Source organism: Zosterops lateralis (assembly GCF_965231275.1).
Source record: "Zosterops lateralis genome assembly, chromosome: 13".
Classification (NCBI taxonomy): domain Eukaryota; kingdom Metazoa; phylum Chordata; class Aves; order Passeriformes; family Zosteropidae; genus Zosterops; species Zosterops lateralis.
The window spans coordinates 11,406,407-11,550,585 of NC_139773.1; the positions used below are offsets into that span (position 1 = coordinate 11,406,407).

The 144,179-nt window shown below is 40.0% G+C and overlaps 3 protein-coding genes across 6 annotated transcripts; 2 read left to right on the top strand and 1 right to left on the bottom strand.

Annotated features, from left to right (window-relative positions):
* Positions 1–2,390: 2,390 nt before the first annotated feature.
* On the bottom strand, positions 2,391–11,515 carry SAXO2 (stabilizer of axonemal microtubules 2; the record flags this gene model as incomplete). The annotated part of the gene is made up of 4 exons (XM_083870656.1): positions 2,391–3,483; positions 4,234–4,436; positions 5,653–5,832; positions 11,505–11,515. 4 exons carry the CDS (start codon positions 11,513–11,515, stop codon positions 2,510–2,512), a joined length of 1,368 nt encoding a protein of 455 aa, XP_083726782.1. The 3' UTR covers positions 2,391–2,509.
* Positions 11,516–11,829: 314 nt separating this feature from the next.
* EFL1 (elongation factor like GTPase 1) lies at positions 11,830–76,233 on the top strand. Of its 2 annotated transcripts, XM_083870817.1 has the most exons (20): positions 11,830–11,865; positions 12,245–12,347; positions 13,006–13,073; positions 13,268–13,352; positions 13,870–14,003; positions 14,598–14,735; positions 15,446–15,660; positions 17,505–17,628; positions 18,435–18,511; positions 18,648–18,784; positions 19,534–19,656; positions 21,045–21,144; positions 29,968–30,119; positions 30,863–31,041; positions 31,724–31,859; positions 56,010–56,141; positions 58,606–58,753; positions 61,962–62,965; positions 65,454–65,638; positions 75,884–76,233. In XM_083870817.1, exons 2-20 carry the CDS (start codon positions 12,257–12,259, stop codon positions 76,070–76,072), a joined length of 3,417 nt encoding a protein of 1,138 aa, XP_083726943.1. In that variant the 5' UTR covers positions 11,830–11,865; positions 12,245–12,256; the 3' UTR covers positions 76,073–76,233. The 2 variants fall into 2 exon arrangements, with proteins under 2 accessions (XP_083726943.1, XP_083726944.1); XM_083870818.1 differs by lacking the exon at positions 75,884–76,233 and having other exon boundaries at positions 65,410–65,619.
* A 38,813-nt stretch (positions 76,234–115,046) lies between these two features.
* On the top strand, positions 115,047–119,046 carry MEX3B (mex-3 RNA binding family member B). Of its 3 annotated transcripts, none has more exons than XM_083870581.1 (3): positions 115,047–115,079; positions 115,885–116,121; positions 117,138–119,046. In XM_083870581.1, the coding sequence occupies exons 2-3, from the start codon at positions 115,887–115,889 to the stop codon at positions 118,553–118,555; spliced, it is 1,653 nt and encodes a 550-aa protein (XP_083726707.1). In that variant the 5' UTR covers positions 115,047–115,079; positions 115,885–115,886; the 3' UTR covers positions 118,556–119,046. The 3 variants fall into 3 exon arrangements, with proteins under 3 accessions (XP_083726707.1, XP_083726705.1, XP_083726706.1); XM_083870580.1 differs by lacking the exon at positions 115,047–115,079 and adding an exon at positions 115,336–115,413; XM_083870579.1 differs by lacking the exon at positions 115,047–115,079 and having other exon boundaries at positions 115,320–116,121.
* Positions 119,047–144,179: the final 25,133 nt, after the last annotated feature.

Sequence of the window (144,179 nt, forward strand, 5' to 3'; positions counted from 1 at the left end):
GTTTCAGAGTTATCTTAGATAACAATATTGGCAAAGGCTTAATTTTCTTTTTGAATTCCATTTGTGCAATCTTTAAAAAAGGCAAAGGCTCTGTACAGCAGTGCTGTGGAGCCTGCTGCTGGATGACAGAGTGCACAGAAAGCGCTCTCAGAATGGCAGCTGAATCCGTGAATAACTTTCCTGCTTTTACATCTTGGTTTAGCATGACATCATAAAATGCTTTTTTAACAGCTGTTATTTTGGAAAAATATTAGTTTTCCAGCCGTCTCTTCATTTGGTCTGCATTTCTGTAATTTGTTGCTTATGAAAAAGTTGACGTCAGGTATTGAATAGTGTCTGAAGGTTTATAATATCATTTGATGCTTTTCCTGGAAGCACAATCAGTGTGTTGGGGCTTTTTCAATTGTGAAGTAATAAAGGCTTCTCTCTTTCACTATTAAACTTAGGGGAAAACATTAAGGACAGAATGAAAGGGAATATGCCCCTCCACCCTAAAAAAGCTTTCAAACACATCTGCAGAGGAACTGTTAAATGCATCTGAATGTGCCCTCCACTTCCCTTCCTCTCAAAATGTTTGTACCGTGCTGGTAGGTGGCAGCAAATGACTTTCCATAACTTAAGGGAGGGAAGTGACTTCAGAACTGAAAAAACAGCTATGAAAATTTAAAAAGGCATCTGGGCTCCCTCACAGATTCAGCAGAAGAGCCATTTTGAGCAGAGCATGCAGGCACATGTAGCTTCATGGATTCAGACTGCATTTCTGCCTCCCTAGAAAGGAGAGCTGGAGGGCATTGAGAGCTTCTTTAAACAGCTCCAGAGGTACCAGGTGTATAGGATGTGGACCTGGGTAGGTGTGAATGTACAAAGTTTTGGCTTTGTTTCCTCAGTTGTGGCATGACAGAAAATGACTCCATAGAGTGTATTCTTTTCTTTTGTGGTACAGAAAGATGACAATCAACTAGACTTTTTCCTGCCCTGCTTTTAAGATCTCACAGGTTTACATTGTCCTTGTTCATTCACAGTCTGAGGGAGGTGAATAATTTTCAGACAGACAAGTAAAACTGATTTGCCATGTCATTAATAGAGTAAGTGATACTACAAAAACACAGTACAAAGACAAAAGTTGTGTAAAAGTGAGTGATGCTCTGATAATGTCTGGATCCCTCTCAAGCAATGCTTTTGTGCACAGCTGATTAGCTCAGTTCAGCTTTCTTGCTGTCATATGACCAAGTTCCTGCTTTAAAAATGTTCCTATCATTGATCTTGGCCCTTTTATAAGAGACTTTGTTTATGAAGTACAGCCACATGATTCTGTAGAACCCAAATACTGTTCTACACCAATGGGTACAAGATACGCAATACAGAGAAAAAAAATCATACTGGAGTAGTGTGATAGAGCATGACAATACAGTTAATTATAGAACTATTAACTGGGACTTGCTTAAATCAGGAACATAATAAAACTAAAATTGATTCCTCTGGATTTCTCAAAATCAGCTAAAGATACATAGAGAAAATACTGAGTATTTCATGCAGAGGCAATTACATATAAAATTTCTGTATTGGTGTCTGTGTATTTGGAACAAGCAATTCTTTGAAGAGCAACACAGACTGAAGCCAGGCTGCCTACAGGTTTCTGCGTCTCAGCTGGTATTTCTTTTTTTACCTGAGTTTATTCTATTTTCTGTAAATCTGTGCAGTCTCGAGATTTGATTAAATTTGCACACTGGGTTTAAAGATGATTCAGCTGCACTATGTGTGTCAGTGTGTCCAAGGTGCATCAGTTTTGTTTCCTTTGGAAGCAGGGCCGAAAGAGCATGATCAGGGAAATTAGGAAACTGAGTCTAATGACCTGCTTTTGGTGGTTTAGTGGTTTCAACTTTGTGTACAGAAAAAGAGTGAGGTTACCACCTGTTAATTGCTACCAGAAATTACAGTGGGACGTTTATACTCACTTCAGATCTGAATGAAGTTAAAATAGTGAGGACTAAAACTAAAACCAGGTTTTTTTAGAAAAACCAGGTGTCATGGCATGCTATCATGTGATCTGGGCAGTAAAATATTAAAAAACCATCTTACAGATTACTGAGATTATTACTGATTTCTTAGATTCTTGTAAATAGTATTATTTGCTTATTATGTAAAATATTTTGTCAGCAAAAGACCCTTGCTATTTCACAAGTAAAATTATTCGATTGCAGAAAAGATCCAATAATTAAATATGTCATAAATATACTTGAGATGGAGTATGATGAAATCTGGGGAAGTCACAGAAACTAGAATGCACAATCAGAGAATGGACAGATACCATGTAGAGAGCAGTGTTCCTTCAGCATTTGGCAAATCTTTATTAGTCTTGTAATAAACTTTGGTTTGGCTTTGGTTTTCTTCAAACTTCTAAACACAAAAACTTCAGTATTTAATTGGTTTTCAGTGTTACTTAAAGAGAAAATGAACAAATTGATTTCCAATTATTTAACCAAGGTGCTTGAAATACTGCATGTAAGCGTTATGACACGGCAGGTACTTCCTCTGGCATAGGACTGCAGCTTGGCCCGGAACGTTCTGGAGACACCTGGCGATAGAATTTGTGACCCTGAGAATCTGTGTTCACATAGACATAACCCATGGCATCTGGATCCTGTCCTGGGCAGAGCACGGGCTTCTTTGGAATATATTCAGTGCGATACAATGTTTCCCCTTTAAAAGGAGCTCCAGAAGCAACAGCCTCTACAGGTTTGAAACTTTGAGGTGGATTGGGCTGATGTGGTATGTAATGAGACCTGAATGTAGTTAAACTAGAAATCTTTCCTGTGGGTTTTTGAATTTCTCCATCTTTCTTAATAAGCTCTTGCCTGCAGATGATCCAGGGTTGATAGTGTTCTTTTGTAGTAGTCTTCCCTTGAAAAGGGGCAGTGGTTTTTCTTCCAGGAGCTGGTTTTATGGGGGCTCTAGGAGCAACTTTGTGTGAAATGTAATCAAGACGGTTTGAGGATCTGAGGTCCATCTTTTCTGTGGGTGGAACATACTCTTTTGGTTTGGGGAACTCTGGTACGGAGACCAAATATGGCTGGTAGCGATCCTGGAATTCAGTGGTTCCTTTAAAAGGATCATCAGATCCAACTTTTCCATTTTCAGGCTTGCAGCTTTTTGCTTGTTCCCCAGGCACCCCTTTAAAATCTCTCTGGTGGGTTGTGAGATCTTCAAAGGGTTCTTCACATGGCTTGTACTCTTCCCTTGGCCTTACGAACATGGGCTCCATCTCATGGATGACGTATGCAGTGCGATGGATGGTGTTGGCATCGAAAGGCCCCTCTGCCAGCTTGGTGTCACAAGGTTTGCAGCTCTGGGGGGGATTGGGCTGCCTAGGGAAGTAGTCATCTTGAAATGTGGAAGGATTTCCAAACCTTTCCGAAGGTGGCTCGTATGCGCGCTCCACCTTACAGGATTCTGTTCTCTCACCTTTCCGTAACCTATAGTCGTCTGTAAGGCAAAACCAAAATTCCACCACGCAGATTTTACTAAAACCATTCCTTTAAAATGAAGACAAAGTCTTCTGGTGTTAAATCTTGCAAAACAAAGAAAATGGATGTCAGTGAAAATAATAATTTTATCTGCATGCTTGTGAGCTAATGAAACTGTCTTCTATTACAGTGTGTGATAAAAGCAGACCCCCAAAATTGTAGCTGGTGCCCTGTTTTGGCTATTTGCTCAACAGAAACTGTACAGAAAATAGCCTTATACGCATTTTAAATACAATACCTTCCATTTTTACTTAAAAGATTTAGCATCTGTGTGCTAATAGAAAAATTGTAATAGAATAATTTGTGTCAAGACAGATCACTACTAGGATGATGCATATGTAAGCTATCCCATACACAAGCAGAAGCCTAAACTCCACTTTTGACCTACTCTGTGGAAAAATAAATCACATGAACTAAAACTTCCTGAAAAGTACACTGCACCTTAATTTCCATCCAGTTTTGCTGAGATACCCTAACCAAGTGCATGCTGGAATTTCCTTGTAGCCAAGCAAACCTCAGAGAGGGCTTTTACTTTAGAAGCAGTAGGTCTCCCCTCAACAACTGGAGTGCTGAATGCTTTAGGGTACCATCACCTGCTTTCTAATATGTTTTACTCCCTGTCCCAAACCAAGAAATCCAGTTCCTAACAGAGGTAATTCCAAATGCTACCTCCATCTTGGTTATTTCTGTAGGGGACACCTATTGTTACCTCGATAGGTTGGGATGGTGTCCAGTTTTGCATCTGAAGTGTGTTTCCTCTCTCGAGGCCTCGCTAATGTCACCGGTCCTACTTTATGAGGACTGTAATCTCTCTGGTAAATGGTTCCCAGGTCAATCTTCCCTGATTTTGGTCTATATTCTGCTTGTGGCCGAAAAGGTCTCGTAAGAATTTCATATGGTAAATAATCAGCTCTGAATTGGGGAAAAGAAAACACTGGTCAAAAAATCTTTTCTTCCTTCTGAAGTCACTTTTGTAATCTTTTCACTATATGGAAAAATAACAAAATGTTTACTCTGAAAAATCTATCAGACACCATATGTTGGAGAGATAGCACAAAAGAGAGAAAGCCACAGTACATAAATCTAGGGTCTGTGATGCATTACAGTCTTTACTCAAAGGTAGATGGTGAAGTAAGTTTTTTAACACTCCAAGTCCCATTCACAGTTTAACAATATTATTTGAAGTATCTGAAAGGAGACTTACAAAGTTGCTATAATTTTGCAAAGAAATTATCAGAAAGCAGAAGCAGAGCAAAGCTCAAATTACTACAAGTGGCAGCACTTACTGATTGCATGAGGAGAATGGAATATAATCAGAAACAGCATTTCACTGCTTTTGTATGGGCACATTACATTAAAAGGATGTATATATTACATATGTGGGTGTTTAAATAGCCCATACAGGCACATGACCTGGCAGAATAGCATTTGGTCTATTTATGTGTCTCTTTTTTTTTTTTATAAACAAAGACATTTCACCAGATGCCCTCACAGCTTAAAATAAAACAACAATAATGGAAAAAGTAAAAGTTGATGCTGCTGTAACATCACTAACAATGAATGGGTGATATTATTTTTAACTCTTTGAAAGATGCTCTTTAATTATGTAAGCTTAAAATCAAGAGTCTGTGCACAGACAGGATAGATATACTGAACTCCTTTACTTACAGTTTGCTTTCTTAAAAGTAATAGTTTTCTTAAAACTAATGATCTGAATTTAAAAAATCAGTAAGAGAATTCCAGTTTTTTTTTCATAAGATTTCATTTTCCCACTATCTTGGATTCTACATATGCATTACAGAAAGTTCCCCAGATACCAGGCTTTCCATAAGACCTAAATTTCCTAACAGCCTGAAAACAAGACAAAATTTTTTGATTCTCTTTACAAGTTAAAGGCTGCTGTAAAAAATGCAAATCTTGCTGTATACATGCTTTGCTATTTTTTACGAGCTTTTTCTGGTAACTATTTCTATACTCAACATGTATATTTTAAATATGCAAAAAGTGAAAAGGATGCAATGACTGCATTTTGAGAAGACTGAAATACAGTGTTTTAACCCCCGCTTAAAGAAAAAAAGAATGAAAAGCTTTTCAGACTAATTACAAAACATTGTTTGAAAATATTTACTTGAATGTTGTGGTGCCATCCATTCTCCCCTGATCCTCGTGGGCCTCTGGTTTTGGCTTGCAGCTCTCAGGAGGGTAGACATTGCCATAGCCAGGGTACTTCTCCAAATACTCAGTTTTGTGGCTCGGCTGCACTTCATAATCATAAAACTTTGTGGGTCTGTGGCAGCAGCGATGGCGCCTGGGTCAAACATATCAGAGCAGAGAATTTTGAATTATTTCATTGAAGAGGAAAACCCATACTCTGTCTACTGGGAGTGAATAACAAATGGGGAAGATTGAACAATGTCAGTAGTTTTTTGTTTAAAGTCTTTTCTGAGTGATAAAACCACAATATTGTGCTGATGGCAGAGGTCCCAGAGCACATCACACTAATACAGTAATAAAAGCAGTATCAGCTGGGAGTTTGTCCTTGGTGCAGAATACAAAGGATGGATGGAGTTGATCTCAGTCCTCCAAATGATGCTACCACCAGGATGCATTTTCTTCTTGTCTCTAATGTTTAATGGTACTACTTGTTTTATTTGGAAAAGTAACTAGGCTTCATTTTTTGTCTCATATTGTCTCTTTTTTACTGCTATTACCTCATCACTTGTCTTTTTATTTCTGTACATCTCACCTATTTTCACCATTACTGATTAACACTTTTTGATTAAAATTTTAATGGTGTGAAATCTCATGAGAACTTCTGGTGCCCTGCAGGCCATTTATGACTTTTCAACAGGTTTTTTTTTCTCCAATTTAGACTGGCTAAATTCTCTATCCAAAACACAGGTTTATTTGAAAGTAATGACATCTCTTTTTTCTTAATAGGTTTTATTTCAATTCCTCCTGCTTCTCATTGATGCCTCTATCAATGACACCATTGTGCAAAATGGTGTTGGTAGGTATATAACGACAATTTATTATTTATACCTTGTTGTTTCCAATTAATGATCCATGAAATTAAAATTTAAATGTCGTTATTGTTTTGAAGATCTTGTTATATTAATTCTAATTTGCACAATGCACATCTCTGGCTGACCTCAAGGAAATATATAATGACAGGTTTTCCTCCTACTTATGGCTGACAACTTGCAGTGCAAAGGGAAAAAACAATGAATAATTTTTTAAATAAACAAATATTGTAAAATTCTGTGATGAAAAGCAAAAATATCTAAACCCCAAGAAGGGCAAAAGTTATAGCTCTTAGTAAGTACAAATAAATTCAAGTTGCAGGAAGCTAGATATTCAAAGAATATTTCAAAGGTCTGCAGAGAATTTTAGCTAGGACTGAATACTATAAAGGAAAATAATAAATTAAAGCAAGGTAAAATAGAATACAGAAACAGACATGAAGGACTCCTGCCGGGAAAATGAAAAAAACACTGAAAGAATTTCTTGGAGGCTGGAGATCCTGAAGCTGCTATTAGTTTGTGCTGCCTGATTTTCCCAGCTCAGCAGTTCAAAAAATGAGAAATAAAGTAGCCCTGTCTAAGAATCCAGATCCCTTCAAAGCCTCAGGTGTTTGCTACTTTTCAATCAAGTCAATTAACAATTGAGAGACCTTTTCAAAACACAGTAGGGAAGGGAAAAAGGAAGAAGAGGGGAAAGAACAGGAAAGGCAAGAAAACAAGGAGGTAGGTGTGTGCTATTTCTCACTACAGTGTTTGCCTGTCATTACATTTGTCATGAAATTCATTTTCACCTTAGTAATGTTTTTTTTTTTTTTTCAGAAAGTACAAACAGCACATGCTGTGTCATGGAGCATCTAAAAGTAACAGCGAAGCAGAAACAAAAGACATTGAATGGATGGTTTGAAAGCTGGTTGAAATATGGGTTATCAAATTATAATGTTCTTCACATATTTTTTGGCATACAGTTCAAAGGAGTTGGAAATAAACATTATTCATCTGCAAAAACTTCACTCTGGCAATCTTCAGTTTGCCATAAGCTGGTCCAGAAGACCAACCACCGAATAAACACCCTCTGTGTTCTTGGGTCACCATTCTTTAAGGACTTAATTCTGAATATTTTTAAGCAATGTTGTGAGTATATCCCATGTATTGCTGAATGGACCTGCTACAAACTGAAATAGATGCTAGAAAAATAATTACTGCAGAGTGAACCTGCAGTTCTTGGTAAATACAAAACAGAGATGAAAGCAATCTACTCTTACCTCTTCAAGGAAAGAGATGGTTGCAATTTTATTACAATTCATTCTTGATCCAAAAATGTCCTTCAAACCACTCATTTCTAGTGTATAAAATAATTCTGAACACACTCTAACTGTGCACGAGATAACTTGGAATCAGATGAGACTGTTGAGGAAGCCCCTACATCCTCCTCTGTGTTATGAAAGTGCTTTCAGTTGGCCTGAAGGGTAATGTAAAATTACCTCATGAATTTGACTTGGAGAAGAAATTAGGGGTTTTTTGGTTGACTGATAAATCTGCTTTAGGATGTTGTCAAATTTAGAATGTTGCCCAATTGCTAAACCAAAATTTTTCATTTAGATAATAATTTTATAAAACCAATTATATAAGGCATCACAGTGCAAGGAATCATCAGAGAAGACAAGATTGCAGCTCTGATAAATGAAATATGTTGCTTTGAGTTTGGCCTGCACTCCTTGAGATACTTTTTAACTTCCTATTTTTAACTTCTTCCTTGTATTTATCTTAATTTCCACTCCAGAGTTACTGATAATTCAAATTAATTTGGTGAGAATATCCCTTTTCCCATGCCTGACTGGCACTTGCTTTGATGGGTTATTATTCTTTCCCTTCTTTGTGGGAGACTATCTTGTGTCTTGCATCAGGTTTAAATAGAATCTCAGCTAAATAAAACTGACAGTACCTCAGCTCTCTTGTGCCAAATGTTCTTGTTCTCGTTATTTTAGTAGAATGCTAGAGATTTTAACTTATTTAAGGCCTGGCATGCTTTTTTTTATATTTTTTTTTTTACTGTAATGCTAGCAAGACCCTTGAAATTTTACCACAAAGCATTTTCCTCCAAGAGAACTAGAATAATAATGAGAAAAGCTTAATATTTGTCATAATAGAAAACTTACTACCCCTCCACAAACACAGCTCAAAGCTTTATTTCTAATTTCTTTTTAATTTTTGCCAATGCACACACTATGGTCTGGAAGACAGAAATAAGGGATGGACAATGTTTTTGAGTCATCTACTTTCCTGTTCTTGACAGGAGATCTGGTCATTGTTACTGGGTTTGTATTTATATGTGGTCGGTATGATGGCTTTAATTAACCCATATTTCAGAGAAATCTTCTTTCTTTTTAACTTACATTTATTCAGGAATATAGATTTTTATGATAATGAAGGGCAAGAAATGGGGGAAGGCTGACAGACTGAGAAGGAGATAGAGAAGTAGTTTATTTTTGTGTCTCAAAACAACTTTTAAGCTTTTGTAGGCTGTGACTATCTTTTATAGCAGACAAATAGTATCCTTGAGTGCACAAAGTTCATCTACCACACAGGTTTTATTCTTCTTTGAAAGCCAGATTTAACATCCTGTACTTGAGAAAGCAGAATGAAGATCTCTGTTTCTGGCTTTGCTCCCCTGTAAGTTTTTTCAGTGTATTTTTTTTTTTAATTCTGTTGGTAAGGGAGATTGTGTCCTTCTATTTTTATTATTTAGAATTAAGCAGTAATCATACCTCTATAAAATTTCCTGCAAATAGCTAAATGATAATGTCTAGAAAACATGAGATTTTTATAGTTGCTTTGAAGTCTCTGCTAAGCTGTGTATACATTCCAATGTCCAGGTAACACTGCCAAGTGACCAAGCAGCCTTCCCCTCAAAACAGAGACACTGGACACTGAAGCAAACACAATGTGCTGCCTAAACCAATAATGCCTTCATTTTACTGACTGTAAAAACTTCAGTGAGGTTTATTTTAAACCACAAGCTTTATGCATATTTAATTCAATTATTCATATTATTGAACTCAGTTTTGGATTGGGGATTTTTGGTTGAGTTGAACTTCATTTTGTGCTGTCTCATTGTGTTATCTCACCATCTTTCTACTTGAGCCCCAGCCAGGGTTGTTATCTCATCATGAAAACAATGTGTTCCAACTCTTCGTTATTCTAGAACTTAAGAAACAAATTTATGGGGCAAAATTCACCACAGGCTTGGCCAAAAAGAACATGAGGAGCTTTACTCAGTGTCTACAGATGAAAAAAAAAATGGCCGATGAACAGATAGACAGAGTTCCCAGAAGTCACAGAAACATAGAGAGAGTGCCTGCTCTGCAGACCTTGATATAAAACTTGTGGGTTACGGTGCACTTTGCAACCATAGGGTTTGCTCAACACTTCCAAAAAACCTTGTGCACACTTCTGTGATCTTATGACTATTCTTGTTTGTAGTTGCTAGGTGTTTTGTTTGTTTGTTGTTTTTTGTTCGTTGTTTTTTGTTTTTTGGGTTTTTTTTATATGAACTGAATCTTTGAATCCTAGGGTGATGGTGATCATTTTTGTGTTTTCCTTAAAAGCAGACAGAGAAGAAATTGAAAATATTAACAGTTGTGACTCTAACCTGTAAATACATACCTGAATTTTGAAAGGTCCAAGTCCTTTATTATTTTGGGACACCTGATTTGTGCACTTTTTTTTTCACCTATGGCATTGATAATATTACTTATATACCTGTAATAATAATTTTCTATAAAAAAATTGCCTACTATACCCTCTTGTGCCAGCCTCCCTGGGTGAAAGAGGCTATAGGACAATGATGAACTGTTTGTGTCTCTATGGGTTTGTGGAATGTAAAGCAAAATGGCGAGTGCTATTGGATGTGACGGCAGAAGGGCAGATATATTAAAACTCTTTTAAAGGCTGCAGTGCTTGCACAGGTTTCTGACAAGGTTGCCAGAATCTTCTGAGGGTTCCTTTGGTGCAGTCCTTCAATGGGAGCTGGTTCTGGTTTCTGGAAAAGCCTGGTTGTGATTTAGTATGAGTGGCCTTTAAAGACTGTCTCCATTCTGTTCTATTTTAGTCTGTATAAGACCTTATTTTACCCTTACTTGATTTAACTAAAAATACACTACTTGACATTTACTGAGAACATGCTCTTAGTTGGGTCCCACTCCCCAGTGGCCTGGGGTGCTGCTTATGTTATCAATGAGGTTGGAAAAGGCCTCTGAGATTATCAATTCCAACCTGTGACTAAATGCCACTGTGACAACCAGACCGAGGCACTGAGTGCCACATCCAGTCTCTCCTCAAACACCCCAAGGGACAGTGACTGCACCACCTCCCTGGACAGCCCACTCCAATGCCCAATCACGCTTTCCATGAAGAAATTCTTCCTAATGTCCAATCTAAAGCTCTAAAGCTCTTCTGGTGCAGCTTGAGACTGTGTCCTCTCGTCCTGGCACTGGTTGTCTGGGAGAAGAGGCTGAGCCCCACCTGGCTGTGATCCCCTGCAGAGTGCCATGGTCACCTCCAGCCTCCTTTTCTCCAGGCTGAACAGCCCCGGCTCCCTCAGCCACTCCTTATAACACTGTGCTCCAGACCCTTGCCCAGCTCACTACCCTTCTCTGGACACGCTCCAGCACCTCACTGACCCTCCTGAACTGAGAAGCCAGAACTGGGCACAGCACTCGAGCTGTCCTCAGCAGCGCCCGTCCAGGGGGACAATCCCTGCCCTGGCCCTGCTGTCCTGTCACAGCCCCCGTGCCATCGGCACTCTCGGCACCCTCTGGCTCATGTCCAGCTGCTGCTGCCCAGCACCCGGGTCCTTTCCCGATGGCACTTCCCAGCCCCTCTGCCCCAGCCTGTAACACTCTGTGGGGTTGTTGTGACCCAAGGGCAGCGCCCGGCCCTTGGCCTTGTTGAACCCTACACCACCGGCATCATTCCATGGATCCAGCCTGTCCAGGCCCCTCTGCGGAGCCTTCCTACCCTACCGCAGACCTGTACGGGCACCAGCTCGGTGTGGCGGGCGAGTGTGCCGAGGGCGGGCGGCGCTGGCTCTCGGAGCCCGCCCTCACTCACCCGCAGGAGCAGATCTCGCAGATGCAGCGCGGCGGCGCCATGCCCGGCCCGCTCGGCCGCCCCGGCCGGTAACCAGGGACGCTGCGGCGCGCGGCGCCAGAGGCTCCCGGCCCGGCCCGGCTTCCGTCCGGCGTCACGGGGCGGGATCGGCAGCGGCCCGGCCGGGCGGGGGGGCGCGGCTTTCCGGGAGCGGCGCGGAGCGGGCGCAGGTGCGTGTGGCGTGTGCCCCGCGCCGGGAGGGCTTGGGCAAAGGGGACGGCCCCCGGACCCCGCGGGAGAGCGAGAGGGGACAGCGCTCTGCTCCTCCTGGGGCCCAGCGGGGCCGGGCAGAGCGGAGGGAGGGGAAGGTGAAGGCGAAGGCGAAGCGGGGCCGGGCGGTTCGGTGTTCGCTGCCCAGCCCGGCTCCTGAGGCGCGTTCAAAGTGCAGACACGGCCCGTGGTTTCGGGCGGTGACGGAGGAGTCGTGAGGCGCCCCGCGGGTCGTGGGAGGTTTCCCCGATGGGCGGCTCTGATCGCAGTTTGCGTGATTGAAAAGAGAAGCCTTTTCTCGAGTTGACTCCCCGGTAAATCACTTTGCTCCGTTCGCAGAACTAGCCAGCAATGGTGCTCACAAGCGTGGGGAAGATGGTTGGCCTGCAGAAGAAGGCGTCGGGCATCAGGAATATCTGTATATTGGCCCACGTGGATCACGGTAAGGAGGTGCTGCTGTCTCCTCCCCGTCAGGAGACTTGACTGTTAGAAGGGTGCTGTGATACTTTGTTCGCTCTTCTAAAGCAGTAGGTTTTTGTTTATTTAGCTTTAAACTGTCTTGAACATGGTTTGTAAAATTAAATCTGCTTTATGCACCGTTTTCTTGGCCTGATTCAGCTTGTCTTACATAAAAGACACACTAATAACTTGAAATAGTTGAAATTGAATGTTTTTTATGATGATGAATGTTGGCATGAATTTAATGTAAGTTTCAGAGGCAGAATAGTATTTTTCTATGTTTTCTTAATAGAACAAGTTTATATAGGTTAACAAGTTATATAGGTGGAAATAGTAAGAACTTTTTTTAGAACACAAATATTTTGTCTAATTTTGTGTCATAAAGAGGTTCTGATGTACTGTTTGTTATTTCAACTGCTTTTCTGGTCATGACAGGTAAATTTGCATCCACTCTTCAAAAATAAATTTGTGTGCATGTAACAGGAGTAATTGGATTTGTTTTTTGAAAGTATTTTTGTTTTTTGTATTTTTCATTGCATTTCATAGTCTTTTATTAATGTTGACATCTTAGAATACTGTATGTTTAATCTTTTGCCATAGTTTGTATTCATTTAATCTAAGTAATTTATTTTTCTTTTCAGGCAAAACTACCCTAGCTGACTGCCTTATATCTAGCAATGGAATAATCTCCAGCCGCCTGGCAGGAAAGGTAGAGTTACACTGTCACTTCTAACAGAATTCTGGTGTGTACATGCTGGAATTGTAAATCCTTGATCATTAAGGAAATTCCATCTATATTCTTACTAAATCTTGTTTTCTCGCCATCATACTCTGACAGTTGATAAGTAAATTGTGAAGATGCTTCTGCAGACTTATTACCTTTTCTTTTGCTTCTGTACTCAGCTGAGATACCTCGACAGTAGGGAAGATGAGCAGGTCCGAGGAATAACAATGAAATCTAGTGCAATTTCACTGCACTTTGTGAAAGGTAAGTTGTTGATGCTGACATGTATAAAATTCAATATATATTTCTGTTAATTTTCCCTGTCTCTTCGTTGTTGCTGTTGTGACCTTTGTGTGCAGCTTTTACTTTTGTGTATCTCAGTGTTAGGCTGTAATTCTGCAGAGACTTAGGCAAGTAAGTCAGCCAAGATAATTGAATTCCATCTCAGGGTCAGGAAAAACATCTTCAGTCATATCTCCGAGTGGAAGCCACGAGAGTAGTTGCCTCATCTTTTATTTTAGATATAAATATGTGTATTTTGATCTTAAGTCTTAAATTAATGTCACTTAAAAAGGCAGTTTTTTCTTTGAAAAACGACCCCAAGTTTTAGTACAGTCTTGCTACTTTGTTGAGGTACCTGTTACACTGTGCTGTAAGGGGTTTTTACAGTGTAGTTAGTGTCAGGACATTAAAAAATAATAGCTGAAGCAGTATAACTGGGTGGCTGGAAGAAATACCTTTGAAAACTGTTCTGAAATATTAATTTATTGTTTGATCCTAGGTGATCAGGAGTATCTGATTAATTTAATAGACTCCCCAGGGCACGTGGATTTTTCTTCAGAAGTATCTACTGCTGTCCGACTCTGTGATGGTTGCATCATAGTGGTGGATGCTGTTGAAGGAGTCTGTCCACAGGTGAAATAAAGTGTATTAAGTAGAGAAAGAGGGGAGTAGGCAAGGTCTGAAGTGGGCTATATAGAAATAAAAGACAAGCTGTCTAAGAAGTTTTACAAAACTTTTAATGAATGAGTTGAGGTATGAAAGTGAGTGGTAAAAATCATAGTTGTGCTGGTAAACTGAACAATGCTGGTGAATGGGGGTAGAGATGCAAGGCTGAAACAAGTGGGCATGCCCTTTTTCAGGTAATGGAATATTTTGATAGAGAAAAGTCTTAAGGGAAATAATTTTGTATATTTATATGGGCTTTCAGGGTTTGGAAAAAATATATATAATAATGAGGTTGCTTTTTTTCATGGCTTACTAAATAGTTTGGTTGTTGTTATTATGGGTGTTTTTGCCATGAAATCCCACCAGTCTGCAGAATTCTTCAATAGCTAACACTGTACACTGTGGGAGTCAAATTTCTGGTTTGAGTGTCAACCTGTCCTTTACTATATGTTCATTAAATTTTAGAATTATATTTGACTTTTTTTTTTTTTTTATGTTCTGCCTTTTTGGTGCTATCAGGCTTTTTGTAATTTGATTTTTTAAAAACTCTTTCCTTCTCAGACCCAGGCAGTCCTGCGTCAGGCGTGGCTGGAAAACATCCGCCCGGTCCTGGTGATCAACAAAATCGACCGCTTGATTGTGGAGCTGAAGCTCACCCCTCAGGAAGCTTATTTGCACCTTAAGAATATCTTAGAACAGGTATTTGTGGTGAGGTGTCATTTCACACTGCAGGTTTTGTTGGCACCATGTAGCATCCAGTCTGATTTTTAACATTGAGGTGCATCTTACTCCTGATTGGTTTTGAGGCTCATTCAGAATGTGATGGAGAAAAGAGTAGTAAATGCCTCTTCACAGCTCATCAGGAAAAATCTTTGTTTTTAGAAGTAATGTGCTGAATGTTTTCTTCTGTTAAATTGCTTAAGCTTACCAGAGGCAGACGAATGTTAGACTGTTCCTGATACTGACTGGTTTATGTAGGAATAAAGTTGTTTCATCTTTTAAATCATGGTTTAAGTTCCTCTCAAACTTTCCCCTCTCTCCGAGTTCACTTGGTTTCCCTTTGCCCTCTGTTGTTTGTTTTGTTGGCAGAAACAAGTTCCTATTTCACCATTCCTTGTTGTGAGAGAGACCAAGTGTGTTACATGTGTTACTCTATCTGATTCAGTCCTGCTGAACTTTGACTTGGAAACTGCATGATATTTATATCAAAACGTCAGTTTCATAAACTCCTGTGGTTTTCAAATGTGTAGAATTAGGTGTGTTTTAATTGCCAGTGAATCACAGGCATGTTACCTTGTAAACAAAACTTCTCCTTTTTATGTTTTTGAGGGTGGAAAAATTACATTTTAACTGCAGGGCTTGTGAAAGAGTGAATGAATCTGAGGGTGTTTTTACATATCCTTCCCTAGATCAATGCAGTCACTGGAACACTTTTTACCTCCAAAGTCTTAGAAGAAAGAGCTGAGAAAGAAACAGAAAGTGAAAGCATTTCAGATGCATCACCAGGAGATCAAATTTATGACTGGAGTACTGGATTGGAAGACACTGATGATTCACATCTCTATTTTTCACCAGAACATGGAAACGTGGTGTTTGCCAGTGCAATTGATGGCTGGGGTTTTGGGTAAGTTTGAGATTTAATTACTGACTTTTTTTTAAAATTGATTACTGCTATTAATCTTAAAAGTATTTCAGTTGTGTCATGTTTTTAAAGGTGTCTGTTAGATTCTTCTGTGATATGCAGCTGTGTGTAAATTATCTGAGTGACAGGGATGCCTGTTTTACTTGCACAGGAGCTTCTGAGTCCACAGTAGGGTCCAGCCTAGCCTGGTAAACAGTATTTTCTTACTTGCTGCAATTGGATAGACTGTAGCAGGCAAGGCCAGAAGCTGCAGCCGGGCAGGAGGAGCTGGTTCAGGGTTCCCTGTTTGGTTTGGAGGGCAGCAGTATGTGAGGAGTGCCCGTGTTCTGGTCACTGGCCACGAGGTGGAGGCGTTGTCTTCATCCTGGAATTGTAATTAGAGGGATACGCTCTGTGGTGACACAGGGAATGTCTTGAGTACTGCAGAGCCCTTAAAGAAAATCATCTCCAGGATTTTTAAATCAAAGTCAGCCTGTAAATCAGGTGCCATGCGTAGTTTGTTGTCCAACACAAACAGTTCTTGTCCCTTCAGAGGGAAGGGAAAATAAAATGGGCTATTTTAGTTTAATTGTTGTTCAAGACTGTTTTGTTTCTTCTGATGAACTGTCAGGCCCTGGCTCTTATAAATCATATAATAGAGGGGGGGGGAAAGAACATTTTTTTAATTACTTTCAAGAGGTTCTTCTGGACTGCCAGCTACAGTACTGCATGCTGAACTATGAATCAGTGGAGTTTTTTCTTAATTGTGGAAAGTCTCGACTGCTGTTTCTTTCTTGTGGGTTCTTTTCCACGAAGGTATTAGCAGAAAAAATCGAACTTACTAGGCAGTGCCAGCCTCATGCAGTGTGGTGGGTACATATGCTTTTCTCATAATCCTCAACTGTTGAAAAATGCCATTAATATATATGGAGGAGCTGCTGGAACAAGAATCTTGAAAGTTCTCCCTGAATTGAGAGCTTAGGTAGTTTCTGGAAAATAAATCTCTTTGGGCTTAGTTCAGAACTCACAGCTTGCTTGTTGCTGCCATGGACAGGTCCTTTTTTTAGCTATGTAAAAACTCAAGAATTCTGAATTTCAGAGAAAGGATTATCAAATAGCTCTGTTGTGTAAACAGGATTGTTGTGGTTGTGTGTATTTTTCTGCATGCACAGGGAGCAAATATGGGGAAGTATTTTCTATTATTGCTCAATGAACATTTTCAGCAAGGAAGCCATGGCGTGTTCAGGACTCCCTCTCTGGGCCTAAGAAGCTGCTTTTGTTAACTCATGGGGGCTGCTGAGCAACACAACTGGCTTTACAACACAGTTATGGCATTACATCTTTATATAATTTTCTTGGGTTTACTCATTATTAAAGAAATGATTCAAACAACAAGAAGTTAAATAAGTGATTCATTAAAAATAATTACGACCATCTGATGGCTCATGTGTGATTCAAAATAATGTTTGGTCTTTAACATCTTCTATTCTGGTCCCAGACCATAGTTAAATGTGTCATGGGAAGTCCTTCAAAGAATGTTTGAGAGTCATCACTAATGTATTTATAAAGGTTTTGAGTTTTTGTTGAGGGGATAGTATACAAATGTTTACTTCAAGTAATGCCTTGAAGCTGACTTGAAACAAAACAAATCCATTCAAATACTATTGATGTTTTTGATCTGTTATGACTCAATATTTTTGCAGGTGTAAATGTTAAACATTGTGAACTAAAGTAAAGACAATTGGAAAAGTGGGAGTAAAACAAGGATTTGAGATGTTTGTTTGATTTTCACATAAACTGTTGTTGTAAAAAACATTACACTTCCATCGTGTCTTGTTTGCTTTTAGAATTGAACATTTTGCCAAACTGTACAGCCAAAAAATTGGAATCAAGCCTGCAGTACTTCTGAAGACTTTATGGGGAGATTATTATCTAAATACAAAAGCAAAGAAGATAATGAAAGGTGATCAGGTATGGAGAGCGTCAAAAATATAACCTGAAAGAGTTCTTTTTTTTTTTCCTAATTCTATTCCTCATAGTGTATTCTGAAACTTGACCTCAGTGCCTGATGACTCAGTGTTACTGGAGGTATAAAGTCACAGGAGAGCCTTGCAACAGCTCTTGGGGCATAGAACATTCCAAAATTGACCACTCAAATGCTACATGGAGGAAATCTCACTTAACAGTGCTCAGTAAATAAGGGACACTGCAGCTTCAAGGTTTCAGCATCAAGTGACAGGAAGATTAACGATGTAGAAACAAGAGTAGTGGCTGGGTGTCTGTCCTCTCTGAAGAGCTCTTCCACAACTAATAGTTAGGATATTCACATTTACCTCGACATTTGGGATTTAAAAAAACTTCTTTGCCACAGGTAATTACCATTGAATGCTGTACTGAAGCCCTGGTCTGAAACCTACACTTCTCTAGCATTAAGCATTTCCACCATTAAAATTTAAGGGAAGAGAGAGTAGTTTCCCTGTTTTCATGTAATAGTGATTTTTTTGCTGTTCACATAGGTGATGATTAATAGTTATGAAAGGGATGATGAGCAGGCTCAAGGTAGTCATGTGACATATTTATCAGGTTCTTTTTCTGAAATTGAAACCCTTATCCTCCACTTCTAAATTTCATGTTTATTTTGTGTCTTACACCATTTTTATAAGACAGACTCCTTGATTTTGAATAAAGTTTTTACATGTTCCTAATGAAAAGTGCAGTCTTAAGCTTACTGAAAAAGTGAGGAATTGCTGGTAATGAGCTGTTTTTATCTTCTACAGTCAAAAGGAAAGAAACCTTTGTTTGTGCAGCTGGTGCTGGACAACATTTGGAGTCTGTATGAGGCTGTTATGAAAAGGTGAGGACATCTATAAAGTTTTCATGGCATCTCTTTCCATGTGCTTTGGTGATTTTTTATTAATACTCAAAATTAATAGATACTGGTTATATATTGCCCCTGTGGATTTTTAATCTATTTATTATTTTCCTTACAGAGACAAAGAAAAAATAGAAAAGATAGTCACCTCTTTGGGATTGAGGATCGGAGCCCGGGAGTCACGGCACGCAGACCCAAAAGTTCAACTAAATGCCATTTGTAGCCAGTGGCTACCAATATCTGATGCAGTCCTATGTATCCTTAAAGATATAATTTATTTTTTTCTCTTGGCAGTTCTCAGACTTCAGAGTGTGCTCCCATATTTCAGTGTGTGATTTGGTATAATTTGGTTTTGGTTCTTTTAATGTGTGTGCCTAAGCTAGCTGGACCTGTCTTCTTGCTTATAACATTATGAATTAGGTATCTACCATTACTTTTACATTTCTGCCAACTTTGTTTTTGCACATCTTATTTTTAGGAAGCAAACTGGAGGTAATTTGACAATACACCTTAATTATGTAGTTTTATATTCAAGTTCTGGTGGTTTTCCTGAAGTAGGAACAGATCTCCTGTTTATAATAGTATTATATGTCTTCTGTCCATGAAGTTCTGTAGATGTCTGGTGTTATGTTTTAGGCATAAAATTTCTTAATTCAAAATCAGCCTTCGCTGTTTGTCAGCTCTGTCCATTATTTATAATATATTATGGTAGATATGCACAAATTATTGATATATGAATACTAATGACTTCTGTAAATCTTGCCCCAGTTGTGCTGGTTTTAGCTTCCCAGCTGCACTTAGGGTGGGCCACCCCTCCTAAATGGCAAAAAATTGTTGCTGGCCTGAGAGGGAACTGAATGCACTGTGACGACAGCTGGATTTGGGATCTGCTGCTGCTAGCACTTGGTGCACGGGGCTCAATTAAAGAGGCATTGAAAGCATTTGCATTGTTGGTTGCATTCAGTAAGAAAATACAAATATGCGTCCTTAACAATGTGTTTTAGCCATGGTATGTAATAAAGTTCCCAGTCCTCTGGACATCACAGCAGAGAGAGTGGAAAAGCTGATGTGTGTTGGAGCCAGAACATTTGATTCTTTGCCACCAGAAACTCGGGAACTGAAAAGTGGTGAGTAGGTGTTCTCCCTTTAACATGAAGTTTAGTGGTGGTGGTCCTGGTGGTTTGGTTTGGCTTTGGATTGTAAGATGTGTAGTAATCTGTAGGTAAATTTATAAATATTCCACTTCCAGTAACTTTGTTGATGTTTGCCATTGACATGCTACAGTTTTATGGCCATGCATTTTTCTTCCATCCTATATATTCTGGGTTTTAGACAACTTAAGCTGTAAGTGATGTAAAGTCCGTGACTCTGAAACTGGGAGTTCTACAAGAGTACAAGGTTAATAGTTGGTTTTAGTTCTCAACAGTAGAACTGGTTATGTAATTGAGAATTGAATATTTTGCTAGCTTGTGTGTTAAAATCATTAATTTTTAGCCAGCAGTGGTTTGACTTTGGATTTAATTTTTGCAAGTGTATTGATTAGCTTTTAGTAATTAATTATTAATCGTAGTGCAGTGTTTTGAGGAGAGCTTCAAGAAATCTAAGAAGATGAGATATCGAATGTCAATTAAAAATGAGATGTGAATGTCAAATTGACAGGCTGTTAGAAATTGTTTCCGAGGGGTAACAAAACTGGCTTTTCATCCTTTTTTGAACATTTTAGAACATGGTATTCTCAAGACAGTATTCAACACGGTATTAGTGTAAGTTAATTAGAAGATACTTGCCTCTTTAAACTTGGATCTTACTGTTCTTGGTTATGAGCAAGTGGTGAAATTCCACATTTAGTGAGTATTTTGCTAGTTTTCAGGAATAGTCTTGTGCTTTTGTTTGCCTTAGCTCTGTGGTCTTTTCAGATTTCACGTAAAAGGGAGAAGTGTAGGAGAAGATGATTCAGTTTCTGTGTTAGAAGTTTTGAATGGTATTGTCTGGTTTGAATTTCATATGTTTCATACTGGATAAAAAAAAGTTTTACGGGAATTGCCCACATATCAAGTGAGTTTTGTGTGACTTTCATCTTTTGAGGAATATCTGTTCTTGCAGTGAAGTTGTTAGGATTTTGTGAGCATTTGCAAGACTTCCTCCTTTAGTTTGAAAGGAAGGAGAATACTTTGATGTACTGAATAAATAGTGTTCAGTTGTAATCCTGTGCTGCTGTCTGGTTCCCATTGCTATCTAAATCAGTCTGTAAACTCAAGTTGTTTAATTGGAGTATATATACTTTTTATCAAGAGTTCTGTTTTTGAAGTCTTGCTCATTTTATTGCAAAACACAAGCAGTGTTATCAAATTATTAGGCCAGAGAATTTTTCTACTTTTTCCTGTTGGTTTGTCCTTATCATATTGAAACTGGAAATAAACAGTAATGCTTACAAAATTAATGTAAAGTCATAGCTTTGTCCATATTTTTGGGGGACAAAAAAGTGAAAATAACTTCGATTTATGTTTTTCTTCAGCTTTTATGAAATGCAGTAGTGAAGAAACAGCCCCAGTTATTGTGTTTGTTTCCAAAATGTTTCCTGTTGATGCAAAGGCATTGCCACAGAATAAACCAAGGTAGGAAAATGGAACATTTTACTTTCTGATCTGTGTTAGTTACTTCTGGGGAAAATAAAAAATTTCGTTGAAGGCATAGGTAAGTTGGTTTAGACCTGAGAAAATAATTAATGAATTCTTGAAATGCAGTAAAGTCTTTTCTGCAAGTAAAGATTTTCTGAAATGAGTTCAGGAGGTGATTTGTTTAATCATAGTAGTTTTAGAAGATACAGCAGATCTGTTGGAGAATAGTACTGTTGTCCAAGGGTATCATCCTAATGCAGTGTAAGCAGTTTCAGGGTGTCTGGTGGAAATAATGGAGTTGTAAAACTTCCTTGGTTTTCCAGCAAGGTTGTGTTGGCATGATCAGAGCAGCTTGTGTTTGTACCAAGGAACACTTCCCATCAAACTGGGCATAGCAGCTCAGTGATCATCCTGTCCATTGCAACAGCAAAATAAAATGGGTTGATTAAAGTAGTCCACATTGTGACTGACTTTTTACAGTGATCTAAAGGGCATTAATGCACTTCCAAAGATTTTTTTCTGGGAGGCTTGGAAGGTTTTTTTGTTACAGCCTTTTGTTTTTTATTAGCCATCCTATTTTCTTTGAGGAGTAGGTCCTTCTAGATCTCATTTTCCTGGCACACTTAAGTGTACTACTTTAACCACCAGCTTTTTCTGCAGAAGAAATGTACTTTTCTGATGAGTTTACAAGAATGAGGTTCATCCTAACCTTTCATCCCTCCAAGACTCTGGAGCATTTTCAGTAGGCAACTTCTTTGTTAACTGGCCGTTTTACATTTTGGGGGATTGTCACTTTGTGATTTGTCACGTTGTACAGCAAAGTAATACAGAAAATGATAATTTTCCTGCTAAATTAGACTGTGTTTAATCTTTGTGCAAAAACCAGTTCTGCTACTGTAGCAACATTTGAAAGCTTTACTACTAACGTAGCTTTTTCTCGCACTTGCTGGATTTATTTCAATTTTTTTCTTACCAGGGTTATCTACCACAAATCTTCCACCAGAAATCTCCCTTGCACTGTTTGCTCTGAGGAGAAGGATGCACTGTGTGCATGGGCTGAGCAGACACTAGATGGTGCAGTTTTGCTTCGAGTGCTGTCCTGAAGTGTCTCTGAAACTGGAGCTCTGGCTCAGGTGTGGCACAGCAGCGCCATTCCTGCTTTGTCTCCTTTCCTGGGGATGGGCTCCGGTTAGTAGAGACAATTGCACTGAGGCCATCACTTTTTGGCTGTTCTGTCACTGATAATGACCTGGTTTTTCATTTGTTGGGAGAATCACGAGTCTTTCAGGTGATGAGTACGTGAAATAGAGGCAAAGGTGGCTTTTGAGTACACCAGAGAGAGAAATTTGCAGTATTGTAGTCACTTTCCTTTCTTCCCTGTTTATTCAGTGCATTGAAAATTTTAGTGTCTTGCTCTGTAGTTTATATGAGAAGTATCTCATGCTGGCCTTTGTATTAAATAATTCAATTAGTTACTAATTAGCTAACATTGAAATGAAATCACCTGTGTTTTTCTTTGAGTGAATTGGTCATTATTAGTAGTGTGTGATTTTTGCTGATTAGGTAATGTCTGAGATTTGTTTTGAAGTGATAGTTGGCTTCCATTAATTGAAAAAAACAGCAATAGCGCTAAAGGGCTAAATGTGTATTTCTCAATACTTGATTTGTTAAGATTCTCCAGGTAAGCAGTTCTTGAAGAAATTAGAAAAGGAGGTTAGTTGTAATGCAGGAAAGCAATCTCTGTGAAACAAAATCCAAGTATTTTAAAAACACAGCATTGTGTACCTGTGGTTCTTGAGCATATCTTAAATTGTATTGTCATTGTGTGCTATTTGCAGTTACTCAGTGAAGATTGTGCTTGACAGAATTGAGCGATGGCTGAGTGGAGCATGTGAGAGCGAGTATTTAAACTGCTGTTCCATGAGGGTGCTCCATAAGAATGTCTGAGCATGGGGAGAAACAGGGAATATCTACACTATGTCTATTACCAATTGTTTCACATTTTCCTGTTGAGGAACATTAACTGTGTGGTGTGTTTCACTTACATGATAATTTTAGGGAGCCATAACTGTGCTCTTGGGCATCTTGATGTTTGACTGCTGGACTGACCTAAGGTTGTTTGCATCCCTTGGGAGTGGGGTGGGACTGATTTTAAGCTTGTTAAAGCCTGTGGAAAAAATCTTAAAGAGTTTTCTCCAGATATTTATTTTTTTTGCAAGACTTGTCTTCTGCTTCCAGAGGAAAAAAATGTAGATCTGTGCTGGTGTCTTTTTTCCTTTTGTGAGGTAGTACTGGGTAAGGTTACCTTTTCATAACTTTCTTAGAAGATTCAAACTGACTTTGTAATTTTTAATAGTTTGCCTTATTTCTGCCATCTGCTTGTAATACTTACTAAGCATAAGTTGGAAAAAGCAAAAAGCTCTTCTAAGTCCAGGGTGTACAGTAAATTATAACAAAGGATGGATTTTTAATTAAAACAAGCTCCTTTGAGACTGCTGTTGGCAACTAATATCTCCTTGAAGGTCACTTTAGAATTAATAGATTCTGTACTAAACCTGGTATGATTTTGCTGTTACTGTTTAAATAGCAGAATACATGGGGAAATTGTTCATTGTCAAGTTAAAGCAGGTTGTCAGCTTGTATTTATCTTTCCTTGGAAAGATTTGAAAATTGACTTTTTGTATAGTACCACTATGTCATTAGTCTTTACCAGGTCTTGTAAAGAAAGGAGAATTGCAAGTGTTTTGTCTTCCAGTTTCTTCTGTCTGATTTTCTGAAAATATTTGCTAATTCCCACCAAGTCAGGCAAAAATGTAAATTGTTGGTTGGGTAGAGATGAACAGATTAGGGCCTCTCCTCCACTTGCTTTATGTAATAGTTATTTGATGATGCCTGTGGTTATTTATTCTGAAGTATTTCTGTGCAATATAAGGTGTTCATTCAGCACGTGCTGTTTCTTTCTCTCATTTCTACTGGTGTGTGACATTGAACCCTAGTCTAAGACAGAAGGCTTGAGTGTAGGTGTAGAAATAAAAGCCAAGCCTGGCATTTAGGTACAGGGTATATAAATGTACTAGTTTGCTTTTCTTGAGATTCAGAATTCTGTCTTTATATAACCCAGTGTAAAAGACAAATATTTAGTAGTTAATTGCACTTGCTTCCGACTAATTCCTGGGGGTATTTAATGTAAAATGTTAAAATACAAACTGAATATCATATGTTTGTTATGATGAAATCTTTTACTTAGTAAAGCTTTATGTGGAAATTTGGCAGTCATGTAATGCCACGTGAGCAATAGGAAGGAAACCCTTTGTGTTACCTCAAGTCCATATTATAATCCTGAATAAATAAATAAAGTGTACTGAAGAAATTCTATTTCTACTTTTGAGTGGTCATAAAGAAAATCTATTGAACAGATAAGAGAGTGGACTAAAATTATGTTTCATTATTGCCTGGGGGCTATAAAACCTATAATACCTCTACTGTTTTCCTCCAGATAATATGAAAGGCTGTTCTTTCTCCTCAGCTTGAAATCAGGGCTGGTTTTTTTCTTATGTGTCACCCTGAAACAGACACTTCCCCATACAATTCTGCATGAAATTATGGTGATAGTTGTTTTATTGTTTTGTGCTACAGCTTGTTAGCATGTGTTAAACAAACAGACTGTAGTGTGCTTCATTTGTTTTCTTTATAATGTTTCATAAAAAGTGTATTGGGAAAAAAATCCTGTGATTTTTGCCAATTCTTCAGCTGAAGTGACATTGATCAAAATGAGAACCTGTATAAAGCTCCAAGCTCTGTAAGAAATTACTATCTTCTTGCAAGTAAATTAATTTCTATGTGTAAGGCAATATGAGTTGCAGTGGCTTCAGTGTGATCAGAATCCATCATCTTCCATTTCCATTAGCAGTTTGTTCTAAATTGTAGTTTGTGCATTAGAAATGATTAGGGCATGTATCATCAGAATGGGCTGTCAGATTTACAGGTTTGCATCTGAATTTGGCATCCAGTTGCATAACTAAGAAATGTTTTTCAAAAATTAACACCTGTTGTGGTTATCATGAAATAGATTTCAGTAATAGTATACATTTGAATCTAACTTGGCAACTGATCCAAGAAAGAAATACAGAGCAATGGTTGAAATTTGAATCTCTGGACACACTATAGCTTGTGTAATGGTGAGCTTAAGTGAGTAAAGCTTGTAACATTGTGGAAGAGTTTTGTTTCAGGTTTCTTTTTTCTTTTTTGCACATTCAGCATGTGAGATAAATCAGAGATTGCTCTATCAGTCTGGAGTGTTTTTCCAGGCAGAGTGTGACAGCTTGGGATTGATACCTTATTTCATTATGTGTCACAGAATGAATGACAACTGCTATATAATGTACTACAAACAGTTGAGTATTGCCTGTTGAAAGAGTCCTTTAAGACTCTTGTGTAAAATCTTATGTATGTTGTGATTTGAATAATTTTCAGTTGTTACTTTTGTGTTAACACATTTATTTCTACTGTGAACTGTGTACCAGTCTTATTGCAATAGAATTAATAGTAAATGATCTTAGTAGAAGTACATTAGTTTGTGAATGGGAATTGTTCCCTAGACATTAAATAGTTCAATTCAGAAATTAATGAGCTTGTAAAGGATTAGGGAGACCACTGGACATACACTGTGCTAAAATGTAGCAAACTGCCCTTGACCAAGCTCTCCTTAGGGGTGTTGACAGGATTCTTTGAGTGCCAGGTGAGCAGAGCAGCAGCCAATGATTTCACTAGAACTTAACTCTGTAGAGCAAAGTCATGAATAGGATTCTCCATAAATTACATGGGTTTAAAGATGTTACCAGAAATTACTCCATCCACACCTTGTGAAGTCAAACATCTGTCCATGAGCTCATGCAGTTTAAACTGGAAAAAGCTGTATGGAGAGAAAGCATTCTCAGAGCTTCGAAACCATTGTTCATGGCATGAGAGCTGCATCACAGACATTTGTTGGCAGTACTATTAGTCTTTTGGAAATCAGTTGATGTTTTGACTGTGGTGTTTCCTTTTTAAAATGGTCTGGAGGTTAAAAACATAAACATAACACTTCAACAATCAAAGACAAATTTATCTTTGGCAGTTTTGTTCTGATTATTCACTCTGAATTTTTGAACTGCTTTGGATTGGAGTCTGTCTTTGATAATGTGAAAGAGTAGAAAAGCTGTCATGTTCAGAGGATTGATTGCATGAGGATGTTTAGTTGTCATTCAGTTTGAACTAAGTGCATTATCCTGGGGGAATGTGGGAATCATAGAAGGAGTCAGCAGGAGCTTGCTTACATTACCTGAAATCTAATGCCTTTAATCAGCAATCCATTAAATGTCAATACCATGTGTATTATATTATACTCTTTCCCATATTATTATTTCCATAGCATTTGTTTACCACATGGTTAAATTTAAGATGAATTGGTAATGATGTGGTCACCCTTCTGTGCCAGCTCCATTATTTGTGCCAGGTTCCAGTGTCTGGATGCTGTAGCATTTCTCTGGAGTCAGGGAATCTCTCTTTCTGCTACAGAATTTTTATTTGCTGGTTTTGGTGTGACTGTATGTTGCCTTTTTTTTTTCTGCCAATATTATGAGGCTGTTTTTTCCTTTTTAAGGGAGCAATAAAGGGGAAGGGGGAAAGAAGAAGAAGAAGGAAAAAAAAACCCCCTTTCTTTTAGTGTGGGCAGCTTTTGTTTAAAACTGATTTTACTTCTGATTGGTTTTGCTAACTGGAGAAATTGAATAAATCAGGGTATAATTTGAAACTGGTTTTGTTGCAGATCCAGTACCTCGTGTACTTTAATCTTATTCTGTGTTCTGCTTGATTGTGTAACAACTCTATATAAGGATTTATTTGACAACATTTTTTGTAGTTTCTAATGACACTACTGAGAGTGATGAATTTTATACAAATTGATGATGACAGAAACCAGGATGAAAGTCTAGGTTGTACCTGCTAGTTAAAGTTCCACCTACACTCAATCTGCTTTTTTATCAAAATTATAATATTATTAAGTGTGTTTATATAAATTGTCACTTAGAACAGTGCATTCAGAATCTTGAGATACCTTTAATATTTGGGCTTAGGGCTATTTGACACCTAAATATACTGATACTTTGAAAAATACCGTATAAAGTGGGAAAAAGCAAAGAAAAAACTTTCTTTTACTCTCAGGATTATTTACAAAAATGAAAAATATTTTTGGGCAATCAGATGTATTGGAATGCATACATAGTCCCTGTATGTATACTATGCCATCATATATAGACTGTTTATGACACCCTTGGCAGTCTCATCTGTACTTTCCCTATCAATCTATCTCCTCTAGAAATTTTTCTGACATTCCAAACCTTTAAATAACTTTGACCAGCTGCCTTCAGGAAAAAAAAAAAACAACCCATAAAGTTTTCTTCTCCACCATCTGCTTTGCATTTTGTATTGTTAAGCCTCACTCTCTTTAGCAGTAAAATAAACAAGCCAATCAGAAATACCACAGTATTTGAAATTTTAGAGATACATATTCTTAATTCTGTCATGACTGTTTAAGAGACAGTTTTTTTTCCTTAAAAAAAAACCAAAAAAACAAAAAAAAACCCCAACCAAACAAAAAAAAAAACCCAACCAAACAAAAAAAACCCAACAAACCTAAGTTGCTAAGAAGTTTGAAGTGGTGATTTTGCTTTGCATTCTCCTTGTCTATAACATGCAGTGTATCTGTCCCAGATTCTGAGTTCTAAAAGTCTGTGCTTCAAATTCTGACATTGTATCCTGGGGGCCTCTCTTAGGTAATTTTTAGAGAGATGTTTAACTTATGTATAATTTTTCTTACTCTTTCAAATTAAACATTTGGGTTCAAGGTAAGCAACTGTTCCAAGTGATTTCTTCAAGTTCTATGAACAATTTTGATTAATGAAGTATCTCATTTTTTTTAAAATTAAGTCTCTGCAGAAGGTGTTACATGTAGAAAACCATCCTGATTACGATATAAATAAAAATCTTACTGGCAGTGAGTTGGTCTCAGCCATCTAATCTATTCAAGACTTCCTGTCTTTAATTAATCCAGTAAAGAGCAGAGTAGATGTCCAGTAACTCTTTCTACTGACTGCACATAAAACCTTTGACCTGTGATTAACAGGGTTTTTCCCTCTTTCAAAGTGTGCAATACTTGATATGGCAAAGTGAGTCCACATTTTTTTTTTTTGTGCTTTTTATTGGTAGAGACCATATTTATATGGTTCTTCTGTAAACAAAAATGACTCTACTGCTGTAGTGCTTCCTGTGGTTTTCTTCCTCTTGTCATTCATTACTGCTGTTGCTGTTCAGGAAATCTTGACTGTGTTTGTAAGTGTGGAGGTTGAAGAGAGGAAGTGACTTGTCCAAGGCTACTTAACAAGCTGAAACTACTAATGAGGCACTTTTTGTTTTAATGCCGTGTGCTTGATGCAATTGATTGAAAAATTCCTGACCATCTTAACACTAAGGACTGTTGGTTTTGTATCCATCATGTGAGCAAATGTAGGACAAATCGTGTAGGTGAGGTTCTGCTGTGGGATTATGTTCACCTTTTTCAGCTGAAGTCAAGGTCTAAGACTTGGTGATTAGTTTATCCAGTTGTGTTGTATAGAAATGCATGTTTTATGAGAGAAAGAGTTGTGTTCCTTGTCTAGAGTTAGAATTTCATTAAGAATACTAATATGATTTAAAAAATACAGTGGTTACTATTTTGGAAATCTGTTAATGCTGGAAAGCAATATATATGTCCATAACCCTCAGTGAAAAAAACCCAAAAAAACCCCCCAAAAAAACCCCAACAAAACAAAACAAAAAAAAACAACAACAACCAACATTGAAAGCATTCTGGTTCCATTAAAAAAGTTATGTCTACATAATTATTTCTTCTCCTTTTAAGTTACAGCGCTAAAGATTATTTTTAATGTAGGCACATAACAGCACATTACTTGGGAATTTGTTGATACTGAAATTAGTAAACAGAATAGATTATTCATAGAAGTATCTGTAATGAATAAGTTCCCCTCATTTACATGGGAAATTAATGGAAACAGAATAATAACTGAAAAGAGAAGATGACTAGTATCTGAATATATTTTCTATCTTTAAAACCATTAAATTAGAAGATAACATCATATAAGGTATTTTTATTTAGCGCCAGATTTAAAAATCAAATGGACAGTTTTGGGCAATGCTGAAGGATTTCATATATGTGTAATGAGTATCACTTTGCTGTTCAAAATGCTTGCATTGACAAACCAAGTCTCTTTATATTGCCTTACATAAGAATGTTGCTAATATTCTTTATCTTTTATTATTTATTGCTCTGAATCATACTTTGAAGCACTTCACTTTAAGGCAGGGTGTACCAGTAAATAGATGGGTGCATCAGACTATTAAAATTATTTTTAGTTGTTGTTGTCAGTTTTAAATCTTTTGCCTTAATGGGCTTATTCACTTTATGAAAGGGAGCTTTAACAAGCAAAGACTTTTCCCTGCATTTGAGCACTTGCTGTAAAGATTTTCTTAAACTAATAAAGATAACACAAGTAATTAAAAATGACAGTATTTGATCTCTATGTGTATGGAAGAAAAATGAAAGTCTAAATATGGTAGAGGAAGAGTTTGCTAATTTTAGCTGACTTAAAGTTATAGTGTTGGTTAACAAAAGACATTCTGCATGAGTTTTTACTTATGTCAAATATAGTATCCTAATTACTGTTATTTAATTTCTTTTAAAATAAATGACATTACCACATACTGATGTTTTAAAATGCAATGTAGGCCATTAACTCAAGAGGAAATTGCTCATCGGCGCGAACTTGCCAAACGAAGGCATGCAGAAAAACTGGCAGCAAGTCAAGGGAAGGAGCTGTCAGAAAAGCCCCTAAGTGAAAATTCACCTGAAGTATCTGGGAGCACTGGTGATGCCAAAGGTGTGTGGTACCTTAATCCCTGTCTTTCTAGGAAAATGTTTAATAGTAGTGTCTTGGCATTGCCAAGGGGCACCTTACAAATCCACATTGTGAATCATCCATGTGCCCATCCAAAGTTCCATGCAATCCATGGAACCGAACAAAGAGTGAGGAGAGATTTGAAAGAAAGCTGACAGTTCATAAATGGTGAAATGGTGCCATAGATTTATGTTCCTTGGCCTGAGAATGTGCTTCATCTTGGTACTCAGTGGTCTTGAAAGGAGATGATGCTTCACAGAGATGCCCTGCTAAAAACTGAGTGATTTCCCATGCCAAACAGCCAAGATTGGTGCAGAAGCAGGGCGTGAACAACAGGACTGGATTATGGGTAACAGTTGTGGGGGTTGGTCTTTTCTCCCAAGTAACCAGTAATAGGACAACAGGAAATGTCCTCAGGTTGTGCCAGTGAAGGTTTAGAGGAAAAATTTCTTGACCAGAATTATAAAGCATTAGAAGGGGCTGCCCAGGGAAAGCATTGAGTCCCTGTCCCTGGGGATATTTAAAACATGCTACACCAAAGAACATGGATTTGTGGTGGACTTAGCATTGCTGGGTTGGATTTCAGAATCTTAAAGGTCTGTTTTGACTCGAACATTTCTGTGATTCGCCACATGTGACAATATAATATATAATTTTTTTTTTCCTCCAGATGATGAGACAGAAAGTGATTTTGTGCTTAATATATTTTTTTTCTGACTGGTTAGGTGAAGAGCAGCAGCTCACTGGCCAAGAAGACAGCATGACCTCAAAGGCAGGGAAACAGGAAGCAGACAACAAGGAGCATTTCATTGCTTTCGCCAGAGTGTTCAGTGGCGTGGTGAAAAGAGGGCAAAAAATCTTTGTTTTAGGACCAAAATATGATCCTGCTGAGTCTTTGCATAAGGTAAGAGGTGACTGTGAACTGTTGCAATAATTTGGAATTCTTTTGAAACATTGATGACTTAACTTCTTCCATGTGTCTCCCTAAAAAGAGATAAAAAGTTGAAGTGAGTAATTCCAAAAAATATCGAAGTAATGTAAGTAACTGTGCTAGTAGCTGATTGTGTCTGTAAACTCATTATAAAGGTAACATTTCCAAAATAGTTTTAAATACAGTGTTGTATTAACTAACCATAAATCCAGTATGTATATGTTGTGGGTTTTTTGTTGTTTGTTTTTTTTTTTTTTAAAAAGGAAAAAGCAATTATTTTAGGAACAGAAAGTGTGCAATAGTATTGGGAAAAACTGGTGTTAAATGCTTTGAGATTTTGATCAAAGAAGTTCATTACTTTTGAGTTTACTTCAAAACATTTGTGTTTTCAGTGATAATGAAAAGCAAGGTAGAAGGAGTACATACCTGAAATTTGCCAAAGAAAGCATTATTTTTTATCTTCTTGTTAACATTCATGTGTTTGCCTCTAGTCTAAATTTTTGGGAGTGTGTGTTAGTTTCTGACATTTAAGGTTTGAGATGAAGGAGCTTTAGATTGTATTTTTTCACTTTGGAATGCAAGGAGGTTTTGTGGAAGAAGTTTTTGTCAGAGCTAAGTGAAAGATATCCAAATGCTGGTTTTGTGCTCTTTGTAGCTGTCATCCCAGTGCTCTGCCACAGATGATCTGCCAGCAGTCCCTCACATGACATGCTGCACTTTGGAGAACCTGTACTTACTTATGGGAAGAGAGCTTGAGGATCTTGAGGAAGTACCTGCAGGAAATGTCCTGGGTAAGAACTAGGATTTAATTTTCTAGAGCCTGAATCCTTATGTTGTCCAAAATACAACAAAATTGGTTTGGTGTGATTAATAGGTAAGAAAACCTAAATCCATGAATATTTTTAAGCATGTTGTATATGCAAAAAAGGCAAGCAGTCTAATTAAATTGGGATTTCTGTACGCTTTGAATAGAAGAGTAGGGATTACATTAGCCTGTTATCTTTGGGTTGGATGATTGCCAGGTAAGCATTGCTGCTAGGAATTGCCAAAGGCAGTAGTAAATTCTTCTATTTCATAGATTGCAAGGATTATTTATAATATTTTCCCAACAGTGGAAATTCTTTAATGTGACTTTTCTACTGATGTGGATGAGTGTAGTTTTATTCATGGGTCTGTTGAACCCTGGTGCTAAAAATTACTTCTTTTATGGCTGTGGCAATTTTTTCACTTTCTCCCTGGACAAAGTTGTAAAACTCAACCTAATCATTGAGTTATGCTTTTTTGTGCCAGATTCTGGGCTGCTTTGCTTTAAAATGAGTACTGCCTGATTTTTAGAAATTTATGCTGTATATACATAGTAAATGAAAAATAGGTGTACTCTGTAAGGGTTGAAATTTTTTAATTTAAGCAGCTAGCCATGCTTTGTCTGTTTCATCATGGGCCTAGCATTCAGAACATAAACAGCTGAATTACTTTTGTTTTGAAGTTTAAAGTTTTAAAATGCTGAATTATGTCTTACTGTAGTCTGATTGTAGTTGACCATTTGCAGTATGAAAATGATGAGTGTGCCTGAGTGTGTGTGTAACTGTGAGAGTGTGTGCATGCCTGAGTGTGTGTGTATAACTGTGTGAGTGAATGTGTGAAAATATATTAAGTTTATGGTCTATTTACTTCAAAAAAAATGATAAAGAGTTGGGAAAAAATAGAGAAACCCATTCCAAAGCACTTTGCAGTAAAAATGAAAGGATGTGGTCTTTCAAGTGCATAGACAGTAAATACTCCTGCAACTGCCTCCAGCAGAGAAAAAAATACATTGTGAGGATTTTGTTATGTCTTCAGTGTTAGTTAAGAGTTTGACCAAGTTTTAAGAAAGGCTTTTGTAACCATCAAATTCTACCAGAATTTGTTGGTAGTCTAGTGTTGAGAGCTGCTCTTCAGTGGTGTCTAACTTTTCCATAAAGAAAAGCAGTTTACTTGAGTAATAAGAGTTCTAAACGGTCATATTTAGAAGAATTCAGTAGAATTTTAAGATCAGAATTCACAGTCAGTCTTAGCCAGACTGTTTGCTATTTCATCTTCTATCATCACATCATTTTAAAGTGATCACACAAAGCAGGTCTTCATTTTTACCTGAAGTAGATCAGCTCAAGTCTGTATGTTGGGTTTTTATATATAATGTAATTTTAATTTTTTTTTTTTTTAAGACTAAAATCCTAAATGCCTCTCTTTTGTTTCTCTTTTGTTTCTGTAAGGCTGCACTGTTAATTTACATAAATTCAGTAAGTTGTGTAATGATATGATGATGATTTATCACACTCAGAAGAAAATGCAATGCATTTATATGAAAGGAATGTGTAAACAATGGTGATGCAAGACTTTGATTATTCCAGTTAGCAACAGTGATTTCTGTTTGTAATGCCATTTGTCTTCCAGCTTTAGTGCACACAGCAGTGATTTCTCTCCAGCCATATAAGGAAATTGCTTGTGGATTATCCAGTAAATTAAGGAAGCTTTTCTGAAAGCTCTGTGGTTTCACTCTGTATAATTAAGTTATTGCCATAAGGAATGCACAGTTAATCATGACTGCCTATTTCCACTTTTAGACTCGTGATATAGATTCTATCAGATTTTTTTTCATGAGGTTTTGGAGGTTTTTGTTATTATTTATATGTTGTTTTTTACAAGGGAGGATCTGCTTGGTCCAAGTAAGCAGCCTTTTTATCCTTTATACTGACTTATGCAAAGGTTTAGTGATCAAAGACACAGCTTGATACAGAGGTTTTTTACTGAAGATGGGAAGATTTAATCTCTTATTCTTTCTGCTCAATTAATATTTCTTTAAAATACTAATTTACTTTAATTGATGAAAATCTGAGATTGCAAAACACCCCAAGCAGAAAGGGCAGTGAAGCACAGTGCATTTGAACTGCAAAGCTGTGACAAAGAGAAGTCAAGAACATCAAGCTGGAAAGAGCTACTGTGTCCTTGTCTAATATGTGTAGCCATTCTGGAAAGTTTGGGAAGTTATTTTCTTCTATTATTTTGAGTTTCTGGAAATTAGGAGAGACAAAATGTTTTGCATTGTTTAATTTGTGTTGCAAGTTTGCAGCTGGACTGTTTTTGCCAAAAGTATTTGTCAAAAAGCTTTAAGCAGTACGTCATTTTCAAGTAATATGGCAAATATAAAATAGAGCCCCTTCCATATAGCTGTTTCTAATTCAGAATTTTTCTTTGCAAATTTGTGACTACTGTGAATTTTGTAGGCCTTGACTAGGAGCTGAAATATGATTGAAAACAAAAAGTTCTTGGGCACCAAGGGTAATAAAATCTTTTTTACAAATCTTTTAAAAATTGTTTGTCAGACTATTCTATTAAAATAATAAATTCCTTATCTTAGACAAATACACCCAGTTTGCAGAATCTGTAATTTGGAAGGACTGTTGTTTCCTCTGAGAACTAAAAGGGAGTATGTGAACAAAGTGCCCTCTGAGAAGAGTATTCCCTTACTCTTCATCTTTTAATTTGTCACCTTTTTCCCCACCAGCAGCTCTGCGAGATGTCATGTGCCAGCAGACAGGATATTTTACTTTTTAACCGGCACTGCAAGGGTGTGCTTTGTGCTCCTTTGAATGAACAGAGACCTTGCCGGAGGAGAATCCAGTTACTGGAGCAGCAGATAAGGTTATACTAGATTAAGTGTGTGCCCTCGGCTTCCAAATGGCACTTGTATTGAGTTGAAACTGCTGAATGAGGAACATGATAGTCATTGGAATGGGCCAGGAAGGGATCTTCAGGCTTAATTGGGAAAAATGTTGAAGTACTGGTTCAAAAATCAATCATGTGCCTTGGTGCACTGTGTCAGGGGTGGCTTCTTTTCCTCTGTCACATCACACGCCTTTCCAAGGTGTGCAGCTGCTGAATTTGAACCTCCTCGTGGGCATCAGCTCTGAGGGTTCTGGGAGTGAGCCCCTGCTCTTGCCAGTGATCCATCTGCATGTCCTGATTGCAGTCCTGGCTATCTCTGTGTTGCTCTGTCCTGACTTCAGGGCCATATCACCTTCTGTACCAGCTTCACTTGGGCTGAGGCCTTATTACCTTAACAGAAACAGTGTTCTGCTCTGTAAATTCTAACCTGGTGTACCAGAACTGCGCTTAAATTCCAAGTATAGGAGTACTCTATACTTGCAGACACTATATGTGCCATGTAAATCCCTATCTCAAAATAATTGATTTTTGATTCCAAGACATCTCGGTGCTCCCTTTTTAGAAAGCTGCCTGAATACCTATTGGAAAGGCCAGTATCATAGACCTTGGACACAATATGTGCTGTTTTGACAAAACTGTCCCTCTGGAACTTCTAGGAAAGAAATGGTACTTAGATATTATGTTCCAAAGCCTGCTTGACTGATCTTTGTTCTTAGTGACACTAAAATCAACACTTGCCTTGGTTTCCATAATATCATCTGTGCAAATAGGAAGCTGCTCTGACTGTCCCGTGCTCCTTAAAGGCTTGTCCTTCTTTCCTACAGCAAAAATGTAACAGAGAAAGGAGCTCTGGATGTAGACATCATCTGGTTATCCAGAGCTTTTAGCTTCTTTAGTTTAGTGAGCATTGTAGTAGCTTAGGTTCTTGCTGGGGCACTTCCCTTGGGAATATCAGTGGTACTGGAGGTTCCTGCTGCCATGCTGACATCTCCAGGGATGGTGTATTTGACAGGAGGTGAGCCCTGGCTTTAGTGTGAAATCCATTGGTCTTTAATTTGATTATCACAGCTCTTCTTACTAGTGCTTGGTTTCCCTTCTGAAAGGGAAAATTAGAAATGCTTCAGTTAGAATACATTAATTGATTCAGTTTGGATGTTGTATGTAAGACCTTCTGTTGGCTAAGTAGTGTTAAGTGTTGTTTAACAAGCTGTAGAGACTGATAATGCAGGTACACAAATAGAGGAATTAACACTACCATAAACAATTTTTCGTCTTAATTTTTTTTTGTTAATGAAGGTTATGGGGAAGCAGCACTTACTAGGTCTTTCCATGAAAGAAAAAAAGATGTTTGTTTACAAGGAGGCAAAACAATAAATTTAATTGAAACAGTGTTGAAAGCTCCACAAAGGAGATTATTATATGCGAGTTTTAAATGATTTCAATTCTGTTTCTATGTTAAGAATATTTAGTCTAAATTAAAACTGTCTCACACCAGTAAGTGTTTTGAGCTATTAATAAATCTGAATTATGGGGAATGCAAGAAGATGGGATGGTTGATTTGCTTGTTCCAATGCAAGAATCTCTCTCCCTTTATGTATATAAATACATTTATTTATTTATTTATTTACTTTATTTATTTGCTAGAACCAGTCAAAGAAAAAGTACAATTACAGGAAAAGCATCACTTTGTAACAATTGTTGGGAAATTCTTGTGGTTAAAAACTATTAAAAGAACTGAGTGATCCTCGAAGTTACAAAGGAAAAAACATGAGGCAATATGTGAGGAAAAAGTAATCTGGGCTCGTAAGTAAAGATTTAACAAGTGCATGCCCTCCAGATGTACAGAATAATAGCTTCCTTTTTTCTCCCACCCCTTTTTTTTTATTTTTCTTGTTGCTGTCCTGTAATTGAAAACAAAATGCCTTTTTTTTGTTCCCTGCAAAAAAGGGTTGTTGGAGGTAGTGTAAAAAAGTATTGAAGAAATCAGGGAAAAGAGGTAGTGTTTGTTTTTATCATGCACAGATGAAGGGTTTAGGATTCCCATACTGGATATTGATTATCTCTAAGTAATATAAACAAGTGCTGGTGTAAAAACCAGCACACATTTTTGAAAACATTGGTTTAGGTATTTGTGTAAGTGAATAATTATGGGATTTTTTTAAAAAATGGCTCAGTTTCATGTTTGTCCTGAAAGAATAATTGAAGGATCATTCAGTGATACATTTTTGTTAATTGGAATAAAATTTGTCTCAAGGCATGTTGTGCATGTACACACGAGTTCAGAATTATTGATCTGTGTGCTGCTTTTTATCCACAAGTACTGTAACAATGGATTTGTGTTTGCTAGTGTACAAAACCTAGATTTTTTTAGAGCTGCTTATACAACTATTGAAGTGCTTTTTGTGTCTTGTTGAATACTGTTAAAAGCAAAGCTTTTCCCTTGCCATTAAATTTGTAGTGCTTTAGTGTAGGGCTCATAGGAGGCCAGATGATTTCCTGAACGTTTTCAAATGTAGTTAGCTATGTGAATATCAAGTGTTCTACCAAATTAGCATTTTGTTTTTTAACGTACCAAATTACATTGTTAAAAGCAGGAATCTGGAAGTCCCTCCTGTTGCCAGCTCACTGTCAGACTTCCTACATGACATACTGTTGTGTGCCTTGGTGTTTCCATTTCTAAAATGCTAGTTTTCCCATACAGTGCTCTTTCACGTTTTTATTATTTATAAAACACTTACAGGATTCTTGACATGGGAACAATGTGGCACAGGAAATGTGGGTGATGATGGATTCTACCTCTGGATTTTTGCTACCTTTCTGAAGATAGGTGTTATGGAGTTTGCAGTAGCATGATGAGCTGGTGTGAAGGAGTACAGCTAACCTCATTACAAGGTGTCTAACAAGCATTTTATTCCTTTAGGACTTCATTGAACAATTTAGGAGCTTTTAATAAGCAGCCTCTGTTAAGAGCAAAGAGCAGCTGCAAGCAGCAATGCCATTTTAAAGGCCCAGAATGGCTTTCTAGGCTTGGTGCCAACTAGCAGGCATTACCACCTTCTGTGAGAGCACTAGGAACAGGCCTGCTGTTCACCAGCCTTGCATTTCTGTGCAAACATTTGGTGGGCTAATTTCACTCTCTGAATCAGTAATGTGATTATTTAAAAAAAAAAAAAAAAAAAAAGGCCAGCTTGAAGTGATTCCAGCTGCAGGGGCTGTCTCATCCCAGCCTGCTGTGGTCGGTGAACACAGGAGGGCAGTCTTCCTCCAGAATATTGCTGAAATTAGCCCAAAATACTGAATGAAACAAAGAAAACTCAAACCTTTGTCTTCCGTTTTGGAATACTTACAAATTTTATCTCTAACTGCCATCTTATAACGTCTATAAAATAGCCTTTTAAGGCTAAAAATACCCTTTTTGACTTGTTTTTAGTAATCCACCACTGTTGTGGAAAAGGTATATAATTGAATGGATTTTGTTGTTGAATGACATTTAATCTCCATGTACTGTTGCATTTACCTGACACCATAGTATTTATAATATTTTCCTACCCAGTTAGTGTTTTATTAATAGGTAAATTGTTGAAAAAATTGAGTATGTTCAAGTTCTTTCTTTGAGCTAAAGACATAATAGTTAATCTGTTGTTTGGCCTCTTTCAGAGCTGGAAACTGAAACCATTTTCTTTAACTCTATTTTTGCCATAGTGGATTTAGTCCCTTTGTAGTTCCTGCTCTTTGCTGTGTGTGCTTTCTAGCAAGGCAGGCTGAGAAATTAGTATTGCTTAGAGGGCAACATAACATGATATACTGTACTGCTAATGAACTAGCACCAAATGAAATTAGAAGTGTATTTTGCTGATCATCTTCTTGAGTTTCCTTTGCTCTGTTTGCCTTACCATTTCATGTGGTTTATTTTGGGGGCTTTGACTTTACAAACTATTGCAAAAGAAATAAATGATTCATTACCTTTTTTCAAATCAATATCAAGATATTACTTGAGAGGAAAAAATATGCCATGTCTTAAGTCAGAGTTATAGCACTGACATGTGTCTTTATTAACTCAGCTAATTTTTTTTTTTGGAAGGATACATTGAATAGTTAATAGTTTCCTTGTAAAGCCCTTTTTGTTTTGTGTTTTTTTGGTGAGTCTTTTTGGTTGAGGGTTTTGGTGTTTTTTTGAGAATTTAAATTGCTTTTTGAGTATCTGTATTTTTTGTTTTTCTGACTGAAGCTTATTAAGACTATAAAAGGAAATCATAAGTGTAGTAATCCTTTCTGAAGAGAAACACTTCTAAATTCTCTAGTGCTTCTGGAATGTTCTCTGCTATAATTTTCAGTAGTTGATTATGAGATCTTAAAGATGCGTTTAGTGTTGTCACTAAAATACAAGGGATTGTAAAATCATATTTAAAATTTTGAAGTGTATAAGACTATTTAAGCTAAAGTCATAGTTCATTCATCTACTCAACAATGCCTGTAAATTTGCTCTTGACCCCTGCTGGATTATAATGTAAAAAAAATGCAAATTATTAAGTTTTTGAGGAAAAGGAAGAAAGCAATGAAACATTCTATGTCATTTTATAGCGACTTTTAGTTTTTATAATCTGTAAAAGCTGAGCTTTTGTGTGAATGGAAATTAGATTTCTATATAATTTCCTGAATGTGAGGCAAGCACTCCTGATTCCTTGGGGTTTGTATGCAGACAGCTACTTGCTGATGCTTGAGGTTTCCCCAATGATACCAGAAGGAAAACTGCCCAGACTTGTCGGTGTTGGCTGTTGCTGCTTGTCTGCCTGTGGGCAGCAGTGGGACTAACAAGAATCAAGACAATTTCATACCAGTGCTGCTTGAAGGAGCTCTGAGCACAGCAGCAGGCAATGCTCTGCAGCTACTTTATATAAACATCTAGAAATAGAGTGGGCACAGGCGTCTGAGGTACAGGCAGTTTTCTGTTGATCATCTCAGTGTTTATTACAAAGTGATTCTTCGCCCTGAGACTTCAAATTTGTCCAGTGCCTATTATCACACTGCTATTGATTGTTCAGAATTCAGGGCCAGTTTAGAGGGGCCTGACTCCTCTTGTGTCAGAGTGGACAATTGACTTCTGTAGTCACTGCCCCTGGGCAGGTGTTACTCAGCCTTTCAGTAGCTAACTATGGGTTTAGGTCACAGATCCTACCTGGCTTATCTCCAAAATCTCCAAATCTTCTGTGAGTGGTTGGATGGGTGTAATTTTGCAAGTCTCTTCAAAATGAAAAGACAGGGATTTCCCCGAGTGTTTCACACTTACTGTCTTTAAGTCAGCATCAGTGTACTATTTTCAGTTTCTCCCTCTATGAAAGTGCATGTAAAAATAAAGTGAGAACAGTTATCTACAGAATTAGCCATATTTATTATTTGGCTAATGAACCTCTTTTCCAATACTGTATGAATAGAAGAAGTAGTTAATATCATCAATGTAAAATGGTAAGAGAAATCTTAAGGTGAAGTTTTGAGATTATTTGCTGAGCTCACATCTGCAATGTTGCATTTGAGGTTTTTTACAGCATACAGAGATACCTCAGTGATCATTTGGGGAAATGACCTCATGTTTTCATTTGAAGAGCCTGAATGCTATACCCCTCAGTCTGTTATAAAAATTGCTTGGAGCATGCTTTTTTTCTTTGGTGTGTTGTATTTTTTTAAAGCCAGTATCCTCTTTAAAACTAGAATGTCAGCATTTTTATTAGGTGTCTGTAGCGTAGCTGTTTGTTCCCTCCTTTCCTCTGATGTGGTTCTAAGGGAAACCATCTATCTTGCCTTGATTAGTGGAAAATCTCTAAAGAGACTTTTGTATCTTTTACTAAATGAGGATCTATAGTGGAGGAACCACAGTGACTTCAGTTTTGTACTCAAAGTTAATAGCATTCCATTTCTAAGAAAACCCTCCCTGTAAGTGCAGCTATGAAATGCTTTATCAAGAGTGGGAAACATCAGCTTGGGACATCAGGGCATTAGAGTAAATAGTCAAGAGATTCAGCAAACAGGCCACACTTGAGGAGTTAGTGTTTGGGACTCAGTTTTTAACAGAGGTGTGAATTACCTGATTTAACAAGGCTCTGTATTTAGACTATGTAATTGAACCTTTTATCCCCCTGTACAAAATGGCATTAGGCTTTTCATCCTTCTGAATTAAATATGCCAGAGAATTGCCTTTGCAGAAGTTGTTTGCTGTAGAACTCAAACTTTCAGAAACCTGTTGTGAAGGAGCATCTCCTTTATTTAATGTGACCATGAGTTTTCTAAAATTCAAACGGAAAATATTTCAGAAATAGACGGAAAAAAATCGCTTTAAGCACAAATGAGTTTGAAAATACATGCCTTTCTGCATGTAAATTCATGTATAGTCACTCAGACTTGAAAAAGACACCATAAATCAAATCTGTTTAGGAATGTGTCCCATTAGCAATGCAGAAAATTCTTTTTAGAAGGATTTAGCGTTTTACAGTGTTATTTATGGAGAATACATCTCTCTTGCTGCTGTTGTGGTATATGAGAATTAAATCATGACATCTTTGAAAAGATGTGTGTACTTTTAATCATCTGCCTATTCCTTTATCTGTTTTTGACAGATAAAGTTCCATTTCTATCAGATGAATTAAGTTTCAGCTTCATTGCACAGGTAGTCCATTAATGTACTAAAAGGTAGTTCTGAAATGTAGACATCTGTCAGTATCAAGTCATTGTATACTTGGGGGTAGGTAACTAAATAAAATAACTGGAATACTGCCTTGTAGGTGTCATTTAGGCCAGACTTTTACTCAGGTGTGCAATTGGAAAGATACAGAAGGGTGTAAAAACTGACCTTAAATCATAAAGTTATCCATGTGGATAATCATTGTTATCATAGAGATGTATTTCACATGTGTGTGCACCTCTGTTGCTAACACAGCTTCTCTCTTGTGAGGCCTCAAATACAGTCCTGCTTCTTTATCCTTTGCAGTCTCAAACAGGACATTGTGCTTTTCCCAGCACAACCTAAATAACTGAAATAATTGTATTAATGATAGAAAATATTCTCATTGCTTGTGTTTATCACTGCTGAAATATACCATGTGTAACATTTGGGGCAGGGGAGGAGAAACTTGAATCTAAAAATTAGTTTGGTTGTCTCAAAATATTATTCTCGCTGTGCCCTGAAGTGATGGATAAATAAAATTTTTTTCTAGGCAGTGTAGGCTTTGTTAGTTATATCTAGTTTGTCACTACTTTTGCATAGTTCTTCACTTCTGAGCATTTTCTTTTAAATCTTTCCTTTTTCAGCTTTAGTACACCAGGAAGTTACTCTCTGTATATGTGTGTTTTAGCAATAAAAAATTTACAATTCTCTTTAATATCTAGTCTTCTGTTTGTATAAAAACTTTTCTAAGGTTCTGCAAAATTGAAACTCCTTTATGTGTGGATTTGATTGAACAAGGTTTTTTTCCCACCTTTATATGCTTTAAACGAGTATTCTGTGAACAAAACAGTTCTAAAGAACAAATTTAGTGTTTTTCTCTTTTTCACTGAGTTTGAGTTTCTTGAAACACACGTACAACTGATAAGGATTGTATTTTGTGTATCAGATATCTCAATATTCAGGCCATCTGTGTCATCTCCTTGACAAATTAGGGTAGTTAGAGAATTGTCATGTAATTTTCCATGTTTCTTTACAAGAACTGGCTATAGGAACCAGTTAACTTGTTTTATCCTTAAACTGCTTTCTTACTCGCATTTAATGTGAAGCCAGAGGGCACTGTTTTTCATACAATACAAAAAGTGCTGCTATTTCAGCTTTGGGTGAAGGTCTCATGGATTCACAGTACTGTCAGTGTAGTGAAAACTTTGGATTATGGTTTTTTATTGTACGTTTCTTCATGCAGAAAATCTACAAATGTTTTGACTCTAAATTAAATTAATCTCACCGAGTAGCCTGAGAGCCAAAAATCTGCAATCAGCATGGTTCCTACTTATTAGCTCAACTTGGAAATTTACTGGTTTCAGAGGCAGTGTAGTGTTAAGTAAAGCCAGTGCCATGAAAACGTCTTGTTCAGCTTCTTTTTTTTTTTTTTTTTTTTTTTTTTTGACACTTTCTTTGTCCTGAGAAAAGCTACTGTTTTATATGGAAAAAAACTCCTTTCTGAATGTTCTTTAACTTTCATGGCTTCACTAATTGCCTTCTGCTCAGAGTAATAGCTGGGCTGTAGAAATTAGGCTGGACCTCCCTCAGCTGTTTTTGGAGTGTTAACGTGGCTCTGAAATTGACCCTTTTCCCCCCAAGCTCCCCAGCCCAAATCTTAGTGTTAACCTCTTGTTTTCCCTTTCTATTCCACCTTTCTCTCCGTATTTCTATCTGTTATTCTATCTCTACTTTTAATTTGTATCACCTTAGTTATCCCATGTCAATAAAGTTAAGACTGTATGAGAATATTCCAGTTAACGACAGCCTAAGCAAACGAAAAAAGCTCTTCTTTTAACTGGCATTGTTTATGCAAAACCACTAATCTGTGAGGGCGGTTTGCATGAATGTGCTCTAAATTCCTGCTGGAGCACTTCCTAATGGGAGCCAGGAGGAGAGGAGCAGGATACCTGCTTTCACACCTGGTGTGGAGAAGTGTTCCTCTTACTGTGTATTAGCCCTGTAATGCACAGCATCCTTACAATAAATACCATCTGTGCCTGTGAAATGCCCCTAATTCTACATTTGAACTACTCACAGAAGCTTTCATTTATTCCTTTGGGTGTTTCTGCTTTGCTTCCATTTTCGGCTGTTACCAAAGCTTCTTCTTGGAGTTCAGAGAAGCAGCGAGGGGTTGCACTGAGGGCACGGGAATCTGAGTGGGGAACACCAATTTGGATTCGTTTTTGCACATAACTCCAGTGAGGGAGCGTGATTCACAGAGTCACAATCCCGTGTTAACAAACGGGAAGGTTAAAAAGTCAAGAGGCTGTTAACAAAGGCTGTTTTTTAATGACTTATTTTCTAAATATTTTCCCGAAATTTTGATGTTGTTTCGTGCCTCAGATGAGATTGCAGAAGTGTTGTGAGGGTTGTTTGGCCTGTGTCAGGCTGTGAGTCATGGAGCTGGCTTTGTCTGGGTTGTGAACTGTGGGGGGGACTTAAGGCAGAGCTATATTTAGGATTATCAACTGATGTCAAACTGTGGAGCACTGCTAAACAACAGTGTTAAAGGGGCAGCACTGGATAGTTTGGGCTCAAAGTTTAGATTGTTTGTAGTGCTTTTTGATTTAGTAAATAATTAGGAAAGCTGATATTTACTAGAAGTATTCTGCTGTTTGCAAACTAAGCAATGTAAGTTTCAACACCATTTGTATTTAGCTAGTAAAAACTATTTGAATTTCATTGTCAAATGGTGTGATTTGAAAAGAGCAAGCCTATATAGTACTTCTAGTGTTACATGTTTCAAAATCTGCATGGGTAAGAACATTATGTATAAAGAATTGTTAAATTCCAGTCATAGACAGACAAGAAATAATGTTTGAAGGGTTGTTAATGTTGAGTTTATATCTTAAAATGCAGAACACCTGCTCACCTTACTTGATTGTATTTTGAAATTTTGTCATTAATGCCTGGAACCAAATTTAGATACCTTTTTGCACCTAATTAAGACTAAAAGAAGTAGGGTTCCTTTCTGAACTTTCTTGCTCCTTACTACCTAAATCCTTCCAGTGAGGTCTGTTATGTATAGGGGCAAAATTCAAGAGTGATTTTAAAAGTTAAAAGTTCTATTTTACTGCTCTGTCGTTTCTGTCATGGACTGTAGCTAATGCTTTTTGTGGGGTTTTACATCTGGTAACCTTACTTTGAGGATGCATGTTTTGGGTAGGTAATTCCCCTTATTTGGTGGAGAGAATTTTGTATTGCAATCTTTGCTTTTGGTCCTGTCTGTGTGAAAACAGTGAGATTGCAGTAGGAAAACTGCAGTGAGTGTGAGTTCCCCAGCTGTGATATGAGTCAAAAGCTTTTCTGGACAGAATAGAGTAATTTCTGTCATCCCAATAAATTTGAAGTTGGGAAGTTTTTCTAAGACACTTGATTTAAGTGCACTGTTATGGTATTGAATGTTGCCAGACCTGTGCCAAGACAATGTACTGGTGGGAAAATAGAAAAACTCCACTCTAAGTGTGTGAGTTTTACAGTTTAGGTTAATGCATGGGACATAAGTCAGTCTGTTACTGACATCTTAAGCTTCAGGGAAATGCCAGCTTTGATACAAGTCTGTTTCAGTGACTAATTGAATTTCTGAAACATAATATTGAGCAACAAATACTCATCCAAAGACTTGATGTTTTCCAAGTGTCATATATTAAGATCTGTACAGTATTGAAGTATTGGGTCACCAGCCTGTGTGAATTGCGTGGCTGTGAACCCATTACTGTAAATGAAAATGCAACCTGCTGGTAGTTCTTGTTCCATCAGTTATTGCATTTACACAAAGACATTCACACCCATTCCCCACTCTTTAACCTGCTGGAGCTGATGAGGACCAGTTGAAAGCACACGGATCGAGAAGCTCTCAAAATGTAAAATATCAGGAATCCTGATGGTCATATTTTTTGGGGCTTTTGCACAAAAGACTAGTTGTTTTGTGATGTTCAAAAAGAAAGAGGTCTCCGAGCAGCGTTGCTAACAAAGCCTGGATTCCTGTGGACTGATGTCCTTAAAATCCTCAGCTCCCCTCTCTGGTGCAGTTGTGTCCCAGTTGGCCGGCGGGATGCGTGTGCTGGTCGCCAGGCAGCTGCTTCCAGGCGGGATATATAATGATCGTGTTTTGCCTGCCCTTTCTTCAGTGAGATCACCAATTTTGGTCTCTGTTCAGTACTTAGCCATTGATTTTACATAACTTGTGGAAACTTAATTACACCTGAACCCTCTGCTCTCTCTCGCTGGTGAACTTAGTGGAAGTTGACAACATGTTTAAAAGTTGTTGAGGGGAGCCTGTGTGATTACAGGAGTTGCGTTTACTTTGGAAACGGGACTGAAAACATACTCCATTTTTAACAGATTCTTTTGTGTCCACAATCCCATCAGGAAGTATGACATACTGTGTTGAAAGCCTTGCCTCTCAACCAAAAAGAGTCATTTCAGTGTTCAGGCATTTTTAGCAGAAATGCCTCTCATTTTTAGTAAAAATGGTTTATCTATCTGGGCCTCTTCCAGAGCATTTAAAGCTGATACAGAGCGGTGGCAAATGGCCACGTTACTTCTGTTCAGAAAAGCAGCTGACTTTTTTGGTATGTTTTAAGGTTTTGCTTTGTCTTGAGACAGCAGCCCAGCCACTGCTGTTGCCTGTGGGTGACACTTGATGCCTCATCTGTGGACTCTGCTGCTTAGGCAGCACAATGTCAGCCAGCCTGACCTCCTTTGGGAGGGCACAGAGATGGGGCATGGAGACAAATTAATTTTTTTCACAACCTAGAGGTGTTAACTGTTCCCTCTGCATGGATGGGAAAGGGGGAAAAGGTCTCTCAACTAGTTTTTGGGGATGCTGGTTGTTTAACCTGATGTTCTGGTTGGTGCCATGATGCCATTGGGGTTTCACTAGGATTAATATGTAGAATTGCCTGTTCTTGGACAAAATGTCAGAAGCAGACTCTTAATGCCTTGATAGTTAAGGGAGTGCAAATTGGGAGAGAGGGCAAATTGCTTTTTATTAGGTTAGTTTTACTCTGTTTATTTCGTATCCTGAGTCTGACAAATGCTGGCGCTGGGGAGCCAAAAGTAGGGAAGGCTTGGTTTCTGAGGGGCAGCTGGCTGTAGATCATCCCAGCTGTATTGGAGATGATGTTCTGAGACTGCGTTTTGGGGCAGGCTCTCTTTTCCTTTTATCTTTGAATGCAAATCAGTTGATCAGTGAGTGGTGATATTCCTGTAAAAAATGGAATTAAAACACAGGGTTTTCCAGATGTGAGGTGTTAAAGCTCCAAGCTCCCTTCCCGGTATCTTTTGTCAATGTGGGGTTCATGCCATTTACTACAAAGTAAATGAAGACAGCCATGTTGGGGATGTTCTCAGTGCATATAGACTCATATAATGTAAATAAAATGAAATCTTAATAGTTGTTTTGTTGGGTTTTGGGGGTTTTTTTACAACAAGGCATTAAAAACCAAGATTAGTTCTGTTTAATAGCTCCATTTTAAAATAGAGGAATGTTTTAAAGCCCAGTTTAATGATTCAGTCCTCTTCACTAGTCTTAAGAATTCTCCTACCTTAGGAATGATCTGTGTATTTTTGTCCCATTTTTTTTCTTGTCCTAGAGCTAATGGAAGTTAATGTTGCAATATTTTAGGAAGTCAAAATTATGCAGACTGCAAATTACAGTAATAACTCTCGATGATACATTAACTGAAGTAATCAGAAATTAGGGTGAAAGATACAGTCTTCTTTCCTTTGGGGAAAAAAGGTTTGGGGGGATAAGGAGGATGAATAGCATTCCTAACTTTTAGGGGGTTTTTGGATTTTAAATATAGTTGGTTTTGTACGCTTAGTTTACTCAGAGGCAGACTGTAGTATTTCATAAAGTGAAGCTGACTTTTAAAATTCATTATTTAAATATAATGTTGTGAAAAAATAAAAATTATTTTCAATCTGAGGTCAGTATTAATGGCCTCATAACAGGTTTTCATGTAGCAGCAACTTCTTTTTTTTTTTTTTTAATTTGAGTGCATTTTCTGTTTGTTTTTTAATTGGTTTAGCTATTAAACTGGAGCATGTGATAAATAAGTCATTATCAATAACTTCCTAGGCTGCTGATATAACACGTATATTTAAGACATCCCTGTTCCCTCTCGTGCCATCTGTTTTACACCCATTATGTCAAATATTCCTAATCTGAGACATTTGAAAGGTGCTTTATTTGGTTAGAATCCTGATTAATTATTTCCCCAATATTGCTTGTGTAGCTACTTAAAGGTTTCTTTTAGCTTGAAGTGAAATTTTATATTCTTCTTTATCTGTCTTGAAAATTATTGGTATTTAAAGTAAACATCAATTCTGCATAATGCAGACTGAAGCGACCCATTATTCATGGTGCTTTGGAGGACTCTAAGCCATATTTCCCAAGGCAGCAAAATCAGGCAGCATAAATCACTTATAGACACATATGTTGGGGGGTGGGGTGGTTGCCTCTAAAAGAGAGCATTAGGCATTGGGTCAGGTCTTGGAAAATTGAATTTTAATTAGTTACTTGCATGTCTTACAAGTTAACAGGATAAATGGTCAATGGCTTAGGCATTTCCCACAGGATATTGTACACATTTGGTGAGCAGTGTGCTGCTTCTGCCTGTGCTGTCTGGAATATCCTCATAGCTGGTTAGTCTATATTTGCATTTATCTGATGTATTGAATTATAAAGGCCTTAGGTTCTTTTTTTTAAGTAATGAAATACAAATCACCTATATTGGGATTCTGCAGTTAAACGTAAATCAGCAGATGGATGGACAAAATTTAATGAGCTTTTAAACTATCTGCCATTATCTTTTGTAACTGACATTTCTAGTGGTAGATTCTAAATTCCCTGTGTATCTGGGATATGTAATGCAGAATTTGTAGGAATATGTTCATGTAGCTTTTTCTAGGTAAATATGACAAAACTTCCAAGACTTCTACAGATTAAAATTAATTCTTTGCAAGATCAGTGCCTGAAGGCCTCATTAATTTTAACACCACTTATAATTGATTCTGGGAAGTAACAGATGTTAGTTATATTTTACAATCTTCAGTTTAAGAAAACAGTATATATGTGAAGTCTGCCCATTTTCAGGAGACATTACTGGAACTGAATAAAGCCTAAAATGGCATTTACTCTTTGGGTGGTTTGTAGACTATGCTATTACTAGTCTGATTTAGGAAGAAATCATTTGATGTTATTGATCTATTAGCTGAGATTGATTATTTTGCTCTGTTGTGGGAAGCATTTGGTCAAGAAATTAAAAGAACTAAATTTTCTATTGTGCTAGATACCCTAAAGAACTTTAGATCTTTGTTCATTTGCATCTTGCCTCCAGTACTCTCATAAAAACAGTAAAATATTATATGGCGGTTTATGTCTTCCCATTGTCTACTTAGAAATAAATATTGAACTTTGCTACATGTTCAAGTAGAAAGGCTTTGCCTCTGTCTCCTTTCTTTTAATGTTAAACAGTTTTCATGCTCAATTGGATAGAGCGTAAGTGATTCTGTGCTTCCCTTCTCAGCCTCAGGCTGCTGCCTCCCTCTCCTCTGCCTTCTGAACATCCACACCTGCCAGAGTAGGTGAAATACTTGAAGAAAACATTGAAATAATTGAGAAGTGATTTGATTAATCCTTCTGGTATCTGTTCTCTTCATGATCCTATAGCAGGCCATCCTCTTTTCATAGGTGTCCAGAACTGAGTATGTGGGCACAGCTAATGTTTGGTGGTCCTGCAAAAGATTGTTCTACCTTTTTCTGATGTAACTGGCCAGAGAAGTTGATTTTAATCTCTCCTTTTTAAAGTCCAAAATAGCAATATCAAATGTGTCTTTGCTAGGTGACTCCTGGAGATTTGTCTTCCGTTAGCTTGAGGGAAGAAATTTGGATCTATTGGTACATATTCCTTTTGCAAACTTAGATATTCATATCAAGCCTAAGTCTAAAGTATTTTACCAAACACTTCAGTGTTTTCTTGAGTTTTGTTGATGGATCAGGGTGTTGGTGGTGGTGGTTTTGGGGGGGTTTTGGTGTTTTGGGATTTTTTTTTTTGTTTAATAGTTTTCTCATTTTACTAGTCAGAGCCAGCAGTAGATGGCCAAGCTTGTGTGAGCAATGCAGGGAGGCCTCTAGAGCTACACCTGAAATATTTCTCATCTTCACAAAGATACCTGGAGTCTTCAGAGAGTGTAGTTAAACCTATGTTGACTAGAGGACTTTCTGACTAGAAGATTGCTGGGCAATTTTTTCCCTGCATAGGATTCTCCATAAGAATTCAGCTGATCTGTTTTCCAGTACAACATGCAATTTCATTTGTTTATTTATAAAAGCACATTTACTATTACTAAATAAAAAACCCTCAACAACAAATCAGCATTTCAAAATACTTGTAGATTATCAAAGTAAATATGTTGAAACGACTATTCCTAAATTCCATTTGTTTGGGACAGCAGCCATTCTGAACTGGTGCTGAAGTTCTGGTAGTAAGTTTTTTTAAAAGATTGAGTAAATTCAGATGTGTTGCTGTCATGTCAAATTAAAATAACTTATTTAAAGTAATTATGAATCTAAAATTTGGTTTGTGTTTCAGAAACCCTTGCAGAGTTTTGTATGGCACTAAATGCTTCCCACATGCAGTAATGGAAGCATTAATTTGACATACAGGCTGGAACTGAAGTGAGTTCCAGTGCTATGTGGCCACACTGCACAAAGATCTATCTACATATTTACTGTTGTTCAGTATCACTGCTTTCAAGTGATGTCAGCTTGAGCTGGTGTGTGGAAAGGAATTTTAATGTGTGGGTTCAGGTAAAATACATTACATATATACTGCTGAGGACAGCTACTCACCACTTATAAAACCACAAAAGGTGCTTTTCAGTTCCTTTATCAAGAATGCTTTAGAGTTAAAAGGTTAAAGTTGCTTTAATTGGAGTAAAGATTTTTTTTTTCTTTTTTTTTTCCTGTGGAGCTACAAGTGCACTGATTTCATGATACATAAAGAGGGATGGGGGCCTGTTACAGATCTAAGTATGAAATTCCTAGGTTTCTGTGCTAAAATGACACTTAAACATAAATGTTGAAAAATTGGGATAATTTTCTTTAGTCTTGAGCCCCAAAAATTAGTATGGCATGATAAATGAAATAATTGTGTAGTATAAGGAAAACATGATTATTTGAAATACTTTCATCTTCTGTAGTTATTGGTCTCATTAAGCAGCTTAAGGAAATCAATATTTCATCTTGACTACAACAGTTTGTAAATCTAGAATCCAGATTTGGAATGTTAACTGATTTTGGTTTAATTCTGTTTGTTTTAAGGCAAATATATATTTTAGCAAGCACATTTCTGACTCACCTTTGATGTCAGCTTTGTCACACAGACTGAGTGCAGGTAGATCTCAAGCCATAACTTCAGCATTTTAAAGATGTTACTGTTTAATGTAAAGGGTTTTTTTCTACAATTTCCTTGAAATTGTTTTTTGTCTTGTCTGAAAAAGTACAGGAATATTCATAATTAGAATTGTCGGCTCAGTCAACACTTAGGAAATGTGTGTTATCGTGCAGTCTAAGGGCATAATGAAATATATGGTATTTTTTTCCCCAGAAGATAAATGATGCTTGTTTACTCATTATATGTGTTTGCAGTCCTTCTAGAAACTATAATCTAGTAATAGGATATTTTAGTGGAACGTGCTGTTAGACTGTATTCTTTCTCTCCTTGCAGCTCTGAAAGCAGACAGCTTTGTTCTTTGAACTGCTGGTTTTTCCTAAAGGAACTCAGTGGGGTGCTCCAGCACTTTTTCATCTTTTACTTCTTGAAGATCCAGTAGTAAAGTCTTGAGTCGCTTCTTGTGTCACTTATTGCATTCAGTGTCTTACCACAATTGTGCCCCTTGGGGACAGGGAGTTTTTTTGTAGCAGTATTGGTAATATGGCTGAGCTTACTCTCATCTGGTCAGAAAGTTAGGCTCAATTTCTCTTCAACTGCTGTGAACCAAAAAGTAAAATTTTGTAATAAAATTATACCTGAACATCTTTGTATTGAGAAACTGAATTCATGTTAATCTCTAGTGTATACTCGGGTAGAACTTTTTTTATTTGAAACTCAAGAAGAAACTGGGACAAATGGTTCTGCAGTCTGTTGGATACTGGTGATTTTTAGAAATTCAGTTCAAGAAAAAATTGAGAAAGCAGAGAAAGAAAATGTTGAATTAACTTTTCTGTAAAATGATTGGAGCTGAGAGCAGCTGAAACCAGGCACATGCCCTACAATATTCTCTTTTCCATACAAGCAATTTCACTTGCCTCAGAAACAAGTACGAATTGAGGGTGCACAATTAGGGATGAGAAGAGGAGGCTCACCAGCAATCTGTGCTAACATGTGGTGTGTATTATGGAAAAAAGTTGGTGAAATCTCAGCTAGAATGTGATCTGTGTCTTGATTCCCTTCTCTTCTAGAAACAGTTTCTAATATAGAAGGGTCAAATTCTGCCCTCAGAAGTATCTCTCAGGAGAAACATGCTTAAAATCCGAGGTGACAAATGTATAATACACGTTGTTCTTAGGCCATAGTAGCTACTTGTCCCTACAGTTACAGTCATATCATCCCAGTGACTAGTAAAACCTTGTAAGATTGCTCAAATGTAAAAGGCATGCTATTGTAACTGAGTTTAATCCTACCAAAAGCCACTTTTCCCTTACAAAATCCCTCCTTTTTGTTTTTGTTTTTGGTTTGTTTGTGGTTTTTTTTGGTTTTTTTTTTTTTTTTTTAAATTAGGGACAGTAATGAAAGGTTGGAGGCTGATGCTTGAAGTTTATCTGGCTACAATGAGCCAGTGTTAGTCACCCAGTAGGTAACAGTGTGCTAATGGTATAATCTTTTGTAGTCTTAACCTATATATTGGGAAAAGGAGAATTATTTGCACAGATTTTAAGAAGAATGATGATTGATATGGAAGCATTTTCCTTGATTTTTTTATTATTTTAATATTATTTGGCAAATACAGTTCTTCTGATTGTTTTAGTCGGCCTTTAACCTGTTACTTCAAGAATGAACTAGAAACATCAAGAGCCAATCATACTTTTAAGTTAGATTTGTGAATTTGTTTTCTTATACATATATTTAAAATCACCTTTTAAAGATAATTCTTTTAAAATGTCTCTCATAGGGCATAATAAAAATATTTTTATTACTGCTCAAAGAAAATTACAGAGATATCATTGTGTTTGTACAGTCCCGTTGAAACAACAGGCCCATGCTCACTTTGAGATGTCAGATTGTGTAGATTTACAGAAGTTTGCATCACACCTACATAATAATTCACATGAATTATGTAGGAGCTTACACGGTGTCACCAGTACAATAGTGAAGTGCATGGAGCATTTAAACCAGGAGGCTTTACATATTGTGAGGTCCTAATCTTTCAAAGGAGGTATCATTGCTAAGAAATGATAGATTTCAGTGGAGACAGAGCCTCACTGGGAAGATTAACATTAGCTTTCTTAGCTCCTTACAGTGTTAGTCCAAACGTTGACAAGTCTCCATTCCAAAGCAGCCCGGGATTCTTAAGTGGTGATATCATCAGTGAGAGAAGATAAAGATCGACTGAACTAATGTGCTGAGGCTAGTAACAATGTGGCAGAAGTTAAAATTTAAACAGCTTTCATTCTTCTTTGTTTGATTTTTCACACTGCAAACTAAATTATTCCCTTATCTGATTGAAAAACTTCAGCATGGTGGTGGTGTCTGCTTCATTTTTTTTGCAACTTGAAAGAACATTAAATGCCTAAATCTTTCTACATCAAGAGAAACTAATTACCTTGAAGCTGATCTGTTATGTGTTCAGATCTTTATAGCTGAATTGAGCTGGAAAAGCAGACTTTAAAGGCAGCAAAATTATTGTGTAAGGTGTAGTGGTTACCAGCAACACATAGATGTGAAAAGTAAATTGAGACTTGTCTTAAAACTCCTACTGCTTTAGAAAATTTCAGTCATGATGTTCTTATCTCTTTTTATGGTTTAGCTTCTATCATATGCTAATATCTGGTGATACAGGTATGTATATACTTGATTTAGTATTCTTCTAGGGTAAGTCACAGAAGGAACTCAATAATAGAAGAACCTTTGTAAATCTCATATTTCACCACCTATGTAATAATTCTCCCTGAACCATTATTTGGTCAACTTTTAAAAGCACAAACCCCCAACCTCTGAAGGTCCTACTTACCATTATCTCACAGACTTTTATTAAGGCTTAATTTTGGAGTGATTTTTCTAAGACCTTTCAAGTAACATATTGATACACATTTGAGATCTGTGATCTCAAGTAGCATGTGCAAATTTCAGTGGACAATAACTAAGTTTAAGATTTATGTATCATCATGGTGAATTCTTCCATTGATATGTCATGTAGTACTTTGGAATATTATGTTACCTCCTCCTCTAAAATTATTTAGAAAACACATTAGCAGTTATTTAGTAATCACATTGTGCAAAAAGAGTATCCAAGAGCCTTTATAGATTTTTTCCAACATTTGTTGCTAAGAATTTTTAAATTAAAGAGATGCAGCATGGCTGGACACTGCTCAGAGCTGGCTCTCACACTTCAGCAATTAAAACGTTCATGTTGTAAGCCTAACAGATTTTCATGAAAATTAGGGGTTTCTTTAGTGTTTTGCTGGTGTGAGACATTTTTATTTCATATATTTTTACCTTCAAATATGAAACAGAAGAGCAAAAAACTTCAATTTTTCTTTATGACAGTAAGAGTACAGGAACGTGTAAAGAAAAGAGTGAGTCTATCTGAAGTAAGATTTGCAAACTTTATTTCTCTGGTTCACATTATACTGTGCAAAGAAGCTGTTCACCTCCCATTCTAAATCATTTTCATTTTACCAGCTGGAGAAGATCAGAATAAAATGGGCCCATCCCTTTTCTCAGTCCCTGGTGGTGATGATGATCCAGCATTTGTTTTTCATTCAAACCACATGTTGAATAAGTGAAAAAGAGGAAATACATGCTGGTCATAGGTCAGGTGCAACACAGAGTTTATACAGATTTATTTTCTTCGTAGCATCTGCAATCCTGCATTTAAAGCCATTGAATGTTGTTCTGCTTCCAGTTATTTTGAGGCAGGTTTTCTTATATAATGACATTTTAGGTTTTGGATTACCCTGCTGGCCAGGCATCCAGCCTCCAGAGCTGGAGGAACAGCCTGATTGTGCAGATGAAACTGCAGCAGACTGGCTCTCCAGAACTCAAACTCTTGCATGATCTCATAGGGTGGAAGCTGACCCTCTTTGTTTCTGGCCTCAAATGAAGAAAGCTAAGCCAAAAAAAAAACCAACCTGGAGAAATATTAGGGTGATAATGGGGAGTTGGGATGAAGAACTCCTTGGGCATGTAGGAGAGAATAAGGAGGAAAGAGCACAAATATGCTGCAGTCTACAATATGAATTTAATTTTTAAGCATACAGGTTATGAACTGAAGGTTTCAGTTTTCTCACAGCATTACAAGTTACTTGCTCATTTAATTTATACTCCATTAGAACTGCAACGCTCATTGCTTATGATTGAAGGAGCATCAGGAAAAGTGATTATATAAATTGATATCAGCTTTATTTGTTGTCTTTATTATTCACACACTTCTAGTCGTGTTTTAATAGCTTTGACTAAATTATGAATGATGTGGAGTTGGTTAGGAATTTGAAGGCAATAATTTCACATTCCCTTAAATGTGCCAGCCAGCCAAAACTCGGTATGCATTTACAGCAGTTATTTTGCAGATTTATAGGTAATTTTTTTTCCTATATTTTTTCTTATCACTGCAATTTATTCTCACTTTTCTTCAACCTGTCAGCATTATAATGTATATAGAATGAGAATTAATAGCTTACAATGGGATGAATTCGTTTTTACAAGAATTAAGTTGGAAAAAAAGTGAATCCCAAATGGGCATGAGGGGGTGGGAAGAAAAAAAAAAAAAGCATTCTTCACATAATAATAATCATGAAGCACTGGAGGAGATTGCCAGCAGAGGCTGTGCAGTCTCTACTGTGAAAAGTTTTTAAACCTTGAGTGGAGATGGTCCTGAGCAACTTGATCTCATTGTGAAGTTTGCCCTGCTTTGGCCTGGATATGGGACTGGATGACCATTGCAGGCCTCATGCAGTCTAAATTTTTCTAAATTTAAACCACCAGGATTAAGTCTGAGCTATACAAAAGCTTGGACATAATAGAAGGGAAAAAAGTCCTCATGTCCTTTCTGTTCTTCAGAGCAATAAACATGCCTTTTAAAATACTGAGAGAATGCACTGGGAACTGTGAGACTAAGTATCAAATGTCACACCAGAGGCTTAAGAACCCAGTTTATGGACAAGTATCTTAACAGATACTTTATATGAGCAGTGAGGAATTCTTGAATCCTCCTTTTGTAATTAGAATGATTTCACCTTTTTTTAACTTGTTTTGACAGTTTGTGATTTTTTTGTTGTTGTTTTGCCTTTCCCCCCCCTAATTTCTATTAGGAATAGGAGGCCTGCAAGATTTTGTGCTGAAGTCTGCCACCCTGTCAACATCTCCTGCTTGTCCACCATTTACACCTCTCAACTTCGAGGCTACCCCGATTGTGCGAGTTGCTGTTGAACCAAAACATCCAAGTAAGCTTCAAGGAGAATGGGGGTGGTAACAGCAGCTCAGTGTGGCAGCAGTGCAGCTTCCAGCCCTCAGTGATGTGGCTAGTTTATGAGCTAGCCACTGAATCAGAGACTTGCCCAATATAAAATGAACGTGGAGGTTGCCTAGAGGGCAATGTGGGTTGTTCCAGCTGCCTCTCTCCTGGCTCAGTAGGTGAGGAGACACAGGAGAGATTGTTGTGCCCTTTTGTGACAGCTGTTCACAAGTCAGACACTGCATGGGCTCAGTGTTCCTTTACTGTGAAGGTGACCAGATCTGTGGGTTTTCCATGTGTGCTGCCATTCTTTTATGTGTGTCATTAAACTTGTGGTGCAGATTTGCAGTTCTGCTTCTCCTTGATGCCCCCATCCCACTTCCTGCAAAACAGAGAGTGGGATACCTCTGGCTTTATTTGAATTTCAGCCCTTATTTGTTGTTGTAATGTTGGTAGAACCAAAATAACTGGCTTTATATTCAGTTGCAAAATACTCTAATATTAAGATTACATGTTTTTTTAGAGAGCTACTGGACAGCTTGGCAGCTATTTGTTTTATGTGTTTGAGTAACAGATAATCATAGATTGTACATCCTACATTTGTTAAAGCAGTTTTGAAAGTATTGGAAATTGCTGGTTCTGCTGAGTGTAGTATTAAGTTCAAAATATTAAAGGAATGTAATTCTAGGGCTACTGACCAGTTTGGGGGTAATTTTTGTTCCTTAAGAAATGAAGCTGGATCATTCTTGCACCATTACTTAGTTTTTCCCCCTCTGTAACTTGAGTTTATGATGTGAACTAAATCTTTTAGGGGGAGAGAAGCCTGAAAGGTGGTTTTATGTGCAGAAATTTCTTGAAAATCCACTGTTGCTTGCAGTAAGAGGAAGCAAAACGTGGCCATTGCAGTTGCCCAGAGAGTAGTCCTGAGATGGCCCTCACACACTGTCACGTGTGCATTGCACTGTCACATCAGACCTGCCTCAAAACTTCATCTGCTTATGTGGAAAAATGACTCATATAAATTATTTCCCTATGTACATTTTACAAAATTACTGCATGTCTTCACACTCATGTCAGAATCTTCCTGTATGATTGCCATAACCAAAAAAAAAAAAAAAAAAAAAAAAAAAAAAAAAAAAAAAAAAAAGAACTCATCACTCTGTGAGCTTAAATACAGAGACAAAGTTGAAAGTCTTTGTTCTATGTGAAATAACACTGCAGTTTCCCCACTTTTCTTTTTTTTTCCTTGTTTCTTTTTTTTTGTTGTTGTTGTTTTTCAAGGATACTTTTCTATTACACCCTTAAAAGCTCAGCAGTAAATAAGCAATATCATATTTCTTTTAATAGTCTCCAAGTGAATGACAAGTTTAATGTCACTCTTCCTTCTGAATATGAATATACATTCCTGGAAACCCCTGGGGTATTCTCTACTGCGTATGTGAAATAAAAAAAGAATTCATAATTAATTTCTTTAAATTGTGTTCATTATGAAAGGCTGCTGACATGAGGTGTTTATGCATAGCTTTGATGTAATCTAGCCAAATTTGACTCAGCTGTGCTTGTTCATTCTCCATTAACTTTAAGACAGCTCTTTTTAAACACCTTCATTTTAGGGACAGCTGTGATTTATTTCACTGAAAAGCTCTCACATTCCTGATTTCTCCTCTTTTCAGATTTTAATTACTTTAAAGCTTTCTGGTGGATTACAGCTACTTCAGAATCCTTCCTGTGTTTTATTTGCAGTTATGCCTTCTAAGTAATCCAAATGGAATGCTTTTATTTTAGTAAAGTTAATGTTATTATTTATGTATTTGGAGCATTTTAAGTGTTAGCAATTTAGAAGTTGCTACACTTAGCTCTGAAAGATTGCAAGGAAATGAAACTATTTACTCAAAGATGACTTTAAAAAGTTGTAATAGATAAGAAAGGTTTTAATTTGATAATTTGTGAAAATGAGGAGTGAAGTCCTGAATTTTTTAATCACTTCATTTCAATAAAATTCAGGGTTTTTACTGGGTGTGAGCTGTTCATGAGTTATATCTGAAGTTAATTGTGTATAGGAAGCAACATAGCATAGTAATAGTCAATAGGTGACTTGTTCTACTGAACCTGCTGTAAAGCTGTGTAAACAAAAAATGTGCAATCCATTGAAGTGTGGTGTTCTATGGTTATAATTGTATGATGTGAATTTTCTCATCAGTACATAAATTGTTGGTGACAAGTTCTGAGTGCAGCTTATGTTTTCAGTTGCTGCTCTTAAACCACGCTGCTCTGTGTGACTCATAAGCAGAAAATTGCCCACTGAAAGTTTCTTAGTATTCCTAAAATATCTATTTGTCTTCAGGCTTCCATAAAAATGAGTGTTACTATTTCTCAGTTTAAGTCTATCCTATTTCTTTCTCAGAGTATTTTTTTCCCAGTATTCCTTTGTTAATAATACCCTGTTTTGCCAGGTGATATGCCTCAGCTGGTCAGAGGGATGAAGCTTTTAAACCAAGCTGATCCATGTGTGCAAGTTTTAATCCAGGAGACAGGAGAACATGTGCTGGTGACAGCGGGAGAAGTTCATCTTCAGCGCTGCTTGGATGACCTGAAAGAAAGGTTAGAGGGGCAAGGAGGAAGAAATATTTTTAGTTCAGTAGGTGTCTGTTGTATTTCTCTGTCAGATGCATATCTTTGATTTATATTCTGGTAAAATAGAGCTTTGTCCACAAACAGTTTTTACCACTGAGTCATAAATGTACCTTTTGTAGCTATAAAATTATCTGCAGTTGGGCAGAAGCCACTAGCTTATCACTTCTATACATCTAACACAAGCTTGGGGCACTTTGTAGAAATTACAAATTGCAGTCCTTTCAGGAGTCTAATTAAGAATGTAATGTGGCGTTTGTGCAAAATAAAAACTGAGGGGAAATAATGTCTTATAAATGAACTCTGAAAAATTATAAAGCACCAAGACCAAAATTATGTGTGCACTCTATCCTGTGCCTTTTCTCATTGACTTTTTTTTTCAAATGTTAATGTGTTCTCATTCATGAGTTGTATTTTTTGCAAGCACACATGCATATATTTAGTGTCTTCTAATGTTTCTTCAAATGGCAGAAGAACAGATGTCTGAAACAATCCCTTCCTGTAACTTCGTTTACTAAAACATTTCTGGTACTTCTGCCACATACATTTACTGGCATTTTCTTTCTAAACCAAAGAGCAAACCTGATGAATGGTTGAATGTTTGTCTTACTGTACCCATACTCATTTCAGTTAATACCAGAGAACTGTAATTTCGTAGGAAAATTAGACTGCATCACTTGTAAAACTGGATGTATGCTTTAATGGTTATCCTCATTACAACTTAGTGCAAGGTATTTTTACCACTTCTGAAAACATAGTATTATTTATTGATACATTTTGCTCAAATGTAATGTGTTTAGGCAAAACTGGTTGTGCCTGTCTTTAGCTGCAGTTTGCATAGCAGGATTGTATTATTGGCAATGGTCCAAATCTGAAAAAAAGAGAGATAAAATAATACTCCATGACAGGGTAATGGGATTATAGTGAGCAGCTAGTAGGACTTACTTACATACATTTATATACATTTACATTCCTAACCGTTTGTTTCATGTACATAATTTTGGAGGTTTTTATGAGTTGTCATCTAATTTGTGTTTTGTTAAGAGAATGATAGCCTGTCAAAAGTGACCATTTTTTATCCCTGTGCTTTTGTGGCATTGTTAGCAGAAACAAGAAACACCTGGAGACACAGATGGGCAGGGCTCCCACCACTGTCCTGCCTGACTGTGGTTCATGATTTCTCAATTGGGTACCAGCTCCCAAAAGGAGTTTGGGAGCAGGTTGTTTTCACTTCTTCTAGATTGCTCAGGGTTTGGCATATTCTGGTTGCCATCCTTCACACACCAGCTCGTGGTGATGCCTTGAGAGGCCACCTGGACCAGGCTAGAGAGTGTTAAAGCAATAAAGCAGCGATTTATGAGAAAGGACTTCAAAGGATGGACCTTGGGCAGTACAAGAGCTCAGCCAAGGCTACACCAAGATGTACAATAGGTCACACGTTTTTCACACTTTTATGAGTTTTGGTCCATTTACATATTGGGGTTAATTGTCTGATTAGAACTTCAGGTTATTAAGTCCCATCCTCCCAGATTGCTCTCCTCAGTTCATTGTTGTTGCACTTTTTGGGCCTGAAGCTGCAACAGTGTCCTTGATTCTGGGGCTGGAAAAGGCTTGTTTTGTCAAACTAAACTGTGAGGAGAACTTGCTAACACTTCATATGACGTTCAGAGTTATACATTAATACAGTACTTAAGGTACCTGTGGGACAAGAATTGTGTCTTCCTTTTCTCCCCGTTTTGTAGGAAAAAAATGTCCAGAACAGGATCCTTGTCTTGCTCCGTTCTTCATGGATTCTGTGTAAATTCTGACAGTGCTAAACTGGCACTACTTAACTATTGAAGTGTGAAGAGCAGAAGTTGTGCTCTGAAATGTTAGTTTTAATTAGCTCTCTTTGTTTCTGTATAAATGTTTAACAACTTCTAAGTGCATATAATTTGGAATAGCAAATGGCGAGCTAGGGAGCAAGACAGCATATAGTAGTAGTAAGAAATTAGACCGTGTAACTTTGAACATTTTATTTCTGTACTGTACAATAGAATTTTTTTAGAAATTTCTGTCCCAGGAGCATTTCAAATACTAAGCATGGGAGGATTAAGTTACCCTTTTCAGAATGAGAAACAAAGAGAATTAAGGTAGTGGTGACATGTGGGTGGGTTTGTGTTTATTTTTTTGGTATAAGGCAAATCCTTGAAGAACTGCAAAAAGAATAAACCTCCTGGTTCTGACTCCCATGGAAATAAAGCTTACAATTATATTTCCTTTTCTTCTGCAACTTTGTTTATCACTGCCAAAATTTACCAGAACATAGGAAATTTTGCTTAGTCATTCTGTTGTCATTTAATGAACCTGCTCAGAATGCATGGATGGTTTAGAAGCTCTGATCTTTAAGTCTGTCAGATAATAAATAATTCCTCCTTTTTTCTTGCTGTCCTTCACAACATTTGACATACCTAAAGTGTTTCACCTGACTTGAAAGCATCACTTTATAGCATTAAGCTTTTATAATAGTGGTTATCAGACAAAGCCCTGTTAAGCTTTCCCAGTGCTTCATCTTCTCTGGGCATCTCCCTGTGTGACCAGACGTGCAGGCTCACACCAAGTGTCCATCTCTGTACCATGTCTGAGCAGTGGGGCCAGCAGCAAGGATAGGAGGAGTAAAATTGGAGTAACTGTGATGCTTTCCCAGGCCTCTGTTATTTTCAGTCCAGGGCCCTTTGTGGTTTGCTTGTCAGTTAATCCTGGTCAGCCTTTCCCATGCCCCACGTGGTTTTGTAGGTCTCTGTTGCACCCTTGAACATCTGAAGGCTTCTTCTGCTTGTGTTCCTTTGATCATCTTTATTCTCAATTTTTTTCTAGTTCTGTTTCATTTGAGGGCAGAGAACAGCAGCACATAGTTTCCAAGATGTGGGTGAACCAGTGATTTATGCAGAGGAATAGCAATGCTTTTGCTTTTATTTTCTCGAGCTCCTTTCCAAATATTTCTGAAGACATAAAAGGCAGTGCTTCTTTTTTGAAGTACATAAAATTTGAGTTTGAAATGCATTACCTAGTAATCTATGTTGCAATCAGATTTCTTCATGAACATCTGTTCCATGTTAAGGCCATTTTCCTACCTCCCACCCCCAGGCTTAAAATTATTTTCAAGGCTTCAAACTAATTTCTAAACTTTATTTTGCAGGTTTGCAAAGGTACAGATTAGTGTATCTGCTCCTATTATACCCTTCAGAGAGACCATAACAAGACCTCCCAAAGTCGACATGGTGAATGAAGAAATAGGAAAACAGCAAAAAGTTGCTGTCATACATCAAACAAAAGAGGACCAGAATAAAATTCCTGAAGGAATTCAGGTTGATTCAGATGGGCTTGTTACAATGAATACTCCAAATAAACAAGCTACTCTCAGTGTAAGAGCAATCCCACTACCTGAGGAGGTAACTCGACTTCTTGAGGAAAACAGTGACTTAATTCGAACTATGGAACAACTCAACACATCTCTGAATGAAGATAAAAAAGCACATGAGATAAATCAGAAGACTCTTGATAGAATCAAAGAATTCAAACAAAAGTTGGAGAAAAATCTTCAGGGAAGAAAGTGGAGAAATGCTGTTGATCAGATCTGGTCGTTTGGACCACGGAAGTGTGGGCCAAATATTTTGTTACATAATTTTGGGGGCTATAAAAGGTCAGTGTGGCAGTGCCTTGGGAACTCTGTGAAAGAAGTAGGTAAATACAGAGACTTTGACAACAGCATAGTAAGTGGATTTCAGCTGGCTACACTTTCAGGTCCCATGTGTGAAGAGCCTCTCATGGGTGTTTGTTTTACAGTGGAAAAATGGGAAATAAATAAAGCTGGAGATATGCTGTCAAATAGTAGGCAGGATTCAGGGGAACTGGATGCCACAGAACATCAGCAAAATGAAGATAATACTCCAGCAAGCAGTTGCACTGATGAAGGTCCCAGTGCAAATGAACACCAGGACAGGAACCAAAGTGTCACAGACTCACCTGAGAAAATGAGTAAACACAAAGGAGGATCAGTTCTTGCAGATTGTTATGGCCCTTTCTCTGGACAGCTGATTGCCACTATGAAGGAAGCCTGTCGTTATGCTCTGCAGGCAAAACCACAGAGGCTCATGGCAGCAATGTACACGTGTGAAATCATGGCTACTGCAGAAGTTCTAGGTAAGACTGGGAAAATAAATCTTTGCCAAGAATTTGCCTTCTGATTTCCAAGGTGAGGTTTTATAAACGAGACTGAATCAGAAGGTATAACTTTATTAAAGGTTTTGTCAGGAGTCGTTTAAAATTCTCCGATGACTTCCTAATACCTGTAATATTTACACTATTCTGAATGAGAATTCAGTATTCTTGCTTACCTGAACCATAGGCATAAAGAACAATGCTACACCTTTTTGAAATGCAAGATACAAAATGTCACCTTTCTATGAAGTTTTTGTAAGACCAGCTTCAGTAACCATGAATGTCAACAGTGTGCCTCATAAGATCCATGAAGAGATGGGAAACCTCTCCTTTTTATTAAGGGAGTGTGAGAAAATAGCAAATGCCATATCAAGATATTTTAATACAATAATACAGAAATTAAATCAGGAAAAGGAATATTAAATGATTGTTGCAGTCCAGTTGGAAATTTGGGTTTTTAAGTAACATCTCTACCTTCTGGTATGCAAGTTGCTCAACCCAGCACATGCCAAATGGTGTCACTTATATTACCTTAGCACTTACACCTACTTAGACTTTTTTTATGACCTACTTATGACACTACTTAACTGTATTTGTTCTTGGAGCTTTCCATGGGAGTTGCTTGCACACTGAATCTGATCCAAAGCACCAAGATTTTCTTTAAAGCTAACTTCCAGTGCATTCAAGCTATCAGCAATTTTACTTGATTGTACTAACTAATCAAGGCCCAAATTACAGCATATCCCACATACAATAATTAAATACTTGGTTACTTTTAAAAAAATCTCAGCTGTTGTGCACACAGTCATGCTGATAGCAGTCCAAAGACCAAAAATTACAGTTGTAATGAAAAGAAATGCCTTTGAGTGAGCAACAGTTTTGTGCAGATGCATGATCCTGCACATGATCCTGTTAAAAGATGTGCTGCCATGGGCTTAATGGCACATTACCCTAAATATCCCCTACATGACAGGGAACTTTGGCAATTCAAACTCTTTTCTAATGTGTAAAATTACTAATAGCTGTCAAAGTTGGACTGTGTTTTGTTTCATGTTGCTGTTCCAGAAGCACATTGGTACAATACTTCTGAGTCTATATCAAGCTACAAGCAAAGTACTAATTTTTAAACTCAAAAACACTGTATAAATTGCTGTTTACCAAAATATTACCCAAAAAGGATGATTGTTTACAGTGAAGTAATAAACACGCATTGGGTCATCAATTGTGCCGTAAACCCAAATGGAAACATGGATTTTTAATGCATATATATATATATATATATATTTAATGAGTGTAATTTAGGACTCAGACATGCAAGCGAATTAGTACAGTCTAATGAATGTGAATTGTGTTGTAATAGCCATGGACATGCACTTAGTTCATTACAAATTCATGGGTCTAATTTTTATTGTGGAAACTTAAGCTAATAAATTGCATCCTCATTAGGAGGAGTGAAAAGCAGGCCTTCTATCCAGTCAGGCTTGGCAGTTGATGTGTCAAACCACTGACTTTTGTATCTTTATTCTTTTCTTTAGCATTCCATACATTGATACCCTATGAAGTTTAATTTTTCTCCATTTTGATCTATGTGTTTCTAAGATGGTAGCTTCTGGGAAAGTGAGGTCTTCTTTGTTCTCAGAATATAAAACCTTTTCCATCAGACTTTTCTGAAAGTGAAAATAACTTGAACTGAAGCAGAGGAGAGGAACACAGTGTTTTAAAGTGGTTTTCTTGTGTGTTTAATATCTTGATCAACACAAATATATTTGTTAGTTTTTGTCTGTTAATTACTTTCAAAAACATGATACCTACTATGAAGTCAAACATGGGCATTTTCACAGCTACTTTCATGTCATATACACTGTATTTCAATAGATTGAATATTAACTTGGGAAAGAAAATTGAAATGATGCATGCCTAACTTAAGACTGAATTTATTAACAAACCAATTGAACTCATTAAACATAATAGATACACAGTATTTCAGAAAACTAGTTTTTTGTGGTTAGAATAGCACTGCACTGCCTGGGACAAGTACCATGTAGGGATATGGTGACCCAAGAAAATTTCTAACAGGAGTTTGGATACAATTCCTAAAACACAATAATATTACTTAGTAATGATTCTGAAATATTTGGTTATAAGAAAAAAGGCAAGTTAGGCACATAATCTGGCAAAGTGCCTTTTTAAAACAGCTACATGATTGTGTGAAATGGACATAGATGGATTCATTCAGCAGTAATAATGTATTAAATGTCACTCAGATGGTTCTGTACATTGTATGGCAGAATATGTTGTTTGAACTTACTGTGTCCATTTAATCTATTGACTTACAAAAAAGAGATTTAGCCAAAAAAAAGTTACGCATTTTATTTAAAGCTGAACCTTCCTGGACAAATATTGATGTATTTCTGTTCATGTTGCAGGGTGTGAAAATGCTGGTGAGCTGATGAGAATTGTGTCTCTGCAGGTCGTGTGTACGCTGTGCTGTCCAAGAGAGAAGGCAGAGTGCTGCAGGAGGAGATGAAAGAGGGGACGGATGTGTTTATTATTAAGGCAGTCCTGCCAGTAGCAGAAAGCTTTGGCTTTGCTGATGAAATCAGGAAGAGAACCAGTGGCCTGGCCAGTCCACAGCTGGTGTTCAGCCACTGGGAGGTAAAAATATCTATTCATTCCATCTGTTATGGTGATCTATTTCCTGTAGATGTGGCAGACTGGAATAATAAGCAAAAAAAAGGTTAAGTTTTGGTCAAGACTTTTGATTAATTCCTTTTTGAAATGAGGAAAAAAGTCTTAAATTATTTCTTTTTGTAATGTATTTATGTTTTGTTTAGATGGGATGCTTTTTTATTTCAGTAGAAAGTAAGTCTTTCATAAATGAAACTGCTTCTTTATAGATGTGTTTTCCTGAATTTATGTGCCCTTTTTCACGAGTTCTCTGGTAAACTTGTTTGGGGAATGGGAAGAAAACCAAAACCACAAAACAGCCCCAACCTACCACTAACAGAAAATAAATGTATCAGTAAATCTAATGCACATGAAACTTAACCTCTTAAGGTCTAGCAAGCACCTTCCATATTCCAAGCCAACATAAATTTTCATGCTTAAAAGGCAAATAGAATAGATTCCATTCTTCCAAAATTAAGTCTGTTGATAGTAAGTAGTGGTGTCCTCAAAATAATTTCTTTTGGTCATACTTGACACTTAGGGAAATGAAGAGTTGAATGTGAAGGTGTAAAGCAAGTAGGAAGTGAGAAAACTGATCAGGAGTGTCATTGACTGAAAGTGCAGTGTAGTTTGTTCCTATGATAATGGAGAGTAGATGTTCAGGGAGAAAAAGAAAAGGCTGTAAATCAGAGCTTCTTGTTCAAGACAAACACACCTGCATTGTTGGACTCCTCAGAAGACTCCACTGAAGGAGCTAGAAGTGGCTTCAAAAGTCAGTGGGTATAAACTTTTCACCCTAAATTTTTCATATAACTTCAAAGTGTAGGTTTTTCTAGGTTTGATTGGGGTTGTTTGTTTGTTTGTTTGTTTTGGTCAAGTGTTCCTCTATTTGGTGTTAGAAAACAATAGAATCTTCTGTAAATGGATTTAAAAATCTTTGTTTGTTTGATCTTCTGATTTATTTGGTCACCTCAAATGTCAAGTCTCTGAGTACAACCAACTGTAGATTTTTGAGGTCAGTGACACTCCCCGCATTTTCCAGCTGTGGGCTGCTTACCAATATTTCCCTGAAGTATGTGCTGCTCTTTCACATGCTGTGGATTTTTCATCCACAGCTAAGTTGTCCCCCTAGGTAGTATCTGTAAAATACTCCACTAACTGTATTTCTTTGTTAGTAACTGTGGTAACTGCATCAGGAATTTTATGTGGATGATAATGGAAAAGGAGGACCTCTGCAAAGTGGCCACATGCTAGCAAAAGAGTTGGGAAGAGTATTTGAAAGAGTCCTTGAAGCAGTACACTTGGGAAAGTACATTATGTCTTGCTTGGCAGTGGTACCTTACTGGTGTTAGTAAATGCAGACACTGAGGACTTAGCTCTCCTCCCTTATATTGATTCATTTAATCTTCTTGTAACTAAGTCCAACTTCACATAGAGCCACAAAAGGAAAAACAGCTGCACAGAATGCAAAAAGAAAAAAAAGGACAACCCTTCACAGATGGTGTACACACAAAGAAATAGATAAACTGCATCTTTTGAGTATAGTTACATATTTTGGATCTTGTTTACAGCCAGTTACAGATCAGCTACCTCAAACCAGTGAGTGTTGGCTGTACTGTGTACAGGGATCTTGTCAAATCTTGATGGTCTCCTCTGAAGTGCAGCTGGTGAGGTTTTGTGGCTTTAGTAATCTTTTGTCTGAACCTCTGACATCAGTGCCCTAAAGGAATATCAGCCAGAAGGACGTCAATTCCAGCTAACCATTGTTCTGTGCCAGTTTCTTTAGGATTTGTAGCTCCTGTGCTTCAGCACTAAGAAAAAACAGGAACCCTGAGGCTCTCAGGGCTCCCCTTTCTGTCCCCAAGCCTTGGTGTGTACATTCACTTTCAGATGCCACAAATTTCATGTAAGAAAATATTCACATATCATTATAGGTATGCATAGAACAGGGAGATTTGGACAATTGGCAACATTTTCTAACACTGACCTCCGAGAGTGGTTATAATTCCAGCTGGTATGTTAAATACATTGGTAGTAGGAAAATTACTGTATAAGCCAGTCACCTTTCCTCCTGGGGAATCTGTCAGTGGGGGAGGGTTGGTTTTTTGTCTCCATGAAAGCCATGTTCACATATTTTTGTGATAAAATAAGCTTTTTACTAATCTACTAGTAATATTATCTCTCTGCAGTGATGGCAGAAGGAGTGCATGTTACTCTCACACCATCAAGACAATCTCTAAATAAATACAATTTTCAGAATCTCTAGTGTTCGTATGACAGAGAAACCATGAGAAATGGTTTGTATCTCAGCTCCTGTTTCTTCTTCTCTTTGAATTCTGCACAAAGTTGCATCAGGTGTTGTGCAAGACTTTGACATTGTCACTTTACTGATGATTTGTGGTATATGTATCTACATGATAAACACCAGCATTTTATTTGAATCCCTACTATATAATGCATCATTGTGTAAGATAATATGATGTGAACTTTGTGTAATCTTAAACTGTGTTTTCCTTAGTGTTAAAACTGTGTTACTGAAGTGTGGCTGCTGCTTTAATTGCACACTCTCCAAACCCTTCCATGGCATTTTCAATGAACTCTGTGCTGCTGGTGTTTTCTCAGTGTGCTCAGCTCATTAGCTGAGTACCTGGGACATGTATTTATCTACACAAATTCCTTCTAATGTGTTCTTAATCCCATTTTATGTGAAGTGAAATAGACAGTTTTAGGGATTTTTAAACTTCCAAACACTTTATCTCATGGAAATCACATGCACAGAGTATGTTCAAAGAATTGAGGTTTGAGTTCACTCTTTCATTGTATTTCATTTCCGTGATTTGTAGACTCTAAACGCGAGAAGGTCAGTGATAGAGCCTACATTTAAATGAAGACATTTTGGTCTCTGTGGAAATGATATTGGCTTTTTTTTATTATTATTCAGTTAACGAATGGATCTCCTGTAGTTCAGATTGCTCCAGCCCCAAGGGATGGAGCAATACATACATCAAGGTCTATCTTGTGACATAGTCCTTTTTTATTAATTTCTTCTGGCATGCTTATGCAATTTATTCCTACCTGTAAAGGACAGCACTGAGTAACCATTAGTGGGAGCTTTCAGTTTAGTCCAAGTTTACACAAACTAATTTTAAAAGTTAGGCAAATGTTAGATGTCTTGGGTTTACCTGGCAGTACTTTCTTAGATTTCAATATAAACTTCCTTATTTAATTGTTAGTTTAAAAAAATTAATTCTGGGATAATTGTGAGCTAGTTGTATTTTTTAAACTTTCAATTAATAATATGCCTTCAGTTAATGTGTGTTTCTGTTTGAGTCTGTTTATTTTGTTCTCAGTTCTTTGCAGTTAAATCTTTTACTCAGTCATGTTATTTTATCTTAATCATAAGGTTTTGAACAAGAAAGTATTTGTGATTGCACAATCCTTAGAATAATGGAACTCTCATCCCATTTGGGAAATCTGTGTTAAAAGTAAAAGAAAAAAATAATGCATGTGGCTCTATTCAGATGCTGATTGAATTTTCAGCAAAAATTGTCAAAGACATCTACCATTGTAAAGTTGTGAAATGTATAGTATTCCTGTTAAATCACATCTTTTAAATTGCCTGAAGATTAGCTATTAAAGATACTTTTATTCTTGAGGGGGCATGGGAGAACTGTAAACACATTTAATCAGAATTCTTTGTCATTATCCCTTCTAAGTAGAATAGTGCCTAGAACATGCCTCAGGGCTCTGGAGAAAGGTAAGAGAAGGGCTGTGTGTAATAATTGCCAGGAATATGAGACTTCTGAAGCTGGGAGTTTTATATTCTGAATTTTAATTTCTGCCTTTTGAATTGTAAGTCATTTTACAGCTCGGAAGATGGGGCTTAATATAGAAGTTGCTGGATGAGATTGTTAGGCTTGCATTAAACAGGAAGCAGGCTGAGGTAATGAGAGAGAATCTATTCTAGGTTTGAACTGTAATTTTACATACATTATTGCACCAGTGACAGTTTAGGCACATAAATGAATTCGAGGAGGAACCTGGAACCTTTCAAATATGAAAAGCTCATTGTCTTGGCAAGGACTTCTGAAGTTAATTGAAACAGTAAATAAAAGTGGTAGGGGTGTGGCTTTAATTCTGTGTCTCAATACATGTTTCTTAAGTAATAGGAAAAAATGCAGCAGTAGAGCCACAGATCTCCTTTTTTTTATTTCCAGTTACCAAATTCCCATTAAGAGCTCCTGGCTGAAGTCAAGGCTAAAGCTCAGCTGTCACTGTTTGAGACACAAACAAGGATGATGCTCCTGAGCCAAAATAAACTTGTATGAGTTTATAGCTTACTGTGTAAATGTTCATTATTACAATATTCCTTGGAAGAGGAGTTCTTGTATCTAACCAGGCATTTTCAGGCCTTGGCAGTCCCCATTATATATTGTGAGTGAAAGCTCTGAATTATGGGATAGATTTGGATGCTTTTTTTACTTGCAGGGTATCCACACGCCCAGTACATTCTTGTAGGGTATTCTCTGTTCTAGAAGCACACTGCCAGTACCCAAGTGGCCTTCAATTTGGCTGTGCTCAGTGCAGAACCACTTGTGCACCATTACCCAGCATACTACATATGGTTTTCTTGAAAAACAGCAGGTAGATATTCACATACACCTCTGCAAGGTTCTGCTATTTTACCTGAAAATAAGTTTACCCTAAAACTTTATTTCTCAGGGCCACTTTAGACATCTCAGACGTGTATATCAGCTGCATCTTTTTCAGTTGCATAGTTTGTCTATGTCATTACTAGGTGATAGACACCACTTGAACTGTAAATGCTCTTGAAATACCCTTATGCCATCAAATTTTCAAAGGTAGAAAGGATTCTGATCCACTGGATCCTGTATCATCTTTGAAATTGTGCATAATAGTTATTTTGATTTTTTTTTTTTTTTTAATTAAAGCACAAGAGAGAACTTCTGGCGTAATGTTTTTCCTGGCTTTCTGAAGGCTGCTGGTGGTAGTGCCCAGTCACACTGACCTTAGTGTTTCTTGGGATTTTTTACTGAGCATTTCACAAAGGCCATGATGTTGCTTGCTGGTTTTAAAATCTCCATCAGACAGTGTAAGTATTTCTATTCATGGTCCAACTGAAGCATTTTCCACATTGATGGCATTTGGCTCAAAAGAAATTTTCTGTCTGCATCAGACAGTAAGGACCAGTAGGGAAAATGCTACCAGGAGCATGTCTGTGTTCTCAAATCTGCCTGACCCTTTGGATGAACTAGGCAGATCCCTTCTGTTTGCTTTTGATGGCTCTCTCAACCTTGTTTTGCATGATTAGGCTGCCTTAGGCAGAAACTGTTTCTTACCATCATTTTGTGGAATACACTAGACAATAGGACCAGGATCACTATTGGAGCCATCTGGGTGACACTGAAATGCAAATAATAAATCATCCTCAAATTAAGCCTTAAAATTCCAAGTCCTCTTGAATTGCAAGTGGTCTGCTCTAACTCATGTCTTACTGAAAAGCTTGATTAGCTTACATAATCATTTGCAGGATTAGTACACACTCTGTCATCTATCAGTATTGACATAGTATGCTCATAGTATTTCTGTTTTTATTGATTATTATTACAGGTATTCAGATTATGTCTCTCACAGAGATACAAGCATTTATAGCTTGAATAATTAATGTGTAGTTGTTAAGCTAAAAGAGAGGGACATCTGTTTTGCCTGTGCTACTCTGCATGCTCTTTCTAAACAAGTCTTATGAGACTTCATTGTTTGGGTGTGTTGGTTTGAATAGTTGTTATATTTAATAAACATCTTGCTTTAGAATGATTTCTTCTTCTAAAGAATACCCTTCACTTACAATATTTGAAGTAATCTATTTACTTCTTTTGAAACACCTAATGCCAGCTGACTACATTATAAACAGTTTTATTTATACCTAAAGTGGGTTCTGCAGTGGGACACATTTAATGCATTTGACTGGGAGTTTTTATTTTTCTTTTAAGCACAGTAGAATTTTACAGGTGTGCTTATAGTCATACTTTAAACAAGTTATATCACCTAAGACTTCTAGAAATCAATGAAGATTAATTTAAAATGTTCCTTAATTTCAGTGCTCCTTTAATAGGAACATTTCCATCACTAAGGCATTGTCTTTGCAATAGCAGATTTTAAAACTATATCAGCTGCTGTGCACTGATTTGTTTCCCTGTGCTGCATTTTATATGGCTGCATTTAGAGAAAATGCTTGTTTTTTAATAGAATAAATGCTGCTCCAGTGATCCACTGCACAGATCTAGATTTAGAATTCACTTTTTAAAATAAATGTCTTTCAGAAGAGCCTTGCAGATGTATAGAAATACTCGGTTGTGTTAAGGAGGAAGCATTTTGTTGTGTACACTTGGAGGAGTAATCATGTATGTGCTGGGCTGTTTGCAGTTAAGGTTGATGTTGTCCCTGTCAGAGAATTCTGGTGTTGAGTAATAAATAACCACTGGCTAGTTCATGCTGTTAAAAAAGAAAATTCCAAAGTCCTAAGAAAATTCCTGGAGAAATGGTGTGCTGCATTTTGCAGTTACCAAGTCACAGACAATATTATGATAACAACAAAATGTTCTTTATCATAATGCTAACAATACCATAATATCGTTTGTTTTACAGAGTCTTATTCCTAATATTAGTACCTCTTGACATCTTCTGTTATACTGGGGACATAAGGTTTGGCTGTGGTAATTTTCTTTTCCCCCCTGCTCAGTGGTTCCCAGACACAGAACACAGTGGCAGAGTGAGAGAGAGGCAAACCTTTGATAGAAGGTCAACTGAATTGCTTCAGTCACTTAAAGATTTTTTTATCTGTGGAAGGCATATTATTTTGAATGTCAGGTTCTCTTTCGATTGAAGTTTTGTTTAGGAATGTAACTTTTTGAAAAAGAGTTGTCAAGACGCTATCACATTTCTGATTTTAAGAGGAGTCTTAGGTGTATGTTTTAGTTTTGTACTGAAAAAGTAGTACATAGAAACATTTAAATAATTTAAAATTAAAAGTGGCATGCAACATGGAATAAATTAAGTTTCTGGGTGTCTGTTCTGCTTTGATCCTGTGCTCTTTCAGGATCCACAGTTAGATGCCCTCTGTGAAATAACTCTACCATATTCTAGAAGGAATGGTCCATTTAGAATGTAATTCATCACTGAGGGCTTCATCCAGACAAAAACTCAATTTCTGTTACAAATTCCAGAACCATGCCTGTGTGGTTCCTGCGAATACAAACAATAGCTCAGGACCTAAAAAGCTTCTTAGCTCTGATTCCAGGAAACCCAGACTTACCATTCTGACAGTTCCCACTGTACAGAAATTGATGACAATGCTTTGGGACCATTCTCCTTTCCCATGCTTGCACTGTATTAACAGAGCACAGGGAATGATGGATGCCACCTGCTATAAACATTTGCCTTGATGCACTAATATGATATGAATAAAGAGGAACAGTCTATTTTGTGCCTTTGCCTTCACTCACAGAATCAGAACTTTCAAAAAAGCAAAACTTTCTACTTTTTTGTTTGGGTCACTATGTCAGTAACATCGCTGTGTGTCATAATAGGGTTACAGTGACTTCCTAAAGATGATGGCCCAGGTTCCTCTTTCCCATTGCTTACCACGGTATGGTAACACGTGTGCTGATTAATTTATCTTTTGTAGTGGATCTGCACCATTTAGGTAGCTGTGGTCCTCTAACAGAGATTTTCTGATGCCACCAGATCTTGCTCTAGAAGCATTGTGTAGTGGCTGAATTATTTAGGCAGGTTGATAAGCCAAGCTATCTCCTGAGGTAGTTCTTTGAAACCTAATTAACCTCTTTACAGCACTGCTCTGCACCATGTAGCAGTACAAGGTTCACTCAGGATTCTGTAACCCTGTGCTGAAATAGGTTTACCCTTGCTGGCTAATAAATACTAAATAGTACATTTAAACCTGTTGTTATGATGACTTCCCTGAGACCTGTTGAAGCATAAAGAATTCTTGTCAGTGGAAGAAATATCCAGTGCAGAACTTCAGTAAAGCAAGTCTTCCATCAATTATTGAAAGAGCCAGTCTGTCAAAACTGGGGATTTTCCTAAACATCCATCACTACAATAACTAAATATTTACAGGTAGATTAGGTCTCTAAGTTTAGTTTTGTGTACTTTTGGACTCCTCTGTTATATTCATTCTTCAAGAACTGCTGTCTCACTGCTTCTCTCTGGGCATAATTTCTGGACATTATATTTCTTGCCAATTAAAAAAAAAAAAAAGTCATCAAAGGGCATAGTAACAGTCTTTAACTTACCAGTTTGTAGCTGTATAACCTCCCTCAGCAGTACAGTATCAGGCAGATCCACTGAGCATGAATCACCTTCTTCATATGTTCTTAGACTTGGAAATTTTTGTTTGTTCAGCTCTTTAGGCAGATCATGAAAGGGGAAGTCCCTGTAGCTTTACATCATTAAGATGTTCGGGATGAGCATCGCTACAACTTTATCAAGTCAACATGCAATCTTCACTTCCCTTTTTCTGTATTTCTAGTGCATAAAATAGCTGTGAGACTTTCAAGCTCTCATAGAGTGGGGACCATTCTATTTTTATTGAGAATGTCAAGGAATCATCTTTAAGTTTCCATGCATGGGTTATAAAGCCCTGTGCAAGACATCAGAGTGGGTATGACTCAAGCAGATTCTTCTGTGGTTAGACAGTCCTTACGTTCATGGTAAAAAATAAACACAGAAAAATTTGGAAAGCTGAGTTTCAGACTTCATTTCTGAGCTCTACTTGCTTTTGGTTTTCAGCCAGACAACCCTGTGCATAGTCATTTCCCATGTAAATAGTTGAGATTGGCTGTCACTTTCCCCACGAGTAATACCCACTTAGTTTAACAAGTTTATGCATGTGCTTAACTGTAGCAGACTAGAACTGTTTTTGTTGGTTTAGCTTTACATCCCATTTTTGGAAGATTAAAGCTACGATATTGCCTGATACAAATTAGACTCCCATAGTCTTCTAACTCCCCATAAAGTGTAATTTGTGTGGTTGTGTTGGGAGTTATTTAAGATGAGATGTTAAGTTAGGACTCCCCAATTGTCTGTGTTTCTGAGGAAAATCCTCCATCTTCAGTCATCATTTTTTTAATTCCTCTTTTTCTAGTTTGTGGATCCTGAGCTTTAGGAAATTTTGCTTAGGTTGAAGTACCATATGGGAATTGAAAGAATTTGTCAGAAGAGAAAGTTTGCAACAGTAGAGAAGGCTTAAGCTAAAACTGATGATTTAGGATAATTAGTTCTCTCCTCAGTTATTAGTCTAAGTGCTAATATTTCAGAAATTATTATAGAGTAATATGCTCAGTTGTTACAACTATCATGATTCTTGCAGTAACTAATACTTGTCTGGACTGCTTTTTCCATAAGGATTTTGTTTAAGAAATGAATATGGTATTATTTTGGGGTTTTTTAGTGAAAATATATTACCTCTAACTGCATCTTGGGAGGAAATCTACAATCAAGTGAAGTTAGTATTTTTGAAATTTGCAGTAGAACCTGTGTAACACTATATGGTCAATTCCATCCCTTCCTAATGTTCATATTTAGGGTTCTTTGTAATACCCCTCTATGGTAGTCCCAGAAGTGTGGGGTATATAGGAAGAACTGGAAATAAAGGCATGTCCGGTTAGATCTGATCATGTTAGATCTAAAATCTGATCTAGAGGAAGGCTACAAAGCTGCAAGAACAACTCTGCTAAATATGTTAGAACCAGAAACAGTGATTTTTAAACCATCTGTCCAACTTGGGTTTGGGATTGGAAAACATAGGGCACAGAAATGAGCAGAAATCTTCAGTTCTGACAAATTCTAATTCAATTGTTGTGTGATAATGTTCTAAATAAGGAATTCTCTCTTGAAAATTGAGAATTTTCTGAACATTATTGGACACTGTTTGCTGATGGTCAGTTGAAATTGCTTTTAGAATAAGCTGTGCAGATAATTGCAGCTGAATTTGAAAAGTTACTGTGGGCTTCTTAGGGCAAGAGCTACAGAGTGTTTGTTAATTCTTATTTTCTGCTTCCATAGCTAATTGCAGGCTTTCCAGATAACTTGATCTGCTCCACTTTTGTTTCTCTACTTCAGCAAGTGATTACTTGGAAATGCTAATAAACTTTTGTACTACTTCACTCTTGTTTTGTTTGTTTCCTTTTGTAGATCATTTCAAGTGACCCGTTCTGGGTCCCGACGACTGAGGAGGAGTATTTGCACTTTGGGGAGAAGGCAGACTCGGAGAACCAGGCCCGCAAGTACATGAATGCAGTGAGAAAGAGAAAGGGACTGTATGTGGAAGAAAAAATCGTGGAGCACGCTGAGAAGCAAAGAACTCTGAGCAGAAATAAGTAGCTCTGTCTGCCCCCTTTGTCTCCTGGCCCAGCTAAGTGCGGGTGGAGTATTTTGTATGCAGCAGATGCAAAATTTCATCTGGACTTTGTTCTTTGATACCATTTTTCTTACATGCTTTGTCTGTGGCTTATGTTTTAATAAACTTAAGCCTTTCCAACTTTTGTACAGAGAAAATAGTTTATTTATTGAAATAAAATAGAGACGTATGCACTGCAATTGGTCTCAATTTTTAAAAATTAATGTGCTATTGAACATCCTGTCACAAGGATTAGGAACTCCCAGTTCGATTTGTTTCTTTCTGATTTGTCACATGTAGTTACAGTAAGAGCTGGTTACCTAGCTTCTTGCAAATAAACCATGCACTGAATTTAGCTCTTTAATGGTTTTGACTGTTTTTTAAATTAGTTTCTGTAATGTATTTGTTTCTTACCCATACTTTTTATAGTTACTTATATGTAAATAAATGTAAGCCTATTAGGATTTTCTAAACTATTTGTTTTACTCCAGTCCTCATGTAAACAGTTATTTAAAGCAATAATATATCTTCTCTAAATCAGAGGGCAAAAATAGCATGTGTAGAAGACAGCACTGCAAAAACCTGAGCAAGATTTGTCTTATTTTCCCTCCTTAGAACGTGCTTTATTAAAAACTTCAGTTTCCACAGACTGGGTGAGGGGAGTGAGTATCTCCAGTATAAGTGAGAAACTGAACATCAATTTTCTGTCCATACTTTATGCAGGAAGTGAAGTACATTGTACTTGAAAACTCTGTTAGTAAAACAGCACTCTTGGTTAGAGAGGGTTTCTTCAAGTGTGTCTGTCTGAAACGTTTTTTCATTTTTAAACCTAGTGCCAGACAAGTGCCATTTACAGATGGGGCTAGAAGCTTGCAGGTCTGCTTAAAACCTCCCACAGTGTGACTTGGCAGCAGAACTTGAATTGGGAGCTCAAGTGACTTTTCTCCTGGCCCTGATCATATCAACCTAAATTCTTCAGGCAAGGTGTCTGATAGTTTTGCTTCTTCTATTAGGGTTTCTCCTTTCTAACTTCAGTTTGGTTCAGAATGCTGTGTAAACTTTTCTGTGCTTCTTGCCTAGTTTCCTTTGGAAGCAGAAACAGAAGAGCATGTGGAGGAGAGGATGTGAATGAGCTGGATTATTTTGTCAGCACCACTTTTTTTAATGCGTAGTTTGAATTCTCACATAGCTTCTGATTCATTTTGGTTCTTGTTCGTACCAGACTGCCTGTGAAAACCCAGGAGTTGAAACTAGGCAAGAGAGTGTAGTTTTCTTTGTTGCATCATGGATAGGAGAGGGACAGTCATGAAAACAGGGATAAAGGCTTCTTAGTACCTGTTGTAATGTTGGCACACAATCCTTTAGTATTTCTAAAATGTTTTGAAATTAGTCCTTGGAATAGAATCTCTTCTTTTAAACCACACATAGATGTGTTGGGATAATGATAAAAAGCATGTCCTTTTCATATTGTGTAATTCTTCACCAGTTTTACTTTCAAATCTGCAGTATCTATGATGTGCTGCTTCAGTACAGCCCTGAAAAGGAAAACACTTCCAGTGCTAACATGAGTTGTCTGTGTAGGCCTCGCTGATTTTACATGTGTTGAGACAAATAGTTTATGTGCAAGATAAAATATTTACATGTAAATACCAATTTGATTTAGCAGTGTGTCTGAAGTTTGGTCTCTTATCTACTTGATGTGGCTTAGTCATATCTTCTGTTGTGTGTCTGCTTTTTGATTTGTTTTGTGCTACTTTGGATCTACTCAAAAGTAGAGAAGATAAAAATTAGTATTTATTTATATAGCATCTATTAATACACTGAAAAGTTTTTTTTTTACAGCTGCATCATTCCATGGTTATAAAACTGCAAACCGTGACTAACAGGAGGAAAAAATAGATACCATGAAATAGTGTGGTTTGGGCTGTTTGACAGATATTTTCTATTTCAACAGATGCTGTTTTCCTACAGGAGCTTTATTATTTATTTTTTTGTTTGTTAGTTTATCCTTTCTTCCCCTCATCCCTCCTCCTTCATTTTCTATTTTACCAAAGATCAAACTCCACCGGTCCTTCAGAGGAATATTTTTATTATCATCTTACTTCTTTTTACTGAAACTGCTTATCTTTGTAAAGACTTGCTGATTCTGGAATTTGAATTTAAAAAAAACACAAAACAGTAGTATTTTCCTGTTAGCATTTTCATGGCCTTGGAAAAGCCTTGTCCTTCACCCTTTACAAAATGACATCTCACTGTTCTCCAGTGAGACATCTGGATGCATTTTTTTTCTCCCAGAAAAGCTGCTGGTGTAAAAAGGTAACAATAAATTATAATTTGCCCAGGCAGCAAAAATAAAACTTTGTTCAGAAGCCCTGTGTTACCTATGTGCTCACACAGGTTTGCTACCCCCTGAGGAGGAGGGGAATTCAGTACTGATTTATTTTGTGAAGTGGCCACAGAGCACAGCTAAAATCTGCATCTTCTCAGGTGGAATTACAAATGGAAGGAGGATTGTTTATCATGACCAGTTCAGTGCTGGCTTTTTCCCATCTGTGGAGAGCTCCTTCCAGAATTTTTCATATGGTTCTTTTACACTGTAATAAGTAAGGTAATGAATAAATCACTGTTATATCACTGCTTTCTGAATGATTTATGTGATTTAGTGTGAACTGCTACCCTGGAGTACCTGGAATATTTTGTCGTCTTTTTTTTTTTTTTTTTTTTTTTTTTTTTTTTTTTTTTTTTTTGCTATAGCAGAGGCCTTGGAGTTAGAGACAAGCCTTAAGAAACTTCTGGGCTTTAGTGATGATTCCGTGACAGTTATATGGTTCATTCTCCCCTCTGCCATATTTCTATTAAAACATTCTGGATTATAACTTCCTTAAAGTAGAAGAAAAAGCCCACGATGTTAAACTAAAAAGGTAGCTGTGGAGTAAGCAAGAGGCTTTTTAGGGGAGTACTACAAAATGATCCCTGGCCTTTTTAACTCAGTATGATATTTTTATGGAATTTGGAAAACAATATTTAGCAATCTCTGCATTATAAGATCCAAGAAATAGTTTGGAGTGGCCATCATGCAAGGCTGCCTAAATGCTGTCATTGTGGACCTGTAAGAAGGTCGATGATGAGGAAGAGACAGATTTAATTATGCTTAAAAAGGCCTTGACAAAGTCCATGACAGCTTCAGGAATTCTAATCCTTTGCTGTATCTGAAGGCAGTGTAACTTTTTGGCTAGACTTACCTCCTGAGCACTCTGAGATATTCCTGTTTTGTTCAAAGGGGAGGATGCAAAGTCAAGGTCAGTCATGTGGGAGTAGAGACTAAGATGACAAAAATCCCTCAAAAAAATTTTATGGCAGGACTTACCCAGCCTTTAAGTAGTGGTTTTTGGTTGTCTCTAATGTGTGTGACTCTTAAGTCCTGGCTTTTTTTCTTAAATCTTTCTAAGGCTTCTTTAAATGATGATTTTATAACAATCAGCCTAATTTCAAAGGCTGGCTCATTTGCTGGGGGGATACAGATACATCAAAAGCCAATGGATGCTGAAATACAGTAGCAGGGGTGCTATGGAGCATTTTCTGCCTTTCATCTCTTGTCGTGGTAGCATTTACCTTTAGGAGATGAAGAGCAAGGCTCTTCAGTAGGAGAACCTGGCACTGCTTGTGTGAGTGAGTGACAGAAGGAGCTGTGTGAGCAGCAGCTGAGGCTGCGCTTCCCCTGGAGACTCGGCACAGCGTGTTCATGACAAGTGCTGCTACCACTGCTCTGAGGATTGAAAGCTGATCCTATTTATGAATCCCTGTCTTCTCCTTGTAATGTTGCTGTCTTACAGTATGAACAGCTTAGGAAGGTTATTTTAAATTAACCTTCCTGTGTTAAAACAATGTCTAGTCTGTTCCTATCACATCCAACATTGTAAGCATCAAGGCCAGCGAGTAGTTCCACTGCAGCTGGTGTGAAAGGGGAAGGCTGGAGGAGTAATGTAAAAATGTTGTGGAAAAAAAACCCCATCACATAGATGCCTTTATAGGAACTGTTTTCATTGCATAATGAGATTGCTTTGTGCTCTAGAAGTGTTCAATAATAGATAATGTGCAAGCGTGCTCCATGGAAGATAGGCTGCGTTGACAGGCAGAGTGTTATCACCAGTCAGAGCAGCCCTTCTGTGTGGCCATGCTTCTGCAAAGGACTGTGTGAAGAAACAAGCCTCTGTCTCCTTTGCTGTCCTGTAATTTCAATAAAAAGACTGTGGCAGGCTCATCATTTTGGGAGCTTGTTGGAAAGGAGCTGTGCATTCCCAGTGGCAGCAATTCCCTGGCTGCCAGTTCACAGGCTACAGAAAGCAGCTCTAAATAACCTTTTTAATCCTTTTTCTGCCAGGACCTCTCACTGAATCATGGCTTCTGTAGAATCTTGTTGCTGGGACAGGTGGAGCCTGAAGAACTGAATGGAAGTATATTTTCCAGGGTTGGTGTTCTGAGATCCACTGGGGATGCAGTTCTGAGACTGCCTCAAGGTGGGAGGCCCAACATCATGAAATTACAGAGCTTACTCTTGCTCAAGGAAGAGAATATTGTAAGGGAAATTCCTTAATTATTATTTTGTTCTTGTGATTCTGGGTTGAGCATCCCAGAGCACATGAAGAAGCCTCTGCTAACCTGGGCTGGCAGAGTTTGGGCTACATAAAATGGAAGTACAGTAACCCTCCTGCTCTCTGATAGCTGCCACTTGTACTTGAGCTCATCAGCATCATTTCTTCCAAAGAGAAAATACTAAAACTGTGATAAACATCACTGTGTCACAGTTACTTAACTGTGTAGACAAAGAGTTGGTGGCTGACAAGCTGAGCTCTGCTTTTGCTCTGGAGCTTGCAGGCAACACATTTCTCTGGTCAGAAAGAATTAAGTTATGCATTTCTTCATAGGTAACTAAAAAAAAGTCAAACAGCTGCATCTTCTAAATATGTCTGAAAGGTTTCCTTGTTTTGTGTATAAACAGATTTAGAATTGATATTAGGAGTTTGGACTTGAGCAATGTTGTCATATTATGTGTGAATCACTCTTAGACAATCAAAAAACATTCCCCAGTCCATGCAGTGGGATTGTGCTAATCCCCAGAGGGTGTCCTGTGAACAGGCAGCCACAGGAAAACAGGGGCCAGAAGATTTGGAGGTGGATATTAACTTAAACCACAGCCTGTAAGGAACAAAGGAGCTGTTCAGTGAAGGAAGTTACTGAGCAGTTGACAGAGCCAGTGAAGAAAGAGTATAAAAATCACATATGCAGTGTCAGAGACACCCATCAGTGCAGCCATGGGCTGGTGTGGCTCTGGCCTTGGTGTGGCAGAGGGAGCCTCTGGATGTGGGAAGGAATGTGTGTCCCTCTCTTTGCTGCCCATTACATATGGACGTGCCCTTTGTAATACAGCTGAGCCTTTGGCTTTTAGGACTTCAGGATTTTTAGGACCAGAATCTCATTTTGTGTAATTTGTTCTTTATGTGACCACAGTTGAATCCTGTTTGATTTCAGCCAGATGGAGATCTGGGTTTTGTGCCACTTTCATTTTGTTCTTGACTAAAAACGTGACAGGTATCTGTGAGAATTGCTGCTGAGCCTTTTTTTTTCCCTAGGTTTGTTACTGGAGAGCAGAAATAAGTCTGCAGACTTGTGAGTGCACCTATAAATAGCAGGCTACTGTACATAAGATTGTTCTGTTGCCAACCCTGTGTTTTTTATGACAAATCTTGTGATACTTTGTTTTTCCTAAAAACCACAGGTCTTGTATTTCATCAGAATCTTGGTTTTCATTTAAAAAAAAAAAAGTTTCCAGTTTGATGTTGGCACCAAATTAGAGAAAAAACAGGAAAATGTTTGCAGCTTCACCATGATGGCAGAAAAAACAAATACATACAAGAACCCCCAAATATAGTATTTTACTTAAAAACAACAAACAAAAATCCCAAACCACCAAGTAAATGAAAGACCTGTGGTTTTGAGGGACAGACTCTTAACGTCTGTGTTGTGGTCTTTTACTGTAACTGTAAAAATGACTTTTGTAATACTTTTTATAAAGTGGTGGTGTGTTTTTTCATTGCAGATAAGCTTCTTGCAAAATCCTTATTGAAAAAGAAAAGATGTTGCATCCTTTGGAAACACTGGTCACTTTATAAAACAAAGAGCTGTTAATAGTCTCTTAACCGATGCCTTTTTCCCTAGATCTGATTCTTGATCTGAGTCTGCATGATCCAAAGCAGAAGGGCTGGAGGCTGACAGTAAATCTGCTAAAATATTGAGCTGTTGTGGAGGGAGATGCCAGTCTTGATTCTTCCCTCTTTGCTCAATGTATGCTGAGTTACCCCTGCTTTTTAGCAGGGTAAATGTTTAAGGAAAAAATTGTTCTATTTTGATTTTTAGACCTTAGATTTCACTTTTTGAAGATTTTCTCGTGATACAGCCTTCCCTTAGCCCCCAGTTTGACTCAGCAAACCTGTGTGTGTGTGCTGTGCTTTTACTGGAGAAGTCTCAAGTCATCACTTCCTTGAAGTGCTCAGGCTGGATCTCTCTGGGTCTGAGCAAGGGATACCAGATGGGACTGCAAACTGAACTGGAGCTCTCCTCCTCTCACCAGCTCCTGTGAATTGACCATTCTTCTTTTCACAGAAAGATTAAACGCTTAAGTCTTGCATAACATAATTATTCAGCACTCCAGCAAAAGGGAGAGAAATGGCAAGTTGTTGTGTTTGATATTTCAGATGTAAAAATCAATTTGAAATTACTCCAGATCAGATTTAATCATCCTGAATAAGTAATGAAAGGGCAAAAAAAGTCATTGAATAAGCTTTTCACTCTGCTTTTGTTGACAATAAATGCTGTTGCAGATGAAGCAGTTATCAGGGCTGAAGAGAGAAAGATGATTACTGGATAAATGGGCAAACTTCACTTTGGAGAGTTGTGCAACTAGAGGTAAGATTATAGAAGAGAAATAAGAATTTGGTAAGTTCCAAGGCCTTTTTGCTACAAGAAACAATATTTTGGAAAGGTTGATGGAGTTGTTACAGAGGAGGTTAGCAGAAATAATGATTTTCTGATACTTAAGAGATTGAAATTTTGCAACATTCATTAATTTTGAAATCAAGAGATATTTTCCATTACTTTGAGCTATGTTGGTTTTATGTTGTTATACTCTAAAAAACTTCTTTTTTTAACTATAGCAAAGTAAGGGGAGCTAGTTTATTTTCTATCCCTTTTACTCCATGGATTTAACCACATCTTATGAATTATAGGTATATTTTCAAGGCAAAGATGGGGACTTCCTCTGTCATGCCATATTTCCTTTTCTGATGCTGCTGTGTCAAACTTCTTGGTGATGATATTCATCACTGACTTGCATTGACACTCTCAAAGAGCACGCTGCTTTTCTCTGCAGATATAAAAACAGGGGAGAACATCCCAGGAAGTCACAAAGTCAGTAAAAAATGTATTTTCTCTTCTCATTCTGCCCTGGCAAATCCTTTCTGAACACTACATATTTTGCTGTACAATGTTTAAAAACCAAAATGAGTTCTTGGGGAAAGTGCATGATCAGTGAATCGTGTAGCAGTGGAGGAGCTGGTGGCAGAATGTGGGGTGTTTTTTTCTGTGCTGATTGCTCAGGGATGTATTATATTATCTAATCAGAAGTCATTACCGGTCTGTGCAGCATTAATTCATGCAGCCTTCCATACATACCCTCTGTTTGGTCCCTCAGGGCAGGATGGTTCTCTAATGGATCACATTCCCCAGATCAGCTGATAGGGCTGCATCACTGCCCTCACCCACACCATGAGCTGCAAAGTGAGCACACATGGCACTACCCGGGAAAGAAGTCCAAACTGATTTTCTACACTCATATTCCAGCTAAAGAAACAACCTTGGGTTTTCTTTTTTCTTTTAAAAGAAAATAAAAATAAATTATCCTGCTGTTCTAGAGAACACACCCAGACTCAGTAGGTTTCATGGATGATGGTTTCCTCATGATGGCCATTCTTCCAGCACACCCGTATTAGTCGTGGAAAGACCTAATTTTACACACTCAGGATTTCTGTGATGGCTTCAGGTGTGCTTGGGTGTGAAGTGTGTCTGCCACCAAGCGCTCACCCTGAACTCAGTGTTTGCAGGCAGAAGTGCTGGAGTTTGGGGACAGGGCAAACAGAAGGAGCATGGGGGTTGCTGCTAAGAAAATGTGGGGCTTCAGAGGTGGGGCCGATTTTATTGATGTGTATGAAAAGAAAGAAATAAGTTAATAATTCCTCTTTTTAATAAGGATGTTTTGAATATTGAGAAAATGGATCTCCACAGCTGTAAGATGCATTTAAATCACCCAGCGGAAGCACTGATCTATATTCATGTAAATGTGTTTTGATGTCCTCTTAAAAGTTTAAATGGAACACCCACGTCCAGGAAGCTGCTTCTCTCATGTGGGAGCACAATTGCAATTCTTCGTTAAATGTACTGATAGGACATCTTTTTCACTTCAGAAGCACTGAACTTTTGCAATTTATATTTATTTGAGATAAAAGAGGCAAGCTAACAACTTGACACCACTTCTAAATAAGAGGAGACCTTGGTTACAAATTCATTTTAAGCTTACTTAATTTTTGATGAATTGCTCATTCCTATTGCAGATGATTAGCAGCACTCTCTGTTCTGTAAAGACAGATTTTCTTTTTACCACAGCATAGCAACTTCTACCCCCCATATCCACAGGAAAATGTTGCAGAAGGTAGAACAATAGAAATGTGGATGTTTTCTCAGATAGTATAAACTTGTGTAATTTTCTTGTCTTGGTAGCTAACATTAGTTATCCAGTGTTGCAGCTCTTATGGATCAGGGAAGTTTAAGTATTTATTCTGGTTGAGGGTCTTTGGGGGATTTTATTCTTGGTGCAGATTGGGATCTTGAGCAACCTGTAGAATTTCAGTGCAGGGAAAAGCTGGGTATTAAACCTTGCATGAAAGGTCAAAGGCAAACTCCTTTTTAATGAGCCCCTTTATTTAGTTTTGTGTAGGTATCAGGTTTTTTTCTTGAAATGGAGCCAGGTTTTTTATTTACACGTGTGTCTGTAACATTTTCTATGTAATGCTTTAGGACCAAAAACCGGGATTGAGACCCTTGCAGAATAAGCTTTTTCATGAGTGAAGCTCAGAACAAAATCTACAGCACTCTGCTGTATTACCTTGGGAAAGTACTGCCTCTCTAGCTTTTATCTAATGCTCAGCTTAGGCTTTACATATAGGGCTGTTTGATTATTGCCCCTTGGAGCAGATAAGTGCATGCAATGATCTCACTCTGTTGTTACGATAATTTCTCTTTGGGGATTCTGACCTTCTTCATATTTCAGTGACATCATCCTTTTTGCAGCCTGTAAATCACTAATGTTGACTCCTGACCTTGCTAATGAAACCTGCAGAAATACAGTATGGAATAACAGAATGCTTATATTGATGTTGTGAGATGTGTATCTAACTTTAAGCTGCTCAAAACTACTTTTTAAAGGCAATAAACTTGCATAATTATAGATAAGCTTGAATATATAACCTTGAATAATCATTTTTTGTTCCTAACATGTCTGTTCTAGACCAACCCATATAGTATGCACATGTGCACCTTCCACTGAAGATGTAACTTCAGTGTTTTCTTTAAATTCTGTGGTCTAAATACCTTTAATAATTAGCCTGAAACACAACAGCAAAGAGAAACACTTTTCCACAGTGACCAACTTTTAAATTGCAGAAACACTGTAAAAAATAGACTTATCACTTTAGCCACAGCAAAATGACCTTTATTCATAGAAAAGGCCAATTTCACAGGAACCAACAAAGACAGTTTTCTCATTTAACACAGCAGGGTTTTAGTGGATGCAAAATTGCTTGCTTGCAAATGGTTCTTTCAAAATACCTCAGAATATGGTGCCTATCAGTTTCTCTAGTAAATACCTTCATGTCTGCATCTAGGGTGTTGCCAGATTGTGGGGGCTGCAAAGACTCTGAAGAATTGAATATTCTTGCCATGGTTTATTGCTGGCTTGAAGCAGAGAAAGCCTTTCTCCTTTTTCAGTCCTTCCATGTGTTGATTTTTTTTGCATTTTACCTTTTGAGCAATTCAGGTCTTCTGTGTTATTGGTATTAATTTCTAATACCTTGTATAATGACATTAAAATAACCAAATCAGAGCAGAGTTTTCACATGATTTGTGTGTCTGAGAGCAGTTTGTGTACAGTCACTTTCACTATTTCTCCTGCACATTCAGACAGTTTCCTGTTATGTTTGTGTGGCTTTTCACATGCAAGAGGAAAACAATTCCTAAGAAGACAGGATTGCAAAGTACACACACTTGATAGTTTGGGAACTAGTTGGAAGGATACAGAAATTACTTTTTACTGCTTTTTATTTTATTTTAGGCTTTTGTCCTTTTTGGTTGTTAATGTGGTCTGTGTCCAATCCTAAACTAAAGGACAAATGGACAAAAATTGAAGCTGCTTGGCAGTAGCTGTCAATGTGTACAATGATGTGCAAATACAATTTCTGTGAAGCTCCTCTCTCTGGGATGCATTTGCACAGGAAAAGCATAATTTCACAAGCCCTGCACTTGTAATTGCTAATCACAATTTTAATAACTACATCTCCCCTTTGAGTCATGTGTCAGCTCAGGTCCCCAGTGGTATCAGAAGTGTTTTTAAAAACTTGAGTAGTGAAATCCGAGTGAAACAGATGAGGCTTGGTCCCTTCCCCTTTCCCTTCTGTCCCTCTTTTCCTCTTTGCCCATTCTTCTTTATTCCTTGTGTTCTTGGGAAGCTCCATAGCTGTAGAATAAAAGTCAAAAGACCAGGAAGATTGCATGTGCCAGTGCACACCCTGTATTGATTTCTTTTCAGCACTTTCCCTGAGCTAAAACTAACCTGAAATCATCATTCTACCTTTTTATTTTTAGTGTCATTTTTTCTGTTTGTTGTTCTTGTTCTGTGATACGTATTTGCCATTTTTAACTTCTTTTAGTATTTTTAAGGAAATACTGATAACAGCCTGTCTTTGGGTAAAAAGACTGAAAGGAAAAAACTGATTTTTTTTTTTCCCCTTGTAAGTCGACATTTCCATTCAGAAATACATTTCACCTCATAGATATATTTAAAATTATCTGGGAAGTTTGTTTTCTTTGTGTTCAGAATTATGTGCTGTAGACAGTGACTTCAGGGCCTCTTAGAGCTGCAATCAGAAGGCAAATGGGAGAGAAATATTCTGAAAAAGGAACCAGACTGGAGTCTGTTGTGCTCTTTATGTACTTTCCAGCTGGTTTTGCTTCTAACGTTCAGTATTCCTCATGGGACACTGATGCAAATCTGCATTCGCGGTTTTTTTTCCCCTCTTTGTGTATAACACACAAGACCCTAAAGTAAAGCAGTGATTTGCAATATTAGGAAATGAGGCTCGGTGTCCCTGTCCCCAGTGTGAACGTGCACATTTAAATATGAATGAAAGTGGGCCAGAACCCCCTTGAAGCCTGGAGTTGATGCACAGACTGCCTGTTCTTTCCGGTTTAAGTACTGTACTTTTTTTTTTCCTTCGCTGAACAACAGCTACCATATGGGCTGAGCTTCAGCCAGTCAACTGCTAATTTACAAACACTCTTTTGACTGTAAATTGAATGGAAAAGGATGTCAGTTATCGCTTTCCTCCCGTGGCCACACCACAAGAGCACCTGCAGTAAAAAACTGGCATTCATGCTCTGAAAGGCACCACATGCTGCTATTGTGAGCTGAACAGGATCTAACCTTGGCTTTGCTTACCCTGCTCCTATCGCAGCGAGGAGATGGCAGAGATAAGAGCCTCACTTCTGAATGTGAATTCACTCAGAGACACGTCCCAGCACTTATCCTCCCTATTTTGCTTCCACTAAAGGAAGTAAAAATCTGCTTAGGAAGATGGCTATCTGTGCTATCCTTCAGAGAGGAGTCTGTGACTTGGTGGACACGTGTTTGCCATATTGATTTGGAAGTTTGTTATGAAATTATAAATGCTCTCTCTCTCTGAAGGCTCCTCACTGTGACTAGTTCAGCTCACTCACAGTATTACCTGGTTTCCAGCCTGAATGCCAGAACAAAACTACTCTGGATTCTCAGCTGAGCAGAGATGGTCTGGAACAGGAACATCCCTAAATGCCCAGGGCACTCTGGAACCATAAACAGCACAAATATGTGCAAGGAGAATTTGGGCAGGGAGAAGCTGCTGATGTCTGCAGCAGTGAACTGGGCAGTCCATTACAAGAGACAGCTGCTGGGCCAGGAGAGGTTCCTGTGCTGGGACATATGTCCTGACATGAAATGTGGCAGCTGAGCTGGGAGGAGGCAGAGAGCAAGGCTGCAGCTGCTGGGGGCAAGGGCCTGCCAGCCCTGGGCTTCCAGGAGGGCCAGGGAAGGTCCATCTGCTGTGTCCATTAACTCTTCTCTTCCTAGACAGGTAAATGTCATTACTGAACCAGCCCAAATGGTTATTCACTCTGTGATTTGAAATTATTGGGAAGAATGGGCAGTTTAAAAATTAGAGTATTGCCTTACATCTGCTGGAGCCTACAGCTGCATGACTGGCTAAAGAATTAGTGTTTCTGTTGAGTTCCCCAGTGGATTGTTAGATGCATTATGTATCTGTCTTATGGCTTTTGCTCAAAGAATCCTTGAAGTTCAGCACCTATAAACATAAACCCCACTCTTGAGTTACTAAGGCTAGTCATTAGGTCAAGGCTCAGTGTACTGAAAAAAGTATTACAGTGCTAAAGAATTTATGGGGTAACCAAGTAACATTCACAGTGTCAATTTACAATTACTGGTTATGACTTAAAATTGTACCAAAGGAGGTTGGAGGCCTTGAGCATTTCTGCCAATGTTTAAATCCACAATGCTTGAACACAACCAAATAATTCTAGCATTAAGCTTGCTTTGTGATTCTGGTAATCATTTGGCAACACGTAACATAAAAGAGGTTGTGTATTTTTATCATAATGTGTAGTTTCTTCTCCCCAGAAGTAAGTGGGTGAAAGACACTACTGCAGTTTGAATGATCTCAAAACCAAGATGCTGATGTTCAAAAGTTGTTTTTAGAACATGCTCTGTGTCATTGGAGGTTTTTAAAATGCTTTCTTTTGAGATAGTAGATGACACCTTATATAATGAATGCCATCAGATGTTTCATCCTTGGTTCCTCCCCTAGCTCTGGGCCACCTTTTAGCATTCATGCATCTTATGACTACTTTAACATTATAACACGTTTATTAAGCTTAAATTAAATGTCATTTATGCTGTTTTTTGGATATCCCTTTTTTTCTACCATCTGCGCAGTGCTGCAAATTAACAGCCCACATTTCCATTACCTGTAACATTTATGAATGTTTAGCCTTCACTCTTTCTTTGTTTCTGATTAGAACAGTTTTGTAGATAAATCAGGCATATGTATAATATTTGTTAATTTTTAATAGAACCTGTAGGGTTGTTCTGTGTGATTAAAAAAAAAAAAGATTAGGGAGATGCTGTAGCATAGCTGGCAACTGGAAATCTTGTAGGTGTTTCACAGTCAAGGTTGCACCTTGCTTCTTGCCTTGATGAGCTTGTTTTTCACAACTTTCCTAGATTCTTAAAAAGTAAATATAGAATGTCTTCTAGGAAAGGAAGTTCAGGTTTGGGAGAGGAACATGAATTTTAAGCAGCATGTCTATTGCTAGCTTTTCAGTGTTTCCTTCCTGATAGTCTCCCCATAGATATCTCCAAAATGTCTTGACTGACAAAATTCCAACTGATTTTTCTTTGCTTTCCATGTCTGAGTGGAAACTCCTGGTGAATTGTTGTGAAGCCGTTTTCAGGGTTCACCTACATGGTAAATACTGTGGGGGAGAAAGGAAATGGAGTGGCTGGACATCAGAGCAGGGAACACTGGGGAAAAGAGGTACAGGATTGTGCAGAGGACAGGAGAATGGGAAAAAAATGTCAGTGTGGGCAAAATGTCAGTGTGTCTCCATGTCTGCTGTCCTCTGTCACCCACAGTGCTGGGCTCATACCCAGAGAATCAGAGTGGTGGTGGCTGGAAGGGACCTCTGGGTGTGACCTTGGCCAAGCCCCTGCTCAGGGTCACCTGGAGCCCATGGCAGGACCATCCACAGTCGGGTTTTGAATCCCTGATTTCTCCAAAGCAGCTCCTTGCGTTTGCATTCATGCCCTTGCCAGGCAGGGCAAAATCCTTCAGAAGGGAGATTTCTCCAGAGAGGCTTTGTAAGACCCACTGGACCACAGAAAGTCCTGGATGCCTCTCTTAACTGAGGGATGGAAGGGGGAAGAACTAAATAAACATGAGAAAAAATGCATGGAGGGAGGAAAGTGAGGAAAGCAGATGTAAATGTGAACATCTGTTAGGTCTGGTTGTACCTGCAAGGAAGTTCCTCCTGTTAACAAGAATTCTCTGACCTTGGAAAGTCTCTGAAACATGCAGTGGAATTCAGAAATTTCTGGATCTGCTGGACTTGGAGGTGAGAAGTGTGATATTTGTTTCTTAAATATGCTCTAGAAACAATATTAGGAGAGATGACAACTATGCCTATCCAGTGTCTTTTGATAAGGTCAGTGTGAGCTTACTCTGAATTTGCTTTTGCTGAGAAGTATTTTGGAGTTCTCAGAATTTGGGTTTTATGTGTCATGTGTGGCCATCACTTACCTTAAGTCAAGCAGCTGCTTTTATATCCTGTTTTTCTGTCTCTTGCGAGCTCTGTGCCTGGTATGGGACATCTTGCTCTGCAATCCTTCTGCTTTGGATGTGCCAGTTATGTAAACAGAATGGGGATAGGTGTAGCTTCCTCTGGACTGAAGGTGGTGCTGGCAGCAGAGAAAGAGTTGGGCTGAAGTAACTTCCTTTCATTAGAATAAAAATCTGAAAATAAAAGTCTGAACTGCATCTGGAGGTAAGCTGAGTGTTTCGTTTAAACTCTAAAGTGTGGATCCTTCCTTCTTCCCTCCCCAGAATTCAAGAAAATATGATTTGTCTTTGTAAATGAATGAGTTGGGATTTTTTTTAAGCAAATATTTTTAAATGGGTGGTTTCTTTGGTATGCTGAAAGAAAACAAATACATTCAAAGGGGCTGAGAATTTAATCCCAAGGAAGAGCTAAAGAAAAGCCAGACAAATTCCTGTGCTGACTCCACGAGCCTTTGGAGTGGCAGGTTCAGCACCATTTGCTCAGTGACACTGAGAGTCATCACAAGGCTCTTTGGACGTTTTCCAGGGTTGTTCTGTGGAGCAGCCAGAGCAGAGCCTGACTGAGCTCAAAGTCAGAACACCCTGATTCAGGCTCTGCTGCCACGGGAGGAGGGGAAGAGCCTGTGACAAGTTACACCTACGCCAGCAGTTCCCACAAGGCTTTGCTTTTGCTTCTGCTCGCTCTCAGGGAGGCTTTTCCTGCCTTTCAGTTGTCAGCCCCTGAACATTTTTCCTCTCTGGCCTCTCCAAAACACCCCCAGCCACCCCAAGGAATTGTAGCAAGTAAAGGTAGCAGCCTGCAAGGGCCCCTTGCCAGGCAAAGCCTTCTGGCATCCTCTGGCACTTTAACCAGATGTTACCTACATCTGCCTGCCCACAATGATGATTGTTTCTCTGGTTTGGGGGTGGTTTGTTGTTGTTGTTGTTGTTTTTTGGTTGTGGTTTTTTTTTTTTTTTTTTTTTTTTTTTTTTTTTTTAAAGTGTAAAATACAGAAGTGAAAGAAACAGTAAACAATTAATGAAATAATTTGTATTTACTCTCTGCTTTGTACTGTGCAACTCAGGAGTTATCTTTGACTTAATGCTTCAAATAGGGTTATATAGCTTTTCTTTCAGAACAGAGAGCTAGCCTTGGAAAGAATAAAAGAGGTGGTTATAGTGGCATGGGAGGCTCTAAACTTCCACTTTTCCTATTGTGACATCATTGTTTCCTCAAATCTCTTCCCTTTGTGTTTACATTATTTCTCCTGACTGCTGAGAAGAAAAGTTTCCAAGGACTCAAGGCTTTTTTTTCATCAGCACCCAGAAGTCTGGCACCTTACCCTAACCTTGTAAGTCTGCAAAACTGGCCTGGAAATTAAATGGAAACAGACTCTCTCTTGGGAGTCCAGCTCCCTCCTACTCCTGATTGGTCCAGAAACACTGTGAGAACAGACAGATTTTCTAGCAGTATCCTGGCACTTTCTTACCCGTTCCTGGCCAAAACCAGAAAGTGTTTTTTAAAAAATATTATATATATATATATATATATATATATGTATATATATAGGAAATGGGAGGAGAGGAAAGCACTGTATATTTTTAAAACATAAATCTCATCTGAGTTTTGAGAAGAGCGTTTTGGGTCAGTTGTTTTGTCTGACTGGTTTGTCTAGCCCCTCTCCTAATCCCTGTGTTTACTGCAGAGCTTTGTGGTTTCCTTCCTCTGGTCCCCTTGGTTATCAGCATTGGCACAGAGCCTGGGTTCTGCTTCCCTTCCTCCCTGCACACCTTCGTGTCCCCAGCCACTGGATCCTGCAAAGTCTAGTCTTGATTCTTCACACTTCATTTTTTGTGATTTGCAGCTACTCAGGGGCGCCCTTTGCAGGCTGTTGTGCTCAGCCCTCACTGCTTTGCCTTCAGCTTAGCCTGTGGTTGTTTCCTCCATTTTGGGGTTTTTGTTTTGTTTTGTTTTGATTTTATGGCTGCTCTGAAGTGCTCAAAGAGCTGCTGACAGCCCATGGAAAACTCAGCAAACATTCCACACAGGCCACTCGCTTGCCTTTACCATCCTTTCCTGTGCCACATTCCTTTTTATTGGGGATAGTTGAGAAACCAGGTCTTTTAGGGTTTGGCTGATCTGCTTGTGCTGCTTTCAGACAACATGCAGGTCTGGACCTACCTGCTCTTACTGCAGCACAGGCCAGCTAGAACAGCATTTCTGCTGCATCTAGCCCAGCCTTTTAGTCCTCTGCCTGCTTCCATTGGTTCCTCATCAGGAACTTGCTCTTCAATCAGCTATACAAGCCAAGTCCAACTGCTTCCAGCTTTCCCTGGTTCTCTTTCTCACCCAGGTTATCGAGACAAATAATTCCTCTCTACGTTCAGCTGCTTCATTTTATGTCTCCCACTGCTCTTTGTTCCTTTTATCCCTTGTTTTGAGAGGTCTGGCAGCAAAGCCTCAGATTTTTCAACACTCAGATGATGGAGGATTTTGCCTGGTAGGTAAGTAATGATTTTGTAGGGAGGTGAGGGAGCATCTTCTAACATGAACATGGCTTGGTACTTGTCCAGCTCCTCAGCTTGTCAGTGCTGCACCACCTCTGGGTACTGTTAAGTACTTTACTGTAAACCACAGTTAAAGGCATTTTTGCAGCTCAGAAAAAGGTGATCTGAAAAGTTGCCCAGGGTGCCTTGTGTGACAAGCCAGGACAGGGGGCTTCTTTCCTTATTAAGGAATTTCAGAAACTCATCTTTAATTAGGAAGTTTTGTTAAGTTCTCTTTAACTGCAGTTGTCACAGGCAGCTCAGTGTGGCTTCAGGCAAAGACATTGTGTGAACAACAGAGCCCATCTCTTTTCAAATCCTCCCAGATACTTTGGAGGCCATTTTCAAGAGCTTGCTCAGCATTTGTGTTGAGTAGGGTGAAGTCAGCAATCTCGAAGTTTTGGAAATCTTGCCCCTGATTTCTTGGAACCACACCAGCTGCAAGTACTTGTGGATGCTGGTTTTGGCCACACAGCTGTGAATCCCTGAGGTACCTTGCTTTAAGGTCCCTTTATGTCACTTCCATGTTAGCACAAAAATAGCCTGAAGCACGAGAAGCCAGTGTAAAGGTGCACTGGCAATAATTTCAGAAGTAATTTTCAAAACAAGGAGTGTTTTGAAAGCCAGTGGGTCCTTTAGAGACCAAACTCAGAAGCAGGTGTCTGCCTCTGCATTTCTTTCTGCCTCACAATATCTTCTTCATGCACTGGAACTCTGCTCTTCACATCTTGACTGCGATGGTAGAACTTCCTTGATTGCATCATTAATAACTGTTGGATTTTATTTCGAAAATGTTTTCTGTATGTGCTGCCATCTCTCAGATTTTATTCCAAAACAGTTTTAAGGATTGCAACCCCTGCAGGAGTCCCTACAAATCTTATGACTGGATCTCATGACAACATCCTCTTCAATGTTGTTGATTAATCTTTGTTCTCTTGAAGGTTAGGAAGTTTGCACAAATAAGAAAGCCCTCTCTATTACTCAATAACCAGCCCAACTTACATCCTGACACTTCAGTGGAAAATCTGACTGTTGTGGGCCAAAAGAATCTAACCGTGTTACCAAAGGCGTTATGCAAGACTAAATGAAGGTTCATTTTCTTCAGACTATTCAACTCTCTGCATAATTCACATAGTATTTTAATCATCTTTTGAAGAGTCCTTACTTTCTGAAAGGTCAGAAGGAGCCTAAAAATAGTTACTATCATCTGATGGCTGCTTTGCTGGATATGAGCCTTGATTCTCAGTGGACATGATTTTCACGTCATAAACCCAGAGTTATCCTGGCAGTAATTAGCATCCTTGTGGATGGGCTGATACAGAAATGCAAATCTTCACTCTGAGCTCTTTGCTCTCAGAAAGTGCTATTTATATGGAGAGCTCTTTGGGGCGGGGACTGTCTCGTGTTATGAATGCTTCATACAACTGAATCTTGAATTGGTGGAGGCCTGAAGGCACAAATGTAATTCCAAGAATAGTATGATTGAATGGCTGTGGAGACTGAGCAACTTTCTCAGTTCTAGACATGACGTCAGAACAAGATTGAGGTGGAAGTGGGAGAACTTGTACTGTGCAGGGTATCTGCTCTTTGGATGGGAACAGGACTTCATTCTCTGGGCTTATCAATGGGTCTCTGTTAGTGAGTACTCTCAGTTCACTTCAGCTTTAAGATCTCTCTGAGTACAGAAATTGCTCTTAAAATCTTGAAACAGTCTATTTCCTTTTTTTTTTTTAATACCAGTGAGAGGAACCTTTTCCTTGCTTTGATTCTGCAGTGGATGCTGTGATTGCTGCTGGTTATTGGTAGTGAGGACACATGCAATAACAACTGCCAAGATTTAAGGTCATGTCGTCTTAGGATTAAGACATGAGAAGACACTAAGTGAGCCAGATCTGATCACAGGAAATGAAGAACTTTTTTCTATACTTGTTTTGACTAAGAGAATAAAATCCAGTCTTATAGAACTCTTTGTTCCTTGATCAAGACATGTAGGAGAAATGAAGACCTGTCAGGCAACCTTATGAACATTAATCTTAAGAGTTGAATGCCCAGATGTGAACTAGATCCAGAAAAGTGACAAGTATCTTCCTGCTTTAAAACTGAAGTGTGGTTGTTTCTATTGGCCAACATCTTACTGTTCACCCATTACTAGGCAGAGTAGAGCATTAGTAATGAGGATCTAAGGTAGCCACAAACTAGAAAGGCCTCTTGGGCTCCCAGTACCATCCTGCTCAGTCTTCTGCACAAATCCACCTCAACATCTTATTCTTTGAAGATCTTTGCTAAATGTCCTCACAGGCTGGAAGTTGTAATCATGTTTCTGATATTTATTACCTAACCTCATTCTAAAGATGCTATTTCCTTCCTTTCCTCTTCCTCTGCACTCAACTTCAAGTGTGGAGGAGGAAATCAGGAAACCCACTTAACATGTTTTTAATCCTGGCCAGATGGGAAAATTAATGCCCTGGCTCAGGCAGCTGACCTGTTTGGTTCAGAAACCTGGTCTGACAGTTATGTTGCAAACACCCAGTGGGAAGGGCACCTTTTTCAGCAGGGCAAGCAGCTGTGCCTGCAGGCAGTGTGGGAAGAAAGGTAGAGACTGAGGCTGCTCACAGCCCTCTGCTCCACCAGCCCAGCTGTACTGAGACTGTCCCAGCTCTGCCTGGACCAGCATCTGATGGAGGACAACCACTTTTATATATATATATATATATATAGGAAAGAGTTCCTGGAGTCAGGCAGAATTTTCCCATCTGCCCACGATTTCTATACATATAAATATATATTTAAAATATATATATAAATATATAGATAAAAATAGAGTCAGTTTCCTAGCTCTTGAGTCTCTTTTATATCTTCTTAGCAGAAGGAGGAAAGTGAGATGATCTTGTCTTCCAGTCCAACCAAATACTAAAGGAGGACATACAACCAGAATGAGGGTTTTAGCCATAGCTGAGTTGTTTGTGCAGTTTGGGTTGTTGCTGTGGGGAGCTGCCCGCACTGATGGTAACACAGCACTAACAGAGTCATCACCAGCCAGCAGGAGTAGCTGTAGGGAGGTAGTTTGACCATAGAGGAACAGATACATATTACTGAGAATGTCTCTAGTACAGTGTGTACATCCTTGAAATAGAAATAAATAAGCTTGTGTCTGGAAAAATAACGTGTATGTGTTTATGGCAGGAAGTTTAGCCTGGCTCCATCTCCTGCTCACCTACACATACAGCTTGTACCTGTTCAGTGTCCCTTATTGCTGTCACAGGCTTTATTAGAGCCACAGTGTGGGCATTTTCTGTACTCAGACTCTGTAAAATGGGTCATGTTTCAAAATATATTAGTACCTGTGGGTTAATGAGCCTCCTCTCTCCGCTCCAGCCGTGTTCTGCTTTGAAACTCATGCTTTTTAGCACTTTTGAAAAATATCTGCCTACACCTGTCTCTTGGCTCCCCTCCTTTCTCAGGCAGATCACAGCACTTTAACAGAGCTGAAATAGCAGTACATTGGGCATAAAATTGGGTTTAATGCTGTGTTTGCTTCCATGTTTGGTTGTGACCTCTTCTAGTCTGGATGAGACTGCAGCGAGAATGGAGCTTAATAATAAAGTGAAATTACAGAAAGATAGAGAAGATGCCACTGTAGGTCATTTTAATGCTATGCTTTCATCTGAGCAAGACTGAATATAACTCTGATTCCTATTCCTGACAGCCTGTTTGACATTTCTGTCTCCTGCAGCAGTTAGACTGGTCTGTACTCACACATTTCTGCAATAGCTACTGCTCAGTTTAAAAGGAAAGGAAATAATAGATAGGAGTCCTTGATATGCATCTAAGCAGTAACTTCCTCTCAAAGGCAAACCTCCCTGGCACAGGTCACCAGTCCACACTAAGTGTTGGGTCTTGTACATGAGCAGCATTTAAAATTTACTCAGCTTTCCATAGCTCTGAGCCAGCCAGTTTTCAATGACATCCATGCCTGCACCTTCTCTTTGGTATGCAGTGGTTAACCCTTGTGACAGAGTCTCACAGTGCTACCTGTGCCAGTGCTGCTGGGCACTGCCAGGAGCAGATGTGCTGCCACTTACCAGGGCAGGATGTCAGCCACACACTCAGCTGTTTACTTTTCCTTGTTGTTACTGTTTTAATTGCCATTAGTGAGGCGCAAAAATATTTTTTCTTGAGGTTTTTTCCATGGGATTTGTCATGGTTTAGGGTACAGGGAGGTGGTTTTTTTTCCACTCTGCTCTAATAGCATGTGTGAATGGTGCATGGTTATGTCCCATTTCTCCTGGAACCATCCAGCTGAAGGAACTGTCAGCACCTCTCTGGGCACTGGTACCAGCTGGTAGTATATGGGCATATTTATCTTCATTTGGTGCCACTCTCACCCTGCCCATCCTGTGGTTTTTGCTTGTTTCCTTGAGAAAAAGAACCAATTCCATAGTCTTGGAGGTTCTGCTGTTGCTGTTGTTTGGCAGTATAAAGAGTTAGAAGGGTCTGCAGAAGAGGTTGTCAGATGAGTTAAGCTAATGATCCCCTAGCAATGATCCCTAGCAATCTTGACTCAGTTTGGCAGTGGAAGCAATTTAAGGAGTGAACTGCTTATTACAATGACCTTTACTGCTTGTGTCTGTACTCAGTAATTGATACAGATTAGCCAGGAGTTAGTGTAGCATTTTATAATGGATTAATCCTGGAAAGCTGAATTATTTTTTTTCTTGGAGGCAGCTCAGAACAAGTCTGTGTTTGCTGCAGGCTCCTATGTTCTTTGTCCTCTGCAGCATCCCCTTAGACCTACTCCTTGAGGGATCAATGCATACAAAATCTCCTCTGCAGGAGACATGCACTGTGCAATTGGAATGGTACCTTTTAGCAGAAAAATGCCCTCAAAACAGAGGCATAAACCAACCTAACTGTTTTAAGGGCAAAACAGCTCTGTTGTTTAGAATGAAAGGGAATCTTAATTTCATTTTAATCTACATTGCATGTGTAGGCACACCAGGACAGGCACACAATGAGCAACAGCAGCTCTCTGTGTAAGACTATTCCATTTATGAGTGTTGATGTTCCTAGGAGTGCGTGCATGTACCAGCAGAGGGCACGCAGACTTCATTAAATGGGGACACGTGCTAATTAATAAATCTCAGAAGCAGGTAGGAATCTACCTGCATCCCTGTCATTCCCAGACAAAGTGCTCATTCAGCTGTGCAGAAACTGCCCGTCCCAGCAGCCTCGCCTTATCTGAAACAGGCAGGAAGTGAGGGGGCATAAAGCATATGTTTGAAATTACATAATCCGCACTCAAACTGTGATCATGTTTCATGTTCATGCTTAGTCAGACTGTGGCAGTGATTAGGGTTGACTAAACAGTTACTGTAGCTCCCATTTTTTTCCATTGTGTGGCATCTGCTAGCTCTGTTCATCGTTAAAGTCTCAATCCAGGCGAGTGACACGGAGCGTGGATCAGCCATAATGAACTAGAGGAAATCAGGGAGAGAGAGTCAGCAGTTTTTATAATATATTAGCACGGGATTATTGGGAAACGTGAACTTAAAAGGAAGGCTATCTGCATTTTAGAAACTGAATCAAAGCTAAACTGTACAGTAGACTCCTCTGTTCTATCCTGCCTATGCACTTGCAGTACATTCATAATCTTCATAAAGGAGAAAATGAATTGGTAAAATAGGCTGTTTTATGATAATATCCCATATGTTATCAGATTCATGCAGGCAGAATCACACTAATGAAGAGAAATTGCAGTTTATGTAGGGCTTGCAGGCCTCGCTGAGGCAGATTAACAGTGGAGAGGGTAAGAGGCAGCACAGTGCCTTGGCAGGCTGCCCGAGAGCTAATCAATGCAGATGGAGTCAAAGGGACTGCCAGCCTGATTCCCAACAGTTTCATCTGGGAGCAGGAATGACTGTATCCATCAGTGCTCCTTGATAAGACAGCCTTTAAGCTTGTGGTAAGAATGAACCCATTTGGGGAGGCAGAGGCTGAGCAATACTAAAAGCGATGACTCCACATGCGGTGCAGGGGAGAGGTGGGTGTTTAATTTTAGCTGCTGACCTGATTTCATGCTGAATGACAAGTATCTATAGGAATCCTCAAGGGCCAATCAGTTGCTATGCTAGTGAAGCTTTTGGAGAAATGCATTTAATTTTATTCAAGTGATGCCTTTAAGGAAGCAATTATGATTTTAGCTCTCAGAAGTTTGGACTCCTTCAGGTTGATTTCGGCTAGTGCTAAGCTGAACTTCTTTCATGTTTCATGTTGCTGAAACTGAAGTCTAATTCAATTGTTTATTTAATATGGCACATGCTAATCTTCTGAAATATCCCAATTTTCCTCCGCTGTCCAATCTTTTTGACCAATATGAGAACAAACTTGGTGCAAAATTGAAACAATTGATGTCCTTTTGCCATTTGCATGCACATCCTGAAGTGAGGCTTAAAAATAAAGGAACAACAGGGCCTTAACATCAAGGAACTCTTTTGCAGAGTGTTCTTTGTGCCTTTCTGCTTGAGAAAAGTGTACTTGTGGTGACCCAGGAGAGGGCTTTCATTTTTCAAGAGGAAGACTGGCAAGGATCTCAGTCCACATATCATCAAGTCCCTTGTCATAGAAGACACTCATGAAAAAAAAATATGAGAGTTGGGCCCACACATGGGGCAGATGCTTCACTTTTCACTGGTGATAGAATCCTGGCCACTAAGAATATTAGTCACTTGGATCCTTCCCCTGGGGTAGTGTGTTTCTGATCAAAAATGAAGGCTGCAGTCAGCCACGAGCTTAGACTCAAATTGTTCAGTTTTATTGAATGTTTAAATATTAACTAGTAGGGCTTTTAATACTGTTAATAACATGGTAGGAGCTCAGTTGTTGTGTCCATACTCTGTTCTGATGCTGTTACTGGCTTATGTAGGAAGGGTATGGATCCAGCTTTGGTTCATGCCCATCTTTCCACAGTCATATTGATTGATTTGAAAGTTCCTGTTTGAAGATCACTTTGCATTATTCCCTCCCCAATTTTGACTTCAATGAAAAATGGCTGGACCCAAATGCCAGGCTTTGTGGATGGGATTTGTTTGTTTTCTGTGGCTAGTTGCTGACTGGAACCTCATCTGCATGTTTGTATTGGCTTTTTATTTTCACTTGTCTCTGAATCTGTGCAGTGATTAGTTTGTTGACAGATGGCTTTTCCCTTGAATAAGATACAGTGACTAGATGTTCTGAATGTCCCAGAAGGGCTCTGGCATTTGTCCTCAGGACAATGAAAAACGCCCTGTCATTTTCTGCCTTCTCTGAATTTGCCTTTCATTTGTGTATTGTATAGATTTCTCTAAGGATAAGGAAAGAAAAATGTTAAATTGTGGTTATGATAGGCAAAGTGACAGGTCAAAGAAGCCTTTTCCTCAGTATAAGGAAAAGGATTTTCTTGCAGTTTCTGTGTATTGCTTCACACTTCCTTGTGTAAGTTCACACTTCCTTGCTTCAGTGAATAAATGTGGGGTTTACCACTTTTTGAGGTAACATAGCAAAAAGAAGGATAAGTTTGATTCCACTTGCCTTGTTCTGACTGAGTTCCCATTCCTTGCACTCGTGCAAATGGTTTGAGGCTCTGAGGTTACACAAGCAATGCAGGCAGTGCAGTGGGAAGACATCAGGGTTTTCACATGGTTATGATGGGAGCTGGGGGGACATTTGCATTGTGATGTGCAGGGAGAAAAAACTTAATCCAACTCTGTCTCCAGTTTGAGATTGGAGATGCAGGGTTGGCATCTAAGGGAGAGGAGGAGCCCCCTCCCTGTTGTCTCTATGTTCCCCAGTCTTGAAATGGAACTGATGAAATGCAATCATTGAAACATCCTGAAACCAGACATCCTGTGATGCTGGGACTGATCCTTTTGCCAAAAGGAAAAGGATCTCAAAATTACAATACTTTATATAATCTCTGAAACAAAAGTCTCCCAAGAGCATCCTTCCTTCAACAGTCAGAGATGAAGAAGGCTCATCTGAGCAATGCACTTGCTGAAGCCCTGTGCTGCTGCAGCTGGGTGCTAGGGACAAACTCACCCTTTTCCCCACGACAGGGATGTGCAGAAATCCACAAACCCACCCTCTACTTTTTCTTTTTCCCTGCACCAAATTCTTCAGTTTTGTAGCATGTGAGTCAACTTGTAAAAATGACTCACGAGCTCATCCCAGCCTTCTGAATTGGGAGCCCAATTAAAATACTACTTGCAATGCACATATTGAAGAGAACGAAAAGTGTCTGTTTTGAGTGTCAGGCATTAGCACAGCATATCTGAAGGCCTGTCTTGAGCTAGTCTGATACTTGCCAGCAAGAAACCTGATTTATAATTAGAATCACAGAATCACTAGATTGGAAGAGACCTTCAAGATCCTCCAGTCCAACCCAGCTCTAAGACCTCAACTAAACCATGGCACTGAGTGCCACATCCAGTCTTTCTTTAAACACATCCAGGGATCGTGACTCCACCACCTCCAGTACTTTATCACTCTTTCTGTAAAAAGCTTTTTCCTAATATCCAACCTATATTTCCCTTGGTGCAGCTTAAGATCAGCTAGGATTCAGCTAACAGAAAAAATAAAATTGAAAATCAACTCAGGTTAAAAATAAATCTAATTAAACTATAAATGGTATTAATTGTAAATTAATAAAAGTTTATTAATTTCAAAATGTTGATTTATTTATATACCTACAATGCTATTCCTGGATAGAATGGTTTATTTGTAAGACACTGAAAAGGTGTTTTTCCTGCAGGGCTGCAACAGCTGGCAATGAGCTTCTCCTGTTGTTGGTTTGACTTTTGAGTAGACATTGTCTGGGGTTTAACCTGGTGTCATGTGGGCAGGTGCCCTTGGAACTGCAGGGGAAATTCTTCTCAGTCTCCATCTTTGGCCTTCAGGGAGCCTTTGCATCAGGGCCAGCAAATCTTTCTGACATTGCCACCCACGTACCAAAATCCTCTCTGGTAGCTGATCTCATGCAAGAAATGACAGCAGCAGGACTGAGATAAGTGCATAGCAGGTTGGAGCGTGACTCAGTGGAGTCAGGCCTGGCTTTCCTGCACACTTTCTTTTTAGTGAGGTGAGGGCTTAGTCAGGCTGCACATTGACATAGTCCCAGCATCAACTTTATATTCTGAGTGATGTCCAAAATTAGGCATCATCCATGGTGGCACCACCTCAGCAATCAATCATGCAGAGATTCATCATGAAATACATCACCCCAGCTCAGCCAGGGTGAGTGTTTGGTGTGCACACAACTAACACTCCTTTCTGGTACATAAATCACAGCACACTTACCTCCAGGATGTTTCTGTGGCATTACTGTGAACCTTAGGGCAAGGAAGGTGAGAACTGTAGCCAAAGGCAGGGAATCACCCGAAGAAAAGTTGTTTAGGAGTGTCATCTTTCCTTCTTGCTAGCTCCTCAATCCAGCCATGGGCCTCCTTTTCCCAGGCTTCTGTGTGATTGGGGCAGGAGAGTTGTTGTATCCAGGAGCAGCACTTGTCCTGGTTTTCCTCCCTGGTCCCACACCACCACTGTAATAATTTATGCCCCACTTCCAGGACAGTGGGTGTGAAATGGGAAGGTCTGTAAGCCTGGTGGGACCATGTTACTTACGGATGAGCCAAAAAAACCCCATATTACATTACTGGCAAGAACAACCACCTTAAATGGGAAGTGTTTCACTAAACAGCTATTTTGGTTTATTGAAAAGAAAACAGTAACTAGTCACACGCTGTGGGAACTACATCCACAGGAATATATTTTTCTTCAAGTCTAGTAATTGTAAAGATGAAGAATGATCTTTGTTCTAGCAAAGTTCATGCAAATCAAATGTGCACATATTGTTGCCACTTATCAGTATGTAAATAACATATATGAATAATTGCCAGTAGGTGGTAGTGTGTGTTTTTCAGATAAGTTTGTGACTTAGTACTGCAAGTGTTTCATGTTTGAGGTGATTTAGAAAGATCCTGTCATCTTTAATGTATGATCTCAAACCATCATTGCTTTGAATTTAGTCCCTGGTTTCCCTGATTTGATAGTTTTGTTTCACAAACATCAGCCCATCTCAGACATATTTTGATTTTCCTTTTTATGCCTATGGACAAACCTAACTGGAAACATTTTGAAAAGTGCCAATTATTGTGAGCCCAGAGAATTCAAATGCATGTCTTCATTGGAATGAGTGGATTGCTCTCTAGTGTTTCATTTTAGGAGAAAAGCTTTTGATAAATAAATGCATTGTTTTAATGATTTATAAACTTAGAATTGTTCTGTCATGGAAGGTATCTTGAGAATTCCTGAAAGAGCTCACTGGAAAAGGAGCAATTCAGTTACTGGACATCAGATTCCCTTCAGTGCCTCATCGTGCTTTGTAGGGAAAGGAAAGAAGTGAATGTTTAGAAAAGACAAGGGATTTTGTTGGAACCTATCACTTCCTTGGCTCCTGTGTTATTCCTTGCTGAGAATAATCCATACAAAATCCATGTTGTTCTGCTAATTCATCACAGAGGAAGAGATGCCCACACTCCCTGGGTGAGTGTGTGCCTGGGCTGACACTCATCCTTCCCCAGGTGAAGACCAGACCCCTCCTGCAGCCTTTCTGGTCTCTCTTCCTGCCTTTGCAGAGCTCTGGGAAGGGACTCCTTTCTTGTTTGGCAGAAGAAGGGGATGCCAGTGGTAAAGATTCTTTCTGTGGTGTTGCCTGCCAGGAAGCAAGGCAGAGGTCGGGAAAGGCGCTATAAATATTTCTGCAGTAACTCAAAGGCAGTGAGTGTTTTGGTTGATTTGTTTTTCCTGGGGTGTGTGAGACTACTCTCCTCTGTGCAGGTGTCTGATTCATGTGAGGCTTCCTTTTTCTTTCTTTTCCTACTTGTTTCCTGCCTCTGCAATTGTTGCTTGCACTTGCAGCACTTTTACTCAGCCCGGCAGTCCCACAGAATGCAATTAGGTTATTTGTGCAAATGTTTTTCATCATGAATACGGTCTGCAGAGTCAGACCTTTTGCTTCTTCCTTCTGCTTCTAACCTGTCCCTCCCAAGTTTCCTTTCTCATTGTTTTTCCTTTCACTTATGTCTGCCTGCTGTTCGAGCAAGCTAGCAGAGAAGGAAGTGGGGGAGGGCTGTTTCTGCAGGGGTTTCAGTGCAAATAGCTGCATGGCTTATAATTTCTCGAGCAGATTAGGCTGTTCTTGGCATGCACTGAGGCTGAGAGAGAACTGCTTATTGCCAGGTGAAGTTAATGTGTTTGTGCCACCAGTGTCCAGGAGCTGCACTGGCAGGAATTGCAGTGAATGTAAGGAATGGATCAGGACTTGGCTCTTCCCAGGAGCAGAACTAGTGATCCCAGAGGAGCTGGGCAGGTGAGATCTGTGTCTGAGTCAGGTCGAGCAGATCCTCACTGAGCTTAGGCAGCTGTGGCTGTCCTGTGTGTGGAAGAAAGCTTGGTCATACTCATGGCCAAACCTCCAAATCAGAAAGCTTCCATCTCTAAATGAGTCCTAGTTCCACTCTATTGCAGCTTGGTTTATATTTACTTCTTTGCATAATTTTTTTTTTTTGTCTCAAAGTAATACTTATCTCATTAATGAAAGAAAATGCAAAGTGACAGAAATAGGTGTTGGAAATGATCACACCAGCTTGCAGCCTGCTTTCAGTCCCATGGTTGGACACAGCCATGTCCAACCACTGCAGGACAGAGGTGAAATGTCCTGCCCAGTTTGCCTTTCTGTGTTATCTGTTCTTGACCTGCTCCCTTGAGATCTAAGTTGACTGCATAAAAGGTGGGATAAAATCTGATTTTGTGAAGAAATAATTTTTATTGCATGGAAGTGAATAATATCAAACCATCCAAAGCTGAAGCCCACTTGGTAAATGCTGAGCTTAATACTTCTGTTCTGCTTTCTGTGGTTTAAATGGCAACTGCTAGAGGCAAACTCAAGTGAGAAACACGCATACTACCCTCATGTGTGTCCTCCCTAATTTATAAATATACCTGTGAGTATACTGATAACAGAAAGCAGATAAGTGAGAGTTGGTTTCATGCTTGGAGATTGAGTTTCATGAGAATTGTAGATTGAAGGGAGGAAATCTCAGGGTCGGAAGCTGTGGAAGGCAAGAAACCACAAACTCGGTAGTAGAGAAGCGCTGCAGAAACGAGAACAGAGATGTTAATTTAGCAATTGAAATCAGACACGCCAGACACGTCTAAATTGTGTTTTATTTTTATAGAAACAAATAGTCCCTCCTGGAACAACAAGGTCTCTGGACCTGAATATTTCTGTTTCTTCTTATTGGGTGCACTGATGATAGCACTGTGTATGGTGATATGTCCCAAAACTCCTTTTAGTTTTCTATTTGAAATTAAGGAGAGGAGTGGGAGGCAGCTTTACCTAAGTACACACAGTAGATAATCTGTGAATGAATACAGAATGAGAGCTAGATGGGACATTGTTCCTGGAATAAGACCAACACATGCATGCTTCAGTACTCTAAATAGATCCTCCTTCTTAAACAACATGTAACATGGGCTTGTGCTTAGAGATGTACCATATCCCAAACACACAAATTCCCTTGACTGTTGCTGAACTGCCTGGTCTAGACAGTCCTGGTCTAGACAGTCCCAGACTGGGGCCCAGCATTTTCATCTGACTCTAAAAGTGCTTTCCCTCTGGATTCAGTTTTCCCTCTTGAGTTAACACGGTCTGAAAAAAACAAAGACCTTGGGAATTGTTATTTCCATCTTCCTTTCTGCATTTTCTTTCTGCTAAGAAGCAGGAAAAGCATGAGGATGACACACTTCAGTTCACACTCTCACTCCAGCTGCCAGAGCTTTAGAAGCTGGGGGGCTTTCATAAGGAAGATTTGGTGAGGCTGAACTGGGACTTGTTCCATTAGAACTTCCCACTACAGCTGTGGGGAAAATCCTGGCTGGGAGCCTTTAACACTGATGGTGATGTGCAAGTCAGAAGGATGTGGACAAACCTCCAGCTCACCACCTGGAAGAAGAAAAAGTAGTTCTAGAAATCCCATCAACTTTCACCCTTTGCTTACTGGTGTAGACAGTGCAAGTTAAAAGTGCAATTGAGGGTTTGGGTTCTTCATCTAAAGTACAATTTTGACTAGGAGTTACTAAAAGGCAGTAAAAATGGAAGCATATTATGCTTTTTTCAGAGTCTCTTCTCGGTGATTGTCATTTGAGGGATGAGGATGTTGAATTTGCCACGTTGCACAAAGTTATGGCAGATGTTCCATATTGCTAGATTGGAAATTAAAATGGAGATCTATTCAAATTGTCTGACACTTCCAGCAAGCTTGAAAGCAATGCTTTAAAACATAACAGAACTCTTTTTCTGGGTCCTGAGGGGTAGTCAGTAACATTAAAAGCAAATGTCTTTTTCTAAATGGCCTTTAACTACTTTGTGTCTTTCCCTTTTTGTTGCTAAATTCTGCTTTTCATGGCAACCATTTGATGAAGTGAACAGAATTTCTGAGAATGTCAAAGACCAAATCCTAAGTGAGAACATTTCAGCAGGTCTAGTCTGTTATGATAATAAATATTTTCAGGAATTTTTAAGCTATGCTAACCTTTAAAAAAGAATGGCTCACATTTCTATTTTCTTTCTTCATAAATGTCTGGTGCCTGAAACTTCTTAACAGTTTCTTCATCTAAAGATAAGACTGGGTTTATCTCTACCTGTTAAAGCTAATGCAATCTCTTAGTTTAGGAATTTCTAGAACCTTTGCCTGTCAACACACAATTAAATCTTATTTTTGATCCTAGTGCTGCTGCTTTAGCAACACCAATTTTATATAGAATAGAAAAACTCATAATATAGGAAATTGTTCTTTGAATCACACGTAATTCCAGACCTGTGCTTCAGAACTCAAAATTATCCAGTTTGATTTGTTGTCACCATAGAATGTTGGTTAAAAGCATTAATGTTTTTATCCAGTAATTCTTAATCCAAAGAAAGAATGCACTGTTGACATCTCTGCAATTTTTGTTGCCCCGAATATGCCAGTTCATCTCACTCATACTGAGCATTAATCACTAAATGTAGCATTGTGATGTGTTCAGGAAATATTTGAGGAGGCTTTATAAAGGCACGCCATTACAAAAGAAAACAAACAAGACCAAGTGGATTATGTTGTTCCTTGTGGGTGAAATTCACCTGCCTAAAGCTGAAATAAAGATGTGACAGACTCTTCTGCTAACGCACCTCCAATTCAACTGCTCCCTGTGTTCTGTTTTGCTTCCCACACATCCTGTAATGACAGAGGTACTCTGTTCTAAAATACCATTTGCATTCCAGGGGGGCATACTGAAAAGTATGAAGGGCACAACAGACCCTAGAAAGAGCAATGTGCTGTTGATTAATGTCTCCTCTGGATGAACCCTGGTAAAAACCTGCATTTCCAAAATTCTGAAATAATCTGTATACAAATAATGGCAGGAGGAGTTCTCTCTGGGATTATATGACTACATAAATAAGCAGTTCTTCAGTGCAGCATGTGGTTTTCTAATTTCCAGTAAAATGGAATGAGTCACACATGACAACAGCATTGCCACTAACCAGTGTGGCATGGCATCTGAAAAAGATAGCACTGGAAGGGTGTGAACTGCACAGCAGATGATGGGGCTTGAAACATCTTGTTTGCTTTGGCAGAGCAACCAAACTCTTGATGCTTTCCCACAATCTGCTCCAAGGATATAGGTTTTGCTGTGCTGTATCAGATTATTACCCTGGGAATTTGTGTGTCCTGCCTTTGCCAATGGACAGCTCTTGATGCTTCAGATAAAGATAAATGCCCAGACTCCCCACAGGGGAATTCCAAAGTTAGATGGTGTGTCTTCAAGTAGGGTTTACATTACTGCAGATTACCAGGGGAGGGCTTTTCTCTCTGGAACCAAATCATAAAGGATAGATCTACTCACGCAAAAAAAGGCCCAAGACAGCTCCCAAGTCCAGGCTCACATACCATACATATTATTTATATGTAGGTACATGTGTTGGTATGGGCCTTAGGCTGAGTTCACTCCAGAGGGAGAGTCTAGCCATAGTCATGTCTTAGCACAGGCCCAGGATTTTCTTCTTCATGTCTGCAGAGTTTCTGCTTGGCAGCACAACTGCACAGGAGCAAAGCATCCCCTGGGTGCTGCTGCCATTGGACCCCCAGTCTGAGAGGAGGTCATGGAGAGTCTCAAAAGATGAAGGCCCAAATTAAAGAGATTAAAAGCAAAGCCCTTCCCTTTATTTCTGCACCTCTAGAATTGGGGATCAAATCTTCTGGTGTTAATAAATTAGAAACTCAGAAAATTTTCAGTTCAAAAGCATGATGGAAACGACCCAGCACTTGGTCCCTGTTACAGGGCATTAAGGTTGTCAACTTTGTAGTCATGAGTGACTTCTGCCTTTTTGGACCCATTATATGAAAGTGGTGTCAGGCACTTTTCCCTTTGAATGTTTCTCTGAAGGAATACTTGTTAAAGGTGAGGTGGGAGGAGGGTGCCAGTAATTCTTTTTCTTCTCCTGACTTATCCCCAAACTCAGCCATATTTAGGCAGAGTTAACGGTGATGTTCTAGGTGCCCAACATTACATTTCCATTGGTTTATGTTGCTTCCTCCCTCTCAGTATTGTCCACACTAAGGGCTCAGGGAGTGCAGTAGTTTAAGCTGCAGTTTAATTCCCTGTAGATGGAGATTTGCTCTGACAGAAATGCCTGCTGTCCTGGCAGTCTCTCACATCTGCTGGAGGCAAAAGTGTATGTCAAACAATAACTCAGATGTGGCCAGCAGATGTGGTTCTGCAGGGACAGTGGTGTCTGTGGTACGAAAATTCCCTCCCAAAATACAGATCAGTGGGGACAGTGAGCGTCTGTGTCAGCGACAACTTTATAGCATCTGCTGGGACAGTAATGCCTGTGATACGTAAATGCATCTCTGCATCTGCTGGGTCAGTCAGAGAGAGATGTATTGTATATATTCAGTTTTACATGTGAAAATCTCCTTCTCTTTAGTTCAGGGGATTTGTTTGATTCCCCTTCCCACAGAGTTAATAAGAACCATTTTATGTAAGAAGAGCTGAAGGTATTTGTGAGTCTTTTGCACGTAGGACAGACATTGCCACATTTCAGCTGCCAAGAAATACTGCTACATTTTCTCCTGCCATGGTATTAATCATTAATGGCTTTGTTCTCAATGAACAGCCTGAGTATCTTCAATGATGCTCTTGTGAGTGCTAATGCTTTGTGGTTGCAGTGAGAGCATCACATGAGAAATGTGTTTGTTCAGAGAGGAGGAGATGCACCACAAACACAGCATTCTGACCCAGACCAGATTTCAAATATTCCTAAGTACAGGTGTGCACAGATAAAGATTTTTTAATTTGGCCTCATCTCTAGGTTAAGCACTGGACCCACTTTAGGAAGGATTGCACTGACAGTCAATTTACTGTCAGCAGCAGCAACTCCATTCAGATGTCAGGGTATTTTTCTACAACAAAGGCTGATGTTGACATTTTTTCTTGGATAGAGATAGATGCAAGAGCTTCTGCCTCAAGGTTATCCATTATACTGTATATTAACTAGATGTTTTAACACGGGGCTTCCTGCAGAGACAGCAGTGAATGATGATTAATACTTATCAATTAAAATCTAATCTTTTCCCATGTGTATTTATATGCTGAACTTCAACCTGCAAGGCGATTCTGTGACAGGAATTAGATATTGTTTTGTTGGTGAGCACTGGAATTATGGTCAGGGATGTATTATTCACTCGTTTATTATGAGTAGTGCGTTTGTGCCTGGTTTTTGCCTAGGCATTGTATATAAACACAGTCTCTGTGAAAAGGAGTTTATAAACAATTACCATTAAAGGGACAATTATTTTCTCTTTCTTCATGTACCAGCTCTGAGTAGGAGGTGAGGGATGGAGGAGAGAGGAAGCAAAGGTTGTACATGTTTTATGACCATAATTATAATTAACTATTTGAGAGATTAAAATTATATTAAATTTTAATTATAATTTACTATTTCAGAGATTAGATCTGATTAAAAAAAAGACTCAAGGTTACGAGGTACCTCACAGATCTACGAGTTATCTAGCTCAGTCTAAACATACAGATATAAATCTTCCTTTTGGGCTTTTTTTTTAGTTTTTTTTTTTCCTTTTCAATCCAGCCCCAGCTGAGCAGGCAGTGCCCACAAGGGCGGTGGTGTCTCTGAGCCCGCAGCCGGCGGCGGCCGCAGCCCACGGGCCATGGAAACAAAGAGCTCCAATCCCGCAGCCGCGGAGCGGGGAGCGCTCCACTGAGAGAGAGGGAGGGAGGGAAGGAAGGAGAGCTGCCCGCGGGAGCACACGGCAAGGATGGGCTCCAAGCACGTCGTGTGAGAGCAATGGAGAGGCAGAAGGGATTTTCATTTCGAACTCTGCTTGGCACAGTTGTTAAACACCACTTAATTCAGATAGACCGTGTGATAACCCTGGCTCATGAGCGAGAGTCAGGGCGGAACAATAACTGAAGGAGGCCACTCGCAGCCCTGGTGGAGAGACTTAAAGTGGGCAGGTGATCTGGCTGGTTAGTTCTGATTTATTACAAAGGCATCTTTATGCTTTTTGAACTCCCTTCCATCACTCATGTTAAACAAAACTGCATTCTTACAAGGCAGTTCATCCCCTCCATGCATGCACACGCTCATCGCTCATGTCACACTTACCAGCAAAGGCATATGAAGGAAGTGCAGTTATGTGATGCCTATTACAAAAATCATTTTTGTTTCATTACACTGGGAACAAGCACTTTAGTAAGGCTGCTAGGAACTGGTTCATGTTTATGGTACTGTATCAACATTTTCAGAGACTGATGGTGACTGTTAAAGGTGCAAGACTTTTTCTGGTTTGCAGCAAAATTGCTTTTCACGACTTGTCCCAGAAGATCTTTGTTTTTAAAAAAATATTTTGCAAATGAATTCTGTAACAGGGAGAGGTGTGGAATTATGGGGATGAAAGTGCATGTGGAAACACCATCTTCCCATTTTGTATTTTTTGATGTGACATTCCTTATCACAAGGGAAAGAGGCACTTCTGCAGCTTCCCTACCCCTGAGCCTCCTACCAGCTCAGAGAGGCATCACAAAGCCACTCACTACTCAATCTCCATTTTATTTCTTGTCGTTTATTAACACAACCATACTGCCTTGAGAGCTCGGCCCATCCCTTATTAAAAGCATTCAAAGTGGCTGGAACAACTGGTGAAAACATGATAAATATTTTCAGCTGAAATTGGTCAGATTGTGGATGAGTTGTTTATAAACATCTTGTCTGGAACTGTCAAGAGGTGGAGCTAACATCATTGAAAGATGATAGATTCTGACACGGTGCTCTGAGATTTCACTGCCACTGAATGTAGGTTAATATGGGATTCAATAGGAAATCTGGCTTGTGTATTGCTGCCTATTACAGGAAACGAAGGAACTTGTCATTTGTCTGCAGATTGCTAATTGCAGTTTATTGCACATGCAAAAGGTTAATTTGGGTATGTTATCACAGTAATCATATGCATTGCCTCAGAATAAACCATACCCCTACACTTACTGATGAGCTGGCCTGTGGGATTTGGGACATTATTTTGTAATATTATGGCAAATAAGAATTTTGAGTAAATGCTGTAACAGTGGGCAGCAGTGTCCTTTGGTGTAAAAGACCAGAATAGAGCAGTTACAAGTCTCTGGTATGAAATACTTTCCCTTAACCCTTAATTTAATTATTCCCTGAGATGCATGTAATTCATTCTTTGTGATAATCGAAAACAGAAGACTCATCTATTCTAAATGAAAATTATATCCTATTCTTATTATTGTTAATGCTTTGTATTTAGAGGAATATTTAAAGGTCTGAGATGAATTCATGACCTCTTCATGCTAGGTGCTGTATATGTACACACAGTAAGCTCGCTGCCCCAAAGACCTTACACTTTAATTAAATAAAGGTTGGAGGAAGGAAGTTTTATTACTTCTGTCACAAATGGGAAATGATAACAGAGAGAAACTAAAAGGACTGAGAATTACACTCCTCCTGCAAGGAGTCCTGTATTTGCATGTAATATATCCTCCCTTCCTGCTTTTGTTAAGTTGCTGTAAATTGCTAGGTAGATGGTTGGTTTCTCCCCCAGAGATGGAGTTTAATTCTGTGCATGTTTCAAGGTTTTATGGAACGAAAGGCATTCCGTAGACAGATAACACTTTAATTTAGACCTGATTAAGTTATTCTGAAGCAATACTTTTGTGGAGGGAGTAGATTTGTACAAATCTGGTGCACATTGCTTGTTGCCATATGAACATACTACTGCATAGTGCTGTGCTCCCTGGGGGCTGTGCTCTTGGTGCACGGGGGTTTTAAGGTACATCAGTGTAACTTTTTAATTGTTATTATTCCCTGTAGTTTGTTCTTAAATGTCTTCCAAAATAGTAAAATGTAATAGTGCTTGAGGTGTTGGAGCATTCCACAGGATTCATGGGGCTCTTGGAACACCAGTGCAGGCTTAGTCTCCCAGAAATGCATCTTCTCCCCCTGCTCCCTGGAAGTATGGTGCTCATTCTGAAATGCATTTTCAGCATTTTTAATGAGAGCTTCTAGCTTAACATTAAAAATAAAGCCAGCTCTGCCTGGAATCTTGCTTTGGGAAGTTTTTTTCTATAGAGGAACATAAAGCTGAAGATAACTTGTTTCCCTTTTTCTCCTTATTCGGATCACAGTACAGTGATCAGTTTAAGCTGATGGTGTAGGAAGGGGAAGGGAGAAAAAAATGGATGAGTCAGGTGAAGAAACAAAACAAAGAACAGGTACTATCCCAGCACAATCCAACCACTCTCCTCATATCTTTGCATTTCAGTATTTATGACTCCCACTGTTGAACTCCAACAACACTAATTCTCTACACTGATGTGTCTTTCCCTTATCTCATCTTATCTCTGTCCTGTCCTGCCCCTGTCTGGTAAATGGGTACAGTGATGTTCTATCTCACAGATTTTATACTCCTTGAATTAAAAAGATTGCAAAGAAGAAGACTTAAAAAAAAATTATTTAATAACAAAGAGTATTATTTTGTTGTTATAAGTCTTATGGATCCTTGAGCACTTATGAGTAACCTCTTGTTTACCCTATGGAAACCAGAACTGCTGCCTATGGAAGTAAATCTGTAGAATAAATTATCTTTTAAATACAAAGCTTCAGTTTCTTTAGTTGATGGGACAAACTCAGCACTTAGGAAAGCACATCACCAGTGTGTGCCCTTGCTAGAAAACAATCCACTGGAGCTTTGTTATACAACACTCAAACATCCTGACAAAGTGACAGTAATTTGCAATAAACACTGTGTGTAAACAATTACCTGTGACTTGTTACACTTGTTTGTACAGGCAGCTGGCTAAACAGATCTGGGTGCACTTGTAAACGTCTGTCCCTGTCACACCTGAGACTGGAAAACAGTTGCTTATATGATTACTCTGAAAAAGTGTTTTGGACCTGACAGCTGGCAAGGACTGAGTATGGATGCTCACAGATGCACGGAAAAGAGCCAGAGAAATCAAATGTGATGGTGCTGGTTTTATGACAGCGGTGAGGACACTTTCATGGCTAATCCTCCCACGAAGGGAGGTCTTTGTGACAGAGTACTTGACAAAAAACCCCACTTTTGCAAGGGTCCTCTGGTGAAAGAAAGGTGGTAGAGGTGAAAGAAAGCCTTTTGGCCATACAAGGTCCAAGGAGAAGGCAGAAGTGATTTATTTTCTAGTGTTTTAGCATGACGGGTGTGAGATGCTGGTAACGCTGGAGCAGCTGTGCGGGAGGCACCCCCACCCCTCGGGCTCTTCGTGAGCAGAAAAAGGGAGAGCTGGGTCCGAGGTGCCTCCAGCCCGGGGCCGGCCCCGGGACACGGCTGGGCTCGGTCACGGCCCTCACCCCGCGCCCCGGGAGCGCCGGGCCGGGCAGGGCAGGGCAGGGCGGGGCCGCGGCTCCCACCGGCTCCGACCCCGCGCCCGCCGGGGCTGCAGCGCCCTCAGGGCGGGCCGGGAGGCGTCTCCGCCGTGGCAGCGCGGGCCCGCGGGTGCCGGAGCGGGCGCAGGGCCGGATGGGGCGGGCCCCGGGCCGGGCGGAGCGGTCTGAGGAGCGGGCAGGGCGGGCGGAGCGGGCCGAAGAGCGGTCTGAGGGAGCGGGCGGAGCGGGCTGAGAACGGGCAGGGCGGGCTGAGGGACCGGCGCGGCCGCGGCCCCGCGCGGGCGCACTGCGCGCGCCGGGGGCCGGGCGGGGCGGGGCAGGCAGGGGCGCGCAGGCGCGGGGCGCGCGCCGGGCGGGGCCACGCGGGAGGCGGCGGGGGGTTCCGCGCGCCCGCGGCCGCCGCCCGCGGGGCCGGTGAAGGGGCGGCGGCGCTGCCGGGGCCGGGGTCGGGGTCGGGGCCGGGGCCGGTGCGGGGGCGGTGCCGGGAGCTGCTCTGCGGCGCTGCCGGCCCAGCGGCGGCAGCGCTGCCGCTCCCGAAGCCCGGCGGCGCGCAAAAGGGCACCCCCCCCACACACAACCCCAAACCAACCCCCGCCTCCCCCCCCTCCGCCTTCCTCCCCGCCGCAAAAACGCACCCCAAGCGCAGCCCCCTCCGCCGGCGCTCAGGTGGGGCTGGCGGCGGGCGCTCGGGGGCGCGGGGCGGGGAGGGGAGCGGCGGCGGCCGGCGGGGCCGGGGCCCGGCATTGTTGGGCAGCCGACAACAAAGAGCGGGGCCGGGCCGGGCCGGGCCGGGCCGGGGGGGGGCAGCGCCGGCCCCTCCGAGCCGCCCGGCCAATCGCGGCGCGCGGCGGCGGCGCGCGGTGACAGCGAGCGGCGCTTACGCTGCGGCGCCCGGCGCGGCCCCCGCTCCCCGCCCCGCGCCCGCCCGCCTCTCCAGAGCCGTCTGGCTGCAGCAGAGCCTCAGACAGAGGAGGGGAGAGCAGGAAAAAAAAAACGCTGAGTGAGTGGAGTGGAGCCTGGGAGGGGCTCCTTAAAGAAACGCTGCCGCCGCTTGGCATTGTGGCCGGCGAGGAACTCGAGGGGGGGAAGCCATCGGAGCTCCTCTCGCTTATCCTCTTCCCACCCCCCCCACCCCACCCCCAGCCGACAAAAAAAAAAAAAAGGAAAAAAAAAAAAAAGCCGACCGAAAAAAAAAAAAAACCTCGGGGGGGGAGTCGTGGGGGGGGTCCTGAGAACATCTTATAAACCGGATTGCACTGAGAGGAGGATAAAAAAAAGCAAAAAAGATACAAAATATACAAGCAAAAGGCAACAATTCCCCGGTCTCCAGCAGTCGCCCACCCTCCCTTCCCTTCTCTCCTGCTGGCCATCTGCCTTGGGTTCTCCTTTGTGTCTGATCTCTTACTACTGAGCCGAGCGCAGGCGGAGGGTGCACCACACACAGGGACTATGCCCAGCTCGCTTTTTGCAGACATGGAGAGGAACGGGAGCGGCGGCGGCGGCGGTGGTGGTGGTGGTGGCGGGGGAGAGACCCTGGATGACCAAAGAGCCCTTCAGATCGCCCTGGATCAGCTCTCCCTGCTGGGGCTGGATAACGACGAGACGGGCTCCATTTACGACAACGAGCCTCGGAAAAAGAGCGTGAACATGACTGAATGCGTGCCGGTGCCCAGCTCGGAACATGTCGCTGAGATAGTGGGGAGACAAGGTGGGTGCCTGCATGCCAGGGGCTGTGGGGGCGCGGGGCTCCCCTCCGCGCTGCCGGGCGGGCGGCTCGGATGCGACACTGGCCATTCCCAGGGACGCTGCAGCCGTGCCGTGGTGGCCAGTGCCGGCTTCCCCGAGACAAAGAAAGTGCAGCAGCAGACGTTGATGTTTCCGAGGAGTGTTATGCATCAGTTTCGAGATGCACTTTCAGCTGCCGGGTTGGGGGAAAAAATCGGGAAAATAATAAAAATCTGTCTTTTCCTCCGGCTGCAAAAGTTAAGATTTGCAAGAGGAAACGGGAGGAAAATGGGAGCCTCGGTGCTTTCCTTCCCTTCCCCCCCACCCCAAAGTTAGAAATCGTGGATTATTTTTAAGGAAGAGAAATGGAGTGCAGAAGTGGAACAATGGGGTTGGAATATAGCATCCGCAGTGGGGAATATGGCTCGTTCGGTACAGCCTCTGCTCCTCACCTTAAGAACTGATTTATTTTTTGCAAAAGGAAAGTGCTGAGCAGGAATGTGGACTGGCGGGTGTATAGATTTGTGAGGGCTGCTTGCATTTTATTTTTTTTTTTTTTTTAAATTTTCTGGCGGTGCAGTTTTCCTGTACCTTTTTCTTTTTTTTAAAATTTTTTTTGGTCGCTCCCTTTTTTATCTTATTTTTCCCCCCTTGTTGCCGACCCTGTGAACTGCACGTTGGGTAGTTTTGGGGCAGTTTGCATGGCAGATGTGTCGGTGGCCACTTGCGATGCCTTTGGGCGTGTGCCAGGGCTGTGGGCTGACATTACTTTACACCGTGACCGAGGCTCCGGGACGAGATGCCAGCGATCACCTGGGGTTGGGGGCAAAGTGTTTCGGGTGGGTGTGTTGGTTTTTTGGTTGGGGTGGTTTTTTTTTTTTTTTTTTTTTTTTTTCCTCTCTAGCTGCACCCAAACAATGGGTTGTAACCGGTTCTCCCCCACCACCTCCCCTTCCTCCCCCTCCCCTTCGCCCTCCATCTCCCGCATCTCGTTCCCAGGTTGTAAAATCAAAGCTCTGCGGGCAAAGACCAACACCTACATCAAGACCCCGGTTCGCGGGGAGGAGCCGCTCTTTGTTGTGACGGGCAGAAAGGAAGATGTGGCCATGGCCCGCAGGGAGATCATCTCTGCGGCCGAGCACTTCTCCATGATCCGAGCCTCGCGGAACAAGAACACAGCCCTGAACGGCACCGTCCCCGGCCCCCCGAACCTGCCCGGCCAAACCACCATCCAGGTGCGGGTGCCTTATCGCGTGGTGGGCTTGGTCGTGGGGCCTAAGGGGGCCACCATCAAGCGCATCCAGCAACAGACGCACACGTACATCGTGACCCCGAGCCGGGACAAGGAGCCGGTCTTTGAGGTGACGGGCATGCCGGAGAACGTGGACCGGGCCCGGGAGGAGATCGAGGCGCACATCGCCATGCGCACCGGCGGCATCATCGAGCTGACGGACGAGAACGACTTCCACGCCAACGGCACGGACGTGGGCTTCGAGCTGAACGGCACGGGCAGCCTCTGGAGCAAGCCCACGCCGCCCAGCATCACCCCCACCCCGGGCCGCAAGCCCTTCTGCAACTACCGCAACGACAGCTCCAGCTCGCTGGGCAGCGCCTCCACCGACTCCTACTTCGGGGGCGGCACCGGGGGGGGCGGCAGCGCCCGCCTGGCCGACTACAGCCCCCCGAGCCCGGCGCTGAGCTTCTCGCACAACGGCAACAACAACAACAACAGCGCCAACGGCTACGTGTACGGCGGGGGCGGCGGCGACGTCCTCTCCTCCCCGGACTGCTGCTCCGAGCTGCCCTTCGACTCGCCGCCCGGCTTCGACCTGGCGCCCGCCCCGCCGCCCGGGGCCGCCCTCCTCTGGCCGCAGTTCGAGCGCGGCCCCGCCGCGCCGCCCTCGCCCGCGCCCTCGCCCGCCGCCGCCGCCGCCGCCTTCCCGGGCGCCGCGCCCGCCAATGCCAACCTGGCGCTGCTGGTGAGCGGCCCCCGGCGCGGCGCCGCCCCGCCCCCGGCGCGGCTCTCCCCGCCCCTGCACGGCAGCGCGGCCGGCACCGAGCACCCGCTGGCGCGGCGGGTGCGCAGCGACCCCGGCGGGCGGCTGCTGGCCGCCTCCTACCCGCTGTACGCCAACGGGCTGGGCGCCCACCTGCCCGGGCTGCCCTCCGACTCCTCCGCCTCCTCCTCCTCCTCCTCCAGCTCCTCGTCCAGCTCCTCCTGCTCCTCCTCTGGCGTGCGGCGGAAGGGCAGCCGCGACTGCTCGGTGTGCTTCGAGAGCGAGGTGATCGCGGCTCTGGTGCCCTGCGGCCACAACCTCTTCTGCATGGAGTGCGCCAACCGCATCTGCGAGAAGACGGAGCCGCAGTGCCCCGTGTGCCACAGCGCCGTCACCCAGGCCATCCGCATCTTCTCCTGAGCGCCGCGGGCTGGGGCAGCCCGGGCAGGGCCGGGCACCATCGGGGGGGGCCGGCGGGGCCGAGGGGTGAGGGCTGGGGGGTGGTGGTGGTGTGACAGCGGGTGCATGCTATAAATAATAACGGGCGACTCCATTCTAGTGCTAGGCTAGTTTTTACACTGTACTTTAATACGAAGCTTCCAAAACTCCCCCCTTTTTTTTATAAACAAACAAACAGAAAAAAAAATTGAAAAAAAAAATTTGAAAGTAGAAGATGCTTATGATGATGACAATGGTGTGTGGACTGTTAGTAAAACGTGCTGGTAGTTCTAGGATGCTTATTACAAAATAATTAAATCTATGGGTGGATACTTTTCTGAATGTTCTTGAAAGGGCAAGAAGTTCCTGTGAAAAACCATGATACTGCAGCTTTATCAGACTTTAAAAAAGAAAAAAAAAAAGAAAAAAAAAACCAACAAAACTGTAACATATCTCTTATATATATTAAAAACGTTTAAAGGTTTTAAAGATAAATTGCATTAATACAGATTGAAGTATTTTATTCTTTTTTGACTTGAAAAATTATATTTCATATTGCAAAGATGTTTACAAGTATTTTAATTTAAGTTCAGTGAACTTTTTGTAGCTGGGTTAAATCTTTTTTATTTTAGTATGGCCTTATGGCAAAGAACACTGTATTATTTTAATATCACACAATTGTGAACAGAATTACAAACCATAAAATGTGTAATGCTTTGAACAGTATTCTGTTGGGATGGAGATTTTATAGGTTCAGAAAAAAATCTTTTAAATCTGCTTCACCCAGCATATTTTCTATTCAGTGATATAAAGCATATTTTATTCTATATTATTACAAAAATGGAAATGTATAAACATATGTCAAAAGGAACTGTTGAAGCTTTCTAACATTTGTATAAATAGAATTCAGTGGAAATTACAAAAATTCTGTTGCACCACTATAGTTTTAGTATTTCTATTTTAATACATTTGTTTACCACTTGTTTATGTATATGTAGGTGACGTTACTTGAGCTTAAATGTACTTTACTGAGCAAAGTTTAAAAACAAAGTATATTTTATTTTATGATAAAGGGCCTTTAACCTCATGGTCAAATACTAATATTATATTTGCTGAGACAAGATTTGAAATTGTATCAAGAGTTTTATTTTTCTGACATTTAAAGTTCTACATAATAAAAGTAAAACTTAAGTAATGGTGCTACTTCATGTTTTTTTAAGTATTTCTATATAAATAAAATAAAATATTACAGAAAAAAAAAGGTACTGTGTGTGGTGATTTGATTTCATGTGCTGAGAGTTTTTTCTGGAATTTTTGTTTCCTGCTTGTATCAGTGAAACATGTTGGACTTTAAATTGTGTCATGCTAATGTTGCTGGAACTCATGCAGGCTTCCAGAATAATCCTGCCAGCTGTCATACCTTATAACATGTTTTTAAGGAAAAAAAAATTTGTTTTTAAATACGTTATATTGCTGGGGTTTTCCACAGCAAAAAATACTATTTTTTTCGTTATTTTTAGCCATGAAAAGTATTTGGGTTTGTGTGAATTGTTACTTTTGGCAGACAAAACATGGGAAATAGGAAACTGAACAGAAGCTGATGGGGAGAGCAGGAGAGGCTCCTTTGTGCTGATGGAGACTCCTGCCTCTGCCATGCCCAGGGACCTCAGGACCACATCCCAAACTTGCTGTTTCTGCAGCAGAACAAGGGCTGCAGTTGCCTCCCTGAGCCCTTGACAGTGCTTCTTGGTGTTTGGCAGTTGTGGCTGGGGTGATTGGTGTTGACAAGCCTATTTGAATAAAAGATTTATCGCCGTGTGAAGCTGGTTTGGCTCTGCGGTGCCCACAGTGGCGTTGGGGCGAGGCCAGCTCAGCCGAGCCCACGGACACACGGGGCCAGCCCTGCAGGACTTGTGCTGCTCGGTGTGGTCCATGGGAATAGAGTGGCTGTTAGAGCAGAGTGCAGAAAGTGCTGCACATCACTAAACGTTTCTCTTTGAGCTTGCCATTGCCCTTTTCAGTGGGTGAGCGAAAACAACAAAGGAAACGCAGAGTGCGTAGCATATTTCATGTGCTTTATTTTGTGCTTAGCAGTGTATGGGCAGAGCTGCTCTGCTCCGATCTCCTTTATGGACTCCAGAGCTGCTGGTTGGGTGGGAAGGGGGAGGAGGGAGGATGCGGCAGGGGATGATGGGATCTCTTTGTTTGATTTGGTTTGATTTTTGCTCCTTTCATTGAACTGTGGTTGTGGTATCATCTGGTTTATAGAGTTAAAATCCCTCATTGAGTGTTGCTTCTGTCTCAGGAATCTTGAAGGTTTGGATGGGGGGAAAAGTCCCCCCACCCCAGTGCTGTGGAAAAGAATCCAGAGTGTGGCAGAGAAGATGTGTTTAAATGCATAAGCGGTACAGAGACTGAAAAAAACCCTTGGCAAAATCAGTTGCTTTAGAGACATCAGGAAGTTTAAGTCCATGTGTATATTTTCTTGATGATGGGTGTTTAGGAATTGCTCTTGAGATGCGTCAATCAATTTCTCATGTCTGTGTAAACATCCTGCTCGGTTTTCAGGGGAAAGTTGTGAAAATGGCTATAAATAAAAAAGTGAATTTGATCACTTTGCTTGATTTTCAAGCTTAGTGAAACCAAAAGGTAAACAAGATGAACAAAAATTGAAAACAAAATTCTCCTCCTTTTCCTTCCCATGATGTACAACCCTGTGTGTGTCCCCTCTGGAGAGCAGCCTCTGGCCAGCAGCTTGGGGAATGCCCCAGCCTGGGCTGCCAAGCCTGTCAGTAAATCCAACTGGCCTCGTTGTCAGTGGTCATCTTGCAGGACTTGCTGTTTCTTTACCAGAAACAAAGGCAACCCCCTCTTGGTCCATGGCTCTGGCTGCCTTTTCAGCCTCTGCACACTGTTTTAGCCCCTTTACATGCTCCATGTGCATGTTGTTTCAGGAGGGAAAGATGGGCTGCAGTGCCTTAAAAACGAATTGTGTGCACTCCTCTTTGGGAATTATTCTGCCTGCAGAGGGGCCAGTCTGGATGACTCTTGCTTTGTCACCCACTGAGTGCCTTTTGCCCAGCCTTCCAAACCTGATTCCCCATGCTGGTGGCAGAGCCAGGGGGCTCAGCAGCATTCACTCACCCGAGCCCCCCTCCACTGCCTGATCCCTCTGCTGCTGGCAGGGCTGGTGCATGCCCCTCTCTATTGGAGGGAGTTTCTGGGTGTACTGGCATAGTGTCCATCATGCTGTGTCTCATTGCTTGCTGGGTTGCCCTGATGTGCCCTAAGCCCAGATCTGCTCCCAGTGTGGGGTGTAAATCCCCATCCTTGGCTGGCAGAGACGAGTGCACAGGAGCATGGACAGTGTGGGGAGGAACGTGCAGGCTGCCCATGTGCTCTGCCCCCCGGATTTATGCTGTAGGTCAGTCCCTCGGGCTGCAGAGGCCATAAATCAGTGCAGAATTTGTCCCAGGGTCGGGAGCCATATGGTGTGCAGGAGCAGGAGAGGAAGAGGGATGCCCACGCCAAAGGAGAATAAAGGCCTGTGTTTGGGGCCGGAATATTTCAAAGCCTGAGAAAGGGGCAAAGTTCAGTTTCTAATTGAGTGCTTTGAAATATATAGATGTATATGGTCAATGTTTTTCTTCCAGAACAAAGCTCACTTTGTTTGCCCAGTGCTCGTGTGTCGGTGCTGGGAACTGTTCCTGGGGGTGTCCAGTTCAGAGCTCCTCCTGCTCTGGGGGTGTGGGTGCCCCTGGCACGTGCCAGCAGCCTGGCTCTGCTGGCCCAGCCCATGCATGGAGGCACTGATGAGGACCTGCACATCTGGGGGAGTTTCCTGGCTTTCCCAACACATTTGTATGGTTCCCAGTGCGTGTACACACCATTATCTCAAACCAAGGTACATTTACATATGTAAGAATTATTATATACAAAGTCCTAAGCCTAATTATTCCTCTGTCCGTATCTTGTACTTCACAGAATTTGCATAACAATCAGACATCAAAGCCAGAACCCTTTACTGGAAGAAAGGTCTTTCCGCTATATTATTTTAATAAAATAAATTATAATGATCAATTAAATCTAAATTTACGCTTTAGAAATTTTTTCCTGCGAATCCATTGAAATGAGAGTTAAAAGCAAACTTTAAATTTAGTAATAAGAATCTAACACAGTAAGGTATTTAAATTAAATTGCTTTTTGTTTGATATTTCTCCCTCCTCTCTGCCAACCCGCTCACCCAGTCTTTTTTTGTCCATTCTCCTTGTCTTGCCATTTTGGAAGTTGAAATGATGCTTTGCTGTCACTGAAGTGAGTGTGGATTCTGCTGCTGGGAGAGCACATTGGTGAGTATTGCATTTAATTGATCTAGAAATAGCAAAAAGGAATTATTCACCCTGCCTCTGCTTATTTGTGTTTCCTGTAACTCGAGTTGTCTCTTGAGTAGAGATGATTTAATTAGAGAAGAAAGACTATTTTAAATCTAAGGTAGGCAAGGGAGGCTTCAGTCTGTATAATTATTTGCATTTCTGGTTTCCCTGTTTATGACAGTCTACCTGGCAAGCGCCGAAGGGCCCGGGTTTGCAGGTGAGTATGAGCTTTGTCCAAGGGTGAGTGATGGGGGAAACACTCTTAACTTCTGTGTTCTCTTGCTTCATACTCATGAAATATAGAGAGTTACATATAAATATGATCTACATCCAATGTGTGCTTGTGTACACAACTGTCTGCATAGAATCATCTGGAGAAATCACAAATTAGAAAGTCTTTCCCTTTTTAGTGCATTAGTGTTAGCAGAAACTTCCTGTAATTATGGAAAAACTTTTATTGCAGTTTTATTACTTAATATTAAGGTTTTTAATGAAGCTTTCACAGTTGGATATATAAAATAATTATATCTCATCTAAATTTTAACTTTGATTAAAAAGCAAGAAGCTTATTCGGTCTTATTATAAAGATAGGTTCTATCATGATGTGCTTCTGCTGTGACGAAGCTGTATCAGAACTATCCAGGCACTTGGTGTATGGATTATTCTTTAATGTTGTCTGTGCAGATAGAGCACGTACAGCTGTGACTGTGCCAGGCATACATGTACAATACTGGGAGCACCACAGACCCCTCATCTTTTAGGATTTGTGCAGTCTTGGGAAACAGCATCTATCATGGGAAGTTGAATTTGTGGCCTTAAGGAATATCAGGTGGGGCTACAAAAACAATGGGTATCTGCCCTGGGTTGCACTGTTCTGAGCTTAGGGCTCCAGCAAATAGTAGGATTTAGTTCCCTTCATAAAGTAAAGTGGCAAGTAAGGTTTGTTAGCACATATACACTTACCCAGGGCACACAGGAACTATCTCTCCCTAATGTGGGTCTGTTGGTTATTTTTTGTTAGGGATTTTTTTTTGCCCTGTCTTTTGTAAAAACTTATAGTTCCCCACTGCTAAGATGATTATTGTTTAAGAAAATCAATCAGTTAAATACTGCTATATTAAGTGCATCTTATACCTCTGCCATGACAAATGTGATTGATTAACTGTCTTGAGAAACTTATAACCTTTGATAAGATTGCACGAGAAGTGCTTTGTTAGTTTACTATGGAGAAAAATGTTTGTTAGTTAATGGAGAACAGAAAGATTTTTGATGTTCCTCATTACTGGTTTTCCACTTGTGATGGAGATAAAATACAGGGCTCTTATGTACAAGGGCTCTTCTGCCTTTCATACCTGGTAGAATTGTGTGGCCCACTTTGTATTAGTATGAATAGCAATTGCCTTGTAAATGTGATGGCCATGAATGGGTGAACAGTCTGTCATCTCTTATTTTGTCCTTTGTCTTTATGTTTTATTCACTTTTACCCTCTACAAAAGAGCTTTAATTTAGACCTGAGACAACAGTAGCAGTGCTCCAGTTCATTATGGATCTAGTGGCAGTTTTATTTCATTTTGATGTTCTTTATATTTTGATGGGTGTACTAAACAGTAGAGCCATTTTAATCAAAAGAAAATTTCAATGAGAGCATGACCTGTAAACAGTGGTTTTGTAAGAGTCACAAAAGTTTCTGTTACACATTTGGAAATTATTTCCATGATTTAACTGCAAAGGGCAAGTAAATCACCTCCCTCTAAGAGTGAGAGAAAAGGAGTGTTTTTCAGGATCTTTAGTTCTGTTAACTGACTCATTGTATCATCTCGGCTAATTAATTTCACCTTTTCTATGCTTCAGGATTTCCATCTGTGAATGAACTAATGACACCTAATTACAGGCAGTATTGTGAAGATTAATGAATTGACATTATTGAAGTATCCTGAGGTGGAAGTCCTGATGTAAGTACAAAGTACCATTACTGATGCTTCCTAATTAATCAGTTCACAATATCCAGCATGTGGAATCACGTTGGTCTAGAGCAAACAAACACTGCATTATATTTGCAATCTGTGGGTGGTGTTTTTTTCTCCAGATTTCTGGTTTTACATCTTATTTGAACCATCTTTTTTTTGCGAAAAAAGTGCCATCCTCCCATGACACCTGGAGGTGAGATGGGCTTGACTTAGAAGAAGCAGCTGGTCCCAGTGATACATGTATCATCCTGGCAGCCCTTACTGTGGATACAGAAAAGTAACCTCAGCCTGCGATTTTCTTGCCTCCTCTGGTGTAACATTAGTAACACTTTAAACACTCTGTCCTTTTAAATGGGGATGAAAATGTCAGTGTTACAAAGGATCCAGAATCCCAGCCCGGGCCGGGTGTTCTGCAGGTGGAGGGAGGAGGGATGTCCTACACCAGGAAGGGGTGGAAGGGAATTGGTGTTGGGAAATTATTCTTAATTTATGTGGGATAACAAGGTCCATTCTTACTCTTTGTGGCTGGGCTGCTGTTTCCATAAAGATGTGGCTACAACTGTGCAGGTCTTACACTACATGTTTAAAAATGGAAAAATAATAATAATAAAAAAGCTGGAAAGAGATGAATGTCTGAGCCTTGCTCTAATTAAGTAATATGAAACATATACCTAAATTCTCCTAACTTTGACTACATAGTTGACAAAGGGGTGAATGCAGTTGCTGCCTGTATCAATTTCCAGGGACCAGTCACATTGCTAAATGTCTTGATACACTTTTTGTTGGAAATAGAAGTCACAAGATGTTTTTTGGAGTTATTTGTAACTGTTACACAAGTGCAACCAGGGAGGTTTAAAGTTTCACAAACATTTGTATTTCTACTTATGTCACTTCTTAAAAAAATGAGTCTATCACGTGCAATTATGAAACTGCTTCGAGTTTGACACAGTTGAAGATGTTTTCAGGCCACAAAAATGTAATTTTCTATGAGTAATTTAAATTACAACCCCACTCTGGCAGAAAATGTCCTCAATCCTTGGAGTCACATGGCTCTTGGAAGGCTCTTCCTTGGCTGTGCAGGAGGTCAGACTTTTAAGGAGAGAGTCTGTGCACAAATGTGCACTGCTGCTAATGAGAGGAATTTCACACTTCTCCCCTCTGCCTCGAGCTCTGTGTTCATCCTGCCGGCTGCTGCCTCTGAAGCCTTTGGAATTAGATGTTATAATGAGTGCTGGGCCATCACTGAGGGGTGCAGCCACATGCTGGAACTCTAGCTGGGGAGATGGCTTCCAGAAGGCAGGGTCACCCACTCTGCAAAAAACGAATAGTACTTAAAAGTGGGGTCTCCTGTTTGTTTCTGAGAGCATCTCAGCTCTGTGGCTGCCCTTCCTCTCCCCAGTGGTGATTTTCAAGCCAACCAGCCCTTTCATCATTGCTCTGGCTTAGCAGCAAAGTTGTCTGCTGATAATAGCAGGCTTCACTTCTTCCCCAGCTAACTGGTAGTCAGGCAGCCAAAGAATGGCCTATCCAAAATTAGGATATGCTCAATGCACCATCCGCTGGTGTTGTTCCCATCAGCCTAATTACATGACTTTTGGGTCAGACAATGTCTCATTGTGTGGCCCTTGGCAGCTACGGGACGCCTAAATGCTGCATGAATGTCTAATGTGGAGTTTGATGGCTATGACCGAGGCTGCAGTTCCACACTGGAATTGAAAACATCCGTGTAGTTTCCATAGAAAACCAGGTCAATGGTGCTTCCATAAAGCATTAGCCCCAGGGAAAACTGTTGGTTGCTTGTTGCCTGTACAAATCTGTGCAGGGTGGGCAGCTTATGGTGCATTTCTCTTTCAGGTAAATGACAATTAAGGAGTCAGATTGATTTAGTCTTTAGTGACCTAATTCAGAATCCTAATTTATGGCAAGCACCATCCCTCATCCATTTATCCCTATCTTTTCTCCTATTTTGTGTATTTAAGAACACTTGTGAAGTATCCTACGAACACTGCAAGCACAATGAAGACGGCTTTGTACCCAGAGGTTAAAAAAATCATTTTATGTTTTCTTTGACTGCGAAAATTTTCGCTAAAACTACCCTATCTTTATGCTTCCTGTAAAAACCTGCCTTTTTTATAGGCAAAAAGCAAGGTATGAACGTAAAACGCAATTCATTGTAGATGAAGGCTATAATATGCTTGTTCATTTCAAAGGAGAATGTATAACTAATTACATTTTAATTGAATCTCTAACGTCAACAGCTGTTTTTAAAGGATCTTTTAAAGCTACATTTATTTTTAGTATTTAGTATAAGATCGTCTTTCTTTGCACGCATCTCTCTTCATGCATTATTGCCTTTTAGAAAGTTTTCCTTCTTTTAAAGAATCAGTTAAGACCAGCATACATTAAAGACTAAGCTGGTAAAACTTGGTTTTAAGATGCTTGGTATGACTTTTCCGTGTTGAGAGGAAAAAAAAATATGACACCACCAAAATGCTCTTTGTTCTCTTTTCCTCCCAGAAGTAAGAGGTTCCAGTTGCAGCCCAAAGTGCCAAGGCCAGTTCTCAGCTGCTGGTGGTTGATGCTGGCTGGCTGTTATCAGTTCCTCCACAAGGCAGCTGCTAATTACAGCAAATGGCACCACTCTCTCATCAGACCAAGGGGGCTACACTGATTTAGTCTCTGTTATATCAACAGCATCTGTGAGTATCCTTCAACTTAGAGGGACTAAAAATCGACTCACTGCTGTTCACATGAAAAAACTTTGCTAAACTTAGGGTTTCAAATATCAAGCCTTGGTTCTGTTGATTTCCTGGGATGTGTGTTAAACTCAAATCCACCCCCCAACACCTTCTCTCTGCTCTCATCAGAGGGATGGTTCATGTCCCAGTGGGTTTGCAGGGAACCTTGTCTTGCTGGTCATGAGAAGCTTTTTTCCTACACATGCTGGGATTCCTGGAGCTATGGAATTTGTCCCAAGAGAAGTTACCCTCTTCCATAGAAGATACCCTCCTCTGCCTCTCCATCACCTCTCCTCTGGAGAACTGGGTGGTTTTGTATGGTTCAGCATCTCAGACACTCCAGAAATGGAGGGAATTATCTGAGAAATGATTCCTATATTGCTGTGCAGGAATATGTAGCTAATATCAGTTTCTTGTTTTCTGTATAATTCTATAACTCTATAAATTCTGCTCTATTTTTCTGTAAACTTGAAACCACAGTAATGATGAGAGGCGTGTGTTGGTTTTGGAAGGTAGTTCCATTAGAGATTGAAATGGCAGTGTAGTTGCTAGAATTTCATAAGCAATAAATAAGAATTCATTATCCCTTGCAGGAAGCTAGGCAGTAGGCTCAGAAAGACTTGACATCTGAGGCTAGGATAGTAATTGATGTACTGGCAGTAAAATAATGATAAATCAGAAAAAACGGTGAATCTTCTAGTTAACACCTGCAAATGCATGCTGATTATGTTTTCACTGATAAATCGAGATTTGTGAGACCCATGATTTGCAAGAGAAGAGTTGACCCCTTGTATTTTAGTGTTAAATCTCTCTTCTCTCCTTATAAGTGCACTGCTTCTAATTTTGATTATGTTAGGCAAGTGTAAATCACAGTTAACATGGGTGACATTGCTGTAATTGCAAATATCTGGAGTCAATGTATTTGAGAGAAAATCAGACCAGTTTGGTCAGATTCCTTGGAGGGAGAATCTCTGAAAGCAGAGTAAACTCATGAGAATGATGGGAGCTATCCCTATCCCTATGCTGCTGTAAATGAGATCTGAATCTGACTAGCTTAGCACCACAGCTTAAGTAGGATTTTTAATGAAGCATGCAACAGCTCTTACAGAAAAAGAGCTTCTTTTGTTCCAATAGTGTAAAGCAGACAGAAATACTAAGATGTGTGGTTTTCCTTCAGCACTCCAGTGTCCACTTCTGATGGACAGGTCAGCCATTCCTGGAGCAGCTCAAACGGTTTTAATGCACTGATGGTACAACTGAGACTAAAAATGATCCTTAGGGAGTTTGATTTAGCTCTTAGACACTCTTGGCTTGCTGTATTAGGGTGCTGTGAAGACAAATTAACTGCCATTAAAACATGTTTAAAGTTCTGGATTGGAGAGCTCAATAGAAATGTGAAGCATCTTGTTATGTTTGGTGCTGTGGAATTAGCACCATGGTTTACCCTCCAGCATTCAGCCAATAATTTCCCTGTGCTGGGGCAGAAAAACAGATCCAGTAAGAAATGTGCCGCAGCTGGGCTGATGGAGGCTGCAGTGAAACAGCATTTTGATTTGTTGTGTTCTCAGAACTTTGCTTAATGTGTTACTATTTCTTCTTGTTAGAGCTGATTGAATCACATAAAACTGAATTCCAGGAGCTGAATAGCTACATGGCTTTGTATTAGGAGACATACCCATCACTGCAGGATTGCTTTCCTGGTGTCAACAGCCCATGCTGAATACCAACAGCAGCATCTCTGTACCAGGGATGCTTTTCTGTACAGCTGGGAATATGCACAACACTTTCTGCAAGGTAAACATGCCTTGCATGCTGAGTTGTTGAAAAGTTGTGTAATTTGACTGGTGTGATTTTCAGTAATATTTACCAGTGGGCTCTATATACTGACTCTTAAACCTACTGGCATGTTGGATTAGCATTTCTACCAGATAATGCAGTTTTTATTTGTGTGTGTGTGTGTTTTCATAGGTAACACTGGTGTTTTATCCAACCTCTCTTGTGCCTTTCACCTCTCAGCTCAGGGTTGTGTGCAGATGAGCTGCAGCAGATGGGCTGTGCAGAGAGACAGTGAGGATTTGTCCTTCTGCACTGAAACTCTTGGAGAATCAAAAGTCACCCCAAGCTATCTGAGCCAACACATGCTTTCTTTCTGTTTTCAGTGGACCCAGGCTTTTCCTGCCATGTACATTTGCTGCCTGCCCAGCAAGGAAATATTTCATTGCCTGTGTGCTCACACACACGAGGATACCTGGAGCAGGTATGTTGTGTGAGGCTGAGAGCACAGGCAACACGTGTTGTCTCTGTCAGAAACATGCTTTTCCTGCTCTGAGGGCTATTCAGGTTATCTGTGTATAATATCATGAGCTGGAAGAGAAAGGAGATTTGTGTCCTTTGAAGAAACTCCTCCAGTTTCTCTTCTGTCTCTCTTCATGTGATACATCACTATTTACATTTTTTTAATTCATCTTTTTCCCCCACCCTCTTCTTGCTCCAATCTTTCAGGCAGTTAGAGTCTGGCTTTGGGCTTGCTGGGGGTTACAGATTTTCATTTCAATGTGTTACTGGATTTTTTGGCTTTGGAGCAGAAGCCAGCCTGTCTCAAAATGGCTCTTCTTTGCATTAGACTCCCAAGTCAATAAGTGCACTGATGCACTTATTAAAAGCTTGTTTATTTATTCATTTCCTCTATACTATCTTTAGGTGTACACCTGAACTTGGAAATTATCAGTCATGTTCTTTTCACATTGCTCTTCTTTTTCTGTTCTCTTATATCAGCATGGAAAACCATGGTGTTGGTACTGGACTCACCTCTGGACACCAGTGTTTCCTACCTATTTATTTATATGAATTGTCTTTCTGGATTATTTTTCTGCTTTTCCAATGAAAACCTTGAAGATGCCATGGCCTTTCTTTTTTTTTTTCCTTCCCGACTCACAAAAATAGAGCAAAACTTTCTCATTTACAGCCCTGACAAGCAGCTGCCTGAGTGTGTCAAGCACTTGCAGGCACAAAGTGAGAAGTTAAAGTCAGGGAAGAGAACTGGGTGGAATAAAACTTTTGAATCCAGACCTTCCAGTCACACAGTGAGCTGTGTTTTATTTCAGAGAAATGAGCATTTGCAATCACCTGAATCATTTGCTGGTACCTCTAAACAGGTGTTGCTAAACCTCCTAAATTCAAATAGTTTAATTTTGAGGGAAAACCTACTGGTACAAACAAGTCTGGAGACACTCTTCTGCATGCAAATGGGAGAAGGGAAGGCTTGTTTAGAAGTATAAATGTAACAGACAGAGGAAAAGAGGGGAAAGTGAAGAAAGGCTGTAAAAACCACAGAGGGAAAAGCCAAGGGTTGGATAAAAAGCCTTCCTTGGAGAATTCACATCATTGTGGTGACTGCACTGAGGACCACCAGCACTGCCCGCTAAAAGCTGATTGATTATTGGAAATGAATGGGAAATTCTCTTTTAGATCAGTTGATGCCTTAGATGGCACAAAACCAGGCACTTTCCATTCTGTAAATTTAATTTGCTTTTTTTTGGCATAAAATTTGATTAGAGTCCAAGAAACTCCTTAGAATTTCAAAAGAAGAGATGTGATGCATTGCTGGGGCATGGCAAAGGTGAATTTTCACAGGTGTTCTGATCATTAATGAGGGGCTGTTCATGATGCAGGTTATCACCTGGTGAGATAAATGTGATCTGAATCAAGACACAGTAAAATCACACTTCTGTCAAATTAGCCTGGATGAATGATGCAAAGTTTATTCAGCTTTATGTTTTCAGATTAGCTTTATGCCTGCTGTGGGAGGACAGCTGACAGTGAGCCAGGCAAGGTTAGCAGCTGATCTGTTGTAAAGTCTTCCAGTATAGAGTCACCCCAATAAATTTTTTAAAAGAAGTTAGCAAAGGTAAAGTGAATTTACCCAGTGCTCTCCATCCAGTGGTCACAACGTTATGTAATACCATAAAAGCAGATTTAGCTTCTCTTTAGGTCACCATCACAGCTCCCTGGGGTTCAATTTTCTAGACCTAAGCAGGGGCTTAGGTGACCCCAGGCTGAGCTCAGCACATTGAGGGGCAGCCTGGCAGGCACCATAAATGTTTGTGTGTGCAGAGCCTCATACTGCATCTATATAGTGATGCTTTTTTAGAAAACTTTATGCAAGTTATAATTCTGAAAAGCTACCTGCAGATGTTTCTGGTACAGCAAACTGCAAAGAATGAGTTCCCCTGAAATGGCAGGTTAATATCTGAGTTTTTATCAATGCTGGTTGCATTCCCTGGAGCCAGTTGTTAAAGCCTCTACCGATTTCCAAATGGGTGTTAAAGGTTTCCTCTACCCAGCTCCATCTTCCCTCTGTGTCTCCTCCAAGAAAGCTCTGGCTGCAAAAGGGGCCCAGAGCTGAGGGAATGGGTATCCCATGTGGGATCACTGAGCCCAGCATGTTATTCTTTATTCTCTCAAAGATTGAAAGTCATTAAAAGTAAAGATGATGGATAAGTGGTTTTTAATCAAGAGCTGTCTTTAAGTGGGTTCAATTGTGAAGTGGGAAAGGGTTAGAGAGGCTAATTTCCTTGTTATAAATGGGTCCACTTAAATTTGATCATTGGAAAAGGGTAATCCATGCTTTGTGGAATAAGGAAATATCACTGCTAAAGGAGCAGACCATTAATTTTCAGTGGTTTTCCCCAGTTTTAATATTTGTGTCAGGAGAAGTATGTCTCCTTCATGTGTGAAAGAAAATTTGAAACAGAGAACCTGTAAATATTGGTGCAGCATTTTAACCTCCCTGAGGGTGGCCCTGGTGCCAGGTTTGTCTGTGGTTTCTCCCCCCAGTGCTCCAGCAGGATCCGAGAGGAGCTGCTGAGATCACCCTTGGTGGGGTTCTCAGGGAAAGGGATTGCTCTGGAATTGTACCCCAGGTGCTCTCCATGGAGTTCATGCTCATTACTGATGGGAGTAACTGAAGAGGCTTCACAATCTTCTGTTGGGCAGCTTTGGTCAAATAGTTCTTGGTCAAATCTCACAGTGATTGTGCTAAAAGATGTTTAACAAAAGGTTTGGGGCACTGCTATTTGTCAAGAACAGTGACTGCAAGAGAAAATTCTCCCTACAGTTTCTCTTAGAAAAGCTTACCCAGATGTTTTTTTGTCATGGCTGCTCTTATTCCAGCCTGTAGAGGAGAAGGGGAAATCTTGGCCAAGGACTCACCTGCTTGGAGGTGCCAGTCTTTTCTCTTGGTTAGCTGAGTTCTGGAGAGGATTCCTGGTGACTCCTTTTTCTTGCTTTCCTCATCTTCATGTCATAAGAAACAAGTGCTGACATTACCAGAGTAGATCTCAGCCATGTGTTGTCTCAGTTCAGGCTGGTATTGCCTTCCAAATTGTCTTTTTCTCCCAGAACCATACAGTGATCTTTGGTGACAATAACTGAGGCTGTATGGAGAACAGCTCCTTGCAGCTGTCGGCTGAGGAGTACCTTGTTCCAGTGGAGCTGTTCTGCCTGCTCCTCAGAGTCCACATGGCATCAGTGAAGTTCTCAGCCATGCTGGATGAAAATGGATTCTGCCAGAACAAGGTAGGCTTGCCTATTAATCTATAGATAAGCTGATGTTTAAACCTCATTTTCTGCTCTCTTTGAAGGAAATTGTCCAAATAAGAGATTTGAATTGATTCAGTTGTGTTTTCATTTTCTTTGTGATAAATGCAATTTTCCCTTTCCCTCTCTGGAGGATGCCTGTCCCTCCTCCCATTGGAGTGAGGCAGCACTGGCATCTGTGCAAACCTCCTTGCTCGGGTTTCCCCACTGGGAGTTTTCCACCCTTGCTGCCCACACTGGCTCTCTAGAAACCACCTTTCTTTCAAAATCCCTCAATTAACTGTGAATGGTGCCAGGAAAGAGCGTGACCCCATTATACTTTCTCTGTGCCAGACCTGGTTGCTGGCGGAGGAACTCTCCATATGCTTCAGCTTTTGCCATTTTTCCTGCTCTTCCCAGATAAGCTGACTGACCTGGGAGTCCACTTGGCTCTGGCACAATTTAAGCTGTACATAATCACACGAGAAAAGTCGAAGTGAAAAGCCAGTAACAGTGTGGTTTCTGGGCCAGGCATTAATTGGGCTGTGGCAGAGCTGATTTCAGGTCCCAGATCTGCTGCAACCATCATCTGTAATTTTAGGAGGGTCACTTAACACCTCCTTGTCTGCCCTGCTGGTTTGGCCAAGCAGAGGGAGCAGTGCTCCTCCTCAGTCCCACAGCTTTCTGCCATCCATCCTTTGGGGCAGGGCTGCTCTTTGTTTATGGGCTGCCCAGCATGACAGGGATCTGATCTTGCTTGAGGTCTGTGCAGTCTCCAGTAATAGTAACAGACAATCAGTTAACTGACTCAGAAACAAGTACTCAAACAATATGCCTGTGAGCTTTCTCTCTTCATTGGATTTTATTATGATGCGTTCTTTGTTTGATTCACTCTATACCTCTAGGAACATTTATTTAGCTTATTTATGACATTATGGTTTTCTTAGAAAACCAGGGCATGGTTCTGAGTAGTCAGATGGATAATGCCTTTATTCATGTTGTTTCTCATGCAATAATTTTAGCCTTTACAAATACCTACTTCGGGCACTGAATGTATTAATATTCTTGCATAGTCTCCCCTCTCTCAGATACCACGAAATACCTTCTCCTGCTGGCTGGATTTGGACCCTCTGCTCAGGCTGTGACAGCCACGTTATTCCACATTTAGTGCCACTGTGATTGCCAGACTTCCATCATGAGTAAGACAACCTGGTTAACAGCAATTGTATGCACTTTATTTTTCCCTTTCAGAGGTTATATCTGGTTACTGTGTGACTGGAACAATGAGACTAACTTCAGTTTTACTGTAACAAAGCAGCTATGAGCTTTCTGGGTAAAGTATATTTTGACTGACATACAAGTAGCTGTAGCTTTGCTGCACAATGGAGAAAATGACTTCATTTAACAGCTTTCTGTGCCAAGAAAGAAGTAAAACAGTTCTGAGAATGTTGAAGATTTTTTTCCTGTTTTAATTTTAAACCTAAAAGAAAAAGCTGTTGCCATATAAGTCCAAGTCAATGGAATGTATAAATCTTTAAAAAGGTTTCATAAAGTAATAATGATTTTAGTATATGTACCAAATGAGATTAAAGAGCTACATTTGGTTCTAATACAGAGTTTCACATTCAAAAGGACCATCAGTTTCCTGTTTAAAATCTACTTATATTGAACTGAATGGAGTTCAAACATAATGCCATTTTATTTCAGACATTTATCTTAATTTAAAACAGCTGAAAAGCATTAATAACAGAGCATGGAGATGCAGAGGTATAGGCCTTCCTTCCCCCCTTCTCTGCTTTTTGAAATAATGAACTCAGCTGTAACATGCCCCTGCTCTCACTGTTCTGCAGAGGACAAGGAGCAGGGTGTCACCCCTTGAAACCATAACAGGAACACTCCTTTGGAAGGCCTGAAGGACATGAGGGAAACTTCCTTCACCAAATGTCCCTTTCCCAACAGGGTGGGTCAAACTGATTTATTGGAGAAGCTTTTACCTCGAGCATCTTCAGGAGGCATTTGCAGTACAGGCACAGCAAACTGGAACTCACCAGCCTGAACTTTCCCATCTTGTGGCTTCAATCCCTGTCTCCTCCTTTCCATTAAAAATTCTCCCTCTGCCATGACTTCCTTTAAGCCTGTTACATGGCAAATCATGCCATTGTGCATTTTACATGCCCTTCATATGAATTTCACCTTAGCTGTTGTAATTCCACCCAGGATTGCTAATTCTGTGACAGTCAGGCTGTTCAGAACTGTTCAACATCTTGGAGCTCTGAATCATTGTCAATAAAAATCAAAGCTGATTTCTGTTTTCCTATTTAGTGTTGTTTCCCAGGAGGAGATGGTGAGTGAATAAAATGAATGGTGAGGGCATGAGAGGTCAGTTTTAGCACACCTACTTGAAAAATGCTAATGGGAGCTGGGTCAGTCTTGTTTCAGGTGCTGTACAAAGACAGAGAGGAGCCAAGTGCTGCCTCTGAAGGTTTGTAACAGAAGTAAGCTTTACAATAATTTTCCAGTGAGTTTTCACACCAGAATAAATTACCTGAAAACCCCTTCAGAATGATAAAGGAATCATCGAATTTGATGTTCCACTTTCGTGGGAACACCTTTTCCCCAAAGATTCCTGATATCCCACCAATCAACGTATCTGTCTAGTGGAATAATGTGAGAATGTAGATTTTATTATCCGGCTCTTCCCAGGGAGCCTGGGCTACTTTGTAGTGCTATATTCTTTGCAGTTCTCAGAATCATGTGCATTAAAGGTTGCTTAACAGCTGGTGAGTCACACAGCTTGTTCTTTGAGCTTGAATGCTCCATTAGGGCACATCCACTAGAGGTATTTTAACCTTTGAAAAAAATCAATACAAGTGGCTTAAGCATTCCAGGTTTTAAGGAAAAAAAAAAAAAAAAAAAAAGGCAAAACAAACCAACCAAACAGAAGAGTCTAAATAACAACAAACTGCCTGCATGATGTTTAATAAATTAATCTCTCATCCAATGGATGTGTCTTAGGAGTGTAGCATTTACTAGAGAGCAGCACAGTTCTTGTCTAAAAAGTCACTGTGCTTGGGTATCAGACAAAGCTGAGTCTGGAGGGATTAAAATGCCTTCTGAGATATAAAAATCTTGAGTTCATTTTCTCAGCATTGCAATGGGGGACAGACCAGGCACCTGGAAGTGTACTCCCTAATTTCACAGGGGAGTTGGTCTTTTTCTTAAACCATGAACTGTGTTTACTGCAGGTAATTGCAAATATGGCTTATGTGTAGCAATCCACAGTGCTTGACTAAGTAGTCAGAATGAGAGAGGAATTCTGTGGGCAGTGTGTATTGCCCTTGTGTTTAAATGTACCTGATGTTAAATGAGTTAAACTAGTCCTGCTTTAGCCAAACTTCTTGAGGAAATGAAGTATATGGGCCCACTTTCCTGGTCAGTGCTGGGGCTTCTCCTCTGTGATATCACTTGGTAGAGAAACGTTGATTTGAATCAAATTTGACTGTGAGATGAAGGGCTGAAGGATATGAAGTCCTCCAGATTTCACAAGGAGAAGCAGTCCAGCAGAGGGAAAAACAAACCAGTGCTTCCTTTAGGGAACATACTGTAGAATTTTCTCAGTGGATTATTAGACACCTGAGGAACCAACCCTCTGCCATGCACACATAGGGCACAACTGAACAAAAACCAGATTTCTGAAGTGGTGCCTTTGGAGTGAGTCCTTTGCATAAAAGGGCAGTGGCTTGATTTTTCTCTTACGATCTAACCTCTGTGATTTTATTTCTCATGATGTCCTCTTGGGATAAATAACCTGGCTGCATAATCACCAGCCCCCTCTCAGAACTCCTGGATTGCCTCTGTTTGGGCTCTTTGGCATTGATTTTATCCTCAGTACAAGGTGGAGAAGTCTCCCCACGTATCTCTCAAGATCCCTTGGCTGGGATGTGGCCACAGCTCTTCTTGTGTGTGGCTGAGGGTTGTGCTGGTGGCAGGGCTGGCTGGGACAGCTCTGGGTCACTGCCCCGTGCTGTGGGCAGGGCACAGCCCAGCAGGGACACACAGCAGGGCCACACTGGGCTGGCTTTGGGACCCACCACAGCCTCTGGATGGTGAGGAGAGCAAGGGATGAGCCCAGACTGTGACAAGCTGCTTCTTTTTAGGACGTGGTGCAAAGCTGCCAGGCAGGCTCAGTGTCCCTGTCCAGGTCCAGCAGGGAGTGGGCTCTCTCTGCTCTGGTGCAATCAGAGCCATTTATTTGGCTGTGCTGGAGGGACCGTGCCAAGCTCCTTGTGCTGGCACATCCAGCTGCAGGTATGGGAATGGGTGAGGATTGGAGAGGGCACAGCACTGGGAGAGGAGAATTCTGGTGCTTCATGCCACCAGCCTGTCAGAAGAGTTAATGGCAGATGTGGTTGTGAAAATGTTCTGTATTTTTAGACAACCTTTAATTAAGACGCTCTGTATGTAGCAGCGACCAAATAATATGCTGCCACTTGAAAGCTGTCAGGAGGGAAAAAGTGTACAAAGCTTCCTGATGCAGCCCTCTTTATTTTTATCTGAAAGTGAATTAGGAAACCTTTCCAGTAACAATAACTGTCCTTTCACATGAAATGATTTATTTAATGCACACTGTAAATACTTTGGGCATCTGTATGGATTTATACTTAACCCCTTTCACTTCACATTGTTTAATCTAGCCTCATATTAAAAAGATTACATCTGAAAGCTGAATGGTTTTGTGATCCCAGCCTTTTCTTCTGAGACTAATGTTTTATATAATTATTTTGATACAGCAGATTTTTTTCCCCATCCTTTTGTTAACCTTTGTGAGGGGCAAATCGGCCTTTCAGGGATTTCATTTGGATTAAATGAAGAGAAAACAAATGTACAGGGTACAATTCTATTTCAAACTTAAAAATGCCTTCATTAATAGCATATTTATTTGCCTATAGGGTTAGAAAGATGTAAGATGATAGAGGATTCTCTAATAGAGCACTAGTTCTTGCTTTGATATTGCAGAGATAAACTTTATCACATTAAATTGGGCTTTGATAGAAAGCAGTGAGGTTTCAGTAAATCAAGGTATAAGAAATCTGAAAAAAACTTTATAAACATCATTTCAACATTCCTAGAATTTTGATTCTAGGAATAACAGATATCCTAGAAATATCAGATACCCATCACTGTTTGGATAATCCCACTGTAACTAGTAATTAGATTATTATTTAGCCAAGATATTGTGCACACTTACAGAATTAAATTGATTAATCTATGTAAACTGCTCCCAGCCCGCCTCCCAAGCTGTGCAGAAGATTAACCAATTCCCACTCAGGCTGGGAGTGGAAGACAGTGTTAAAAATTGCAACAGCAATAAATCTTCGTGCAGGTGGATGTTCATTTACAGACTTGCTCTGTCACCTGTGGAATTGCAAAAACTCCAGAAGGCAGAATCAGGCCCAGTTTTGCTTCTGCAGGGCAGCTTATGTTCAACTGGAAGTGCACCCAAGTGGAAATGCTGGCAGGTGCGCTTATTTTCAGGCTTTTCAATTCAGTTTCAACGTGTCTCCTTCATTCTTGTGTTTTGTTAATTTTATTGTCGGTAGATGCTTTGATATGCTAATGTGTAAGGAGAATTTGCCAGCAGTTGCACAGGGGTAGGCAATGCCTGAGCCTGGAAGGCTGATGGGGATGTTCCTGCAAGTCCACATTATTCCACATCAGAGGTAGCAAACACCATCCTGCTCTCTGCTGTGTACCTGTCCCCAGCTCATTGTGCCTTCTGCAACAACCTCATCCTTACTGAAATTATTCAAGGCATCCAGATAGCACCATTAATATATCTCCTATAGCAATACAAGTAAAGAGTGCTGAGGATATCTGCAGTGAGCAGAATGCTCAGAGAAAATTTTCTTGGCCTTTCAGATTCCAGCTCTTCTAGGCTCAGGTGCAAAAGCTGAGTGGAGTGTCCTCCATGTGTGGGAAGGATGGTAGGAAAAGAGGTAAGTGTGACAGGTTTTTGAAAACAGAGGGGCTGAAGTATGTGCAGGTCCTCAGTACATATGGGTTTGCAGTAATTTCTGGAGTGTCCTGCACGTGAAGAACACCAGAAAAAAAAAAAACAAACCACCACACCCCTCCAAACCAAAACAAACCAGCAGAAAACATGTCCAATTGCTACAGGTACAAAATTGTTGTTGTTTATTAATTCAAAGCTCTCTGTAGTTCTGTAACCTTTTTTTTCTTCTCAAACCCTTCTATGTCTGTCAGGCAAAGGACAAATTACCTGATTATCCTGTTTTCACAAGTGATCTCTAACACATCAAGACTTTGCAGTGGATCAAAAACCACAAGAGGAAGAAAATGGAGGATCCATTTCTCTTTTTTTTTTTTTTTTTTTTTTTTTTTTTTTTTTTTTTTTTTTTTTTTTTCAGAGAATCTCCTCTAATATCTCTGGGAATGGTGCCACATATCACAAATATCAGCATCTGAACCAAATCTGATATTGTTGCTCACACTTAATAGTTGTAGATCTGCTCAGCTCTGGAACAGACCTACAGCAACCCTTGAAAGGTGTTAGCCACAAAAATGCTACCTCCCAAAATAGTTCCTCAGGCAGTGTGATATACTAGAGCCAGAAACCAATGAGATTAATAATAGTGCATGTGATTGTTACCAGACACATGAGAATTTGACCCTGAAAGGCTCCTTTTTGAGCACCCTGTGCAGCTGGTTAACAGAGGTTAAGTGAATATTGTTTCAGAAAGACACATTTTACATGAAAAGGTGATTATCTTCTCTAGGACTGGCTCTCCTACAGGAAAGCCCAGCTGAAGGCCCACAAGCTCTTATTCAGGGTTGATGCTTGAGGACCAAGAAGAATCAATTTATAAAGTGTAGTACTTCTCTTTCAGTGGCAAATCCCCCAAACTGTCCTCAGCAGTTGGTGTGCCTGGACTCAGAGCATGCTGGTTCCCTGTGCCACCTGGGCTCAGTCAAAATCCATCCTGGGAGAACAACTGGCACAAGGAAAGGGGAGGAAAGATACAGACACATCAAACGCTGGAACAAAGACACACTGTCCCTGCCAATTTTGGTAAAAATAAAATAATAGAGCTGTCAGTGTCCTGGGTTGCTAATGAGTTGTGATGGATTGAGAGACTTTCATTCATTTTCTGTGGAGGTGAATAGCAGAGACCAGCTCCTGATGTGTTATTTCAGTGTAACCCAGGGGTGGGCCTGTGCCTCAGACACATATTCATGAGCTTTATTAGAAATATTTTGGCAAGTTGCTGCAGCTGTAAAACCCCCTCAAGAAGCTGGCTAAAATCTTGCCTTCTGTGAAGCTGCTGCCATCAGGCTCAGAGCTGGCTGGAAGTGGCTGTGACAACATCAGGGGCAGTGGGGTGTGCTGTTGTTGCACCTCACTGAGCTGTCACCAGCTGTGCACAAATCCACACACCATGACCAAGGCAGGTATTTTTCCTGTTGTCACCTGAGCTGTGAGAGCAGAGCTCAAGGAAAGGGGTGTTAGTTGGTCACTTTGTATTTTGGCTTCAAAAAGCTCCTTAGAAGGCAGCATCTGCTCTAACAGCCTCAATTACCTGGTTAAAAACAGCTTGCAAGCTTGCAGGCAACTTTAGCCTGGTGGTACTCAATTAAAAAAAGCTGTTTATGGTATTTTTCAGTATTTGTTTGATATCACAGAGTGCTCAGGTATGACTCTAGTTACATTTCTATGCAGCTGAATATCGAGGGGTTTGTGGCAGCTGAAGGTGATCTCTGGAAGTCCCATGGCTCGATGTGTCAGTTGTAGGATGAGCCTGTACAGAGACAACTAGAAGACTGAATGCTTGCTGGGTGAGGGGTAGAGGTGTGGGGTGAGGTTCTTTTTCCTTTTTCTTTCCTCCCTCACCTCCACCTCCTTTCATTTTCTTCTTCCTTCCTTGCAGGGCTGTATGGTTCAGCTGGGTTTAAAAGCGGTTTGCCATGTTCTTTCTGCCTTTATCCAGGCTGCAGTATACCTCTGAGGTTGTGCTTTCTAGTTGCTCTTTATTCTTATCTCTATGAATTTTTTTCCTCAAAGAGAGGCTGTCGTGATTTTTCTGGCAGGATGTTGCTGTTGTAGAAGCAGAGGGCTGTGGGTCCTCACCAGAAATGTCAGCCCTTTGCCATGAGGCAGTGAGTCTGCACCTGCAGTGCTTCTGATGTGAGCTATCATGGCTTGGGGAAGAGATTTTGACAGGAGACAGCACTTTAGAGGGTAAGTTAAAAGCATTATGCACTTGCTTCACTAAACTGGAAACACACGGTACCTGCTAACAAAGAATTGCAGTGACTAATCTTCATTTAGAGGCTTCAGTCTCACACTGCACACAGCTTGGCATTTGAGACGTGTCTGGAGAGCCCAGTGAGCCCCTCCATGGTGCCACCCTGGTGCTCAGGGATGGTGTCTGTGACCCTGGGAACCTCCCAGAGTCCTCACATTGCCTCCCAAAGTGTCACCTGCTCATGCCACCCTTGCTGGAGCAGTGGGTGTTCTGCTGAGTCACAGTCAGCTGAGCTGCCCTTTGTTAAAGGCTGGGCTGTGCTTAGGGCTGGTCCTTGCTGAGCACAGCTTTGGTCTCTGGCAGCTTTTGGGCTGGTGAACCAGGCTAAAATCTGGGACTTTGGTTGACAGGTAGCAGTGATCTACGTCTTTTGATTATTCTACTGTTACTATTGTCTCTTCCACATTCAACTTTTGAATTTCCCTCTACTAAATATTGCATGCCCTGTCCCAGGGTCTCTTCCAGGAAACATGAGAGACCTTGGAAACCAGTTCTATCAGTCTCTCCCTTACCCAGGTAGATAGAAACACACCTTATTTCCAGGTGGAAATTAGCAGACCTTTGCTGAGCCAAAGAGGACATGACTTTTAGCTTTCTAAGGAAGTAACCACCAGGAAACAGCAGAATATCTCCCTGGAACTGGAAGTATCTTTATCACAGCTGGGTATTCTCTACGTGTTTTTGGTGAATGTGAGGTTGCCCATGTCTGCCCAAGGGATGGTGGTGAATAGGGGACAGTCAATGCAGCCTGCTCTTTATCTTTGCCCTACAATTGCCTTCATGACTGCATCCACTCAGCAATGTTTTCTCTCACCTTGGCATCCCTTCAGTGATCTCTTTCTTCTCTTCAGGCTGCATTTTTTAAAATTATTTTTTATTCTCTGTTCTCCTTCAGCCCCTTTGCCTACAGGAATAACTAGTTAAGAATAGTTTGCATGATGCTGTACTGAATTCCCACCTTGCTGTCCTTGTGCACAAGCGCTCCCCTCCAGCCTCCAAAGCACTGTGGTTACAAGCACTGTCACCCTCTTCTGTTGTGCTGAGTAGCTCGGTGGCCTGAGCTCCCTGCAGCAGTTTCCTGTCATGATTTACCTGTGTGCTTTGAGCTGCTGTTCACACCCGTGTTCTGTAAATGCTTCTGCTGGCCTGGGCCACAAAACGGGACATGCCACTCTCCACACAGTGACGCAGCTCTTCCATCAGCATCGATTACATGTGGTCACTGCCAGGAGATAAAGATCGACCCTGGAAAGTGCCCGAGGAGAGGAGCTGAGCTCCCCCCTGAGCCCTGTGCTCTGCCCTGGAGGGGGAGCAGGCAGTGAGTGTGGCTCTCCCTGTCTGCACTCGCTGGCAGCTGTTGGGCTGTCATCTCCCCCTTTCCTCTTCAGAAATGCAGCCCTGGAAAGGAATTCCCATTAACGATTCCTCTTCCTCTTTATTATTATTATTATTATTATTATTTTTTTTTAAATCAGATTTGGTGAGTGGTTATGTCCTGGGTTGTAGTGTAGGATGTACACAAGGTGTTTATTCTATCACCATCTTCATGAACTGTTAAACCAAGTGGGGCACTGTTTTCCCAGGCCCCCTGCCTTTGGGCTCTTCTGTTAATGGCCCGTCAATGCCTTGCCCAGGACTCACAGATAACTCCCTCCAGGGGTTATCTCTGTTTAATGGGCCATCAAGGACGCACTGCACGACTCCTCATCCCATTGTGAGATGCTCTGCCCAGGGAGAGGAGCCAAGCATTCCCACTTGGATATAATCTGGGATTTGGGACAGGACAAGCAGCCCTGACCCACTGGATTCCCAGAGGAGCAGAGCTACCAGACCTTTCTACAGGATCACTGCTTCAGGAAGAGCCCCTCACCTGGACTGCTTCCACCATCCTGCTCAGGTTGTGTTCTGACTCTGTCAGTGATCCTTTGTGTTATTGCATTTATTTTATTTTACCTTTTTACCTTTCTTCTTATTAAATTGTATTTCTGACTCGGAGCCTCTCACTCATTTTGCTTTCAAACCATGACAGATTAGTAGCCTGCCACTGAAGCTGCCTCTCCAAACAAACGAAACCAGACTTACTGGTGCGTTTTTTAAATTTTTTTTTCTGCATCCTATAATTTAATATGTACTTACTTTATTTTTTTTTTTAAGAAAAGAAAAGTCGTAGATTTATTTGTTTTTAAATTTTCCCTATTTTTTGGTAGTGCCTGTACACCCCACACATGGATCTTCCTCTGTGCTGTAAAGACAGGCAATAGGGCAGCTTGGAAGGACCTACAAGATAAAATGTATAATAATAACATCTTTCTTAACCTGAAATGAGCCTTATTGGACTGAAGCTTCTTTCTTCTGTTAATTTATAGGACACTGGCTGCAGTGGGATCTCAGGCCTGTGTTTTACAGGAGCTATTGGATATACATCACAGCTCTGTTTTGTTTCATGGGTCTCTTGATACATGAATTGCTGATTAAGACTTTTCAAATTGTTTGAAAGAGCTCTTAATGCTGTGTTTTCTATTTATGTGACCTTTCTACTTACAGGCAAATTATCTATTATCTCCTTTTAAAAAGCATCAATGACTCATTTAGGATTTTTTGAAGAATCTTAATTTTTCAGCTGCAAA

Excerpts from the sequence above, each read along its gene's own strand:
- EFL1 (XM_083870817.1), top strand. The coding sequence starts at position 12,257 with ATGGTGCTCACAAGCGTGGGGAAGATGGTTGGCCTGCAGAAGAAGGCG. Across the intron at positions 15,661-17,504 it reads ATTGATGGCTGGGGTTTTGG|AATTGAACATTTTGCCAAAC; the intron begins GTAAGTTTGAGA and ends GTTTGCTTTTAG. Across the intron at positions 21,145-29,967 it reads TTGCCACAGAATAAACCAAG|GCCATTAACTCAAGAGGAAA; the intron begins GTAGGAAAATGG and ends AATGCAATGTAG.
- MEX3B (XM_083870579.1), top strand. The coding sequence starts at position 115,863 with ATGCCCAGCTCGCTTTTTGCAGACATGGAGAGGAACGGGAGCGGCGGC. Across the intron at positions 116,122-117,137 it reads TGAGATAGTGGGGAGACAAG|GTTGTAAAATCAAAGCTCTG; the intron begins GTGGGTGCCTGC and ends TCTCGTTCCCAG.